The following is a 134,123-nucleotide window of genomic DNA, read 5'->3' as shown; positions in this document are numbered from 1 at the left end:
TTTTCCTTTCAATCCCTTGTCTTTTTGTTAGGGCCTTGGTATTGTGGGCACCGCATGGGCTGGGAGTGGGGCGCCTGGATTTTCATCAACAGTCCACCCTTCCCTCCCGACCCCCTCAGAGAGTCGCTGGCCCATGACCAGTCATGAAGCAGAATCGGCATTCTGGGTAGATATGTACTAAGGCGACTATGATTCTTTATAAACTCACTCGTTTTCTTCTTTTTTTTTTTTTCCTCTTTGAGAAAGGCTCCGAGCAAAGCTATCAGAAGCCAACAACGGGTCAGAAGCACCCGATTGTGAGAGAAGGTGTGGGTCTTGGGAACATGGTCTCATCTAATCAATCAGCGGAAATCAGTGAGTGGGCCGTAATGCTCCCTCGCGTATACGGCTAGGTTGCTACTCCCGGTCTGTAGGTATGGTACGTACTGTACGTAGTACGAAGGTATTTTGAGCCTTTGTAAAGCAACCTCTTCCGTGTCCCCGTCCCGTCAGTACGAATGAGCCAACCTCAAAGGAAGGACAAGCAGTCCTAAACAGTCTAGGAAATGATACTTACCCATCGATTTTGAGAAGCCACCCTTGAAATGCAGGCTCTAAAACATGGGTATCCCTTGCAGGCTTGCACTTTCAGGTCTCAAAATCACCCCGGGCCGAACTGTGAGTGAATTACGGTTGTTGCAAGATGGCGCCATCAGATAACAAGAAGAAAATTTTTATCTGATCAGATTATCGGGAGGGATCCCGACATTTTCCCCCCCTGTCCCCTCCCCCTCCCCTTTAACCTTGGTAGAGGATGCGCCTCGGATTCCTAAGGGCGAGAACGGACGGACGGACAACGGTGATATTAGATAACATAATTTGGAGTTCTCTCCCCCTTTTCTCCACCCCTTCCAACCGGAATTGCTTTCCTTTCATGTTACCATTTTCTGCTTGTGCACCGTAACTAAATCCTTACCTTGGTGTAGCCCATGAACTTATCCGTTGAAGGCCAATCAGCTCCGGTCACTTGACGTCAGTGGGGCTGTTCAGTACCAAAGCCGGCCTCAGACCCGTTGCTTTCTTCTTTCTCCCCCCAAAAAACCACTCAAGAGCACATGATTTGAACTCCTCTCGGTTACTCGTACGTAGGGCAGCTACATTGTCGCTTCAATCAGAAAGTATTAATTCGAGCAACAATGTATCTCAATCTCTATGCAACATGCTACGTACCTTGAATTTCTCAGTATCAAAGATGAAATGTGTATGGTATATTTGATATGAGGGAACGATCATAACCGACCAATATATTGTTTACAGTCAAGGTAAATCCTGAAGCAAGCGTTTCTTTTTCCTGTTCTCACCCGCCCCTCTATTTTTCACCTCTTCTCTTCCGATCATTCAAGTATTATTCCTAGGCATCAGTAAGTTACGTCGACGAAGCAGACCTGCGGATGCCTCCCTGGGTCAGATTCCTGTATTATAGCATGGCGCGCAATCTGGTGGCCGGCACCGTCGCACCCGCGAGCTGTTCACCAAAAATTGATTCCACCATCTCTCCGCCTCGAGCGGCCAATACGGACAGAAGACTGTCGCTCAGGCCATGTGTCTTCTCATTGCAGCCCTGAAGCCAAATACCTGCATGGGCGCTAACTTTGCTGGTGTCCATATCGACCCGATAATCCCGAGCCGGGGTCCACACTTCCTGCCCCGCCGGTCGCAGGTGCTGTACGTTCTTCAAAAGCTGCTCGTGTGCATTGCGGTTGTAACCCGTTGCCACCATGAGGGCATCCACCTCCAATGTCTCCTTGCCATCTCCAACCAGGCTGTCCGCGCCATCCTTAGCGGCTCGAACGTGGATGCGCATCCGACTTTGGGGTCCATGATGTTCGACTCGGGTGACTTTACGGCCAGGTAGAATGCGGTGTTGCCACTGAGTCTCGTCGGGGTTCTGGATTCGCTGGGTATACATGTCGTCGAAAATCTGCTCGATGAGCTCAAGCCGCACCACACTATAATTGGTGGCCTTGTCAGCCTTGAGGGAACGCTGACGTTCATTCGCAGAAAGATTGTAGAATTTCTCGATTCTCTCGGGATTGAAGAGTTCATTGACGCTAAACCTTTGAGTCAGCTCACGGGGCCAGAAGGTTGGGGGAGGAGGTGGTATGAGGTGTTGCGCTTACAATGGGGAATCATCGCTGGGTCGCATGGCGGTATCCCGCATAATCAGGGTAGTCTTAGAGTTAGGATAACGCTTCTGAATATCGTGGAAGATTTCCGCAGCACTCTGGCCGCTTCCAAGAACGGCAACGTTATAAGGTTTGCGCTCGTCGCTGAGTAGAGCGGGTAGATTGGTGCAGTACTGGGATGAATGCAGGATCCGGGGGTCTTGAGGAAGGCCCGGGGGCATCTTTGGACTGCCACCAAGCGCGACCACGACCTTCCGTGCCGTTCTGGAGGAGATTTCTCCAGTTTCGACATTGCGGGAGCGGACAGTGAAAAAGTCAACCACCGAGCCTGTAGGATCGGTTTTGCCCGGAACTACATCAATCACCTCTTCTCCATAAGAGACCACCTCGGAGAATCGTTGCGCACACCACCGCATATAATCCTCAAACTCCAGGCGAGCTGGAGTGAACGTGCCCAGATTTGTGAAGTGGATCAACCGCTCCTTCTGGTGAAGGTAGTTGAGAAAGGTAAAACTGCTGCGGGGATCACGGAGGGTGGCCAGGTCTTTGATGAAAGAAATTTGCATTTTCGATCCGGGCAGCAACATGCCCGGGTGCCAGGCGAATTGCTTCTGACGCTCCAGGAAGCAGACTCTAGGTTGCCAGCCGGAACTGGAGGTGGGCTTGTTCAAACATGGGTCCAGGGCATCGTTCAGGGCAATTGCGATTGCGAGAGATGCAGGACCGAACCCCACACAAAGCAAATCGTGCAGCTCGTCCTGGGGGCTTGCTCGGAGACGAGATGGCTCCCGCTGTTGCTTGACAGTCATGTCGCGGTGGCTCTGGAAGCTCACTTCAGGCTTCCGGACAATAGATTCCATTGGAGTTAGTTATGCTAGACAAGATGTGGCAAGAGGGAGTAGCTGGCAAGAAATAAATCAAAAGCTCGGTGTTCCAAGATTGGGTAAGGGAACGTGAGCATAAATCACCGTGAGCGGGTTTTTGGAAAGAGAAGAAGGTAGTGATAGGGAAGAGATAGGAAGAGAGAGAGAGAAAGAAAGAGAGGGAAGAAATCGCGGTAGGTTACGGGCGAGGGGTCGTAGGTAGTTATATGCACCGGTGGATTAATCGATGGGGGCAATAGAGAGAAAGAATGGAGTCAGGCGCGCCAAAAATGGAATACAAAATAATCGAAGCGGATAAATTATCACGGTCCATGATCCATATGGAGTCGGAGAAAATAACAAAATCGATCTGATAATCTACGAATGAAAAAAATCGGTGGAAGTTAAATACCGAATACGTACTGTAAAGGTGTCAGGTCAAGGCTGGTTTCCTGAGGAGCCCAAGATGGATAAGATTATTTTCTGAAGTGACGGATCCTGCTTAAGGCTATGAGACGTTTTAGTTTTTTGCAGGTCGGAATCCCGAGTGGTTCGATCAATTCTTTCTTTTCCTTCCTTTCCTCTCTCGCCTCCCCCCTCTTCTTTTTTTTCGTTTCAATATCCCTTCTAATTATTGTTAATTTCATTGTCTGTAGACGCAGCTGTATCTGACTCAAAATTCTCTCGACTTTGAATATACATTACCTCATCTCCTACTTGCCTTTTCAGCGCACCAGCATAACTCGGCTGGCCATGCTTTGACAGCGGGCCAGGAATAGCATAGTAAATGAATGGATGAGTGGACATATGGTCCCACTAGCCCAAGAAACGTGGTAAGAGCAAGGTACTGGCTATCATACTGACTGTACTTAAGTACCGAAACTACGGAATGATACACCAAGTGGGAGGAGTGGGTGAAGAGTCCGACCCGAGTGTGCCCCGCAGTCCGTTCGTTCGGTGTAGAATCCTGGAAGTGGAAAGTGGAATTGAAGTCTACGGTGTGATGGACGCTTAGATTAGATCCGCAGTCGCCCGATGTCGGAAAATTGGACTAGCCCCCGACGGAGCTGTACGTACTGTACATACACGTGTATTTGTTATATCTGTATTTGTATGGTCATTATTCTTCCAGTACAATACACACAATACATCCATCCTTCTTCATTTCTAACCTAACAAGAAAGAACCCTTACTAAATGCATAGGTAAAGTAAGTATATCCCACTTGCTTGGTGCAGTGGGAAGAGCCTTCAAGCACAAGCATAGTAGTCTTAAACTTTGATAGGAAAGCTTGCCAGCACACGGTCACGAGAGACTTACTTCATCTGCACGCTCCTACTCATAGAATGTATGCTGCCTCAAGCACTTGTGGAAGGGTCAACGGCCGCCCGGGAGCTTCAGGCGTTGGGATCAACTTGGAACTTTACACCTTTAAACTAACGCAGAAGGAACCCTCAGTCAGAGCCAATGGTTAAGCAGTCTCACCCTAATCACCAACCTGTCTCATGGCCACATGTGTGAACCAATACCTCGTTCTAACATAATTCGCCTTTTGAATGGATGTCGATGAGGTGCCTATGCCTTCCATGGGCCTAGGTGCTGGACCATTGACATTTGCATCGCGCTAACCCCTGCTTAATATTGGTTGGGACAGCTCAAAGTATAACAGCTAGCTTACCTAGTACATTAAGTGACGGTCATTGATCGGCGAGTCTCTGTTTTGAGGGCGACAATGGTGTGACTTTCTACAATAATCAGTCAGTTGGAAGTGATTCTTACTGGAGGGCGGCTCCAACCCCACCTTCACTAATGTAGATTAAGCACGGTCTTGGAAGAAAGTTACACCACAGCCTTGAAGGCACCTACTACCTTACCCCTCACTAACCCTCCTCCGGGCTGTTCTTGTTTGATTATGAATGCCTTTGTTCTAGTTGGTTGAACTTTGATTGAATACAGTCAGGATTCCCAGTGTATAGTTACTGTAATAGATGCAAGTGACTTTATACAACAGGCTTATAAAGGCGTTCACCTCAATATGACCGCCAACAAGATACTTAGCCACGTTATTACCCTAGACTGTTCCTTCAGAGGCTTCTGTATCCTATCACAGCATTTCTCTGCTTATACCACGGGACTGTAGTAGGTGATGCAATAGTTTCAAGACAACATTGGCGCCAACAACATAGACAGATTCCAGGGCTCATAGGTGCCGTAAGAAGACTGTGAACTCAGATACTTTGAAACAACATGACGTACCTGAGATCCTTCGTCTGTACAAGAATACTATAGATAAGTAATGTACATATCTTGAATAAATAGCTGATCAAAAAGGGGTTCTCCATCAGTAGTACTTCTGCTAGCCATATCACTCAAATAGTAACAAGCGATTGCCAGCATGTGAGCACAGGCCTTGTTATGCCAGGCTAACTACCTCTAATCTTAACATTGCTGACCCGTCTCACATCCTAGGTATTGCGATTCTATCCATTACCTATGGACTGGATAGATTCTGTAGAGCAACAGTCTCCACTTACTGTCTGATATATATAGTACTAGTGTACTTTGGCAATACCCCCCTGAAGTATGGCTTGAAAACTGAGCGCATGCTCACGGTGCCTCTAGCAACAATGATACCTAGAACCGTTACATATCTTCTGGTAGAGATTGAGTATCAAAAAGCAAACGAGGTCCGAGCAGCCAGAATCAACAGTAAAATACTTCCGTCTTAATCCACGAAAAGATTTCCCGTCAAATGAGTATACGGCAACTTCCTGGAACCCAAGCAGATTATTTTCAGAGGTGGAGTATATGCTCGCCCAAGGAGCAGCGTCCCTGATGATTGGGAAAGTAGACTTTCCTTGCCATGATCTGATAAGCCGAATGCCGCATGATTAAAAGCAAAAATGACAGGACCTCTGTAGCTTTGTCTCACGAGAACTTATATTGGTGGTCCAAAATTTGTTCAAATTGCCACCAGACCTTTACTCCTGGCCAGAGCTCGAATTCTGGCTTTGTCTCTTGATAATCAGCATCATTTAGATGACCTAGCTGTGGGGGTCTTTGCTGCACCTTCGTAGACAGCCAATACGATTTGATGTCCAGTAGCAAAGCAGGTGAGAACTTGTCCAGTGTCAAGGGTCCACTTCCTCCTGGGTAGATAGAGAGTCGTGGGCAGACTCCTGTCGATAGGCTGGTGTCATCTCTAAGAATCAAATCAATTGCGGTACACATATCTAATATCATGTTATCGACAAGTCCACCTCAGGAGCCAAGGAGCTAAACATCTTGAATCATGCTGTAACTCAACACCCAGCTGTAAGCGACCTTCTCAAGTAGATAGTCTTCTGAGACTGGTACAGTGATAGGAGCACTATATGCGACTATCATACATCCTGGCCACGCATGCTGTTACTTCTGATCTAAATTCAGCAGTCCTATCACTTTGTACATGGGTCAGACAGACATACCGCAAGCACAGAGCAGTATGATTGATGGTAGAGATTGCTAGCCAGTGATCCTCCTAGGTAGCTGTAAAGGTAAGGTATGACAATCAGAAATCAATTAAATCTCAACTTATACTAGGCCTCTCACCTGATTAGGTTCTTCAGCAAATGTTTCACAAGCAGTCGATCATTTTTGAGGAAGCGATTACAGTATGTTAGATCCTCTGAATGTTTCTCTTCCAGGATGACCTTGTATCAGAAGCGAAACTTCCAGCGGCAGCAGGGACAGTGACAAAGCATGACTAACACTTAGTAAGTTAGTTTAAGAAGCACTAAGCATAATACTATAGTCATATATCGCAAATCTTGGAAGGTATAGAATTCTTGTTTGCTGTCTCGTGCAGGTTGGACAGGATGGTGTGATATACTTTATCATCAATAAACCAACGCTCGATAAGTTTGCCAGATATGTGATTCTAAGATTTTGCTAGAAGTGGTTAATGAATAAGCTTCAAGTAAAGAGGGCTAGAATAGAAGATAATAAGACAGCCCAGTGTCTGAAACAGAGGAAATAACAAAGCCTTAAGGAGACCCTGTCTGTAACAAGTATCACTCAGTTATCTTGTGCATGCTATAGTTGACGGCCCACTAGCTAGAACCCATTCCTCTCACCACAGCGAAGTATTAACAGAGAGACCGTTAATTAGCTACGAACTATATAATATGCAGAGTCGGAGTCTTGCAACATCATGCCCAACAACAAGTCCTATAGTGCTACAATTCTTAAACCACATAATAGCGATTATCTGCCTACGCACGTAACTAGAGGAAGCCGCTAATATTCACAAGCATACATTGAGCTGATGGATTTTTAGAAGGTGCTGCACTTAAGCAGGCTAGCCAAGTATTCTATTATATACTTAAAAGATACTTGACCGATTGCTAAAACAAGTACCCATACAGTCCCTTTAAGTCAACACCTGCTGCAGCAGTGCGTTTTGAATAAGCTAGCTTGATCAGAAGGCTGCCTTGCAGTACCTTGCGTACTGGCGAACCTCCGGGCAGGCTATTGTGATAATGACAGAAATTCGATATCTTTGTTTCACTTAACTTATATACTAAGCGCCATATGGTACAAAAGCTATCTGAAGTCTTTTCTTGCGCAATTTTGATCTCGGCAGATAGGATGGCATCAAAGCAACGATAACATATGAAGCTAACAATTTTGATAATAACTCGTCCGTCCGGATTTCGAGGGAGGGCAAAGATAAGCCAGGCAGATTTAGTAATACCAATCATAGTTGAACTCTAACTGCATCTAGATAGCAGTAGTCTATTACCACTGGGCTACCACGTTCAATAGCGCAGTTTGACAACGATTTTGAGGCTTCAGAGGGGAAGTGCTGGGACGTGTTTAATATGTTCTTGCGGTTGTCACTAGCTACGTTCCCGCATGTAAACAAGATAATAAGGCCATTGGAATCACGTGGCCGGATTACTTAGCAACGCTGACACAGTTACTTCATATCTGCTCGGTAGCTTGCATATATATATACCATAGATGACGACTGCCACAAACAACTTAGCCACACAACAATTTAGCTTGTAAAGATCAACGCCCCGAAAGCTTGTCTCAGTACATACTGTATCTAAATTTCACTTCAACTTAACTTGTTCTGTGCCTTGGTGACAGGACGACTCAAAATCCCTTAGGTCCTCACCTCCTGGTTACGTGTCTCATGTTTAACACCTGGGAGGTCGCATTGATCCCGTCCGCTTGCTGCGCAATAAATGTGCAACATACAAAACGAAGTGCAGCAGTTACTCAGTCCGAGAATCTGGTCCGAGTGAGCTAGAAGCCATCATCGTGATAGCCAGGTCTGATTCATTGAATATAACAACCACCTAACCAGGAAGTGCCCCAAATCAAAGGCTCTGCATACCTATTCAGTATAAGGAGGAAGATCGTATATAAGAACATATAGTCAAAGGCCGTTCATTCACGAGGCTGCCACATCAAACAAATAGCCTTTCTAGCCAACGCGAAATATATGGCTGTGGAAGTATTTCTTCTCATCTCGGGCCCAAGCTTTTGAACGCACATACACGTACAAGCTTCTCCAGGCATAGTAGTACTTCTCAAGTCAGGCCGAACAGGGTTTCTCTCTTAAACTAAAAGTCGATTATGTAAATAAGTTCAAGTAACTTATCTTGGAAAAACAACGTGATCATTTGAATACCGGTATAATATGAACATCGGAGGATCGAGTTGTAGCTTGTTGCTTGCCAATCATAGCTATACCATTTTTGCAAACGTATCCTAAGGTGTCCTTGAACAAACTGACAACATGGAAGAGGTCTCCCTCACCTAAAAACGCGCAAAGTTAGAAGAAGTAGCCCAATCAGGTAGACTGGTTTACCCCGGCAAGCCGGAAGTCTGTAATGCTTTGATAAAAGTCCCGGATGCAGCTAGCATGGACAGGTGACAGGTAGCTGAAAGAAGGTTGAGAAGCTCACCACAAGGCCACAAAAGCCCCTCAAGTATGCGCAGCTGAATCAGACTAAGTGGGCAAGGCAGACGCATCAGTAGAGTCGCAGGCATCCTCACCTACCTGACAAGGCCATTATTGAGACTTTCAGACAAGGTCTAACCTAGGTTAAAATGAAAAGAATGTCGACTGCGGAACTGGCATGGGTATATGGGAACAGATCTAGAATCTGCGGGCCTTGGCCGGGAATCTTCCGTGAGGACCGACTTAAAACAACCACCACAGTACTAGCGAAGGCAAATGTGGTAAGCGGTTCATGCAGTGGGGTGGGAAAACAACCCGAGGCAAGATATTACTGCGTAGAATTCAAGTGTTTGGACCCAGAGCAAAAAGTCTTGGATCGACCGGGCGCCGCCATGACCAAGGAAAAATGACGGTAGATGTCTGCCAAGAGATGGCTAGCCCCATAAGGTGTAAACGTGAAGAAAGGGAAAGGGAACAGGAAGGAAGAAAGCCTGAAATTGCTCGACCCTAAAGGTGCGGTGTAAGGGAGAGGAGGAGTGGGGAGTAGGATAAGCTGAGGCGGCCGGGGCACCAAGGGATGATTAATTGCCAATGCCTGCAGTGCAGTATTCATCAGACTACTCCGTACCTTACTATTTTTGAGTTTACCGAAAGTTGTGAGTAGGTACGTACACAGTAGTAAGTTGGTTGATTATTTGTGCCTGAGGCCATAAAGCTGTACTCTCCAATAGATTGATTGAATCAAGGGTGAAGGCCCATAGCCCCCTCTACGATCGGCTCAATTATTGCCTGAAAATTTGAGAACTCAGGTTTGCACCAGGCTAGCTTGATTTAATTCCTGAGCCACAACTGGGGAATGGCCAAAACTCTCAGAATGGATGGAAATACTGTGTCGGAGTTCAGATCAATGGATGATAGCCATGCGGTCGGGCGGGCTTCGGGTGAAGACCGACAAAGCGAATCGCCTCGGAAGCGCTACAGCAAGAAATATCATGTTGTACATCATGATGTGCGATATCATAGGATATCGTCTGCCTGAGGCTATCGGACCGTTTTATATTCTTCCAGGCGCTTAGGTTGATTGGGTGGGGAAGAAAGATCATGTGGGGTGATGTCCGAACCCCAGTCGAACCGGAGATACGAGAAGTATTACAAAATTGCAAAGCTAGCTTGCATATCAAGGACAAACAGGAAAGTACGGTATGATATAAAAGGCACTTGTTTTGTTTGCTGTCTGCCGCGGACATGTCGAGAACAGCGAGGAAGGAGGTTGCGAGGGCCAGCACGTGTTGCTGAAGCGGAGGGGAGGGGGCGGTCCGGTGGTAACTCTACAAGTATACATAGTGTGAGAAATATTGGGCACCAAGTTAGCTAGTAAGTTACATAGTAATAGCGGGTAAGAGCATCGAGAGCCTTAAATAGATCAGAGAACAAGCACCCGCAACTAGGAAGTGTTGTTACAAGTAATCCAGCAGGGAAAACAAAAAAGGTGCCCCATTGACTCTAGTTGCGCCCGAGCAGGAGACAAATATGGTACTGAATGATTGTTAAAATAGCCCACATTTGTGGGTAGTCGATTGCTCGGGTTGATTATTAGGAAGACTTGAAAGCAATGAATATATATTACCTGTGGGGGAAGGACAAAGGAAAAAGTTGCACAGAGGTTATGAACTGGAAGAGGAAGTCGCGTTACCAATTTCAAAGTTTATGATAATCATGTTGATGAACAACACAGACTTGGAACACAGCCTCATTTGCGGACGGAGCTCAACTGCCTACTCATGGTGGAGGAGGGGTGATTGAGGTAATTAATAATTTCAGTGCACATGCAAGGGAGTCAGATAAACTCTGGAAGGGTATGTATGTACAGTTGATCTGACCCTCCCCCCCGCGTGTCTTATCAACATTATCGATAGGATGGATAAGTAAGCGTTGGGTGATGCGGAGGGGTAAAGAGGCACTGATGAAGTCATCCGCGACTTCTCTCAATCGGTACGGGGGCCTTCAGTCACGGGTCTTGTATTATTATTGCCTTACCGTATACAGTGGGAGGAAATGAGTTTGCACCCCCCCCGTTTGGTCAGATGCCGCGCTAACTTGTCACCGCCTTCTTACTCCAATCACCGCACAGATAATGAAGGAAAGAATTGGCGATTCTGCTGGCAGAATCGCGGCTACACTATTATCAGATAGGCTAGCGGACGAACTATTGCAGGGGAGGGGGGTGCAAACTCATTGCCAGGGACTGTACCACGCTAAAAATATATTACATGTTACAACGAGACTACTCAATGATCGGGTTCTGGAAATCCCAAATACGCCTTGACATGCGGTGAGAGCAGCCTGGCTAGTTATTCAAATAGGACCGGCAATTTTGAAGGGAAAGATGAATGGAAAGACAGTACGGAGTAATGAGACTGGGTATAAGGGGTAGGGATATGGTGGCCTACATTATCTCTGGCTCGCATTCTTTCGTTCTCTTTTTTTTTTTCATTATTCTTTATTATTCCCTCTCTCTATTTAGATCACACCCTGTACTAACTGGCCTGAAACTGGCCTGAGATGGATAGAACTGCATAGAGGCGGGGCGCGGCGACCGCAGAGAACCAGATTGTTGAAAATTACCGGTATGTATCGTATGATCCCCAGGGAATCTTGGGGTCACGCGTGACGCCCCCGGAGCTAAGCCTAAACCAGTCTGCCGTCAACAACAAACGACGCGACTTGCGCGTGCAAAGAGAAACATCGAGTCCCGCCCTGGGGATTTTGGCTGGTCGAGGAGCGAAGAACGAAGGAGTCTACCAACTTGGCCCGGTACCTGAACCATCCTTGTCCTGGTCAGGTCCTCCCTCTTTCTCTACCACTGCCTTCCTCCCTCCAACTAACCGCTCGCTCACTACCTACCGATCAACAACGTTGGCCTTCTCTTGCACTCTGCAATTTTTTTTTGAGATACCCAAAAATTTTTGTTCCCTTCCTTCTTGCTCTTGCTTACCATCCACATTTGTCCCTCTTCCTCCCTTCTCCCCCCCCCCACACCCAAACTTATCATCATCACCATCATCAAACGACTATCGGTTTTCCCCTCCAAAGTTAACTCGCGAACTTTCCTCCCCATAACGGTAACTTTTCGGACGATTGATTCATCATTATTGAAAGGCTGGCTCTGCATACCGCAACTTCTCCGGCCTATCGCCAGCCCCTCCCCTCCATTAGATTATCCATCCTTCCAACTCATCCTCATCCCTTCCTTCGTCTCGCCTTCTCCGACTTCGCGTGGCTATTTGATTCTTTTTTGGGGGCCCTCAATCGCCACCCCTTGCGCCCACGGTCCTCTCTGCAGCAGAAGCGCAGTCATCCAGGTTTTAAAGGAAGAAAGGGAGACGGAAGGGAGGTGAATCTTGCTGCTGGGGTTCCCTTCTCATCAAATCAGAACCAATCCTCTCACGTCCTGCGCTGCAACTCGCCTGCCTCTTTTTCGCGCATCGCTTGCAGCTGGTCGCACTGTCTTGGAATTCTTGTCGCGTCCGTCCTCGTTCCTGTCGCTCCTGCATCTTCGCGTCGCGCCTGCTTGTTTTGACGTCTGCTATCAATCTGAAACATTCCATAGAGGACTGTTTCGTCTCAAGCGCAGCAACGTACTGCGCAGGCCTTAAATACATTGTGTGCGTGGTCTGCGTGTCTGATTCTGACGCGTGGCCCCGTGCCTGAGATCGCGAAGGAGGCTGATTGTTTTTCTTCAACCACACTCTACGACCATCGACATACGCACGGGGGAGTTGCTCTTCTTTGGGGGTGTATGGAGGCTTCTACAAGCGCTCTCGAAGCCCCCGCGGTCTCGACCTAAGCTGCTGATGTTCATTCATCCGTCGTGTCGCATCGAAAACACGTATCTCGCAGACCCAACCACTGGTACAGCGCCTTACCTCTCAAACATTCCACTACAAACAATATCTGCGTTGATAACTGGCTTAGTCGGGGCAGATCGCACCGCCACAGGATAATTCCCGAGGCTGTTGGCTGTTGTGAAAGTCTGTCACGACTTGGAGAGCCTGGAAAGCCTGCCTTGATCGTCGATCTGTGACTTGGCAGATTCACACTTTGCAGACCATCTCGAACTCTGTCTGGCCCGCTTCCAAATCCTACGTGGAGTACTCAAAGGCCTGATTCCTCGATCTGACAATCATATACACCATTATGGTAGCGACCTTCTCGCCGCACCGCGATGCGGGTGGCACATTGCATCTGCCATCTCATACTGGTATTCACCATATGGACGCTAATACGGCCATTCGACAATTACGCCGGTCACTATCGCGCTCGCCTTCCAAGAACTCAAACTTCTCACTGCTGGCACCTCGACATCATTCCCCGTCGAAGACAGCTCCATTCATCTCCTCACCTTTGTCACCTTCCCGACGATCCGCACAGAGCAACTTTGTACTCTTCCCTAGCTCATCTCATCAATCACCATTCGCCGTACCTTATCCCCCAAGCGCCAAAATAACGAGGCCTATCATGCGTCGCGTGCGCACATCCCCGAGAAGTCCCGTCAAACGCGCATTGAATATCTCCACTGATCACGGAAATGCGAAGCCTGCACAATCAACACCAACAACGCCGGGTGTGGAAAATTCTCCCACTACCCCTGGGCTCGTTCTTCCGTCTCATGACAGCACCGCAGTCGATGCGCATTCTAGTGACACGCCCATATGTCTAGAACCTACACTGGCACCTCGGCAAGCAAATTCCCGCATCGAGAAGCGACGGAGCGGGACATTTGCTTCGTACGCTGCCGTCAGCCCACTGAAACGCAGCGACGGAATCATGAATCTGGACCGGGCATCTCGCGGTAGCCCTTCCGCAAAAAGACGCAGCGTTCAGGCCACGAGTCTGTCGAGCGAGTTTAGCATCTTTGATAATGAAGATGTTTCACAGATTGAAGAAGATCCTGCGGTCGAATCGTCCCCCGAGTCCACCACGCCGCCCTTCCCAACCCATGCCACTGCATTTAGCCCTTTCGCTACAATTCCTAAACGATCATCGTCTCTTCGGAGATCTACCCTTCAGCAGCGACAAAGCGATCGCTCCCTAAATCCTGTGCGGCCCCGCATGTCTCTGGATAACAATCTTTTCCAATCTCATCGAGAGAGTCCATTTGCCTCTCGAAGTGTGTCTGGCAGTTCCCTGTTCTCATCAACAGGAGGTATTGCCGGACAAGCTCGTCCTGCTGCTCATCCGCTTTCAAGGACCATCACGCAATCTTCTTCTGGTTCCAGCTTGGTTGACGACTCTCCGACCCATGAACCTATCCACAAGGCCGACCGTCCAAGGGGGGTCTTTGATTTCTCCAAGTCTCTTCCTGCGGGAAGCGCGCGGCCTGTGCCATTACGACATCTCACTCGGGAGGATTCGACATCGTCCATTGACTCGTTTGCAACGCCGGAGAATTACAAGCTAGTCAAACCTCTTCCGGCTGCTTTCATGTCCACGGGTCTCATTTCAAAAAAGAATCGCAATGCAGAAGACCCTCAGAGTGGTCTCGGATTCAGCAAGAACATGCCAGATACCCCCTGTAAACGGCCGATCAACCTTTTTCCTGGGTCGAAGTTGCAGCCGGAACGACCTTTGGACATGTCAGCCTCAGCCCGTCAGCCAGAGATGGCACCACCCTCGCCGGTCTATCCACCTAGTGACCGGTCTAAACCGGGCCCATTTGCACGGGGCATGGGGATCTTCGGAAGTTCATTTAACAAACCTGAGGCACCTCGTCGGGGAAGTTTCGCGAGCGTCGACGGTGATGACTTGTTTGCGTCTCAATCGCCCTCCAGCCGCCATAACAGTCAATCTTTCTGTGAAACAGATCTTCCCCCGACACCTACAAAGCAAAGCTTCTTTCCTTCTCGGACTTATCCTCCTCCCATCTCACAGATCGCATCCCTGGAAAGGCTTGCGGAAGCTAAAGGAGTGAGCTCAAGCCCACTACACGACCGGTTCCAGCGGGGATCCCCTCACACACCGCAAGACCATCTATTTCCTGACCCGAGTGGGCTATCAATATCCAACGAGCAGCATTTGACCAGGCTCGACTTTAGTTCTTCTAACCTTCCAGCGACCCCCACCGGTCCTCGTGATTCGTTCCATCAGTCAGGCAAGCGCCCTAGCCTTCCATTGGCTGGCTACCATGCACCAGATGTGGATCCAAGTTTGACTGCACGTTTCGAACGAGTGGAATTGGTCGGTACAGGAGAATTCTCCCAGGTCTATCGAGTCGCGGAACCCCTGGAGATGTCAATGTCGTCATCACTCTCGGATGGAACCCACACTCCTAAAGCACTCACCGAGCAAGTCTGGGCTGTAAAGAAATCAAAACAGCCATACTCTGGGCTTAAGGATCGTGAACGCCGCATTCGTGAAGTAGACATACTCAAATCGCTCACCAATTCGGATTACATCATCTCCTTCATGGACAGTTGGGAGGATAATGGTCACCTCTATATCCAAACAGAGTTCTGCGAAGAAGGTAGCTTGGATGTGTTCCTTGCTCAAGTTGGACTGAAGGCGCGATTAGATGACTTCCGGATCTGGAAGATCTTATTGGAGTTGTCAACGGTACGATCAGATTCTTGTGCTTCGCAGACGATAGAAAGCTAGAAATAAACACTAACGATTTGCGATAGGGTTTGAAACACATCCATGAAACGGGTTTCATTCATTTAGACCTGAAACCCGCAAATATCCTGATCACCTTCGAGGGAGTATTAAAGATCGCTGATTTCGGCATGGCAGCACGTTGGCCGGCGGAAGATGGCATCGAAGGTGAAGGTGATCGTGAATATATAGGCCCGGAAATACTGATGGGTCGCTTTGACAAGCCGGCAGACATCTTTTCCCTGGGTTTGATTATGTTCGAAATCGCTGGAAATGTTGAATTGCCCGACAATGGGCTTTCGTGGCAGAAGCTGCGAAGCGGCGACATGAGTGACATCCCCAGCTTAACATTCAGTTTCGAGACAAGCATCTACCGTGATGCGTCCGGCAACCCCATCTTAGAGGAACCATCGTTTGAGGAACTATGTGCATCCGACTTTGGGGATGACGATTTTGGAATGGACAGCTTCCTTGGAGGCCGCAAGCCTAGTGATCAAAACGCGGTTCCTCTTGTACGATCGGGCGAACTTGTTGAACCTCCTGACTTCATGGTGGACGCTAGCCATGAACAAGCTTTGGACAAGATTGTGCGGTGGATGATCTCACCGGAACCGCTTGATCGACCAACGGCGGAGCAAGTTCTCGAGACCTACGGCATTCAGTTCGTTGCTGGCCGACGTCGCGCTGGAGCCACCGTCTACGAAGGCAACTGGGGCCCTGCTGATGAGGTCCTCGTTGAAGACGCAGAAATGATCGATGTTTGATCAGTACGACTTGACATATCTAATGCATTTCGACGGAGTTGGTGCTTTCCTTTACAATACCATCTAATGACGGCGTTCTATGTGAGATTCCGAACTATCAATCTTAATGTCCATTTGACTGTCTCGATTACCATGGCGGGATCGAGATTCCCATCCGACCATCTCATTTGAACCGGACATGACCGGGCTCATTGCACGGTGGTTGTCCACTCATTTTCCTCTTGCAAATTTCTTTTGTTTATGTGTTAGTTGACTAACGAGACTCCTGGCTTCCTTTATACATCACCGACCTCCCTTTGATTCTCGTCCCTTTCAGTTCTATTCTGTTCGCCCCGTACCTGTGTTTTCTGCATGATTGGGTTTTGCAGTTCGTGATGACTGAAGTGACATATGACGATGATCCGCTCTCTTTTGCGTTTATGTCCTGCGTTTTGAGCGAGGATGTATATCATACACTATGTGGCAGGCCTATGACTTGCCTAGTTTTCTACTTTCCGTTCTCTTTGCCATACATTGCCTTTAACGTCTTCTTTAATGTATTCCCTGGTTGCGGAAACCCGGACGGACTGGCATGGTCACTGTTTTTTCCGTGCACTTTGGGCGTAAGATGAATTTTCCTTATCCCTACATGTCTATGTAACCAATATCCCTTGGCTGTACTATTCGCCCTCTCTTCAGCGTTGCTCTCGATCCACTGTCAACTTCTCATACCTCTTCTTATGGATGTCTCCATGTGTTCTAAGCAGACAAAAAAACTGCCGTATTTAGTCGAGCAAAGTAATCTTGATGACACCCCAGCTTCTGGCAACTACGATTAGTATTATTTTCGTAGTTCTGTGAATTATATAATTAGCAGTTACAGTGCTTTTTAGAGGTTCGCCACCGCCGCCGACACCGATGTCAAGCTTGGCTCTCCGCACGCACACACCCTTCCTCACCGCTCTCGCTGCCGCATTTGCATTCTCATCGGCTGCCTATCGCCTCACTACGTGGTCTGTATCTTATTCTTACCATACGCGATTATTTTTCTTTTCTTTTCTTCTTTTTCTTTTCTCTTTTCTTTCAGAAGACTTTGGTGCTGAGATGCGTACATGCTAGGGCTCTAGTGCAAGATTTACCCTGTTAACACATGGACGGCTAATACTCTAGAAACCACGGCCGATTTATCCCTCTGCGCCTTGACCTTTACATCCTCCGTTTGCCATACGTCATGGACCACAAGACATTCGTGTCGGACTCCCTATTACGCCTGACAAATGCATCAGATCCCACTGTGGTGGACTACGTACTCGCAACCGCGAACTCGGCGAAATCTGCTACCGACCTACATGACAAGCTTCTCCCTTTCCTAGACGGCAGCTCCGATGGCGTCGGATCATTTTGCGCAGAGCTTTACCAGCGAGTTGGCATTGGCGCGACGCTTGGATCTAGCGGGAACAGCAGTAATGCAACGAGCAAGGACCGTGTGAGCGCCGCACCGAAGAAAAAATACCGGCTACTGGACATGGAGGATGATATTCCCGATATACGAGGATCGCTGGGCCCCTTGAACGTTGAGGCTGATAGGGACCGACGGAGACGCAACGAGAAAGACAGAAGTAGTGGGCGGGTTGGTAAGGAGTTCGAAGCTTGCAGTCGCCGGGAAGAAGACCAGACCCGGAAGCGCGATCGTAGCTGGGAGGAAGGGCTTAGAGACCGAGAACGTCCACGAACCAAGAAGCTGCGACAGCGTGTGGACGATTTCGATGCTCGCTGGGGTGACGAGGAGATTCCAGGAGAGGAACTCTATGGCGGTGATGAGCAAGTCAGCGATTTGGAGGAGTCACCTTTCAAGCGGATCCAGCTGCACGATGGATCTGCATCCCCACGGTCTAATGTGTCTGCTGATCTGGATCCCGAGGAGAAGAAGGAGTTGGAGCGGAAACGAGACCTCGAGGAGCGGGATGAGTTCGCCAAACGATTGGCCAAAAAAGATGACGGCAAATCGAAGAAGATAGTGGAAGACCGGACTAGAGCGGGCGAGGCTGCCCGGCGACGGGCTTTGGCTGACGACGCTTCTGCCCGGGAAGCCGTGATGCCTGAAATCCGGTTGCGATCGCGGCAAGAGTATCTCAAAAAACGAGAGACGGAACGCTTGGCTTTACTGCGTCGACAGGTTGCGGAGGAGACGGCAGAGTTACGTGATAATCCTACCCTGACACGACGAGAAAAGGAGGAGTTTGCTCGGAACCGAGAAGTTCTGCGGATTGCCGAGGAACGGCTCAAGATTGACGATTACCGGGATGGCTACATGATGCCGGAGGACTACATCACGGAGAAGGGCAAAATCGACCGGAAGAAAAAGGAAGACGCGCTGTACAAGCGGTACGTGGACCGTGACGAGCACGGTCAGGAGCGTTTCATCACAGAACATGAAGAGTGGGAGCTAGAGCAGACGGCCAAGGCCAAGGCCCAAATCAACCGCGCAGAGTTCGTAGACGAAGGAGACTACGAATATGTGTTCGACGACTCACAAAAAATCAATTTCATCATGGACGCGAAGATGGAGGGTACACGAAAACCCATGACGCAAGAGCAGCGGAGGCTTCAGGAGCAGCTAGACGCTGCAGAGAAAAAAATACAGTCAATGGAGACAACGCGCAAGAGCCTGCCTATCTATCAGTTCCGAGATCAAATCATTCAGGCGGTGCATGATCACCAGGTGCTAATCATCGTGGGAGAGACCGGCTCCGGTAAAACCACGCAGATTCCCCAGTACCTCCACGAAGCTGGCTTCACCAAGGGTGGCATGAAGGTTGGGTGCACGCAGCCTCGTAGAGTCGCCGCAATGAGTGTGGCGTCGCGTGTGGCCGATGAAATGGGGGTGAAGTTGGGCAACGAGGTTGGATACGCTATCCGGTTCGAAGACAATACAAGTGACAAGACCGTACTTAAGTACATGACTGACGGGATGCTGTTACGAGAGCTCCTCACAGAGCCTGATTTGAGTCAGTACTCGGCGCTGATGATCGACGAAGCTCACGAGCGAACTGTACCAACGGATATCGCTTGCGGTCTCTTGAAAGACATCGCGAAGGCGCGACCGGATCTGAAGCTTCTAATTTCCTCTGCGACGATGGATGCGCAAAAGTTCCAGCAGTATTTTGATGACGCGCCCATATTCAATATTCCTGGTCGCCGGTACCCCGTGGATATCCACTACACTTCCCAGCCGGAGGCCAACTACCTTGCTGCGGCTATCACGACCGTGTTTCAAATCCACATTACCCAGGGCACAGGTGATATCCTTGTTTTTCTGACCGGCCAAGAGGAGATTGAGGCGGCCGAACAGAGTCTTCAGGAGACTGCGCGAAAACTAGGGAATAAGATTTCGGAAATGATCATTTGTCCGATCTATGCCAACTTACCATCTGAGCTGCAGACCAAGATCTTCGAGCCTACGCCACCCAAGGCACGGAAAGTGGTGCTGGCAACGAACATTGCCGAGACCAGTCTTACCATTGATGGAATCGTCTACGTGATTGATCCGGGCTTTGTGAAAGAAAATGTCTTCAATCCACGCACGGGTATGGAAAGCCTGGTGGTGACACCATGCTCGCGGGCTTCTGCCAACCAAAGGGCTGGGCGCGCTGGACGTGTCGGTCCAGGCAAATGCTTTAGATTGTACACCAAGTGGGCCTACCATAACGAACTTGAAGAAAGCACGACACCAGAAATCCAGCGGACGAATCTCAACAGCGTTATCCTGATGCTGAAGTCACTCGGGATTGATCAGCTGCTTGAATTCGACTTCATGGACCCGCCACCGGCGGAAACGATCATTCGCGCCTTGGAGCAACTGTACGCTCTAGGGGCGCTGAACGACCGCGGCGAGCTGACGAAGATTGGTAGGCAAATGGCCGAATTTCCGACCGACCCTATGCTAGCCAAAGCGATCCTTGCTGCGGACAAGTATGGCTGTGTAGAAGAGGTTCTGTCGATTGTGTCAATGTTGGGTGAGGCCAGTGCCTTATTCTTCCGACCCAAGGACAAGAAGATCCACGCGGATAGCGCTCGCAACCGATTCACGATTAAAGATGGTGGGGACCACCTTACCCTGCTCAATATTTGGAACCAATGGGTCGACTCAGACTTCAGCTACGTGTGGGCAAAGGAGAACTTCTTGCAGCAGCGCAGTTTGACGCGCGCCCGTGATGTTCGGGATCAGCTTGCCAAGCTCTGTGATCGGGTCGAGGTGACGGTTAGCACCTGCGGGTCGAACAACTTGGTACCGATTCAAAAGGCTATCACTGCCGGATTCTTCCCTAATGCGGCGCGGCTTCAACGCGGTGGTGATAGTTATCGCACTGTGAAGAACGGACAGACTGTGTACCTGCATCCGTCGAGCACGTTGTTTGAGGTGAACCCACGGTGGGTGATCTACTTTGAGCTGGTGCTGACGAGCAAGGAGTATATGCGCAGCAACATGCCTCTGCAAGCCGAATGGTTGGTGGAGGTTGCTCCGCACTATTACAAAAAGAAGGACCTGGAGACACTAGGATTGGAGAAGAAGATGAAGGGACAGGGGGCGGCTGGAGAAAAGAGCCGGGACTAGATGAGGCAAAGGACGCCATCGATTGTGGATGGATGGATGTATGTAATATATGTCACTATATGTGTTTCTTTGCATGATTACCATATGTATATGTACATGCAGATGTGTTGTTTGGAAATGATAACTCGATCATTCTATTCAAGTAGTATAAGTACTATGAATTTCAGCAGAGCTCGGGCCAAAGGTTAAAGATAGTCCGAAGAATATGTACTCAGAGTATGTATGAGTAAGGCCAGAAAGAGGGTGCAGCTCGACCAGCCAACCAGCAACCCTGCATTGCAATCCCGGGTGGCTCATAACCTACCGGTACCTCTTAAGGCTCTTACTAATAGAGAGGCCAGTCGGGGCCGGGCAGTCCCAGCCAGATTCCACTGCTGGACCTCGGCATGTTCCACGTTGACTTGACACTTGCACTCCCCGCGTTTCCACTTGCTTAGTTTCCCCATTCCATCATCCTGCTTGCTGCTCATTTATCCTTCACTTCCAGTTCCTCTTGACTTCCTGTTTTCACTCCTCCTGACTATCTAATTAAAACTACCCAACTCCCACTCCCCCACTCAGTTACACAGAGAGACAGGCATACACACCTACATCCACACATAAATTACACATCTACACCCAAAAGAAGAAAATGTCTCAATCCTTCACCCCCACCGATGTCGCTGTGCATAATACCCCGGAAAAGGGCCTCTACATCATCATCGACAACAACGTTTTCGATGTCACCAACTTCGTGGATGAGCACCCTGGCGGCGCGAAGATCCTGAAGCGCGTCGCAGGCAAGGACGCTACAAAGCAGTTCTGGAAGGTTCGTGTTCTTTCCATCCTCTATGGTTTTTGCCCAGCCCAGCCCATCCCTTCTTCCTCCGGAGCAACCGTAAGGTGTCGGAACCCGGTTTCCGTTCTGGTCCCGAGCCCGGGTTCTCTCACGCGCGCAACTTAATTCCTCTTCTCGGCTCGTGTTGTGTGTGACAATGCCCGCTTTCTTGTTTTTTTGAGTCTGGCAACTGGGCTGACTTGTCCTCTTTCGCGGGTGCCCCTTAGTATCACAACGAGGGTGTGCTGAAGAAGTATACGCCTAAGCTGAAGGTCGGAGAGATCAAGGAAACCGCCAAGTTGTGAAGCCAAAGCCACCGTCGGATAACGATTCGAATCCATACTTGTTTCTAAGATTGTCCTTTTTTCCCTCGCGCTCTTCCCTTTGACCCCCCAACGGCGGGTCCCGTGTGGTTCTCTATGTCTCGATTGCTCGCTTCCGTGCCTAGAACGAAAGAAGAGCATATACACATATACAGACAGAGAAACCGAAATCGTCTGCAGACACTGCAGCATGTGTCAATGCATATTGGGATAGAGAGAAGGATGAGGGGGGATGATCGTTTATATTATAATGCCTAGGCTGGCGATCTTGTGTGGAGGTTTCAGATTCATTGCTGTGCATTATTCGAGCGGGAGGGATTATGGTTTTTATCATTTCAATTATTTTTTTTTTCACCCAAAGACGGCATGTTTGCATTCAACAGGGGTACAATTTTGGGATACCTTCCGCACCCACAAAGGATAAGACATTAAACAATATCATCTCTTCGATAAGCGCAGAGAAGAGGAAGAAAGAGCGAGAGATGGTATCTAAGACGCTATAACGCCTGCAGATCGGGACGCTAGAATCAAAAAAGCACATGCATGTAACAAACATATCGGTCAGCAGAGGACAAGGGAACCTCTACTGCGACTGTCTCTTTAAAGGGACAGATAGAGAGGCTGCTGCCTCAGCCTGCTCAGAACTCTGCAAAAGGGGCAACACGGAGAATAGGCTCACCACCGATTCGATGCGGAGAAATAGGGTTGTGAGCCGCGCTCCATGTGCTAGATACCTTCCGGCTATGTCGGCCAGACTGAGGCCCTCGGGTTTTGCTTGTTTGATCGATGAAGGCCTCCATGCGAACAGTTCCAATTGCATCGAAGAAGTTCCCCGTCCTCGCGCCAGTCTCAGAGGTACGTTGGCTGACGCTGTTGCGAGTGCTGTGAGTTCCAGGCCCGTAAGATTGCGCGACATACGTGTCAGAGGAGCCTCGCGTGGACTCAACCGACGGTATTGAGCCTTGACTGGAGAAGCTACGCATCATTGGCATCCGTGGCGTTGTGTTGCTTCGTTTTCGCGAATGGTTTGAGAACCGTGGCACCGTCGGAGGGTCAGCAGCATCCATAGATGGACTAGACTCAAAACCAGTAGGAAGCTCAGGGACGGGTTCGACTTGACCGAGGAAAGATCGTTTCCCCTTGGGCCGGGGCCGGGGCCGACCCTTGGCTATCCGGATTGAGTCTCGGATTGGATTGCGGCGGAGAGAGGGCGATGGGGCGGTTGCAGTGCCTTCATCCTGTGGGACGGGGGGCAGGGCAGCCAGATCATGAATACCACTAGGAGTGTGACTTAGGAAAGACAATGCGGTTAGCCAGACATAATGTCGTTCCACGCTCGTGGCCGTGAACTTGAGAGCACGTTGTGGCGTCAAAATAAGAATTGATCGATTAAAGTGACTCTGTGTGTTGGATCCCTTCGGCAGCGGGTTGTCGTCCTTGACGTCAAGAACGGACTGGATCATCACTGTAACCACGTTAGTCACGTTTAGTACTTATTAGGTCGTAAAAGAGAGTACTCACACTTTCGGCCACTCTTGCCCAGCAGCGCAGGCCCACTCGTGGGCTGCTTGCTGCTCCACATCACGGCGCGCTCATAGGGTGCCAGCCAGACCCAACGCTTGTGCCTTACACCACTATTGGTGATATTAGCTGATACCTCATCGGCACTGCGCCCTTCCCAACTCTCTTTGTGCTCTCCAGCACCACCGAATGATCTCCTCCTCCTAATGTATTTGTACATCCATTCCCCGACCATGGTCTGTGCGATAGCATCAACAACACTGGTGGGCTGGACGGAGGTTGCTGTAGAATCTTGCCGTCCATGAGAAAAGGTGCGAGATGCTGTTGTGGCAAAAGCTGAGCGCCGCTGGACGGCTTGATCTTCGGATGGGGCAGTAAAGTCTCCATATGGAAGTGCAGGGTGCGGCGGACTGACAGGACTGCCAGACGAAGTAGATATTGGTGACGACCGGCTTTCAGGCCGTTCTGTCTGCGCCATAGCAGTCGCAGACCGCACACGCCGGAGGGTTGGACGTCGCTTCACCTGCACACGTCCACGGTCGGAAGCAGTTCCAGGATTCGATGGTGTTGGGCTTTGCTGACCATCACCTCGACCGGCAGGAAACTTTCTTGAACTGAGCCGGATTGGAACAGGAATAGGAGGAGCAATGTGGGAGGCACTGCTTGCACGGCCATTATCAATATCAGGATCACTGGGGCTTCGAGCCCGAGAAGTCTGACGAGTCGCGGGTCCATTGGGTATCATGGCTGCTTTGCGAAAGTTCTGTCGTGGGTGGCCTTGTCCCATTCGCTGACTCCAAGAAGATCCGGGCCTGTCTCTAGGTTCGGAGTCCAGCGACACTTCTGGATCGCAAGCCTCTGGCTTTGATATATGCTCATCATTTTCGGCCAGCACACCCTCCTCCAAGCTTGAGCCGCCCTGCGTTGAGACCAGCTTGCCTCTCTTCAGCGTATAGGAAGCGAAGGGCCGACTTAAGAGATCGTCATCAGTGAGAACTTCGTTGACTTTATTCGGTAACTCATCATTACTTCCCTGCTCAAAGCCAGCAAAGAGACTACTTGAGCGAAGTGGTCGTCTGAGCTTGCTTTCCGATCCCTCAGCCAAAGGACCATTGTCATTGTTGCCTGGATAGGCTTGTACCGTCTCAAGCGACCCGGTTTCCTGATTAGCCTTGATTTCTCTCTTCTTGGACCGGGGAGGCGGTGGGCAGTATGGCTGGACAGGAAGATCCTCAGTAACATTGTAGAATGGCAGGTCTGGTATAGCTGATGGAAGCAGACTAGCCGGCAGTTTGACTGGCCGTTGGATTATCGTTATCTCTTCTGTTTGAATTCCAATTGTCCGACAGGCGGAATTTGAGCTAAAACTGGATTGACAAGACACGCTCCTGGTTTGTGGTGGGAGAACTACGCTACCCCGAGGAGAAGGTGGTTCAGAGCAGGGAGGGTGTATTGCGATCATTGGTATATCAAGACCCGACGCGCCCATGTCACCAAGAGACACACCAATCCGCTGTTTATCAGGTTCCCCAACTGGAAGTTCAATCGTTTGCATGGAAGAGGAAACCATCAAAACTGGTTTAGGGGCTTGGACATCGTCCAGGCTGGGTGTCCACGGAGGTGTTGGGAGGCCTGCCACGGTTTGACAGGAAGCGGAGACCATGTCGATGCTGAGAGTTGATGTACTGATATCTCTCACTTGGCACGAACACCGGCTTTCTTCACTCTCACTTTTGTCCAGAGCTCGAGCTGAGGCGCTAATCTCAGGTAGGCAGTCCGATGTGGGTGACGGAGGAAGGGAATATTGCACCCCGGTATCTCGATACACAAATGTGTTTGAAGAGAATCTCAGAGGACTGCCAGGCTCTGACGTCTGTTCATTCTTGGCACCATAACCCTCCATACTACCAAGCGACAGCCCCAGGATTTTCCTCGCCTTGGCCCCCATGCTCATGGTGCTAGACAGCTGGGAATGTACCGAGACAGGCCGCTCCTCTGGTAGAGCTTCAGGAGATACGGGTCTGAAGCCGTGGTCGAAAGACTGAAACTCATCATCTTCATCAAAATCAAGCTCTTGTGCTAAGTTCAATCCTTCACCCTTGACCACAGGAAGGTTGGTAACGCTTGCCATCGAGTAGCGTACATTGTGGTAGTCAAATTCGTCGCAGTTGGCAGTACTGACACTCGTAATGCTGGTCCGGCGGCGTCCTTCGCTGCTTGAGACGATGCTCGTGGAATCACTGTCCTTACTTGTAAGCCTCTCGTTGGTGACTGCCACGCGTTCGCTCTCCCGCGTGGAATGAAAAGAGCGTGCTTCCTGTGCTGCAGCCACCTCATTCAAGATGACTTTCAGCCGACCTTCAACCACATGAATCTTCCGTTCCAGATTCCTGCGTTCCCGGTCCCAATTGTCCTTCTCTCGATCCCACAGCTGCACTGTCCTTTCTGTCTCTGCTTCGAGACTGCGAGCCTTCTTTTGTGCTTGCTCCTGTTTCTTGCGAAAATCTGCAATGTTTGCTAATGCTTGGTCCCGCTCCTTGGCGAGTTCACTGATAGCGGAGGACGAGCCACCTTCCAGAAGCTGCAGCTGCTGCTTGAGCGAGCGAGACTCTTTCATGCTCTTCGATAGTCGTTCAGTGAGGCTGCCATTCTCCGTACGTGATTCGTCTAAAGTATGCTCTAGACTTTCAATTGCCTTGAGTTTACTCTCCACATCTCGCCGAAGCGAAAGAATTTCTGACACCAAAGAGGCATGCAGCGTTGGGGTGAACCGCCGCGGGTCCAGGGGTGAAAGGTTGTCTTCCTCCAGGATATCATCATCGTCGCTGAGACCCGGGGGCGAGAAGCTGTGAATTGGCAGTGAACTAAATGAGGAGAGGTCGCTTGAGTCCACTTGTAATCGAATGGACGGGGCTCTTGGGGTTGTTGACGAAAGAGTTGGAAAGCCCTTTGCCACTGGAGAGCTGGTATATATGCTATTGGTGGCCATTGCGTTGGGATCAGAAGAGATAGCTTTGAAGCATCCCTTTGATGATGACGGATCAATCAGATCTTGCCGGAATGTGTCATGCAGCATCCATGTATAGCACTTATGCCGCGTCTCCTGAGTGGCGTAGAACAGCTCCGCTGACCCCTTGATGACGAAAAAGTAGTTGGCCAACCAGCAGCTGTAGCACTCGATCAAGGAGACTTTCCGACTTCTAGACAAAAGATAGCATCCATCACAATCAGTCAGTCTTCTGTGCATGAAAAGGATTGAAAGGCCGGAAACATGGTTGGAGATAGTAAAATGGCATACATTAAGCCGGCTCTCGACGCTTGCGCGTCCTCTGGCCTTCGTGAGCAATTGGCGCAGAGATAACAGGCAGATCCGGGCGTGAGGATACTCAAAAGATAATAATGGTATAGAAAGCTGCTCGTCACTTAGTGAGAGGAAGGGAGGGTGTTTGAAGTACGATGAGCGACGCGGAGGGAGTCGAATAGGAAGTATGGAGGAACAGATGCGAAGTATTGAGTCTGGTAGCAGCGCAACTGCGGTGTCGCGGACCCGGAAACACGAATAATATTTTCTTTTCTGCTTGCCTTGCCTTTATTTTCTCTTAAAACGAAAAAAAAAAACACAGAAAAACAAAACAAAAAATAAATGATGTACTGTACAGAACACCCCAGTAGGTCCGAGATTCTAGCCAGACTGGCCGTCTGAAGGGAAGGGAAAGATTATCAGCGAAGGCGTCCGTTTGATCACACCCGATCAAGCACTAAATTGGACTTGCGCCTGCACAGAAACCTTGTCCGAGCTTCGGATAGAGAGTAGGCCGGTTATGATCATTGATTGGATCAGGACGAGATAGACAACGTTACAAAAGGACGAACAACCAGTCCAACGGGGCTAGCTCCTCCCAGGGGTGTTCGCTGGATTAGGGGGATGTGGATATGGGATCATTTGGTGGGGAAGGGAAAGCAAATGGGATGGATGAATTATCATCGAAGGCAATCTCCACGTACCTACCAATTATTTATTAGTGAGGAGCAGTCACCGCACGACTCCACCAGAGCTTGCCACTGCTGCTTTAGAGAGCGATCCCGATCCAATCGATAGATAGAGATGACATTTTAGAACGACGAAGTCGGCTGAGGACGCAGGGGTACATGGATCGGGAGCAAGAAGAAAGAATATACGGAGTAATCAGTATGAGTACTCTATGTAGGCTCTGAAACGCCGTGACAACCTATTTTGGTTATGCTAGTTAGTTAATCGGCTCCGTTCGTTCAGGCAGTGGAGAATAATAAAAGGAGGCGGCGGGGGAAGCAGAAGAAGAAAAAGAGGAGAGAGAACGACGGCGCGCGCGGGGGGAGGGGGGAAGAGAGGGGAAAAGGAGGTTATCTTGCCTGTCCATTTAGGTGGAAGATCGTCCGTGTATGTGTCTTCCCTAATCCAAAAGAGAAGGACGAAAACTACCTAGTTTCATATATCATGGAAAATGGATTAACAGAATGGAGTCCACGAACAAAGAAAATCAACCGTGATTATCCACGAGCCTTTCAGTTACTAATGCAGGCAGGTGCTGTAATTAGTCTACTAGTCTACTAGTTAGTGAGAGAGACTCGAAGTCAGAGTGCTAAGCAGCGGCTGTGACGGGGGTTCGTGTCAAGAGCTAGGCAGTCAGTTAGTCATGGAGCTAGATACAACTACTCCGTAGTCCGTACTATAGTTACCTTAGTTAAGTTAGGTAGTCCGGGACCCGCTGGTTTGAGACAATTGGACCACCGGTACTCGACGTACTCGACTATGAGTGTGTATCCTTCCGAGCATCATAAGTTTATGATGATTGTATTCCAGCTTTTCTTCGTTGTCGGACAGGCTGGGCAAACATTTATCATCTTAACTCAGTCACAGTAAGTAAACGACGGTAATCCGTTTGAAGGCTTACCAGATCTCAACGTGCAAGACAGCAAGCAGCGCTGTCGTTCGCCTCTCAATAGTCTCTACGGTAGTTCCTTAGCATGCCATCATCGGAACCGCTCTCAATATTTCGTCTATCATCGAGTTTGTGATCGAAAATCCGTGGCCCGTGTCGTAGACACCATCATCAATTTGGTTAAGTCTGGTAGCCCTCTGGACTAGCCCTATGAGTTGACATGAGGGTGCCCAGCCTACATATAGACTCACGCAGTATTCAAAAGGTGGATAGATCAAAGAACGCTGCTAGGCCCGGCTGAATGCAACTCAATGAGCATTATGCTGGTGCAGTGTGCTTCGTGCTCCCCAATTGAAGTCGAAGTTGAAAGTATCCTGGAGTATCGAGCAAGCTCAGAGAAAAAGCAACGAAACCAGCCGGGAAGGATCCTTGGATGTTGGGTCGGCCCAGCTCGAGCTCCCCACCCCTTTTTCCCGCCGTTTTCTGGTTCAGGATTAGACACCAGAGGCGACGGACGGGCCGGCGCTCAAATTTTGGGAAGTGACCCCATTCCGGAAATTAGAGGCGGAGCAGCGACAAGCCCTTGCGTAGCCTTTGGTGGTCGAATCGCCAGTGTCGCTCTTTCTTTGACTGTTCGTATGCGCATGAAAATTGGCTGGTTTTTTCGAGTCTGTCAGGCAGCGCAAATCTCGGACCCGCGGGTCGATATTAATATCATAGGGAATTATGACCTTAGCGGGCGATTGGCGGCCGATTCGTACGGGGACGGGGGTTTTCGCTGGGCCTTTCAAGGTGGAAATTTCCCGTTAAGCAATGCGTCCGTTCGCATCCGATCGTCACCGAAGGACTATGATGATGTGCACTAGATAGGTTGTGGAAGTAGAGAACTTGCTTATAGCATAACTTATCGGCCGTCAGCCAGCCTGGTGCTTGAAATAGATGAACGTGGAGAATAAGTAGTGTACAGTACGTACCATGAATCATCCAGACTGGCTTTATCCTTGGCGACCCACGCGGCAAAACGACTAGCTTTTGCGCCTGCCGGACGCCGGCTCAGGGGCAAGAGCGCGCGACTTGGGAATGACAGGTCAACCGTGCACGGAAAGAAGTGTCTCAGATGCTGAGGGCTTTTGTCAAAGGAAACAAAGGGCAAGTTAATTAACTCACTGGCAGTACTAACCACCTAGCACCTAGTACCTGGTACCTAGCATTTCGAATTCTTCTCTCTGGAAATATCAATCGGTAAGGATAATGCAGAAAGAATGAAAGAAGAGACAGACGCCAAGAAACACATTACCTACCTAGTACCATGTACATTTGATTGGAAACCCCAGCGGAACGTCTGGATCGAACAAGGACCTGGGATTGCGCCGTTGAACGCACTAATCACTGGGCTGCAGCTGCAGCTGTAGCTGTCACAATCACCAAACAGCAGATGACGAAGGCAATGCAGTGACTGAGCCTGCCTCCTTCCTCCTCCCCTCTCTTTCTTCATATAATCATGCAGTAACAACTCAATCAAAGCTTGAAAAGCCCTTCCGACCTTCGGCCTGAATACAGTAGGTCTTAGCGCGCTGATGGTGAGATGTGAACGCTTTTCAAATGATTATCATCCTAGCCCATCAAATGAGACTGAAGACTGATATTATTGCCCCCTTGGTAAGATTCCTGTTTGACTCGATGTTCATATGGAGTACGGAGTACGGAGTACTAATCAACTCGGTGCAGGTCATTTGTCATTACTCATTACCTAAGTTAGGTTAGCTATGGACTCTAACCAACTTACCCCGCCACGCCTTATCCTCGGCTCGACAACCACGATCTGGAACGTCGATATATCGCGGTATCAAGCCCCTTCTCATCAATTTTATGCGGAGTGAGTTGCTTGAGATAACATTAGAACGAGCACGGAAAGCGAGGCGAGAAACACCAAAATTTCAAAGCCCGTCACTACGGGAATTCACTTACTCTCTGATGGCAAACACATCACTTCTCAAAGGGCTGTTCTTCGATGTCTTTGGGACGGTTGTAGAATGGCGCAACTGTGTGGCCAGCTCTCTGAGGGAAGCTGCCGAGCGGGCATTGCGAGACCCTAAGAAAACACTTTCGTTGGCTCTGCGTGCCCGCGCGACGGCCATGTCCTCTAACGACTGGCAGGAGTTGGTGGAAGAATGGAGGGCGTCCTACGGCCAGTTCACAAGAAAATTTGACCCATCCCAAACTTTTATCTCTATTGATGAACATCATTTCGACTCCATCCAGAAGCTACTCCACCAGTATGACTTGAAAGGACTGTTCACCGAGGATGAACAATGGGAGCTTGTTTTCAGCTGGCACCGACTCGAGCCGTGGCCGGATTCAGTCAAGGGCCTTGAATTGCTCAACCGCCGTTTCCGGACTTGCACTTTGTCCAATGGCAATATCTCTCTCTTGAGAGACCTCCAACGCCATGGATCTCTTCCCTTCACGGATATTGTTAGTGCGCAACACTTTGAGGCATACAAGCCGTCGCCGCAGGTGTACACTGGCGCAGCAAAGCGCTTTGGACTGGATCCCTGCAATTGTGCAATGGTGGCTGCACACCTTTATGATCTGAAAGCCGCCAAGGCCCTAGGATTTGCGACCATTTATGTGGAACGCAATGATGAGAATCTCACTCCTCAAGAGATTGCTCAAGCCAAAGAACAGTATGTGGACGAGTGGGTCGACGGTGCCACGGATGGGTTGATCGAGGTCGCCCGGCGACTAGGCATTCAAGAGGAACCTGACCTAGCCAGTACATGTCAGTAGGCATGTAGGTGGGCTTTTCTTGGTCTTTGTGCTTCGGAGTTGTAGAAAGAAGGGTTATATACAATACGGCCCCACAGGCTCAGTCGGCTCAGACCTGGACTCAGTGTAACATGACACCCCTGGCATCGCAGGCACTCAATGTATACGTATCTCGTCAATTAACCCACAAACGCAATATTATCGCTTCGCAGCTTTGACCGCATGCTGTACCATCGATTCTTGATCAGTAAGTAACTCTTGATCTGTCAGCGCGGGCCCAGTCATGTAATTCATGCGGGGTTGCATGAATGACAACATCGCGTCGATTTGTCAGCGGTCAGCACAGGTTCGTAACCAGCCATCCGGTCTTCGAGCAGCTAAACTATTCAACTTCAAGCTGACCGGACGGTCTTGATGCAGTGATCGTGATGGTCGATCGCAATCTTTGAAAATTCGGAGTCGTCACAATGTCCGCGCAGGTATGGAGGTTTGCATCGCCTGTTCTCGACGAGTGATCATTAATGACTTCTTAGAAATCTGACGTACACTCTCATGCCGATGCGGACGGCCACTTCAGGCGTAAATCAGCTGCTTTTCGCTCCTCTATCTCGCGCGATCCTAATGCAGAATTTCCGGCGCAGAAGGATCGTTATGTGTTGTACATCAACTTTGGGTGTCCCTGGGCACACCGGACTAATCTGGTGCGGTCACTCAAAGGTCTAGATGATATAATCCAGCTAGTTGTTCTCGATCCCGAGTTGGGACCGGACGGTTGGTTCTTCTCTGGTAGATATGGGTCTGCGCCGGCGGATCCTTTGTATGGCTTCTTGCGGTTGAGCCAGTTTTACTTCAAGGCAGATCCTAATTATGAAGGCCGATACACAGTCCCAATGCTTTGGGACAAGAAAAAAGAGACTATTGTCAACAATGAGAGTGGCGAGATTATCCGCATGTTTTACTCCGAATTCGAAGACTTCCTTCCCCATGAGCTGCGAGAGACCAACCGGCTTGGTGGAGGTTTCTACCCGCCACACTTGAGAGCTGAGATCGATGCGATGAACTCATGGGTTTACGATAAAATTAATAACGGAGTGTACAAAACTGGATTCGCCACGACGCAGGAGGCTTATCTAGACAACCTATACCCGCTTTTCGAAGCACTGGATCGGATTGAAGACCATCTGACCCAGCCAGGGCATCAACCATATCTTTTCGGAAAAGAGATCACGGAAGCAGACATCCGATTGTATCCGACTATTGCTCGATTCGATGTGGCTTACTATTTGATCTTTCGGTGCAATCTCAAGATGGTCAGGCATGACTACCCGTTGATTGACCGCTGGTATCGGCGGTTGTATTATGATGAGAGCTCACGTACCCGAGGCGGAGCATTTAAGAAAACTACTTTCTTCGAGATTGTGAGTCGGGCATCAATACATCAAGATATGACTATTACTAATGCCATCCGATAGTATAAGTTTGGGTACCTGAAGTCTTTAGGGAAGCGATTGGGCAGCCTGCAGACGATCATTCCGGCAGGCCCAGCTCCAGACATCCTGCCTGCGAGCTTATAATGGTTGAGGACCGTCATTCTTACTGTGGGGATGTATCAGTGGTAGATGGAGCAATTAGGTTATTTCCATGTGACAACCACACGCCTATCTTATGCATTTACTCTTATGAAAAAAGCGTTCTATCTCTAAGAGACCTCACTCGCGGTAATGCTTCGCAGCTATAGAGGCCCCGGCATGTTATCCTAAGCCGACACCATCAGACAGAGCAGTAATTCACCTTCGTATGATCTCGATGCAGGGACGATAGGTTACGTGGATTGTCATAACTCTTCTCTTGGTTGGGCCGGGCGATCTCCGGAGCTCGGGCTGCAATCAGGGTTCGCGCTGGCTGAAAGATCGGCTCAGGGCGAATACGTTAAGATACAGACAGAGTCAATCGGCAGCGTTCGAGCACCTTTGGCTAGTAGATCGCAGTGTGTTTCACCAATTCTAGAGGTAGAGTGTTCCAGCTCGATACTATACACTGAGGCGTAAATGCCCAGATACAGGACTACCGGGGACGTCCCAACCAAGCGAGAAACAAGTGTTCAAAGTCGTACCTAGTGGTTTCAGAACTGAACACTACTCGAACAGAAAACTCATTAGATTCTGTTTTCATTGGATGTCCAATTCGGATGGCGACCAGGCATCTGAAGAGCCATGGAACTTAACTGAACTTTGAAACGCTTATCGTTCACGTGAGCTCGATGCACTGGCTGGGTGCCTCGAGTGCATTGGGTGGCATCCAGGGGCTCAGTAGGTAACGAAGTAGTACCGTAGGTAGCGTAGCGTAGCGCAAGGCCAGTGGAACGGGAAAGATTCACGATCTTCTTTATACTCTACTCATACTTTCAAAGTCTACTCTCCTCTTTTTTTCCATCCAGCATCACCTCATCTCATTTTGCAAGCCAGTTTACGTATACGACTGGACAGCCAAGGATCAATTGACCTCGCTGTATTCATGAGAGACTCGGCATTTTAGGTGTCTTCCCCCCCTTCTCCCCTCCCTTGATACGATCATAGAAAATATCTGGTTCTAACTTCTGTGTTGCTTATCCACGTCATGTTCAATTTACTTTCGTTACTTTACGAGATCTGCTCTTACCATGCAGAGTGTAACGGAGTAATAACGACTGGTAACAACTGGTAACTAACCGTCAATGTGCACGGGGAATGGCCATGTGCTGAGTGGGCAGGGGTGGTTGCCGCAAGTCAGCGACCGTCCCGTGGCGGTGGGACGCCGGCCCCTGATCCCGTTCTCCGTATCCATGATGGTTTTTATCCACCCACCCTGCATATGAATACTAGGTAACTTCCTTAGCTGCATAATAGGACGGCAAGATGCAAACTATATCTACTGAACAGACTATGATCCATGTCTGGGTCCTGTAACGTATAACTACTAGGTAGGTACAGTATCGCAGGCCGGCCTATGTAGTCACCCAATGATTTCCTGCTCTGTTGATCAAGTGCTTGCTTTTTCCCGTTAATTCCGTTGATCCTAGACCCTCGACCCTACTCTAATGATGACATGATGGTTGATGAATGATGCAGCGTGATTTATCATGGCCTGTGATCATGGCTGACCGTGGTGTCTGCCTATTGGGAACTAGTGTTCTCAAGAGGGCCGAGTCAGTTTAACTGGAATAGGACACAGTGATTACGAACTACCCAGTAGCGCCGGTCTATAAAGGAAATCATGGTACAGTAGTAGGCGAGCCGCCGCTGCTATTTTCTTGTGTTGTTCAGCGTTTCGCATTTAGAATATTTAACAAAATTTTCGGCTCTTGCTGAGAAAATCTCTAGCAGCGGCGCGGTTGTTTACATACACATTTGAAATGTAAGCACCTTGCACATATGGGCTACGTGTCTAATTAACTTACCAAGTCAACGACCGTAAAGTGACTTAACTGATTCGGGATCACGGACCGCTGCGGTGCAGTCTCCGAGAGCTAGTAGCATTCCACGTGGGATGAAAGCTGGGGCTGGGAAATTAGATAGGCGGAAGAGCTGTGGTGAACCTCGCCAGGAAACGCCGCTGTTATGCTGGTTCATATTAAAATTAAATTGGACCGTTATTCTATTCTGGTTCACCTTTGGCAAGAGCCCAGGCTGAATGCTTGATAAGCATTGGGTGGAAGGAAGGAACTCTTCCTGTTCATCTTGTGTTTGGAACTCAACCAACGCTGCTTGTCGGCCCAGCCGCCGATCCATATGCTAGGCTCATCAGTCTCCCCTTTGATACATTCATCCTCCATTCCAGCACAGTTGTCAGACTGGATGGGTTACTGGAACTGGAACAAGAACCTCCCGTGCTCACACTATGGCTCGGCCCGACGACATCTATTCCTCTGTTCCGGCTGCGCCTTGAGTTATCACTGTTGCGTGGAATCCGTGTTAGGGGTCGGTTCACAGATAGTAGCAGTGTAATAAAAGCCTAGTGCCTTCCAGAAGCAATTCAATGATTTTTCTGGAAGCTCATCAGGTTGGAGTTTCTTCCGTGTTCCGAGTCCCGATGTGATAATAGGGGTTAACTGGGATCCACCGGGCTGCTTAGCTATCACGGATTAACTTATCCTTTTTCTCGGGAGGCCCAAACTAGACTGGGAGAGGGTTCGCCTAGACGTCATATACTTAGGAAAAGTGCTGCTGAGCTTCGGGCCTCCTCAGGACTCAGGACTCAGGAGATAGGCAAAGGAAAATGCGTAGATACATATGCATATGGTATGGCAGCAGCGGCAGGATAGGAAGTGGGATGATATCTTGTTATACTTTATCTGGATTCCTTTCTGATCCTCACCTGCCCAGCGTTTCATGTCGCTTTTGCTACCAGAGAAAATTCTGACATGGGTTGCGACGTTCTTTCTTGGAGGCGGGATTATCCTGGGACCGGGAAAGTTACGCTTTGGGAATCCCGATAATCAGGAAGATGGGTTTTAGTCTGCCTCATACGGGGCCGCGGAATATTCTACCCTTCTCCCCGTAGCACTTGTGTGGAACAATAATTTCTTAGGACTTCGCCAACAGTGAAAATCTCCCTGCTGCGCGGGACGGATGGGTCCTCGCCTGTTTTGCATCGGTTAATCCAGACGACAGACGAGAGCCCTTCATTGCTGTATACTTGAAGTCCTCCATCCAAACCTGACACACATTTCGAATCTTCTGCTTGCCACCAGGTCAATTAAACCTGTGCGATCTATAGTGTGTGACAAAACGTCCTGAAGCACGGGTGATACCACATCAGACTTGAGGCAAGACACATGAGTCTGGTATGCAAATCCTGACCGACCGGGTGTAGGTTGATGCCACCGATACCACGTCTTTTCTCTGTGTGTGGGGAGCAGCCATGAAGTGACTAGTGTCGTCGAGCACCCACTTCGTGTCTACCCGAAACCTCCTGAAGAATACTTACTGACTACATGGCTCATACATTCATGCATACTGGGTACTGAGAAGGCTTGCAATGCGCTCAAGATACAAAGGAAGCGCGGTGGGGGTAGGGGTTAACACATGGAAACGATGTACAGATCATTGGAGCAGGCACCGATGGGAGTATCATTCGGGTCAAAGCAATGATGATCCGACTTAAGAGGATATCCATACGATAGGTTGGAACCTTGAATTCGGTAGGAGAGCCTCGGGCTGTCTAATAGGCCTGTATCAGGAAGAATCTTTAGCAACCGAACTGAGTTCTAATATACTCGTGGTCTAAGTGCAAGCCAAGAGCATCATGGCTGACTGAGTAAATGATGTTGTAGTTCCACTTCTCAACTCAAATGTGTAACAACGGCCAGGGGATAATAAGAAACTTACTTGATCCGAATTTTTCCCTGACATTGTGATTGAAGCGCAGAACTCGCGTCTAGCGATTGTACTATGGCTAGATATGTTATGAGAGCAAGAGCTATCTTGATAGCTACTAAAAGACAATAGGTTACACAGTTAACTATCCTGTCAGAGGAGACGGATTTATAGTGGGATAGTGTATGGTAATGTATTGTACTGGCAAGCCTGGATACAAGAAAGTGGTTGGTTGCGTGTAGACTGCTAAAAAAGGACTGTACTGTGTACTGTACTGTGCTGTACTCCTTAGCCTTTCCAGTTCTCTTCTTCCCCCCTCATGATACCCTGTCTGATAAAGTACTGTACAGTATGTACATATGTACCTACATAGCTAGGCAATTGCACACTTTTTACTGCTCAATACTTACTTAACTTATATTACATAGTTAGTACTCCGTAGTCACAACGCCACGTCCGACTTCTGTTTGCTTAACCACCCACATTTCCTCTCTCCTCTCTTTTCCCTTCCTAAACCATATCCCCCTCCCCCCCCCTTCTTCCCCTACGCTCCCCTCCCCTTCCCCTAGGGATTCGTTGTTTTAAAGCTAGTGCACCACATCTTGCACCGAAGTCATCAACCAATCTTGAACAGACTAAACCGCGGTTGTTGTTCTCCGGCGACAGGGATCACGTCTCCGCTGCTTCATTTTTATCAACCAATATTCTCTACTCTGTTATCCTCTCTTCGCTTTCTCGCCTTTCTCGCGCGCTCCCTCTGTCTCTCTCTTACTTTCTCTTCTTAGCTTGATTTGTTTTCAATCATTCCTTCCTAACCCTACCTCTCGATTAGTTTCCCTTTAGTCACATCTTTCGGTCTTCTCTACCTTTCTCTCACCTCATCTCTCTCTCTCTCTCTCTCTCTCTCTCTCTCTCTCTCTCCCTCTCCCTCTCTCTTCCCCCACTTACTTCACTAGTCACCCCTCTCTACCTCATTGCTACCTGTCTTCTCAGCTCTCTTGCTGCCCTTTCCCCATCTCTCCAGTGTCTACCCAAGGACCTGTTCATCCAGCTGCGGAAGGTCTTGGATCGGGACAGAGATCTATAGGTTGACCCCCCTCCCTCTTACGCTTCTCCGACTGGCCAAGCCTTTCTTGCTTCTTGGTCTTGCGCATATACCCCTCCCTCCCTGCCCGCCAACTCAATTCAGAAAGTCGTTCGTTCTAAGCTCCTCTACGCAGGCTGACTTCTCTGCCAATTAATCCCTTGCTGACAATTCTTCACTGCAATCTCGCCCCTCTTCTCACGTGGTTAGCGTTCATTGTGAAGCACCCATAATCTTGAACTTCATCGTCATCTTTTTTCCTGTGTCCACAACTTGTGTGAGCTTCAGTGATTCCTCTTTAACTTGATTATTCCTGCTCCTCTTCTGGGGAATTCTTCCCCCCTACTCTCCCGCAATCGCTCGCCCCCCCGGTTCACGCGGAGTTACGGGTCAGCCAATCGATCAAACTCCGCCCGCTTGCTTGTACCTGTGGGTGGCCGCTTACTTGAGATCTCTCGAGTCAAATCGGAACTTCTCGTCGAACCTCAACCTCAATCTCCCTAATTCACACCCTTTCTCAGACGCCCACATCACCACTTTCTCAGAGACCGCGAACGCAATTTCACCAGCAATACGTCTTTATTGCACTGCCACTCAAAATTTATTTCCATCACCATATCAATTGACTCAGGTATGCTTTGATTAATATTCTTACACTCATAATTTCTTTGCTCTTCCCGAAGTCTTGCCGTGGACACTTGTTGTTCGTCTCATTTCCGGAGTGGGTATGCGAGCTTGGGCAGCGGTCTAAAAGCTTTGGTTTTCAGTGGCTAATCGCACTACCCAATTAGTTCTTCGACCCCCATCGTTTCGCAACGCTCCGTTTCCGCGTCCGTGCTCGCCGTGGAGCCCGCATACATCTCTCTCGCCTTCGCCTTTTCTCTTCTCCCTCATTCTTGCTACACTCGGCAGTTCTGCCAGAATACTGCTCTCTGGCTTCTTCACCCCACGCCAGGTGTCTTGAAAAAGAAAGCGATCATACTCCTTGCCCACGGAAAGGATACTTAGCTCATCATGTCGGGGAAAATGACACTTTACAAGCTGGTGGTGCTCGGAGACGGTGGTGTAGGGAAAACGGCTCTCACGATCCAGGTTAGATGCTACCGTGAATGTCTGCGCTCAATGCTCGGCCAACTGACTCTCTTTCGCCTTAGTTGTGCTTGAATCACTTTGTTGAAACCTACGACCCGACCATCGAAGATTCCTACCGTAAGCAAGTGGTGATTGACCAGCAATCATGCATGTTGGAGGTATTGGACACCGCCGGCCAGGAAGAGTACACAGCACTGAGGGATCAGTGGATTCGCGACGGAGAGGGATTCGTACTTGTCTACAGCATTACCTCGCGAGCTTCCTTTTCCCGCATACAGAAGTTCTATAATCAGATCAAGATGGTGAAAGAATCAGCCAACTCCGGATCGCCCTCAGGTGCTAGCTACTTGGGTTCTCCCATAAACGCCCCTTCTGGCCCTTCACTCCCTGTGCCTGTTATGTTGGTCGGCAACAAGAGTGACAAGGCTGTTGAGCGCGCAGTTTCAGCACAGGAAGGACAAGCTCTCGCCAAAGACCTCGGGTGCGAATTTGTCGAAGCCTCCGCCAAGAATTGCATCAATGTGGAAAAGGCATTCTACGACGTCGTGCGCATGCTCCGTCAGCAACGTCAGCAGCAGGGCCGCTCGCAAGACAGGCGGCCGACAGGAGGCGCCCGTGATCCTGGCCCGGAATATCCTCGGTCGTTCCGACCTGACCGCAATGGCAGTCATCGACGTCCATTCAAGTGTACAATCCTATGATTTTGGCCATATACAAACATCCAGCCGAGTGGCTCTATTTCGGACCGTTCAATATCGGTCTAGACCCTGCAAGGAAGCGCAAGACACAATTGCCGAGAATCAGGAAATAGGCCAGTGGCAGGGCTCAGAACCTTCCGCACATGTGACTTTTCTTACGAAAGCCCGTTCAATTCAACTCACGACATCTACTCATTATCGTACCCTTGCTATATTGGCTGCTTGATGCGTCGCCGATCTTCACGGCCTATACGAGAGTGCAGCCTGCAAATCGTTTTCGTTTGCTATGTTATGCTGTATTGAAAGTACCTTTTTCTTTTTGCTACCATGGGTGTACTTTGGTTCACCAATGCAGGCAGAGCATCAGGATATGCTTGATGCATGGATTGCGATTATCCATTCTCTATGTTGTACGCGGGTGATGATTTTTTGGATTCTACCGCAGGGGGTTTTGACTACAGCAGGGTGTTATGGTTCACAGGTTTGCGAATCTAGGAGCTCCTGGTACCAAAGAAAGATTCGCGCTGCATGTGCTCTCTTTCTTGTCTGTTAATTGCCCTCTTTCGCAATAATCTGCGTGTGGTTTTCGTTCTTCCAGTTCTATTCTTATCTTGTTATTTCTATTGCTATTGTGGTTCGATACCCGTTGGCTCCGCCCCAACCTGGATATGAGTTCTGCTTTCAACCCTGCTACAATATGGTGCAATGCAACAGCATGAAAGCGACTGACAACCTTACAAATGGATGAAAGCCACATCAGGGTGGTAGAGTGTGATGGGCGCAATGGAGATTATTGGTGGACATGGGATTTCAATGAATGGTTGTTCGCTTGGAAGACAGCAAAGACATGGCAGTCGACCGTTTAGCAGGAATTGCGATATGATACCCTACGGCTGAACTCTTTTGAGTTGTGCTTTGTTCTGTTCCCCTTTACTTTAGTCCCTCCCCCCCCCCTCTATTTTTCTCCTTTCTGTTCTTAACCCATTGATTTTGCTGTACTCATGTTGACGCATCTGTACCCCCAACAAAAGACCAAAAGAAGACACAATAAATTAAACGATAGAATGCAATGTGGAAATGACACTATGTTCTTCACTGCTGAAGGTCCGTGAGGTTGGCTGCCTTTGAACTCTTGAATATTAGAAGAAGATGCCGTTCCTGCCCCAGGAACAAGTTTATCCGAGCTCTATTCAAGCTCCCGGGCGCTTGCGATGGCGTCATGCAGCACAGCTGCAAATGACATGCTAGCCGTACCGGGGTCAATGGCCATTAGCTACAGCTTACTCCGTACAGCCAGCCCATCGAGACTACCTAGTAGTAGGAGGTAGTTTAAATGGCAATGCTCCGGAGCATGACTGACGGGGGAGAACGCAACTTCCCTACTGCTCATTCTCCCTGCAGCTCTTTCTAGGTGCCCCATGCACGCCGCGATAGAAACTGTGGTGCTACCTAGCGGTAGGCAGGCTTCAACAACTTCCATTCTGAGGCAGTCACACGCAGGAATGGGGTTGTAGCAGTTTAGGCGCTCTGCTTCTTACCGGTGGTGAGAGGAGATGAGTTCATGCCGGGATCCCTGCTCTTTACCTAGTCAGTGTAGTTACTGTACCTTTCGCTTGTGTCTTCTCTGGTTTGTCACCCATTTGTCTGTGTAGCTAGGGTCACTTTGTCAGCCCGATACTCTTTAGCTTGAATACATCATGAGCACTCTGACAAAGGAATAGCCATGGAGACGTTGGTTTTGCAGGTGAAGCATTTCTCCCCATCCTACGCGCTATCAGGCACTCACTGCCCGCATGCCCTCGTCTATTCTTTCTAAACAAGAAAGTGGTGGTGGCTCTAGCACGGATAGCTGCAGCTTTGACAGCGGTCAACTCCCAGTTCCTTGCTTTTTTTTTTCCGGTCTTAAACTTGTTCAGGCGGTGTGCGGGCTTAGGCCCGGCAAGTATCGGTAGCCCACCCAGGGAGATTTTGAATGAACGCTTGGAAACAAGAGAACTTGGGCCCGTTCTTTTTTTTTTTTTTTTTTTTTTTTTTTCCTATGCTTAGGACAGCCCTGGGCTACCGCTTAACGACAACGGTGGGAGTGGGATATCTTTGCATATTGCTTCTCCCTTAGCGGTACTGGGGCATCGTGTACGTCAAGCAAGAAACAAAAGGAGGGGGCAGTCGGGCACGCGGGAAATGGTAGTGGGGATCCATAATGACGCCGAGATGGTGCTCGAGGGACCCGATCATCTTGAAGAACTTCATATGGCTACGCGAGCTCCTGTGACGTGGGGTCAGGATCAGGAGGGTGGAGAATCAATTTGATTGTCGACATCATTTTTTATCTTCGAACAACTTAGGTCAATCGAATCAGTGGTCCGAGGAATATGCCTCACACATCGACATTAAAATTATACACAAAATGAGAAGGGCTGATAGAAGGGAGGTAAAGGGGGCAGAAAAAAAAAAGGGAGGGGTGGAGAAAGACATGCAAAGCCCAAGCCCAGGGAAAACAGATAATATGGGTCATCGAAGTTAGGAGAAAAAAAGAAGCGCAAGCCATCATAAAAGAATCAAACCAAGTTATATGGCAAGTCATGAGAAGGGAAAAAAAAAGAAAAAAAAAAGATATTCACACAAATACACCAAAGAACATGTCAAATTCAGTAAAAAAAAAAAGACACGCGAACAAAGGAGACCGTCCTTCCTTGCCAACATCCCCCATCCATCTACCAATCACTTCACGTCACGTACGACGAGATCAGATTTGACATTGGAAATGGATTAGATTTTGTTTTCCGCTCTCTTCATAGTCCGTTTAATGGGCCCTGAGCGGAAGACTGGAAGTTCCGGGAAGAAGAAGAGATTGGGAGGGAAGCTGTGGGGCTTCCTACAACCACTTCGTCTGTCCGATTTATCCCTTCTTGCCCCGGGTAATCTATACAACAAAAGCCGCCGCCCCTTCATAGCATTTCAGGTACCCTGAAACGCAATTTACAACAGGTAGGCGACGAGAGCGAAGACAGTGGCGAGGCCGGCACCAGCGCCGACGGCAGCACGGGAAGCACCGCCAGTGAAGACGGGGGCGGAGGGGCTGGTGGCCGAGCCGGAGCTGGAGCCGGTGCCCTGGGCGGAGACACCCTCGGGGGAGGAGCCGGTGCTGGTGGAAGAAGAAGAGCTGGAGCTGGAGCTAGCGCTGGCGACGGGGCTGGCGGAGGCGGAGGGGATGGGCTTGGAGGAGGAAGGACGGCCGGAGGGGATCACGGGGCGGGTCGAGAAGATTCCGCTGGGTCCGGGGGTGGGCTTCACTCCCTGGGGGTGGGCTCCCGTGGCTCCGCTGGGAGAGGAAGCGCCAGCACCGGGGGATCCGGAGGATCCGGAGGAGCTGCCGGAGGAGCTGGAACCTTCGTTGGGGGATCCACCGCCGACGGCAGAAGCACCGCTGGGAGAAGACTCAGCGCCGGAGCTGGGGGTGGAACCAGTGTTGCCGGAAGAAGCACCGCTGGGAGAAGACTCAGAGCCGGAGCTGGGGGTGGAACCAGTGTTGCCGGAAGAAGCACCGCTGGGGGAGGTCTCAGAGCCGGAGCTGGGGGTGGAACCAGCGTTGCCAGAGCCAGTGGAACCGGGGGTAGAGCCGGAGCCGGAGCTGGCGCTGGGGGTAGGGCCAGTGCCAACGGCATCGGCACCGCTAGGGGAGGCTTCGGAGCCGGAGCCGGAGCCAGAGCCGGAGCCGGAGCCGGAGCCCGTGCTGGGAGTGGCACCAGTGCCAGTGACAACAGCAACACCGGTCTCAGTGGCAGGAGCAGCGGTGGCAGAGCTAGATAGTCCTTGTCAGTCAAGCGATTCACTTGGTTCCTCGTTGGAGGCTCCCGAGAGAGACGTACCACTTGTCGCAGTGGGTCACGGTGGAGGTGACCAGGGGAGTGCTGTAGGTGTAGGCAGTACCGGAGATGGTGACGGTGGAAGGCTTGTCCAGCAGTTAGTCTCACAGGTTGAACATTCAACCAGATCTAATCGAGACTTTCACGCATGAAACACTCACCTGAGCAGCAGAGGGGTTACCCTGGCTGGCAGTACCGGGACCAGCAGCCAGAGAAGTGGCCTGAGGGCAGTAAGTGGCATACTCAGTCACAACGACGGTCTTGTACTCGGTCGCAATGGCACCGGCAGCCAGGGAGGCGACGACAGCAGCAGAAGAGACACGCATGATGAATGATTGACGGGCGGTTTATGGATTTGGTGTATGTGGGTTTGTGTGTATGTGTTTTGTGTAGAGGGCTCGAGATTGGCGGAGAATTGATTTGCGCTGAGTTTATATTGATGTCAAAAAGAGTGACGAATTGACGGATTGATCGACTGTGTCGAAATAAAGAACGTAATCGGCGCGGAGACCGGAATTTGTCAAGGTGAAACAGCGAGTGCGGGGGGTGAGAGAGAGAGAGAGAGAGAGAGAGAGAGAGAGAGAGAGAGAGAGAGAGAGAGAAGAGAAAAGAGAGGGAAGAAGAGGTAGAAAAGAGGGCGGAGGAGGCGTAGAAAAAGGAGGCCAACGGATGATCACTCAGGGACTAGACTACAGCCGACTACCTCATTTCCTGGGCTGGTGGTGGACTAGTCATTTTTCTATGGAAGATTAAATGAAATCTCATCAACGCGGGCAATCCATGAGGGTTTAGTTGCTTTACTAGTCTGTTTCACCTCCAGCGGGGGCGGATCCGTAATATTTGCCAGGGCTCCACGCATGAGGGCGTTCTTCAGCTCGTGTGTGCCTGACTAAACGGATAGAGTACATGTACGTGTGCAGGTACGGGTATAGTACTACTGGCGTGTGTTACTGGGTGTACGGAGTAGGTTCCTGGCGATAATGGTGGTGGTAGTGGTGGTAGTGCAGGATGCAAGGCACCAGGTAGGGCTTGGCTCGATCAGCTGGTCTCCAACTTACTGCTGTTAACTGTTGTTACAGTACGGAGCAGAGGGGAAAACAAAAACAAATCCAATCCTCCGCCCGAGGCTAGACTACCACCTAGTACGAAGTAGTGACTAGCACCCCCTCCTCCCCTCTTCAGGGTCTTACTTTCAATCAGCCTAGTAGTTAGGAAGACTCTGTTTTTAGAGTCACCAAAGTATATTGAGAGGAGACTGGGAGTGGGAGGTGGTGTTCCTGAGAAGGTGTCCCCTGGGAGCTGGGAGCTGGGAGCTGGAAGCTGGAAGTCATGGATGGACCGACCCATTCAATCGGGCGACTCCTGACCATCCTTGCCCACTTCAGAATGGCTTACTCAGTCTGTGGTGGTGTCTCGGGAAAGAACAAGGTTCAATTAATGGAGGGAGACGGTTCGCCATGATTGGGGATAGTTTAATTTCTATTGCTCCCCATCCCCAATGCAAATGTCGGATATTGCAAGAAAGGAGACCACTTTTAATTATCCGTTATCCACCCGCACTCTCGCACACCCAGTCTCTCTCTCACTAACACTCACACATGGAAGAGCTACTCGGCCCGGATAATTTCTTGTCCGAGCGCTTTTGTCATCACCCGAATTTATGATTCAGTATGCAAGACATTGTGTCTAAAGCTATGAGTAACTAAGCACATAGTACTGCTATGCTTCATGGTGGCACTTGCAACAGTTAACTCGCTATGTACTTCCGTACTGTACTATTGCCCAAACCCTCACTTCCTGCAACATGTTCGAGCAGATACCATCACTACCGACAAACACACCTCCTCCATGTTTTCTTGGACTTTGAAACAGACCCAACAATAACATACTAGCTAACTGATCAAGTTAACTGATCAAGAACTAACTAAACTCAATCGAGTCTTAGTCAGACTGATACATACCTAAGCTAGCTAATCAGCACGTGCAATAGGTCTGCTCGTCTCCGCATCAGTTGGCCCCCAACAACATGACGCCTGCATCCTGTTTCAAGGGAGGGAGGCTCCAACTTGATTCGAAGTATCATTGATCGAAATAGCAACAACTACGCTACATACCCAGTCATCTCGCAGCCATGCATATCAGCCAGGTATGTCAGTTCTCTGACTTCTCCCAGTGAGTTCTAGATCATCGTCACCTGGCCTTCGTTTGCGAGATGATGGGTTCCAAGCTCCCGCGCGCGATGTGGGCTGGAACCCTTCGCTTTATGTGATCAGGAATACAGGGAGACTAAGTCATTTGTTTATCTAGTTATACACTTACCCCATAAAATCGATTCGTGGGACGGCCCTATCGTCCGCGACCGTCATCCGAACAGGCTTCCTCTACGATCGCCGATTCATGCTCCTGAAGGTCCTTGACGATGGCACCCTCAAGAACATGCACGTTCCACACTTCCCGGAAATGTCCCTATTCCAAGCCGAGATTGTCTTCCCTAGCGAGGATGGCACGGAACTAGGACAGATCATAGTGACCTTTCGGCCGGCTGCGAGCGAGACCCCCAGTGATGATAATGACACCAAGCCAAACCGCATCCTCCACATCCCCCTTTGTCCTGACACGCGGCAACTGGAAGAGCTGGCCATCATGATGCACCAGAGCCCCACGAAGGGGTATAATATGGGGGCACAGTATAATGATTGGTTCAGTGAGTGGTTCGGATACCCCGTTGTGCTGGCCTACCTGGGACCACATTCGAGGCGAGTTCTCGGGAGCTTTGGACCCTCGAAAAGTGCAGCGCATACGGGGGTGATCAAAGAGGAAACGCCAGGAAAGCCGAAAGGAAAGAGAAACGATGAGGGCATGCTCACTGTGGGGACAGTGGTTGGGGTCGCTGGGGTGACCCTTTTGTTCAATCTACTACTGGGCTTGAGTACGACGGGCGAACAGAAGATGCCGCCGATGTTCAGCGCGGCAGCGGTGGTCGTGTTGCTGGTGGTTATGCTGGGGGGAAAAGCCGTCTATGATCGAGTCGGCGCAAGAGGGGAAGAAGAGGAACGCATCACATTCGCGGATACGGCCCCGTATCTGCTAGTGTCGGCCACATCGGTGGACAACGTGTCGGAGCGGCTGGAAGGGGGCCTGGACATGGATGTCACCAAGTTCCGCCCAAACATTGTTGTGGCTGGCGCAAAGGAGGCCTTTGAGGAAGACTTCTGGGCGGAGGTGGTCATTGGGTCTGGCAAGGACGGCCAAACGCGGCTGCTGCTGACAGCCAACTGCGTTCGGTGCCAGAGTCTAAATGTCGACTATGCGACGGGCGCGATGGCAGAGGGGGAGATGGGCAATGTGTTGAAGAAGTTGATGAAAGACCGTAGGGTCGACAAAGGGGCGAAATTTAGCCCGGTCTTCGGTCGGTATGTCTTTCTCGACGGTGAGTCGGAGGGTCAGACAGTGCACGTGGGTGATGAGGTGGCCGTCGCTCGACGGATGAATGAACGAATGGTATACGGTGAGCACTAACTGGGGAGTACAATGACACTGGCTTGACTGACTGGATAACTTGCATAGACTGGCCCGGGTTGACCAATTGAGATCTGGGATGGTTGGGCACGAGACACGAGACGGAGTATGAGGGAGGAGGAACAGAGAGGAGGATTGGGGACAAAGACCCGTGTCGACAGGTCAACCAGTCAACAATAATGCACCGCGGGGGATCTTGTTCCGGTTCCTGGGATGGGAAGTCCCATGGTTGAAGCGGCCACCTGGCTATAGCTAGGTTATCGCTGGTACTGGTGGGTTCCTTCATCAATGACATTGTTGATTACACACATATGCAGCGCGTAAGCCAGTCAATCCATCCGAAGTTCCGAGCGCAAACCTGACAAACTCCTCGTACTACTCGGACTTATTTTTGCGTACCTACTGTGGTCGTACTCCGTAGTGTTGGCCCAATTGGGCTCATTACGTCAAGAACCTTGAACCTTGACTCGAAGGTAGTTCGTATGGCCAACACGCACGGTTCCACTTTTTCTTTTCCAGTTCAATTGCACCGCCACCTGCACGGCACGCTGCATGAGACCAATCAATGGACTGTTTATCTGCCCTATAAGACCCGCTCGTGTCTTTCCTCTGAATTCCCAACTGATTAGCTCAGCGGGGCGTGGCGCAGCAGCCGGCATCAGCCGTTCATGCCATCACCGTTCGTTCCGGAGTAATCATTTTGTAAGTCATTCTCCATTCTTCACTCCATTCCTCGCTTCTTGCCGCCAGAGGCTTGAGACAGAGGAAAAAAAGAAAAAAGAAAAAACTCATCTGTTACTCTCCCACCATTATCTCTAGCACTTGTCTACTTTCATTTCTGCGCCATCGCACCAGGATCCTTGGGAGCACTCCTTTTCTCCTCTAACTTACTGCCTACAACCGTTTCCGCCTGATCGTGCGTGTCTCAACCCCGCGGGGTCATGGATTACTCCGTCAATCTCCGCCGCAAGGATACCACCAAGGGCCCTCCCTTGAGGATCCTTTCGCTAGGTAGGGCGTTCTACTCTGGCTCTTACTTTCCATACTAACTCTTATACTCTCAACAATCAGATGGTGGCGGTGTCCGGGGCTATTCCATGCTTATTATCCTTCAAGAACTCATGTACCGTGTATACGTCGAATGCGAAGGAAAGGCACCTCGTCGTGAGGACATTCCCAAACCATGCGACCATTTTGATCTCATCGTTGGCACCGGAACCGGCGGTCTCATTGCCCTCATGTTGGGCCGTCTCCGCCTTGACCTCGAAACCTGTAAGGAAGTCTACGTGCGCATGACCCGCCGGGTCTTCGAAACCGACAAAACCATTGCCGGCATCCCATTCCGTTCCACCTTATTCAAGGCCTCCAGGCTCGAAGAGGCCATTCGCGAATGCGTCCGTGAACATACCGTTTTCGAGGCCGAGGGGAATGACATGACCCCCGGCAGCGCGCGCAACTCACTCGCCGGTGCCCCCTATAGCCCCAATGCGGTCGCCATTCCGCAGCGCTCGGGCAGTCGCGCTAGTTTCAGCACCACCAGTACGGCACACTCGTCCGGTCACCATAGTCATCGCAATTCGACATTTGTGAACGGCTTGCGGTGGGGAAACCCGGATGCGTTATTGTATGACAATCGGGAATATCGAACCAAAACGTATGGCCTCTTGCGCTCCCACTATCCTATGGACTCTACTGACTTCTTCAGCGCGGTCACCGCTCTCTACAAAGGTACCACCCGGAATGGGTCGTCTGTCATGCTCCGTTCATACGATTCCCGCAAAGAGCCCCCACCCGAGTTCAATTGTACAGTCTGGCAGGCCGGTCGGGCCACCTCGGCCACCGGGATGGCTTTCAAGCCGATTCAGATCGGCCAGCACGTGTTTATCGATGAAGGGGCCGGCACCTACAATCCGGCGCCGCAGGTATTGGACGAAGCGACGGTGAACGAGTGGCCGGGCCGTGAGGTGGGTGTTTTCGTCAGCGTCGGGACCGGCAAGCGACCGCCCGGCACAAACAACCGCCAACACGAGTGGTGGGAAGATTTCTTCGGGGATGCGCTGGGGTCGTTCGCGGAGGCACGTCGGCGACTGATCGCCAAAATCGAGGGCTGTGAGGATATTCATGTGGCTATGCTGCGCGACCATCTTTCGAAGCGCAACGTGAGCCAGGATAATTATTACCGATTGAATGTTGAGGTCGGAGTGGGCGAGTTTGGCATGAACGAGTGGAATCGCCTGGCGGACATCAGCACCAATACCAGGCGTTATTTGACTCGACCGGAGGTGAAGCGACAGATCCTTGATGCCGGAGTCAAATTTGCCAAAATCAACCGACAGCATCGACGTCTGGCCGACCATGCGGCGGCTCCTGGAGGGAATGACGCAGGCGAGGAGACCAGTTCCATCCTGGGCAGTCCCGTCCTGTCGGTGCAGCCTCCGTTGCCCCATCCGATGGCGGTGGAATTGCCTGCCGAGTTGCCCGGCGATTTTGTTTTACGACCGTTGACGGCGACCGATGATACACTCCCCGCGCACCCGACACCGCACGATGCAGTTCTGGGGTCCCCGGCGCGTGGCTCGGGCAGTGATCTGGCCAGTCCGAGTCCCCATGGATCTTCGCGGCCTAGTTTTGAGCTACCGTCGCATCATAACGGGGAAGAGATGCCTCCACCCGTGCCGCCAAAGACCCCCATCCCTTATCCTGACCATCCCAGTGAACTTGGCGGGATTCCCATGCCGATGCCGACAGTGATGCCTCCGGCGACGACGAATAGTGGCCACGGATATCCGGGGGCAGGCGGGAAGATCCGACCGCCATATCCTATGGATGAACCTCCCGTGGTGAACAAGCAGCGGAAACCGAGTTATCATGTTCGATGAGCAAATGATTCTATGATATGATCTGCTTAAATACTTTATGGGATGGAGAAAGGGGGGCTGAGGTTATGGCGTCAAGATACCCACGAGAGAAGATGTCCCGTAAGCATAGTGGAGGATGGGAGGCCGGAGGAGTTTGATTGAGGATCTGATGAGGACTTGATGATATTGAATTGAAGGATACCCTAATTAATGAGTGAATGAATTCCCTTTTTTTTTTTTTTTTTTAATGCATTGATTGTATGGGCAAGCGTGGAGATGTACTGTAATTTGTAATTAAGGTACAGGTAGCCAAGTGGAAGGAAGTGGGAAGAGGGAAGAGGGCAGAGGGCAGAGACCCGCTGCAGCTCAACCAGCCTCTCTGTTTATTATTTCCTGACAGCCCCATCTTACTCTATACAATCACCACGAACTGAACTTGCATCTACATTACTATAAATTAAACTAATCGCTTGCTCTTACTTGCTACATTGCTACTGCTCTGTCGTGTAGAGACAGCCCCAGATCTTCGAAAGTACAGTAAGTTAGATTAGAGTGTTTATGTTATCAACCTGACACATTCCAACCCACCGGCTCACTCCACATGCCCGTGTTGTCGCAACTCAGCCACCGTCTTGCCCACGGTCTTTCCCACGGTCTTTAGCGCCGTCTAATTATGTTCAATCAGTCTTTCTTTTTCGCCCCGATCTCCTTCCTTCTCCCAACCTCAGCCTGAAACCCAGACATACGAAAGGCACAAGGTCACTTGAAAAAGAGAGAGAAAAAAAAAAAAAAAAAAGGGGGTCGTGTGCTGACTAGGTACCACCATTTCAGTCATTCACTGCTGGCAGTGTGTCTTCAATCAAATCACCTCTCTCTCACCATCTCCTTCTCTCCATGTAACCACGGTTCTCTCCGCTCTGAACCACTTCCTTTCCCTCTTCTCGATCGTCATGGCTGCCACGACAACCGCCGCAGCGATGACAGCGCTCTACAACTACACCACCACAGCCGCCCTCTTGGCTGCACGAGAAGCTACTACTTCAGCCGCCTCTTCCTCCTCATCCTCGCGACCCGCCTCCTACAAAATCGTCGGGATCTGCCTCGCCGTCGCTTCCGGCTTCTTCATCGGCACCTCTTTCGTCCTCAAGAAGATCGGCCTCCTCCGCGCCAATGTCAAATACAACGAAGAGGCCGGCGAGGGTTATGGCTACCTCAAGAACCTGTACTGGTGGGGAGGGATGACCCTAATGATCGTCGGCGAGATCTGCAATTTCGTAGCCTATGCGTTCGTGGATGCGATCCTGGTAACCCCGCTGGGCGCGCTCACCGTCGTCGTGTGCACCATCCTCTCCGCCATCTTCCTCAAGGAACGCCTCAGCTTCGTCGGGAAGGTCGGCTGTTTCTGCTGCATCCTTGGCTCCGTGGTGATCCCGCTCAATGCGCCCGAGCAGTCGTCCGTGAGCGATATCCAGGAGATGAAACACTATGTGATCACCCCCGGGTTTCTGTCCTATGCGGGAGTGATCATCGTCGGGTGTACTTTCGTCGCACTGTATCTGGGGCCGCGATACGGGAAGAAGTCCATGTTCGTGTATCTCAGTATCTGCTCGCTGATTGGGGGGCTGAGCGTCGTTGCGACCCAGGGGCTGGGCTCGGCCATTCTGGCGCAGATCAATGGGAAGTCGCAGTTCAAGGAATGGTTCTTGTATGTTCTGTTGGTTTTTGTGGTAGCCACGCTCTTGACAGAAATCATTTATCTAAATGTGTGTGCTCTCCTTTCCACCCACCTGCTTGGGATGAATGTCTGCTGACCGAATACAGAAAGCACTGAATATCTTCAACGCGGCCCTCGTTACTCCGACCTACTACGTCTTCTTCACCAGCGCAACCATCGTGACCTCCGCCGTTTTGTTCCAGGGCTTCCACGGCTCTGTCAAAGACATCGTCACCGTCGTCCTCGGGTTCCTACAGATCTGCGCAGGTGTGGTCTTGCTGCAGCTATCCAAATCTGCCAAAGATGTCCCCGATGCTGCCGTTTTCAAGGGCGATTTGGACCAGGTCCGCGAGGTTGCGACGCAGGAAGAACACGAATTCGAGCCCAAGGCCGACTCCATCCGCGGCGCCGCGGCCATCATCCGCCGCATTTCTACCTCCCGCCGCACCATGGAGGCTGAAGAAGCCCGCCGCTATTATCACGACCGCCAGGAGGACCTACGCACTCCGCTAGCCGAGAATGAAATTGTTGAATGGGATGGACTGCGCCGGCGCAAGACCGTTCTCGGCGAGGGTCCCACAATGGCAGCGCGCACACGCACCCCGTCCGTCCGTCACCATCCATTTCCACCGCTGGGTATGGCCCGCGTGCCGGAGGAGCAGAGATGCGAGGACGAGGAGGACGATGAACCGCCCCGACCGACTACGACACAGAGCAATAATTCATTCCTAGATGACCTCCGCTCGCGCGCGAACAGTATCTTCCATCCGACGTGGCAACCGATACACAAAGAGCCGTTGCACCTCTCAGACGCCGATCCCGTGTCGCTGAAGGCTATGGAATCAAACCGCAAATACCCCGATACTCACTATGCCGGCCGCGACGGCCGTTCCATCAGGTCAGCGGTCAACACTGAGAATGACAATCACACTCTTCCGCCGAGCCCCCCTGCGCACGGAGGCGCTGAACGGCAATTTTCGTTCACCAGTGTCCTCGGTCGAAAGAAAGCCAGTAGCCCCGAACCCGTCGCCGCTCGTCCTGTCTCACGGCAGAGTGGCCTCCATCACCACTATCACCGCTCGTCGGGCGCAACCGAGGAAGAACGCCTTGGCCTGGTGCGAGGGGATTCGAGATCGGATGACCTGGACGAGAAGGCCCTGGGTAGTGCTTATGATGACGACGATATTTGGAACGACGGACCGGACCCGTTGCCATCGGGTCAATCCCACCGAGTCGACTCCCTCGAATCGCATCGCATCTTCTCCAGCGAATCACTGTATCCGGCGCGGCTGCGCGTGAACCCGCTGCCCCCTCTGCCCGACGAAGAACCGTTGGCTGATCCGTACGCGCCAATCGGAATGGCGGGGTTACGACGCGAGTCCGACAGTAGCGCGGGAACATTCGTCTCGTCCCCACCGGCCCGCGGGAGCGGCATAGGGAGTGGTAACAGCGAGGGTTGGCGGAGACATCAATCAGGACGGAGCAGTGGCGGAGGGAGTGGAGGTCTTCCAGGGAAGAAGGGGGCATTTATCTAGGAACCGAGCCAAATGGTATGATATACGATATAAATGATGACTGATGAACTCGATAATGTATATATGAAGATTTGGATATATTAATGTATGTATGTGTATGTGTTAGATCCTTGTTGAAATTAAGGTATTATCGTGACAAGCTTGCGCAAATATATGGCCCGATAAGGATGGGGCGTATATTGCATGGGGGTATCTTTCAAAGTCAAGTGGTGAATGGAGTCATAGTCAATGCGAATCTAGGAATGTCTTGCAGGAGCAATCGTGTATGCATGTATCATAAACCCTCTGCAGATGTCGGGGAGCAGAACCCAAGCACACTCCTCTGCCTCTCTCCTAATTGAACCGCATATCTACCTTCTGAGAGCCGCTTCCCAGCCTTGATACTATCCAAAGCCCTGGTTTATTTTCTCATAATCAGCACGGGCATTTCCTTTTTACCTGACTTACTTACTGCTCACACCTTTCATAATTCGGGATCCCTCGTTGAAAGACAAAGTGGCATATGCGAGGAACGGAAAGGGGGGGGAGGAGAGGAAGCAAGCTTACCATTGGACCCCCACAATCTTCACTCCCTTCCATCCTCCGCGCTGGAGCTCCTTCTGGATCTTGCTAGCGGCGAGTCCACCTCCCGCGCCGCCGTTGCCCGGTCCCGCATTGGGGACTCCGATGATGACATGCGTAATCTTCCGAGAGAGGGAGAGGTTGAGGGTGGCCCCTTGAGAGACTAGGAGGCGCTTGAGAGCGTGGTCCGAGATGAGAGGGGTTGTTTGGCCGTTGATGTGGATGGTGAGGGAAGTGAAGATCTTTTTGTTGTTCATGGGTGCGGTCTGAAGGGCTGACGGTACAGTTTCGCGTGAGGTAGATGGGGTCGTTGCAGGTGTCGTTGAGGGGGGTGTTTGTGTTGTTGGGTTTTTGATCGTGGTCGTGCTCGTCGAGGGGATGGAAGGTGTAGGTGTAGGTGTAGGTGTAGGTGTAGGTGTGGGATGAGATTTGAAGGAAGTGGTTATGGGGGCCGGCGCAGACACAGCTCTTTCTGTTGCTGTTGTCGTCGTTACTGCTGCCGCTGCTGCTGGTGCTATCTCTGTAGCCCAGTCAGGGCTATACCCCGTCTGCACCTTCGCTTTCTTCATCCCAATCGCACCCGATGCAACACCACCACCACCACTGCCATCGCTCACATCCCCAGGGTATCCTCGTTTGCGAACCTGCCCACCAAACATATCTCGTATATCCATCTGACCCGTCGATGTCAATGAAGAGGAAGCCCGAGCCCCCAATTGGACCTGTCTCGACCCATTATGCGACGAGTGCAATTGCGAGCGCTGCTGAGCAGCAAAAAACTGTGACCCCGCGCGGATGTTGTTGGAGTAGTTGCTGTTGTTTTTGTTCCCAGAGCAAACAGAATCGGAATGAGCTGCTGCAGCAGCAGTAGCAGCAAACACCCACTCTCCCTTCCCCGCCTCCTCCTCCTCCCCACTACCATTTCCCATCCCCTCCACTGCTGCAGCAGCAGCAGCAGCAGCAGCAGCAGCAGCAGATGTCAAAGCAGGCGAGGAAGTGCAATCCCCATCCCTCGACCCAAACTGCCGCGCCAGTTTCTCCTGCCGGGTGATCCGCCATTCGCGCCCGCGGGCGCCGCCATCGGCAACCTGATGACCCGTCGAGGCGGAGTTGAAGACGTCGAAGAAGCGGGCTCGCGGCTTTGGATTTGAGTTGAATGTGGGTTTCGTGGATTTCGTGGGAGGTGGTGGTGGCATTGTCTTTTTTCTTTTCTTCTCTTTTTGGAGGGCCCCCCCCTCTCTCCCTTGCGCTCTTGGGGGTTTTTCAACTTCCGGGGGAAGGCGCAGATTGGCGAGACTTGAGGGTTCTTTTCTGCAGGACCAGGTACGCGTGGGGAGTGTCTGCCGGCTGTAAGTTGGAGGGGCTGGAAGCTTTTGTCGTTTAGACTTTGTGGTTTGTCGATTGGGTGTCGGAGGTTTCAAAAGTTCGGGTGGAATGTTTTTGTTTACGATCCATGGATTAGGTACAGTTGCTTAGGCGGAGGGGAGGGGAGGGGAGTCATGTGATAATCGGGGTGGCTTATCGATAAGCTGGTCAGGTCTTTATCGTCTACAGTACGGGGTACATACTTATCTACACTATCTTACTGTACGATGGGAATCACTTTTCTGCCTACTTGTTACTGAGGTAAGGGGAATGGGTGCTAAATCATCCATTAATCTCTTCAGAGAATACATATCCTCAACATTGACTCGATTATCTTGATTGTGAGTGGACAATTTCAAAAAGAAACACTAATAATAATAATACAACGTCTCTACTCAGACGCGTACAGCTGTGATTCTATATGTCACTGACCGCGGGCAGCACCGACGCAATCGTTTCCCAGATAGCAATAAAGTTACAGTACATCGCATCGCAGCGCGACACCCCCTCACTCCCTGAATCTTTATCCAACCAGAATGAGTGCTAAGATGGCAATTGACAAACAGGGACATCCACTTCGCCATGATCTCGTACCTCCAATCAATCCTGCTCCACGGCGCACAACGCACGCATTCCAGGGCGGCGGCGGCGGCGGCGGCGGCAGCAGCAGAAAGACGGTGAAGCGAGGCAAATGCGTGGCTGGGTGGGTGGCCAGTGGTGTAATCAAGGGATGGAAGGATGAATGGGTGATGGATGGTCGACTTCAACCACCATTGATCAGCTGGACAAGCTATAATTAGGGGCAGATCGTCCCCTCCCAGAGAGGGGCCGTGGATCGGCCGCTATGGAAGTGACATACATATGTATGTCACCTTGGAATGTGCACACACTACTACACTACATGCTGTCGCTCAATCCTCGACAGTTGTGCAAAGGGTAATAAGACTAGAGAAATCAAAAGAATCCCAGGGGGGGAGTACAGAAACGACATCCCAACACCATCTCCGGGTATGCTAGCGACTTGTCCTCGCAAAACGGCCAACCCAACCCTGCGTCCGCATATGCATCCCGGGTCGTTGCAGCTGAAACCGACCCTGGCACAGACGCGCGAGGAGCGGCAAGGATGGCAGAGGAGAGAAGCGGTCAGTCAGCCAGTCAGTCATTCGAGGTCTTCATTTGAAGGCACTGCAACAGCCAGCCATGTTCTCCGGCTGGCAGCATCAACGGTAGACGGGCGCAAAGCAAGAAATGAAGACGGAAGGGAAAAGAAAGAAAGAAAAAAAAAAAGAGGAAAAATACAAAAAGAAAGAAAACAAAAAAATACAAGGCGAAAATAGCAGATGGAGGGAGAGAAAGAGTTGGTAGATGTCCTGCCAGCACATACGTGGTTGCCTCTGCTGCCAATCAATGCATGAACCAGCTTGGCCAATCCGGGAGAGATCTTTATTGTCCCCTAATATAGGTAGCTCAAATACTGTTCTTGGATGATTAACCGGGGGGAGGGAAGAGGAGAAGGGGTCCGTGTCGCGGGGACATGGATCCTCAGCCCGGTGGCCAACCATCGCCACCATGTCAGTGTCGCAACTCTCAATGTGTCTGTGACACCCTCTGCTTGGGGTATGGGATGATGCCATCGTGACCTGCCGTACAATATTCTGGATCGAAGGGTCGCAATTGGCTCAGGTAGGGCCCCCTGCGTATTGAATCCAGATCGCTCAGAATTACCAGAGTAGGCAGTAAGCATATCTTGTTTTGCGGATTTATTCTTGGGATCTGGGGAAGAGACCACAGAAAGGAAGAATGGAAGAAAGAAAGTCAGTGAGCCAGAAGATGGCAAGCAGGATTCCACATCCGCAATTTCCTGGTCCTCCACTAATCTAACGCAAGGCAGTCCACCTGCGCAGTCGATCGTGCACGGGTAACTCGTCGGAACATGCAATGTAAGGTTAATTACTGCGTGCAGCCCGCCCTCCACCACCGAAAAGCGACTTCGGGCCATTAGATGACGAAGGATTTACCCACCTTGCCCCAAAGAACAGTAGAAACATATCTTAAGCTCATCGGCGATCCTTGATTGGCTCATTGGTTATGGCCATGGCGGCCGTCGTAGTCGGACACGGATGGACGAAGGAAGCGACTCGGTCTGAGCTAAGTTATTATGGTCGGTCGACGTGATCGAGGACTTGTGCGCGGCTTCGACAAGTGCCGAACAAATACGGAAAGGGCAGGAGGAATAATACTCAGTCAGTAGAACCAATCGCAGAAGTAGACCACTGTATCATTGCAAAAGCCGCTTAACATTCCGGTCATCGAATCCCTGCGCGAAATCAGGTATTGTAAGCGCCGGCCGCTGAACGAATGGAGTAAAATTAGTCCCTGCTCGGAGCTGTTGTCCTTGGGGGCCATTCCCTAACCCTTTTCGACTTATGATCCGCACGGTATTCGTGTCTTCTGAGACCGGAGAGTACAGCAGGTGCTTGAAGTTGACTATGCGATTGATGATAACGAGAATGATGTGGTGGTGGTGGTGGTGCAAATTGTCCGGTCGGAACAAAGAATTCAGATGGAATATGTTCCATGATCGGTTATTCCCGCATCGCCTATCAGCAAGTTAATGCATAGGTCGCACTGCAGGCGGAGATTTGTCTTTGCCCCCCGGGGGTCTTCAGACGATGAGGGGGGTTCTTAGTCGCTAGTCGTTATCGATGGCCTCGGCTCGAACAACCCTCTCAGCCCCGGATGGACGGATGGAGGATGAGGGAGGAAGGAGAAGGTCGGAGCTCCCGGTCAATTCCCCCACCCGTGCTAGTCATCGTCGGAGCTGCACTGTTGTGCATCCGGCTGGAAGTCTGTAGGGCACGGAGAAGAATTGTCAGACAGCTGAAGAATTCTTAGACTAGACGCGAGGCAACCTGGAAGGGTGGTTCGTTGCTTGCGCTTGCATGGCAGCTGCAGGTACAGCCGAGGATTTGGCAGGTAAAACCATGGCTAGCCCAGCGCAACCTTCCCAAAAGTTAGTTAGTACTGAGTATGAGTAGTATAGTCAGTCCATAGTCCATACATACGCCAGTGACCAGTCCGACTGAATCGACCCAATGCTCCATCCTAGGAAGGAGATTAATTGTAGGCGAAAGTGAAAGAATCCTCGGACTATCGTACTAGAGTGTACCCACTCATAGGAGGACAGCATCGAATGAGTCGGATTCGGTCCCCACTTCTGCACCCGGAGTAATTTCTCACCTTCGAGGAGAGCGAGACAGCCGGTCCGGCCATCACGAATCAGCCCCTAAGCCTTTTCGTCCTGAATGGCGCATCGAATGAGCGAAGCGGCGCGCGATCCCCGGCCGTGATTGATCTGATTTGATCCCCGTGCATTTACGCAGTTCGTCCTAGCGTGGCAGGGATAGGCCCGGTTGCTGAAGGGGCCGGCGGTTGACTCCGTTGAGTCCGTTCACTTTTTAGTGAGCCGCTAGTCTATTAGTCTTCTTTTCTGTCAGTGTGTCAGTGTGTCAGTGTCAATGGTGAATTGTCAATTGTCAACTGTCTGGCTGGTTGGTATTTTTGATCAAGTGGGGGTGAGGGGGGAGGGGGGAGGGACTAGGAGGGAGATGAAATGGTGGGGATCGGACGAAATAATGGGTGATTGGTGTGCACTGGATGGAAATCTTTAGCCCACCAAGCTAAATGGACCGACTCAATGAACTAAAAAAGCCTCCAAGCTTGATCAGGCGCAGACTTAGCGCAGAGCCATCCATGATCCCTGGGCTGGACCGCCGACGGTGGGAACTGGGAAGATAGAATAATATTCTGTGTTAATGATAATAATGCTGATTGATGCCGCCGCCGCGACTGCTAATGGCAGGCGGCTAGGATGCCAACTGGAAGAAAAGTTGAGGTCAGACTGGTTTGCTTTGACACTACCTAACATTAGGTAACTTACCTACTAGTGTATAGTGTACAGGTACAGTACCTACTGTATGCCTGTCTATGGTTGAATTCTCCCTGTAACTCCGGCCGGATCCCCTGAATTGGTGATGAGTGTTGTTCCACACCACCTATCCGGTTCTCATTCGTTTTTCTCTCTCTCTTTTGTTATGTTGTTGGGCAAGAGTGATTCCCAATTGGGACTATATTATTATCTCCTATCTGTATCTTATTCTACGCAGGCCAAATCTTCGATTCGGGAGAGTATAATGATCTTGAAATATACCTACACATGAGTACCTAGAGATTCACTTGGACCCCGCAGGTAGGTAAGTTAGTATGTATGTACAACGGCTGCGGGAGTCGGCCCGTCCGTAGCGGACTCCCTCCCGGCCTTTTCTTGTCTCATTATTTTATGTCTACTCCGTACTTGTGATAATACCTGACACGGAATGACAATCGGGGTTCGATGGTCTTGCATGGTCATCTTAATTTTCAGCTGTCTCTCGAACCTAGTCTAGGAAAATTTGACAGGGTTGTAGCCAAGTTGTCAGTGAAGTAGGTACAATACAGACTGCAGTTGACATCCACAGGCCGATCATAATTTTAGCCCTGGACTTATCTCCACAGGATCATCCTCTTCATCCCACACATCGTCCATAGTTCGTGTCAGACTCGACACGGACCGCGCAGCGCATTGTGCCTTTTTGATGTGCATACAGTGAAGCCCACCTCCGCCCTATACCTGCATAACTACCGGCAGGAAGGCCATGTTTTGACTTGGATGTCAGCTGAAGCATGTGCTATGCTGGATGATGTTCTCTCTATTTCGGTAATCAACAGTCGAGATCGAGCACCTGAGCACGAGGCAGCAACGGATTCGACAGAAGAGAGAAACAGTGGAATGTTGCAATTATCTGGAACGTTCGAGAAGGAAGTGCAAAGCTAATTTGGTAGACGCATTTAACGGTAAGAAAAGAGCAGCAACAAAGATTCAGTTAGATTCTCGAGGTAGAGAAGAAAGAACGTGAGAGCATTCAGTGGGAAGGGCAATCCCCCCCCCCCTCCATCATCTATACACCACCACTACCACCACACCTACCACTTCTTCTCATCAACTTCCTGTACGACATTCTTCCCTGACCTGTCAGCTTCATTGTTCATTCCTCCCACCACCACAAGTCATGGAGGGAGGGAGGGAAGAAAGAAAGAAGGCAGAAAGGAAACAAGAGAAAGTCAAGACCTTGTCTGAACAATGGACGCGCGCTATCCGTACCTCTGAGTCCGTCGAGACTAATTCATAGGCCAGTGACCGAACAGCAAGCAGCAACAACAGAAAAAGGTGGGGTTGGGCCGCCCAAGTGGGACATAATCACTGCACCTCTTCTCCACTATCTACACGCAAGGGGTTGCGAGGAGGTGTGCTGCAGCCAGTGCAGGAAGAAGCTTCCCGGGCCTATCATCAGGCCTGGCGCCATCAGCCGAGCATGGACAGCTGGAATGATAGGGCTTGTCAGTCAAATGACAGTCTTCCTCCCCCCTCCCTTTGATCGCCCTTCTTGCCCAAATTAGACTCTCGATGTCGTTCTCATCGCGATGAAACCAGCGGTGAGGCCTGGAGTCACTTTTTTCGTCCTTCTCCCCAGCTTCTCGCTCTTGTCGGTCACCGTTGTTCATTGCCCTTGCGCCTGAACGCGCCTGAAATCCGGGTTGTGACTTACACCGATTCGTCTGGACGCCGGATTCAATTGATGAGGCAATTTTTGAAGAAAAAAAGCGAAGAGAGCGGGAAATGCGAAAAGACAGAGCCAAAAGAACAACTCAGATGAAGGCCTGGCAGTCCAGAAGGTGGCGGTTCATGCCTCTCTCACCGTCTCCATCGATCCATCAAGATCACGAGATTGATGGTACGCGCGCCCCCGTTCATAGTTCGAAGTACTCCGTAGTGGGCATGGATCTCCCCATTCGGATCGTGCGGAGCAATTAGATAGTGCTCTAATGGCTGACCAGCGATACTATACGGCGGAGAATATAGCTAGAATTTCGTTCGTGGGCACGAACTTACTACTTCGCTATCGGAGGGGCAAACAAGCCATCATTCCACGAGAACTAGAGTTACATCTTTTACTGTACTCTATCTAGGAAGGAGGATCACCAGAATATCCATTGCCTCTTTGTACGACCTTCCCGGTGAAAATCCAAGACAGATGACGGTATAGATGTACTCGTTTTGTACTCGTTTTGTACGAGGAGACAGCGTTCCAGGTATCCGTCTTCGAGTCTGACGTAGATCAACCAGGCTTGAAAGCCGCCTGAGCCCGCAAGATTCAAGCTGGCCTACCTAAGATGGAAAATAACTCCAGATCTCTCAGCTTCGTTTTGTGAAACGCCAACCAACACCCAGCGATCTCTGACCTCACCCTCCCGGTTGTGTAGAGCCAATGGTAAGCCGCCAGTTGATCTCTCAAGCGGAGAATTATTGCTATGGTGGCCAGGGTCGGGATCCCTAACTACCCGGGATTGGGCTTTCTTGACCGACTCGCGAGCTTGAAGCTCTCCATCTGATGTATCCAAGGAGCCGCCTCACCAGGTGAGACGAGCATCTTTCCATTCTTTGCTTCCTGCGCGAGGATTTCCTATTCGACTAAGCCATTGCTGGAACAGGCAGAGATTTGTCTATCGGAAGATTGTTTCAAGCTTTACGGTAGCCTATCTTTGATCATTGCATTGCTGTTCGAAATGGACTGAAGGGATAAGGATGGTGTCATGTATGTGTCGGTGTGTGTGTGCGCGCACACACACAGAGAGAGAGAGAGAGACACGAATGAGTGAACGGATTTTGTATAGCATCACTCTTTCCGTGGCCAAATTCCCCTGTTCCAGAAGTTTAACTTGATGAAACAAATCAAATGAGACAGACCAGAACGCGCTCCCCCGCGGTAAATAACACTACATATTCACCGTACACTAGCTAGTATGAATTGGTCGGCCGGAAAAGGGTGACTAAGAATCCGCAACGAGGGGAGAATCAACAGCTGGTGCTTACTCCGTTGTTGATTAACCTAAACCGGTAGTCAGTTAATGGACCATGGATCCATGATCATGGATGACTGGAGGACAGACTGACAGACTGACAAACTGACAGGGATCATCCCCGACCGACCAACCCAGAATGTGGATAAGTTAGTAGTACTCTTGAAGGATGATGGGGTGGGAGAGAAATCGAAGAACACAGACCTGATCGACTGTTGCTTGCACGCCACTTCTGCCTGCGTGGTGCACTGTGGTCCAGTGGTTTGGTCTGCCATCTGCATGTATCCCTGCCAATCCGGCCCTATCCTGGTCAATTTCTTCTGTTGTGCTGTGTAACCCAGGGATCGCCTCGCTTGCTTGCAGTATATTCTACTATGGACTGCGTTGGGAAAAATAAGTTTATCTGGGAACCGTGTCCCTACCTACTCCGTACCGTGTGTCTGTCTAGTCGACGACCTAGGTAGGGACTGCTGATAGGAACGAACCACTGTGAAGTTTGAAGTACCTCGAATAACCCTGTATACATCTTCGGTCAGAGTAGCACCGGGGTGAAATCAATTAATTGAACAAATTATCATTCTCTAGCCCCTCTCTTGGCCCATCAAGCTCACTTTTCTTTTTTTTGCAATCTAATAATCCCTTGACTCGTGATCGCCTCTCACCCTCGTTGTCGCTCTCTTGCTCGTCCGCTTCCCTATCTCAGAATAGGTCCGATTCATTTAACTTGATTCTCGTCATCGTCCTCCACCGACTTGCCTCGTTTTCGATTTTCTATCTTCCGCTATGATCAGTCGCAGAAGACTTGTCCGATTTGGATGACTTGTCCCCGCCTGTGAAAGGGGCCGTGTTCCAGGCGGGGCCCACCTCCAGATCGCCCCCAACAGCTTGGAGTCATTAACGACGATGACGATGACGGTAATGATGGTGATAATAGAACATATAACAGAAATAATAATAATAATCATGATAATAATCGAAGTGTCAATACACTAATAATGTATCGTATACCAGCCGCCAGCATCACGAGCCAAGTCTAGCTAGTTGGTAGTAGTGTGCACACAGACCTGAATAATGGATCCTCCATTCGCTTCGCATCTTACGGAAGGGGAAGACAGATGATGAAGTTAAGAGGGAAAGAGTAATTGCAATTTACGGTGGTAAGGAAGGAGAGGAGAGAATGAGGGCAAGAGAGGGGAAAAGAGCTCAGTGCCAGTCCCAGAAGACTGGCTCCACTTGGCCAGCCAGGCTATGTCTCACTGGCGCTCTCTAGCCTTGTCGCGGAAGACTTCCTGAATTCCAAGCAAATGAAAAGATCTGAAGTTGGAGTCTCTAATGATTCATTCCAATTAAGATGGAAATGAAAACCAACGAGTCCTCCGGACCATCTTTGTGATCGGTCCCATTATCATAATCATAATACCTATTGTCATATTCACTATTCTTTGTTATGTCATTAGCTGGTACTGTGTAGATCATTTGCGACCGAAAAATCCCCAGCATTCGGCTCATCGGCGTCGGAGAAGTACTGTGCAAGACTGCTAGTAGCCAAATTAGTGGAAATCATGCTAATGAGCGCCCACGGCATGCTTCGGAATAAAACAATGTGATCCTGTGCCGTAAAGTGCAACGGGGAGAGTGAAAGCACATTTTCCCTTGCCCATCTAGGAAGCGCCGCGTCAACGATCAGTTGAGAAGAACTAATGCAGCCGTGCAGGATAAGGCAATTGTGGTTGAGCTGCTCCAGGCATTTACTATTGTGTACTCCGTATGTTGTTGTATCTTATCCCTTGTAAAAGCCTCTGATTCACGACTTTCCATTTTCGACCGATATGATTATTGTTTCCTTTTCTTCTTTTCTTCTCCTCATGCTGCTCAAGTCACCGCCATTCCTCCCTTCCTTTCTTTCGGGTGGGTGACTCTGTATTCTCCCGCCGACCGTTGTCCTTCGTGGATGATGATGATGATGATGATGATGATGATGGCTTAGAGATAGGTTTGTCTCTAGGGTAGGGTAAGATCTTCAAAGCTTTGTCGCTTTCACTTCCGATAGTTTTGGGAGTGGTCTGTGTCGAACCGCTTCCCGCTGCTTTACATGCTGGGACGATCCACTGCACCGTTTAGAGTGCGCAAATCTTGCATCCATCTACGGAGTACTGGACCCCCCTTCTCTTGTTCTTTGACTGACGATAACTGGCAATGACAGGCATTCCCTGTAGACCATCTCACTAGAGCGTACGCATCCCTGCTAGCCCTATATTACTCACGTCTAGAGAAATGGTCTTTTGGGCAAAAGGGAAAGGGGGAGGGGGCAAAATACTGGAGAGAAAGCGACTCCCCCCCCCCCCCCCCTCTCTCTCTTTCTCCACTGGCGCAGGGTATGATGGGAAGAGAGGCAGTGGGCTGAGCTAGCTTGCTACACATGTATGTTTTCAGTATCCAGAAGAAGCGATCGATTACCAGCAGGTACGATTGCAGTACAAACTGAGTACTCCGTACCATCAACTCATTCTCTCCACCTCTCGCTTTGTCATACATGCATTTTCAAGTTGTAAACCTCCTTTGGTCATGGATGATCTCGACCGCGGTTAACACTCTATGCACCCAACAAACTGCTTCGTGCGTCCTTACGATCAGCCTTGACGAGGTTAAGAATACCTTACAGCAGGATGTGAAGCAGGCCAGCCGGCCAACCGATTGACCGATCCTATGCCCGAAACACAGAAGCATGATTATCATTGACTGCATGCTTATACTCATAGTTCTCAACGTCCTCAAACCTTCGACTCCGTATAACTAAGTTGCTTACTGCCTCTTTCACTACGTACTCTTTCTATCTAACTAGCCTAGTCAAGTACGGTCGGTACCTTTTACAGTATTTGCATCGTATCTCGGTAGGCAGTCATTCTATACCATGGATCTGACCATTGGTTCGCCGCTTCGTGGCCGAGCTTACCCATGCTTGATTCTTTCTTTTGAACCTTGGGTACATTGAGTGGGACCCGCGGCCATCGTGGAGACAACTTGTTCGAACCTGGAACACACACGCCTGTCATCCATCCACCATTATTATTATTGTTGTTGTTAATACCTTTCTTTTCATTTTTTTTTTTTTTTTTCTTTTCTTTTTTCATATCTCTTTTCGGCGGCGGCGGCTGCTGCTGCTGCTGCTGCTATGCTGCCCTCGCCGCGGCTTCTTCTCTTCCTGCTTCCGTGGTCCCTTCAATCGGTAACGGTCTCGGCTGCCTAGTCTCGGCAGGTTCATGAATTTGTTGTTCAGTAATATATACGGCAGTACTGTGCTTATCTAACTCTAGACCGATGTATTTTGGAACGCCTTTCGGAGATTATCTGCTGAGGATAGTGAGAGCTGAAGAACATGGCGCGAACGAGCTTGGAAAACCCCCAGACAAAAGCAAAGAGTGCCAGCCTGTGCTTCTGTAGATACAGGCACCATCTACTGGAGATACTACTAGGTAGGTACTGTACAGTACTCCGTACTAAAGCATTCTCTCCGTCTCCGTGGCTAGTATTGTATCCTCCTCCAATTAGGTCAATAGTCTCAGCATCAACCCGGCAGCGCAGGACGATCGAATGACTTACAGCAGCGCGCGATCCATCCGTCCCAACAGTTCACCGTGTGGCCCCTCACGCGCCGCCCGGAGTCCAAAGTCACTCTCACGGTCTCACCACCTTTTTCCTTTTTCCTTCTTCCTTTTTTCATTTTTCCTAGAGGGCTTCTTCCTCTCCTTGACAGATGCTCATAGTATTATGCTTAGTATTGTCCTGGAGACTTGACTTGGTTTATCAATTTTTCTCTCATTTCCTCCTCTTATTATTGTCTCGTGATGATCTCCTCTTGCCCCATCGTCTCCCGAGTGAGATTGGCATGCGAGTTTTGAAACCTCTACCTGGATCATTCTGATCTTCATTTACAATCGTAATTAGATGTATATGTAGATATCATTAGGAGTTCACATTGCGTTTTCCAAATGCGATTGATGGATGAAAGTGATCGGCTTCTGCTTCGCTCGCCAGCAATTGTTTCTTAATGGCGGCTCAACCCTGCAGAACTTGCTCGGGCTGCTTTGTCTGTCTAGACTATTTGTCTACCAGGCTGCTGCTACTCAGAAATCCACCTGCAAATTCGGGTACCTGACGTTGCCATTATCAAGCATCAGCATCAATCCCGACAATACAGCTACAGTTACAGGTACGTAGCAAGTGAACTCTCCTTGATGTGTCTATCAGCTTATTCCATACCTCTGTCTGTACACCCCTGCTATTGTTTTGTTTTGTTTTGTTTTGTTTGTTTTTCGCTTTTCTTGATCCTTCTGTTCCATTTGCCGCCGAGGGCCCTGGATCCCTATGGTATGGGTACTGGGATCGCGCATCACGTTTCTTCATTTGATCTTGTCATGCTCTACCGCCTGCTCTCTTGCCATCGAGATTTGGCGCCGTTCCCCCTTTCTTCACCCTTGGGTCGGCAGCCAATCTGAAGCCAAGGTGCATGCACTTCCTAGCCCAAACGGTGGTTCCTGCCCGGCGTCTTGTTTAGCTCATCCGGCCGATTGGTCCTTGCTTCGTGGCGGTTTGGCGGCATTTGCGCTGTCTGGGCTTGACGCTGGAACTTCTGGACCCTGCGAAAAAGACGAAGGGTATTGAAATCGGTAGTTGGTGCTCTCGTCCATAGTTGAAAGGGTAAAAGAGTGAGTGAGAGAGTCAGTGTGGGTGAGTAAGTACAGTACTAGCCGCAACCGCCGCCGCCGCAGGAGCAGTAGCAGCACCAGCAGCACCAGCACTAATTACCACTTAACCACTTAACTACCTACCACTTACCACCACCCGGCGGCGGCGGCGGCAGCAGCAGCAGCAGCAGATCCCACGGTGTATCTCTCCGCTCTTCCGCACGACGCACGGTTCTTGTCCCAGAAAATCCATCCCACTCCTTCTCCTCTTCTGCTGCTCGTTTTGAGTTGCGGGATCCACATCTGACTGCTAGCATTCATTCCATTTTATTTTTGATGCTGTCTGTCGTTTTTATTTTGTTCCACTCCATTTTTATTTCAGTTGATATTATTTACTCATCTTGTCATGTTTCTCTTTCCAGTTTGATTATTTCCATCTGAAGTCTTTTTCCTTTCTTTCTTTCTTTCTTTTTTTTTAAATTTTTTTTTTATTTTTTATTGTTTTCCCTCTTCTGATTTTATGACTTTCCCCCCTCTCAATATCTTGTTCCTTCTGATTTCTCCTTATCCGATTTCCTAAATTGCCCTTAGATTGAATTCTTGCTTTTCGCTTTTTCGACCCTTTCCCTCGGATGTTGATTTATTATTGCTCTTCTTGCCCGATCAGAAGGCGACAGTTATAGTGACAGCCAGCCCAGCGATCCACTACCTAGTCCCTCACTCAGCTTCTCTTCAATCGCCCTTCCCCCCCCTCTTCCTTCTCTTTTTCCATCAGTCCCGACAATTCCTCCACGGGCCTGTGACTTGCAAGAAGCCGATATCGGGACAGAAACCCTCCCAGAGAAACGATCGCCTGCGACGGATCATAAGAAACCGGACCAAGAAGAACGAGGTTGCTCAGCACATCCGGACCAACAGCGCGTCAGAGACATTTCGAATCTCGCACCCGACTGCTTGCCTTGCAGCTTCTCTTACATTCCCGCGCAGCAGGTCTCAAGAAAGAAACTGATCTCTCGAGCCCGAGTCAAAGACACGTGCCGGTATGTGGTGTATCTCTTCTGGTTTTCTCGACTTCTCTTGATCTTATTTTCTTTTGGCTTTTGGTTGCTTGCCCCTTCTTTCCATTGCTTTTTGGCCCTGGTGAAAATTGGTCTTTTGAATTGGGTTGGGATTTTGGCTGTTGCAGCGGCTTCTTGTTCCTTGCTGCCCAGCCGCCTCACCTCGGGGTTGTGAATGGTCCTGCCATCGATGAGGGTACTGGAACTACTGCAGAGAGACTGGGCTGTCTTGCTCCACATGCATCGAAACAGCTTCAGAGATCGAATGTAGTAGTTCTGGGAGAGGATCTGAGAAAGCTAGTGGTCCCTATCCTTCTTTCTAGAATCTAAGAAGGTCGGGGTGGCTTCAAGCAGAACCATCCACCCATCCATCCATCCCTTTCATTTGCATTCCTATCTTGTCATCATTTTTGTCTTTGGGGAGGGGGGGGGGTAGTAGGGGCGAGGTGTTTCGGTTGCACCCGTCAGCCCCGAAGATCCTCAACCGTCACTCATCATTTACCTATTGAACCTTTTTTGGGGCCTATTTTTTTTCATTTTTTTTTCATTTTTTTTTCCCTTTTTTTCCTCTTTTTTTCCCTTCGCCTGGTTTCTTTTTTTTTATTTTGTCTCCCCCTCCTACCTTCCCGCACCCAGACCCGATCTGGCTGTTCTCTTGACCATGATAGAGCCATCAATGGGCGGGAGCCGTCTGTGACCACCGGTTGACTTTCCCCACCCTTTCCAGCGCTATTCTTTGACTGTTCGACTTTAGCATCATCAACACCATCATCATCAGCTTCAAGCAGTTCCAAGTTCAAGTGAGTTTTTTCTGTTCTCCTTCTACAAGCACTCCCTCAATTGTATTTGGTGCACTTGTTTCATCCTTATTTTCTTTCTTTACACATGTTGTTGGACCGGTGTAGTTTCTTTTTATTTGGCTTCTCCCTTGATAATTTGCTTTTTGCTTGATTTCTTTTCAATTTCCTCACAATAAGATTCCCAACCATCGTCATTTCCCTTTTGGGCCACCTCAGTGCAGAAGGAGAAGACGAAGAAGAGGAAGAAGAAGAAGAAGTCTACAGGCGGTCCAGAAACCCTCCCCCGGCGGCTGCAGAGAACATCAGGCTTAGCCTGCGTTTGCTGGCCGGCCTCCTCTCCCCCCTCCTCTCCTTCCCTCTTCCCCTCACCCTCCTCCTCCACCTCAATCCCAGCCTCCACCTTTCCGTCCATGATCTGCCGCGGCACTAGTCGCTGCAGCAGTCAGTCAGTCAGTCAGTCATCCAGTCATCTGTTTATTTTGTTCATTCACTTATTCATCCTACCTAACTTATCTTTTCGCGTTTCTTCTCTATTCATCTCCCCTCCACCGCCTTCTCTCCCCCCTCCCTTCGGTCCCTTCGGGGTTGGTCATGATCGCCCACGTCTGGATTGTCTCAGACTTGGGGCGGTTATTTTTCGTCCTTTTTCGTCCTTTTTCGTCCTTCACTCTCATTTCCACTTCTTCTTCTATACTGTTTTCTTTTCCTGGCTGCTCTGATCTCATTTTCCCTTTTTGGGATTTATGCGATAATTTCTCCTGCCCCCAAAATCCTCCCAAAAGAGAATTAGTCGCAACCTGTCTGGATTGTCACTTGTTCCTCTGACCTTTTCCTACCTACGCACTCTCACCTTATCCTAATCCTCACTCACCCTCTTACCTCTTCTTCTGTCACCTTCCCTCCTCCTCGATCCTTCTTTTGCTGGATCTGCTTCCTTGGTTCAGATTTCTATTTTTTCCCTACTTTCTTCCCTCCCCACCCTCCCTCTTCCCTCCACCCTCCCCCTCCACCCCAAACCCAATTCGGCACTCCCTTGGCGGCCTTCGTTAGTGTGCCATCCCTTCCGTTTGGCGCCTTCTTATACATACATCGGACCTCCATCTCTCTGCCGCTACCTTCTACAAATCCTCCCCTACTTCCAAACTGACAACTCTCTCTCCCTCTCTCTTGTCCTTTGATGACCTTATGTGGATGACCTGAATGTTTTTGTTCTTGCTATCTTTACTGTCTGCTTCCACTTGTCCTTCTTCTTTTGCACCCTCAACTTGCAATCATCTTTCCCGCGTCTTCACGCTCGGTTGTTGACCGTGTTCTACCTATAGCCCCAAGCATACATCAGCATTGCACCCGCCGCACGCAACGACTTTCTACGACCCGTTACGACTCGTTTCTATTCTACAGCACACCAACTTCTCTTTAGTGTCTATCATCCCCGAAGACACTCGACGTTGGATGCTGGACTGTCACGTCGTTTTCTCCCTCCGTTTTGCTTATCACGACTTGAAACGAGACCCATGATTGTGTGCTTCTGAATCGGCTGAGCGTTTCCCCCCCTAAACCATACGCAAGCGCTTGTTGTCTATCTATCTTCCTTGGGCTTGCTTGTGAGAATCAAAACCCTCTCACGTCTTCGGATTTAGATTTCTGTCCGCAAAGTCTCTGCATAGCGATTTCCTTGGTCCCCGCCAGTGATCTCAAGCGTTTTATGGTTACGATTGCCCACGAGCCTGCCACGATTGCACATTATCGAATGTCCTGCATTGCCTGCTAAAGCTATTCTATCTGCACTTGCATTGACACTTAAGTCGGTGTTTATATCTGCGGACCCTGCACAAGTCTATCCTGAGAGAGTCGCCCCGGATACCTTGCACGTTCAATCAGGAACGAGCTCAGTGCCCGAAGTGCCGACTGATTTCAGAATCCAATTCATCGAAGAAATAAACAAACGCTAAGAACGAGAACACAGACAAGCATTTTCCCTTACGCTTTCTCGGCACGCCGGACATATCTTACAGTCCGACGTTCTACCGCACTTCCTCACTACCATTATTAGAACCGTTACCCCCGTCAACCGAAAAGCTGGAGCTACCGTCGATCTCGCAGGTCCACACCAGAGGTCCTGTTGATATCCCTTGGTATAACCACCACGCCGCAGAGAGACCTCTGTTGTCTGGTGACAAGCTTCCGGCTCTCAGTATTCCCACGGCCTCGCAGGCCATCTCGGGCCAGTCCTACCGGGCGAGCTACGACGACGCCTCCGCCGCCGCCCTGGGATCCAACAACACCAGCGCGCGTACCAGTCTATCAGGTTCCGCGCCCGGGGGTAGTGATACTCGAAGCCCGCCAACATCCTCGACCGACCTCACAACGGCGGCAAACCAGGGTCGCGTTTCGCTGGACGGCTCTGCACCCCAAGAGTACTCGCTCGCACAGAATCAAGTTAGCGATAGTTACTACCAGAATCCAGCCCCGATCAGCAGCATGAACCAGACGCAACCATACATGGACGTTCATTCCTCGCATTTGTCATCTGGTCAGCCCTATGCCTCGCATGCTGCCACCGCTGGGGGTATAGCTCACTACCCGCAATACCACCAGCAGCCGCCGGTTCTGCAGCCTGCATCCACAACATATGGGCCGGCCAGCTCTTATGCCCAGTATGCCTATCCAGGCGGCGTAACTTCCTCCCAGCCTGGTCTCCAGCCCCCAACGACATCTCTGAGTGGCCAGGTTCCGGCTCAATTGCTGCCCCTACCCGGTAAGTAATCCTGATAGGTTGCCTTTGATCGTACATACAGAAACCCTAACTGATCCCGTCGAACCAGCAGTGACAAGCCATGCGGTGGCAACTCAAAACTATGGCAATTCAACCGGTGCCCCTGCGCAAGGCTTCGTGTATGATCTCACCGGCCAGATCGCTCCGCCGGGATCCAAGCCCCGGGTGACCGCTACACTGTGGGAGGATGAGGGAAGCCTCTGCTACCAGGTTGAAGCCAAAGGGGTCTGTGTTGCTCGACGTGAAGGTGAGCTGGCGCACCTCGTAATCGGTTTAGCGAATATAAAGAACCTCATCTTTGGCTAACCCTACTCTGCAGACAACTCAATGATCAATGGCACAAAGCTTCTGAATGTGGCAGGAATGACCCGTGGTCGTCGTGATGGTATATTGAAGAGCGAAAAGATCCGTCATGTCGTCAAGATTGGCCCTATGCACCTCAAGGGCGTTTGGTACGATGATCCTGCTCTAGCAACTTAGCTCTAGTCATTACATGAGCGCTGACCATCTCTGGATATAGGATTCCTTTCGAGCGGGCCCTCGAGTTCGCTAACAAGGAGAAGATTACGGACTTGCTGTATCCGTTGTTTGTTCACAACATCGGAGGACTGTTGTACCACCCAACAAACACAAGCAGAACTAATTTAGTTGTGCAAGAATCTCAGCAGCGGCGCATGGAGGGCTCTCAAGCAGCCGCACGTACGTCTCAGGGACCTCAGCCGCCTACTTTGCACCATCATCATCATTCTCTGCAAGCTGGTGTGCCGTCGCACATGGCTCAACCACCCACAGTGGCCTCGCAACAAGGAGGAAGGCCGGGGCTTGATCGGGCCCATACTTTCCCCACTCCTCCTGCGAGTGCCTCGAGTCTCATGGGTATTACCAACTCAAACACCTCATACGACTGGAACAACCAAGGAATGCCATCTGGTGTGCCCAACTCTCAGCCGCTTTCCATCGACACGGCTTTGAGCAACGCCCGCTCGATGCCAACCACACCAGCTACAACTCCCCCAGGGAATAACATGCAAGGAATGCAATCGTTTCAGGGTCAATCAGGCTATGACTCCAAGCCCTATTACTCTGCCGCGCCGCCCTCTCACCCTCACTATGCATCGCAATCGAGCGGCATGGCACCCTACGGGCAGACGATGTCCTCTACCCCTTATCTGAAGAGTGAACCGTACCTGAAGAGTGAGCCGTACCTGAAGAGTGAGCCATATCTGAAGAGTGAAATGGGCCCTCCCTCAAGCCGTACGCCGGGCGCACAGCAGGAGGGAGAGTCGACTGATGTCAAGCCCGAACGGTATACCCAGAGCAATGGGCATGTGGCCAGCGCTGGAAATGAGCCTGTTGCAGAGCATGAGTCGGAATATGTGCAGCATGACAATTCCGGCTACAATACCAGCCGCGGCTCATACACCTATACCACCAATCCATCTGTGGGCAGCCTGACCGGAGACCATTCTCAGCTCACACCCGAAATTACGGGCTCTCCTACACAGCAGAATGGCTCCGGGAGAATGACCCCGCGCACCAGTGGTGGGCCACCACCTTGGGGCTCTGGGTACAGTACCCCCCCGCGCCCTGCGGCTGCTAGTAGTCTCTACAACATTGTCAGCGACACTCGCGGAACGTCTAACAATGGTGCCACCTCGGACAATTACTCAGTCCCTAACCCGACCTCGGGATATTCAACTGGTCTCAATGGCTCGATCGGTTCCACTAAGCGGATGAGGGAAGATGACGAGGTGGACCGAATCGCCCGCCCCGACAGTCGGGGCCCCGACTTTGAGAGTAAGCGGCGCAAGACGCTTAGCGAGACTTCTGTCGGAGGGCCTGTTGGCGGTGTTACTCTTGGACTGCAGCCCATGAAGGCAGGGGGTGTCATGTCTCGTCGTCGGTAACCGGTGCGGGCCCTGAAGGGAGACAACCGCGAATCAAGGGAGAAAGAGAAAAACAAAAAAACAATCACGAAAAGCACAATCTTTTCTTTAGAGAAAAGACAAAATGTTTTCTTTGAAGGGTCTCTCTATCGGCGTGTACTATGGGGGGTTCACTATTTTTCGCCTTTATAATAGACCTTCTCTTCGGCGTGGTTGCTCTGAGTGTGCACCAACCACTTGTGGGGGACCCTCACTGCCACCACCGAAGCAGCATTTATTTTCGGCTTGTTGAGTGTCTGCTGTGGCAACCTGTGCCCGACTGGGCCCAGGTAATGTCATTCGGCAGGTTAAGGGAGATTATGCATGCATTTGTGGGCCTCGTCAAGACCCAATTTTTCAATCATTTAATGTCTTTTTCTGGAAGGTTTACGCATGAGGATCTTGCATGGTGGGTCGCCGCGGAACACAGTCATCATGGGCACTGTGTCTGTGCGGAATCGGGGGGCAATAGGGATGGTCAGCGTTTTGGTGTGTGGTTTTTGGTCATTGTGTTGGTTTGCGCATTGTTTCTGACCGGCTATATTTAACGACCATGATGACACGAATTTCCTATGACGAGAATTTTGGACAATATTGTTTGTGGCCCAGCCCTTTTTTTTTGTTTTCTTCGTTCATTCCCTCCATTCCTGCATCTCCAGGGACTCAGCCGACTTGAGTCGGTTCCTGGTGTTCACGTGTTGCGCATTTGTTTTATGTTACATGTATGGGCATCTAAAACTCCTTGGATTCCGTCTCCAGCCTTTGATTGTAGTTCTCTGGGGTTCGATGTAGATTGTTGAGTTGAGTAGCTTGGTAGGAGAGAGACGGATCTCAACCACGTTAGACCCGGAGGCCTGACTGAGGCAGTAGATCACGTGCACGCGAACGATATAGTGACTCGGCCTTGAGAAGGGGTGGTCGCGGCGACCAGAACTCTATTTGCTGCAGGCGCCTCAGTGATGCCTAGGAACTAACCCGGGAACTTACCAGATCAGCGAAAAGTCCATGAAGGAAAAGTACCTTCTTCTGCTGGATGTTCTTCTGGGCGGAGATAGCTACTGTGAACAAGTTGCACTAGTCACGCTGGCTGGACCCATCCGACTGCTTATACAGTGAGTGGTAAGTTATGTGCTTCTGAAACATGTTGGCTACCAGTGCAGGATGATTGCTAGCTATTGCGACTGCATAAATCAATCAGTGTGCGGCGACTGCCGCCGCCCAATATACAGTACATGTACAGTATAGCAGTATAGCGATGATACACGGGGTAGGTGAAGTAAAGTAGAGTATGTATGTACGTCCATGCCATTCGTACATGCAGGGAAGTTGAACGAAAAGAACCGTATGAACTCTCGATAAAAACCGTCAATGTCATGGAATGGTGAGTAGGTGGGAAAGGAATGGAATACAAGAGATGAAGAAGGCAAAAAGTTGGAGGAAGAAACAAGAAATTTGCTGCATGTACCTGACATTCCACCTGAGGATAGAGGGAGAAAAAATGAAAAAAAAAAAAAAAAAAATAAACAAAATAAACACCTACCATAACCTGGCGTGGAAGACAAGTCTGTTGCGCTGAGCCCCGGTCGCGCAGATACCGCGCTTGGATTTAGTATGTCTGCTGTAGAAGCTGCTGTAAATAGTTGTAACTCACCAGTAGTGCTTCCTCCGCAAACGCTGTCAATGACGACCCAATATCGGATCGATTGTAGATAACGCAATTAAAGAAAGGTGTAGCATCCCCGGTGCGGCGCTTATTCAGTCTGCTTGGCGATCTCTTCATCTTGCCGCATCTGCTTCAATTGTTTTTGGATTTCTTTGGCCTTTTTGACTCCGAAGCCGTCCGTGTAGATCTCCCTCACGGATTCCAGGGGCATGTTGTGCACTTCGGCATAGCAGAAGACCACAAAGAGCCATCCCAGGAAGCAGATCCCGGCGTAGAAGCCAAAGGCTCCGCTTGGGGTCATACCCTTCATCATGGACAGGAACGTTGATGAGATGATGATGTTACAACCCCAGCAAGTGACTGTGTTGACCATGGTCCCGAGTGCCCGCACCTCTAGCGGCAGGAACTCGGTACCAACCCACGAGATGGGAGCGACGCCAGAAGAATAGAAGGCAATGTAGATGATGAGGGCAACCAGCAGGACGATACTCGCCCAGGTCATCTCACGAGGACCGGAAAAGCTGAGGTCCGAGTTGACAGGGATCCAATGGAAGACGACCGATACGACAACTAGAGAGAGAGACTATAGAATAAAACTCGGCGTCAGGAACGCAAGCAAATATGCAACAAGTGAAGTCAGCAGAAAGGACCGCTTACCATCCCTAGAAGTGTGACAAGCAGCATTGATCGTCTGCCAAATCGATCAATGAAGGCGAAGTTGGGGAAGCCAAAGATAAAATTCGTTGCCCCAACCACAATGGATACGGCTGTGGCTTGGTTGAAACCAACCAGGGAGAAGAGTGTGGCAGAGTAGTACATCAACGTGTTGAATCCTCCGAGTTGTGAGACTGACGTGCGTCAGGGTAGACTTTTTTTCAAGGTCAGGAGACAAGAGAAGGACGTACCGGCCATAACGGAACAGGCAGTGATCAAGGCGCGTAGGTTTTCTCCCACGGTGAAGAGCTGTTTGGTCTGCCACCACAGACTCTTATCTGCCACCGAGACCGAGGACTCTTCAATACTATGTCGAATTACCTGGATCTTGGCGGCAACCTGCCGATCCGTTGCCCGAGGGAATATCTGCGCGATGACCTTCTTGGCTTCCTCGTCTCGGCCATGGGAGACCAGCTGTCGGGGTGTCTCAGGGCAGAGTGGCATTGTAGCTGCGAGGGCAACAGCTGGTACAGCACCAATAGCAATGGTATATCGCCATCCTTGGGAGACGTTGGTAAATGCAGCTCCCAGGGCATAGGAAATGAGCTGTCCAAATGTCACACAGATGTTGTCAAACACGATCATTCGACCGCGGTACCGGGCTGGAGCCATCTCTCCAATGTAGAGAGGCACGATCATGGCTGCCTCACCTACACCAAAGCCAACGATCAATCGGCCAACCACCATCTGTGCCAGAGAGAAGGATGCAGCTTGCAAAACCGTCCCCACGAAGAAGACAGCACAGCCAACGTAGATGGCTAGCTTGCGCCCATACTTGTCGGAGGTCAAGCCAGCGAGGACCGCACCGATGAGGGCCCCCCCAGAGGTGATAGAGGTAATCAATTCCTGGTCACTGGTCGATAATATCTGGCCCAAATCATCTCCCAAACTGACAAGCACGGCCGAGATGACACCAGTATCGTAGCCTGCAATAGCCCAGACAAGAAGTGGTCAGTACATATGCTGAACGCAAGGGAGACTGAAGCTCGGGAGAGGAAAATAATTCCATTGCTGCTTTTGCCATACAGCACGACGGGGTGCTGGATATCATGCTCACCAAACAGGAAACCCCCCATAGACACAGTGCACGCTATCAGCCAGATAGCTTTGCCGGGCACCGTTGTCTCAATGGAGTCATCCAGGCCGTCACCGACCACCAGATCCTCGTCATGAAACGCTTGTGGCTTCAACTCGTCGTTTGATGACTGTTTAGGAAGTTCTTCGGCGGCAGCCATCGTAGAATGAGAGTAGAGTAGAATACTGTGTGCTCTTGAGTAGTCTAGGTTGAACAATCCCAATGGATCAATCTACATTCGGCACAGAGACACCTTGACCAGGACTAGGAATAGACCAGATTGACGAAACCCTTGGGCTTATTTACGCTGAGCATCGTTGGCTGGCCGTGAGGGGGCAGCGACATCATTGATAGTATCCATGCTCATTGCCCCTCAGATGGATACAGTTTCGGGTATTGCTTCATGGCTCGGCACGGTTCCATGGTTGACAGAATACCCCAGATTTCCCCAGATGCCTGTTACTTGCTCAATATCGCGGCGATTTGATTCGCTGCTTTGCAAACCAGGGTCATGGCTCTCAAATGCCGCCTGAATTCTCTTCGTCGATCGAGGACTTTGGGGGCACCAGGGAGACAATAACCGGGACTGGGCCTCAACCAAAGCTACGCCTCCCGCTTTTGAAGAAGCCGGCCTCGGTGGATTGGTCTTGATTCGTCGTTGAGTTCAACGAGGCTTTTTATCCCGGAGAGGCTTAAACTCAAGGGGAAATTTTTACCGCTCTTGCTGGTTGCCACGAAGGGTAGTTTTCCCCGACCTGCTGCTTGCGTTGGGGATCGATGGCGATGAGGTTGCGAAAAGTGGGGATGGAGAAGAAAAGAGGAGACAGATGATGACATGGTCATCTACCCCATCACAAGCGAGACCCTTATGGTACTCAGCCATGGTTTCACTGTACGGGCAAGTCGGTCTCTGATTTCAGGAGAATGCTCAGCACCTCGTCGGATACTCAAAGCTGTGCGAATGCCACTTCTTGCTTCCTCTGAGGTTATAAGTAGCGCCTCCCAGCACCCTGACAAGGAGTTCAGCTGGCATACAATTTGAGTCGGGCTTGATCTTCGCAGACAAATAGTCTCCCCCTGGGATTCGATCACCCTTTCTTCATTTTACAGACCTTCTTCAACCGAGAGAGCCGTGGAAACCATGGCCACCGATATGTTGTCTGTGTTCAGCGTTGCACCATATGCTTTTGTGGTCGGGCTGGTAGGCATCTCGTATCTTTTCATTTGGCCATTTATGCAGTACCTCCGCGATCCGAAAGGTAGGCATCAGGGATACCAAACTCATTGATGCTCTGAACCGCTGACCTGTTCCAAGGGCTGCGGAAATATCCTAACCTGACTCCCATCTCCGGGATGTCCGCGATCCCCTTCATGTTCATGGCTTCACGTGGATTCCGCTCTCGCGAGCTGATGGAGCTACACCGGGAGAAGCCCGTTATCCGCACAGGCCCCAATATGCTGTCATACGGAGACGTGCGCGCCATCAAGGACATCTATGGACACAACACCAAGTGCATCAAGGACCCGTCGTATGTGATCACGGCAGGCACTCACTACCATTTGGCCGATGTCGTGGACAAGCCAGATCACGCCCGGAAGCGCAAGGTTCTATCGTTGGCATATGCCTTGAAGAACCTGGAGACATGGGAGCACAAGGTCAGCGATAAGTGCGAAAAGGTGGTCGCACACTTTGACCGTGTGTGCACGGCAGCTCCGTCCGCAGCGGTGGCAGCGGGAAAGCAAGCCCCCGATCGAGGTGAATTGACTCTGGATTTCCGAGCGTGGACAAACTTTTTCACTTTAGATGCCATTGCCGACATTGGTCTGTCAGAGAAGCTGGGCTTCCTAGACCAAGGACATGATCTCTGCGTGGCGGAGCGCAAGGATGGTAGCACGTATGAGGTGTCCCTGCGTGAGGCTCTCTACCCTACAGCGCGGAAACAATCACTCATCCTCTGGAACTACGAGTGGTATCCGACCCTCAACCGGCTGGTGAACGTGATTCCGTATTTCAAGCGCATGCAACAGTCCTCCGATCACTGGGACAACATCATCTGGCGTCGCGGAACCGAGCGACTGCGACGGTACGAAGAAGGCGAGCGACTGGATGACTTCTTCCAAGCATTGATGGAGGACAAGAACGGCCGTGCCAACCAACTTGAATGGGGCGAGGTGCTGGCTGAGGTCAATATCATGATGAACGCGGGCAGCGTGACCACCGCCATCGCCATCACCAACGTGATGTACCAGCTGCTGAAGAACCCCGAATGTCTGCAGAAGCTGCGGGCTGAAGTGGATGCCGTCCTTGACCCGGACGAGATCATTGCGCCGTATGACAAAGTGAAGCACCTGCCTTATCTACGGGCATGCCTGGACGAGTCGCTCCGTATCTTCCCACCCACTTCCCACGGATTGCCGCGCGAAACGCCACCGGAGGGAATGGAGATCCTTGGCCAGTGGGTCCCAGGCAACACCTCCGTGAGCATGTCGGCATTTGTGGCTCATCGAGATGAGCGAGCGTTCCCCAAAGCCGACAAGTACATCCCGCAGCGCTGGTTGGGCGAGGAAGGGAAAGCATTGCAGCCGTACTTCATCGCTTTCTCAGCTGGCGCCCGTTCATGCATTGGACGCAACATCTCGTACCTAGAGCAGGCCAAGATTCTGGCGACTTTGGTACGCCGGTATGAGTTCTCTCTGCCGTCTCCGGACTGGGAACTGCAGCGAGAGGAGACAATGAATCTTATCTTGGGTGATATGCCTGTTAAGATTTGGCGGCGAGAAGTACCGGTTGATGACTCGTAGTCTTGACTTTCTGCTCCAAATGTTTTACATCTTCTCACTTACCTTTTCACCTTAGACTTCGAGGCATACAATAACCCAATTGATGATGATTGATGACTTTCATTTTTTTTTCTTGCCCCACACAAGCCTGTTGCATAGATAGACCGTAGTGTAACTAATGGAGATCGAAGATTGTTTCCTGCAGTAACCCTTCGATGCCTGGGTGATGTTGCACCAGTACAGTGCATACTCGAGCGAGAAAGGCCAGTTGGGGAATGGCCTGTTGTGTAATCTTGGTTTGAAAGATCGACGTGCACGGACATAGCTCGATGTCACAGAATGCTGCATGTAATATGCATGGGCAGGATTTGCAAGGGTTCCCCGTGGGGATGATGATGGATGGTGGATGATGGAGAGGAAGCCCGAGGCGAAATAAAGTGAGTCTGTCCCAATCGAGTAAACGGACTGGCACGGGGTGCGTGGAGGCCAAGGGAGGAAATATTGTCCGTGAGCGGGGAATATCTCCCTTTCCTGACCGTGTAGAATACTTCCATTATCATACACTACTTACACACTACACACTATGCACCCACCAGCAGGGACAAACACATGCTCTTCAAACCCCCTTCTTTTCCAATTTTGATATCTCTCGCCTCCCCCAACTCACCCCGCCTTTTGCCCATCCCCCCCGTCCACTCCACTCCCACTCATCGACCTACAGCATCAATTCAAACCAGTAGGATGGCTTGAGCGAAATCAGGCTGCGGTGAGGCTTCTATAAGAGCATTGCTTTCCACCTCGGGGACCCTCTATGATCAGACACCATCGTCCATCACCGTCCACTCGCCTAGCATGAGTACCCCATGGCATCTTTCGCCTGAAGCCTTGCAACAGCTGGCCAGGTGCTTGACCCCTACTGGAACCGCCGACTATGCCGCCTTGACGGTCCTGTCGATGGCCGCTGCTACCTATCTATCTCGTGGTGTGCTCTGGGATCAGCCTGACCCCTACCGCCATTTGCTCTATGAGCGTCCTCAATTGAAGATAGGCGGTGCATCCGGCACCAACGCACATCAAGAAACACGCAATATTGCCCAGAAGCTCGCGGAGGCAGACAAAAACATTGTCATCTTCTGGGGCTCCCAGTCGGGGACTGCAGAGGGTTTTGCTCATCGTCTAGCACGCGAGATCGCCCTGCGCTTCCAGCAATCCACCATGACAGCAGATCTGTCGGATTATGACCCAGGTTCAATCCGCGAAATTCCAGCCCCCAAATTAGCCATCTTCCTTCTTTCTACATATGGAGAGGGTGATCCTAGCGACAACACAGCGGAGTTTTGGCATTGGATCCAGAAGGCTCCCGATGGATCACTATCCAAACTCCGCTACTGCGCCTTCGGGCTGGGCAACAGCAACTACAAGTTCTACAACCAAGTCGTTGACGTGGTTGTCCAGGCATTGGATCAGCGTGGTGCTCGCTCTTTGCTGTCTGTTGGCAAAGCCAATGATGCTGAAGGGACCACGCAAGAGGATTTCATCAGCTGGAAGGACGACCTCTTCGCTGCCTGCCGCACCCAGCTGGGTTTCGAGGAAGGCGAAGCTCAGTACCTACCCACATTGACGGTGGACGAAGATGAATCACTCGAACCAATCGACCTCCATCACGGTGTACCAGATGCTCGCGACCCTTCAGGCAAAGTGTCTGCTCAGTGCTCAGCCATACGCGCCCTCCCTGTATCCAGCGCGCGGCAGCTTTTCTCAACGGCGGACCGCCATTGCCTGCATCTGGACTTAGACCTAACTCATCAGCCAGAGTTTACCTATAAAACGGGTGATCATCTAGCCATATGGCCTGGCAACTCCGACGCCGAGGTCGAGCGTCTACTGCAAGTGTTGGGCCGCACGAACCGCCGCAATGTGCCCATTGTGATCCGAGCCGTGGACGCAGCCACGCAAGTCAAGATCCCCACGCCTACAACCCCCGCTGCGCTCTTCCGCTATTACCTTGAGATCGGAGCGTCGGTCAACCGAGACCAAGTTCTGGGGCTGGCCCCGTTTGCTCCCACGCCAGAAGCCAAGGCATTTCTGCTTCGCCTTGGTCAAAACAAGGCCGCCTACGCTGACTTCCTTCGTCGCACTCATGTCAATCTAGGCCGTCTTCTTCAGCTGGCCGCTCCCGATCAGACCTGGACGCAACTGCCGCTGTCCTATCTTGTTGAAACTATATCCCCGCTCCAGCCCCGCTACTACTCAATCTCATCGAGCAGTGTTCTTTCTCCCCGCAAACCCTCCATCACCGTCCTCGTCGCCTCAAACCCCGTCCTCGGAAACCCCACAGAACTCATTTATGGCGTCACCTCCAACTACCTTCTCGCCTTGTCCGAGCACCACCGCGACGCTGCAACCGGTGCTCACCCTCACGGCCTCACCTACTACCTCCCGGGCCCCAGCGACGCGCTCGAGGGCGGCCAAGTCCTCGCTCACCTCCGCAAGAGCAAATTCAAGCTACCTCGCCTAGCCAGCTGTCCACTCATCATGGTCGCCGCTGGAACGGGCCTGGCCCCTTTCCGGGCCTTTATCGCCGAGCGCCGCCAGCTGCAACAGATTGGCCGGGATGTCGGGGAAATGCTCCTATTCTTCGGCTGTCGGCGGCCCGATGAAGACTTCATCTATCGCGAAGAGCTGGAAGCTCTCCAGACCGCACTGGGTGACCGTCTCCGTATTGTGACAGCTTTCTCTCGGCACGAGGAGACGCCCCGCCAATACGTTCAAGATCGGGTGGGGGAGCACGGCGAAGACGTGATCAGGCTGATCGAAAAGGGCGCGAACGTGTACATCTGCGGACGGGCAGGGATGGCCCGCGAGGTGGAGAAGACAGTCGGCCAGGCTATGCGGAAGACGAAGGGCTGGTCTGATGGGGAGTGGAATGATTGGAGTAAAGCCTTCAAGAGGAAGGGGAAGTGGCAAGAAGATGTTTGGGGCTAGGTAGTTGAATCTCGTGCTCTAAATTCTAGCCGAGGTTCAGCTTTCAATTGTGGTTTCTACAGATAATCCCTAGATGAGTAATGAATCAGATGTAACGTTTCGATTTAGTGTGAAACCCAGTATATTGTAGGTCGGATGAAGTCGATAACAATGCCTAGGTAACGCTAGACGAAATGGCCCGACTGGCCACCGGCAACTTGGAAGGGTATACCTGTCAAGAATTCATTCAATCCATGCACCTCACTTAGTATGCTCTCTTTGCAGGCCGATCATGTACGGTGCAATGTGAACCCAGTTTGTAGATGTGAACAGAAAACGTGTATCTCATCTATAGAGCCATCCAACCATCTTCAAGAATTTGAGTAACTTTTGCCTTGATGAAGAAGCAGAATAAGATTTGGAACGGAAATGATTCCACCAGAAACGAGGACGCAAAAGCGAGAGCAAAAATGTCTTATGATGTATCACAGACGCCAGCCCTTCGCGCGTATGTACTGTATGGACTGGACTGTACCAAAAAGCCTGGAAAAGCACCATGGAAACGAGAGCTATTTTCTTTTCCCAAACTCACATAAACCACCGTTCACCCCAGCTATATTTGCACAGAAAAGAAGAATGGAAGGGGAAAAAGATGAAAAGAAAAAAAAGAAAAGAAAAACTTCAAAATATTCTCCAGCGTTATTCCTCTTCCTTTTATTTATCTTGACGTAGTCTCTCGAGAAAAGGGATTCTAGAAGGCAAGATGATATAGACTTTAAGAAATTCGTTTGGCAGCATGCGCCTGCTCGAAGATCTGTTGCCAGATCGCAATCCACTGTTGCTGCTTGTAGGAAGGATATGTGAGCTTTTGGGGCTCGCGGAAGGTCGCCTGCAGGATCTCGCGCAGACGGGCGCTGAGGAGCTTCAGCGCCAGCATGGCTTTCCAATCGCGGATGGAGAAGCGGATGCGGTTCGCGTCGATGGAGATGACGCCGGAGTACATCTAGAAATGGTGTTAATCCTCGCTCGCTCGATGTGGATACTCAAGGTAATAGGCAATGGCGCATGGCCCCGTGCCAGGTAGTGGAATGGATTACAGAGGGGAGTGAGAAACGCACCTTGAATTCAGGTTCTCCGCAGAGTATGGCAATGGCAAAGTCATCGACAACGCTTGTTTCAAAAGCATTGTAGTTCCGGTTACGACCCTGCATGATATTGTAATAGGAAAGCCATTTGAGAGGGGGGGAAGATGGGTCAGGGTTGCGGTTGACAGAAGTAGGATGAAGGGTAACGGATTGATTGTTGGCGACATTGCGCCAGCCTTTGCCTTCACGGGTGAGCAGCTTTGGATAGAAACTCCAAGATATAACCGAGTTGACGACCGTATCGTTGATGCTGTTGGTGTCGTATTCTTCAGGAATGACGAAGAATTGTCGATTGCGGCCGCCGTAGCGTGATCTTTTAGAGTCAGTGAGGCTTGGACCACGGTAAGGTTCAAGGAGGGACCGCTAGCTTACCTATTCAAAGCAGCCTTCTGCATCGGGTCGAGGGTCAAGAGACCGGCGTCAGCAATTGACACTACCAGTTGCATTTTGATGTCTTCGATATTGAGCAATGTTTGTGAGCTGAGGAAGTTCTTCCGGCAGAACGCGTACTCGTTTGCACCAGGTGTGTTCCTAGTGCGTTTCCAAGAGCAGTATGCATTGTATACTGTCAAAAGATCCGAGTCACCTGTACAAGAGAAGAGTTCCATTAGTCTAGTGTCGAGGTGTTCAGGGTGTCGCGAGTAGCTTACCTTTGCGGAATGACAGTCTAGCTATATCTTTCTGTGTATTCGATCCCATCGTGTTAACGAAGGGTGACTTGGACGAAAGAATGGCTGCAATGCTGACGGTAGCATCTAAGCACCGGAAGAAGGCGCCGTGAATAATCAACTTTCCAAGGAACACGTCCAATGGTAATTTAGCCAGCTGCACTCCAAGAGGAGTCAAGTTCTCTGCATTCGTCAGAGCCTTGACTTCCTTTAATGAGTCGATCGCACGGCGAATGTTCTTGGATGATGGTGGATCGAGCGCTTCGAGTAGGGTAGTTTCCACCTCGCCCAGCTTGCATATTTTGACTCGCAGTACCAAATCTTGGAGAGACAACCGCAAAATCTCTGGCGTTTGTTGTTCCGCAAGCTGCAATCCGACAATTAGCATGCAGAAGCTAATCTGGTTATTTATCATGGAATACATACTACATTGTCATGCCGGTATCTGGTGAACATATGAAAGCATATTCCGTTCTGCACTCGTCCCGCTCGTCCTCGACGTTGTTTCGCATTAGCGCGTGAGATAAATGCTTCAACAAGTCGTGAAAGTTGACGCCGCTCGTCAAACCTATTTTTCATTAGAATTAGAAGGGAGTCGACATGCTTGTTGCAAACTTGATACTAACCGCATGGTCTTCTCCTTGCCTGCGTCGATCACAGCAGTGATATCCGGAATCGTGATACCTGGCCCTGATTAGTACAATCACGAGTCAGAATTTATGACTCTTACCTGTCTCAGCTATGTTGGTAGCAATCACAATCTTTCTCATGCCCTCTGGAGGCACGACGAAAGCCTTCTCCTGGTCTTCACTGGCAATGGAAGAGTGCAGGGCATGCACAATCCAGCCTTGCTGGAAAGTGGGATCGGAGAGAATCTCGTCGTTCAGGCGGCGGATTTCAGCCATACCAGGCATAAAGATGAGAATGGCTTTGCTGTAATGGGTCATGTCGGGCGAGGTGGCGATTTTGGCGACAAGGCGCTTAATGAGTTGATAATCGAGGCGATACTCGTCTAAATTCAGGATGGTATCACGGGTCTGTTTCGAGTACCCATCAAGCGTTGACAAAAGACCGCCACCCGCTGCCTCACTTTGAGCCATCTCAGACGCCAACTCATCTGAGTCTTCATCTAAAACACCATTCGACTCATTCTCAAGCAGTCGATAGTTCGTCATCTCAACAGCGTCTTCCAAGAACTTCATCTCTACAGGGAAGGTCCGCCCAGGTATATTCAGCACAGGGACTCCGCCCAGGTACGTCGAGAAGCGTTGTGCTTCAAGTGTAGCCGACATCAGTATCAGCTTCAGGTCAGGTCTTCTCAACATCAGTCGGCGGAGAACGATGAGAAGGAAGTCACTGTCAATAGAACGCTCATGAACCTCGTCAAGGACGACATGTGTGACGTCTCGGAAATCGTCCGGGCGTTCCAGCATACGCACCACGACTCCCGTGGTCCTACCAAAAGTCAGTCGGAAGCACTCGGTGAGTTATCAGGAACAGCAACATACGCAAACACAAGCCTCGTGGCCTGGCTAACTTTGCTTTCCAACCTGACAGCAAATCCAATAAGAGAGCGAGCGGTCCCAACATCGTTCTTATTCTCCCCAAGCTCCTCACTAACTCGTCGAGCCAATGATATGGCGGAAATTCTGCGCGGTTCTGTGACGTAAATTTTGCAAGGGCGGCCTTGCTGCATCTCATGTTCCAATATGAATGACGGGATCTGGGTACTTTTACCGCTTCCCGTCTCACTGCAGATGATAAGCGCGCGGTGTGTATCTAGAGTGTTCAAAATCTCGTCCCGGAAGTTCCAAATGGGCAAGTTCATCCTGCCCTGAACCATGTACTGGAACGAAGCCGTAGAGGACTTCTCGGTCCAGATCCTGATCAGTTCCGCATCAGGCTCTGAGCCATCCCTGGCGCTGGCTCCACGGACGGGAGACTCTGGCTTGCTGGAAGTTCCGTTCCTGCGCCGGAAATTGTCTGACAGAACAACGTCATCTTCAAATGTGCCATGATTTTCCTGAAGTAGCTTTTTCAAATTCTTCACCGTTTCCTTATCGGCTTCATCTTCTTGCAACTTCTTTGCGTTGGCGAATTCTGTATAAAGATCTCTCCATACGGCAGGAAGACGCAAATAGGCTTTGCCCTCTTTGGAGGTCTGAGGGAACAGAATGAAAAGAGCCAGGGTTGAGACAAATGCTTCGGCTTGCTGCGATGTGGGGGTTGCCACTTTATCCATTGAGACGAACGTGGCATATGAGTTCGAGTTGTGTGTAGTACTTTCCCATTGGAATGAGAAGGGGATCTCTTGGGGTTTAGACCACCTCACTTCAATCGCGTGTTGATTCATATGCGATGATGATGAGCAGTCTTTGTACGTTACTTTGCATCCGGTGTCTCTGAAAGCATTTCGTAAACCGGCTTATCCCATCATACAGGTCCATGAAGAAGAGCGCATGAACTTACCTTGCCTTACAGGTCTCCTCCAGGACTCGTCGAGGGCTTAGTCCAGCCCATTTTCCAAAGTCACGAAATTCAATTGCAGCCTTGCTCAGCTCCTCCGTAATCACACCTACTTCCAGAGTGGGTTCTTCGGATCCAAACATGTCGCCTAGCAAATCTGCGTCTTCTCCGATACTATCCAGCGGTGCTGCGTCGCCAGCTAGCTCTGTCTTCTTTCCCTCCGATTGCTCTTTTTCAGCGACCTCTTCGGCCGGAGGCTTCTCTTCGGGCTCGATTCGGCGAGCAAAAGCTGCTTCCTTCCTCAAGTCGTCAAGCTTTTCCCTCCACTTGTACTCGGCCTCATGCCGGTCAAAGAGTACATCATTTTCAATACTGGCAATTTTGCGTTGCACTTTCGCTGCCTGCGGGTCCTGGCTATCAGTTCCAGTAGGTTTACGGCTTCCCTTTTTGCCTTTTTTGGGCTGGTCAAAAAGTTCTGGCCGCAGCTCGTAAAGCCGGGTTTGCAGCTCCAGATACTTGGGGGTCAAAGTATCAGGATCGAGGGAGCTGTCCGAATCATAGGCATACGACTGCGGGGGACTTGATCCCTTTACAACGCTCTTGGGCTTTTGCGCTCTGCTATCATTTGGAGTCTGTGCTGGGGTAGAAGCTTGCGATGGCTCACGATCTGGTGCCAGTTAGCCATCCAATCCTTACGCGATACCAAGCATCTAAGGTTACCAGTGATCCAAGACATTTTCTTATCGAGCTCGTTTCGTTGTTGGGTATTAGTCTGGGTGTATGAAGGTAGTTCTTTGGGGTCGCAGTGCAAGGCCAGCCAATCTAGGGCCTCGTCCAGGTTGCAGACCACCTCTTTATTTGTGGACGCGAAATTACCGGGGAAATACAGCAGTAGATGCTTTAAGGCCTCATCAACTTTCTCTTCTGAAAAGCCGAGTTTAACCAGGGTCTCCTTGAGTGTCCACAGTCTCATATACAACTCTTCTTCCGGGATGGGCTTCTTCGAGCTGGAATCCCGGCTTGGAACGGGATTGAGCTCGCGCTCCTCGATCTCGACCAGACTCAATATGGTATTCAAAACGTCCGAGGGCAGCCATTCCAAGAGATTGATCGAGGCGGCTTGTTGCCGAAGTACTCTCCGCTCGGTGTCCAGCTTAGTAACCTGTCGGGCTGCGTCATTCCTGCATTTCGATGCGTATTTTTCCACGAGAAGCTGCAGCTCAGCTTCCTCCAAGTGCTTCTCAAGTTCTTCGGGGGTATAGTTCTGGAGCGAAGGCGCCTTGTCCTTGTCGCTGTTTGTGGTCGCATGCTGATCTTCGGCGGGAGTAGGACGGTCACTTTCCGATACGGACTTAGATTCCACCGTGGAGGGCGGTAGTGAAGGTTCTGTAGATTTGGGTTTAGAGGGTATTGAGACCGTTGCGAAACCTCGAGCGGGATTAGAAACAGCTTTCTTTTTTTTCCTATTATTTGGCGGCATGATGGTTGGTGGGTGGGTGAGGGGAAACGGAGGGGAAGCGGGCGAGCGAGAGAAAGCAAAAGAGAGAGAGAGAGAGAGAGAGAGAGAGGGGGGGGGGGGGGGGGGGGGGGGGAGGGACGGAGAGAGGTTGGACGGTCAATGGGATGGCGATGTTGGTTCTGTTGTTCGGCTGGAGTCAAAGAAATTGGTCTAGGGTCTAAGATTAGTCCAAGCACCTATTTTCAACTGTGAATCGAGACAGAAAAGTTGGAAAGAGAGATATCGTCATAGCCTTGTCCGGTCGGGAGGGATGCGCGCACACAAGAGATGGAGAGTAGGAAAAGGCAAGGCGGGCCGGAGATAACTTAGTAGTAAGTTAGTACAGTACTGTATACATTACTTACTGTACGGGACTCCAGAGGGCTGGCTTCCCTTCCCTCCTCTCCCCCTCCCCACAACCGCCGCAAAACTTTTATGACAACATCATCGGTCCCATTCCCATTCGTTTGTGCGTGTGTCTGCCCATTGTCTTGTCACGCCGGCATGCTCCAGTCCACCACATAACATGGACGACTTCCCATGGGAACAGGTGGATTCCGGCAACCTGGAGAGTCTGCAGGTCGTTCTCTTTTCGAGTTCAACCGCTCGCAGAATCCGTGCTCTCCAGGAGCTCCGCGATAGAATTGGTCAGTGTTGCCAGTCCTCCCGTCCTTTCGGCAAAGCTCAGCCCAATTTCCAGTCCAGCTCTGCCTGCCCATTCCTTCACCACGATTACTCTGTTGAGTTGCTAACTGTGCGCTTTCGCTTCATCAGCTTCTACATTACCTTCCCAAATCCGTCAGCCTGTCATTGGCCTTCTTTTCACAACTTACCCTCGCTATGTCGACCGTCCCTCTCGTCAGGCCGTTCAGCAATGCCTCCGCGAGCTGCTCAAGGCTCCGGTCTCGACCGAAGACCTGAAATATTTTACCCAGAAATTGCAGACTGAGGCTGCTAAACCACTGGCTCCCGGTCCGGCTCTGGTTCTAGTCGAATGGTGCTCAATTGTGCTACAAATTTTGGCTGAAGATCCCGAGGCGCCGCTTTCTGCCGCTCTGGACACAATTGCGGTGGACGCCAGAGCTCTAGATACTTGTCTGGCGGCTGCTGGTTCCAAGCAAGCTGTGAAAATTTCCGCCCTCCGAGTCACTAGACGTGCGCTACGTGCTGTCTTTGGCTCCGCTACCTGGGGTGAGGATGCAATTCGTCAGTCTGTTCAGCGATTGACCAGCGACGCTACCGCGGGTCAAAAGAATGCACCTTTCCTTGGCGTCATCTCCGGGGTCTGCGCTCGTCTTCCGACCAGGAAGCCAATCCTGGAAGAGCAAAAGAAAGCCATCATCGCCTATTACACCAAAGAACTAGTCGGTTCCAAGTCCGCTCCGCCTTCGCATATCGCCGATGCATTGGGTGACTTCTTCGTTGCATTTGTTACCTACGAAGACGTTGCGTCTGAGTTGACGCCGCCCTTTGAGAAGGCCATGCTGCGGTCCCCCGAGGTGGTTTTTACCGGCTTGCTTCCAGCGCTCTGCTCCTCCCTGCCAGATGATTTTGATCTTGCGGAGCTTCTACATACTCGACTCTTGAAGCATTTGTTGTCAAGTATGAAGTCGGCCAACCCCGCAATCAGACAAGGCGCCGTCCGTTCCTTCGAGGCACTGCTTTCGAAGTCAAAGAGTGACACCCTTTTGCTCAAGGTCACCAGCGAAGTTGTTGGTCCTCTCAAGACTCAGAAAATTACCAACCCGGAACAACGTGCCGTGTACGCTCAAGCCATTGCTGCTATTCTACCTTCCGTCGATATTTCAAAAGAAGTGGTTCAAGGTCTTGTCCCTGTATTCTCGCGTGAATCTAATGAAGCTGCCTTGGAACAAGAGATCAAATCGTTCTGCAAGCATCTGACATTCCTCGTACACTCCAAGGTCAAGGTCAACGACGATGTCATTGGCGCAATTGTGAAGGGGTCTTCCGACAAGCGTGCACCATTCAAGAAGCTTTGGCAGCTCAATGTCAGTGAGGTATTCTGGCATGTAGAGGCGTCGATCTTGGCAAGCGCTGAGGTTGAACCGCTCGTCAACAAGTATCTGGGCAAGATGAAAGAACTATACAACGAGGTCTTCTCCAACCCGTTGCCTTCTGCACAGGGTGGATCATTGTCTACAGCTCATATTTACCTTGCTCTGTTAGAGCGCTCTTCTCCCCTCGCAAGCTTCGATAAGGCAGCTTGGGACGAGACCATCGCACAGGCGATGGTGCTCAACCCCAAGCCGTCATTCTTGCTCAACCCCAAGGCATATTCCAAGCTGGCTTCTCAAGCTGAGATTCAGTGGGCTGTGAGAGCGCTTGCTGCGGTCACCACTAGCTCCAAGTTCGGTGGTGCCGAAGATGCAGCAAAGACTGCATGGGCCCAGGCTTTCATTTACAACATCACTGCCCCTGCACTTCACACTAGCTTCCGTGACGAATCCGCTCGTGCACTGACTGAGGTATACTCGAAGAATGAGGCTGGCACCAGCCGGGTCATCATTAATGGCTTATGGGCTTGGATTCTTGCTTTCAGAACAGGCGAAAAGGAATCCGCGCCCGTTTCTGCGGGTCCCGAAAGCGAAAGGCACCTTCATCTCGTTCTAAAGGCCATCTGTCCGCCCTCGTCTACCTTGCAAGCGGTGGAACACATCGCAGCCGATCTGAAGAACCAGCTTGTTGATTTACTTCTCCTTTCTCGACCTGAATTGATCCCGAATGCGTCTTGGATCTCCCTGTGTCTCAGAACAGGTACCGATCCGGGTGATCTGGTGCGCGAGTTTGCAGACGACTGTTTGAAGCAATTGACCCGCGTGCAGATGGTAAGCGTAACCCTGATTCTTTTATGATTAATTACTAATAGCTGGTAGGATCCCGTTCAATCCAGAATCCCTCGACTGAATGCCGCTATCTGGAGCGCGGCCGGCGAATTGGCTTTTGTAGCCCCCGATGCTATGGTACCTCGACTTGTCGCTCAAATCCGGGAGGACTTGGATGTGTCTCGTGTTTCGAAGTTCACTCCGACTGATGTCGCCATTGCACGCACACCTGAGGGGACTATGTTCGTTGATGTCCTTAGCACTAAATCAAAGCCAGCCTTCGACAAGAACAACAAGGACTATAATATTCTCAAGTGGGAAGAAGAACTACGGGTGCAACTGGCGGAGAAGAAAGGCCAGAAGCCAAAGAAGCTTACCGCTGATGAGCAAGCAAAGGTCAAAGCACAGCTTGCCAAGGAGTCCAAGATCCGTGAGGAGGTCCTTGAGGTGATCAAGAAAATCGAAAGGGGGACTGGGATTATCCAAGGCCTTGCTAGTGGCCCGGCAATTGACGCAGATAGCTGGATCAACCCTGCTGTGAGCGCCTTGCTCGCACTGGCAGAGGCTGGTGCAGGTTTGTTCGCTGGTGATGTCGTTTCCAAGGCCTATATCAAGTGCGCCGAGAAGCTTTCTTCACGGCTTGGTCCGCTGCGGCCTTTCGTGGGTGTTGCAACTCTTCGTGCAATCGGCCAGACACATCTGCCTCCTGATATGGAAGCTGAGTCCCTTGGACGTAAGTCACCCTTGTGGGCGCGAACTCTAATACGACCTAACTAATACGTCTGTAGAACTCGTAACCAGGATTTTGTACCGATTGCGGTTTGCCTCTGAACAACGCCCTCTTGATATCTCGTCACTGGCATACGTCCTTCCTTTGCTCTTTTTGATCCTCGATAGGAATGGCATTGAGGAACAGAAAGGGGAAGAAGAGGGCGAGCAAGTTCTCCTTGCCATCGAAGTTTTGTCCTTCCATTCAAGCTCCTGTAAGTCCATGATCCGACTTGAATCCTGATTTCGTGGAACTGATTTTATATGTACAGTTACCGACGAACGCCTCCCTCGGGTTGAGGTCCTGAACCACCTGCTGTCAGCAATGCAGAGGTACACTCAACACTATAAGCTCATCAAGGACACCCTTTTCGACTTCTGCCGGTACATCTCATCCAATATCTCCCAAGACGAGCTGGATGTTCTGTTGAAGGGCACAATTGTTTCTGAGGTGTCTGTTCGTACTTCTGTCCTACAGGTCATTGAAGCTGAGATCGATTTGACCGATCTCGATTTCTCGGAGCACATCTGGCTAGAATGTCATGATCATGTAGAAGAAAATGCAGAAATCGCCGAGAATATCTGGGAAGAAAACGCGCTGGAGGTAGATGACTCCTCGTATGGAAAGATCGTGCCCTACCTCGCCTCCAAGGATTCGCATCTCCGCGGTGCTGCTGCTCGCGCCTTGGCCCATGCTATTGAGTCAAACCCATCTGTCTTCGATGAGATTGTTTCGGAGCTGCAGTCGAAGTATTCGATCGAGATCCAGCCCAAGGCTCCTGAGAAGGACAGTTACGGAATGCCAAAGAAGATGGACATGACCGACCATTGGGAGTTCCGCAGTGGTATAGCCCTCGCGCTCGGTGCTATGACAAATCTGTTTGAGGGCGAGCAGATTGTTGGGTTCCTGCGCTTCCTGATTGAGAGGGGCCCTTTGATTGACAAGAGCTCCGTGGTGAGATCCCAGATGGCGGAGAGTGGTCGATCCGTCATTGCCGCACGTGGCCAGCAGGTTGTGGAGGAGCTGATGAAACTTCTGGAAACTACTTTGGAAACATCCGACAAGGGGAGTGAGACTTCTGACCTTCTCAATGAGGCTGTGGTTGTTCTGTACGGATCCTTGGCTCAACACCTTAAAGCAGACGACCCTCGTCTACAGACTGTCCTTAAGAAACTTCTGGGCACTCTGCCGACGCCTTCGGAAAGCGTGCAGTCTGCAGTTTCTGGTTGCTTGCCACCCCTCATCCGACTTTGTGGCCCTCAGCAGAGCGGACGGTATGTCAAGGACATGCTGGATCAACTTTTACAGTCTAAGAAGTATGCTACTCAACGTGGTGCAGCCTATGGTCTCGCTGGTATTGTCAGTGGCCGGGGTATCTCCACACTGCGCGAATTCCAGGTCATGGCTCATCTTCAAGATGCTTCGGAGAACAGAAAGGAGCCGCATCAGAGACAGGGTGCTTTACTGGCATATGAGTTGTTTGCGACCATTCTTGGTCGAACATTCGAGCCATATGTTATTCGAATTGTCCCGCAACTCCTCGCTAGCTTCGGAGATGTAAACGCCGACGTCCGTGATGCCTGCCTCGATGCGGCCAAGGCCTGCTTCTCGAACCTCAGCTCGTATGGTGTCAAGCAGATTCTCCCGACTCTTCTTGATGGTCTCGATGACACGCAATGGCGCAGTCAGAAGGGAGCTTGTGATCTTCTGGGTGCTATGGCTTATTTGGATCCCCAGCAGCTGGCGGCCAGTCTGCCTGACATTATCCCTCCGCTAACAGTTGTCTTGAATGACACGCATAAGGAGGTGCGTAATGCAGCCAACCGCAGCTTGCAGCGCTTCGGTGAAGTTATCAGCAACCCCGAAGTCAAGAGCCTAGTCAACGTACTCCTCAAGGCGCTGAGTGACCCCACTAAATACACTGACGAAGCTCTCGACTCGCTTATCAAGGTGTCTTTCGTTCACTATCTGGATGCTCCTTCCTTGGCTCTCGTCGTTCGTATCCTTGAGCGAGGTCTCGGCGACAGGTCAAACACGAAACGCAAATCGGCGCAGATTATTGGCAGTTTGGCTCATCTTACGGAGCGCAAAGACCTCATCTCTCACCTACCGATCATCGTTTCCGGTCTGCAGCTGGCTATTGTTGATCCTGTGCCCACTACCCGTGCTACTGCTTCCAAAGCCCTTGGATCGCTCATTGAAAAGCTTGGAGAAGATGCTCTTCCCGATCTCATTCCCAATCTCATGGCTACGCTCAAATCGGATACCGGCGCTGGTGATAGACTGGGATCCGCTCAAGCTCTTTCGGAGGTGCTCGCAGGCTTGGGTACTACCAGACTGGAGGAGACGCTGCCTACCATTTTGCAGAATGTCAGCAGCTCGAAGCCATCTGTTCGCGAAGGCTTTATGACCCTCTTCATCTTCCTTCCCGCTTGCTTTGGAAACAGCTTCGCTTCCTATCTTAGCAGAATCATCCCCCCAATTCTTTCTGGATTGGCTGACGACGTTGAATCTATTCGTGAGGTGTCGCTCAAGGCTGGTCGCTTGTTGGTCAAGAACTTCTCCTCCAAGGCCATTGACCTGCTTCTTCCGGAGCTTGAACGCGGCCTTGCGGACGATAGCTACCGTATCAGATTGAGTTCCGTTGAGCTGGTTGGTGACCTTCTGTTCAGTATCACTGGTATCACGGCCAGGGCCGATGCAGAAGAGGAAGAGGAAGAGGCCGCTCAAGCTGGACAGTCGCTTCTCGAAGTTCTTGGAGAGGAGAGAAGGAACAAAGTCTTGTCTGCGCTCTTCATCTGCCGCTGCGATACTTCCGGTCTTGTCAAGAGCGCCGCTATGGGTGTCTGGAAGTCACTTGTCGCTTCGCCCAAGACCCTCAAGGACATGGTGCCCACTCTATCTCAGCTCATCATCCGCCGCCTTGGCTCTTCTAACATGGAGCACAAAGTCATTGCTAGCAACGCTTTGGGAGACCTTATCAAGAAGGCAGGAGAGTCTGTTCTCGCGACTTTGCTTCCTACCCTTGAGGACGGTCTTCAGTCATCTCCCGATGTGGATGTCAGACAGGGTATCTGCATTGCTTTGAGAGAGCTCATCACCTCTGCTTCCCCTGAGGCTCTCGAGGATTACGAGAAGATTCTCATCTCGACTGTCCGGGTGGCCTTGGTTGATAATGATGAGGACGTGCGTGAGGCTGCCGCCGAAGCATTCGACGCTTTGCAACAAATCCTTGGCAAGAGAGCCGTCGATCAGGTCCTTCCTCATCTCTTGCTTCTCTTGAGGAACAGCGACGAGGCAGAGCAGGCACTATCAGCCCTCCTGACACTACTCACTGAGCAGACGCGGGCAAACATTATCCTGCCGAACCTCATCCCTACTCTTCTCACCTCTCCGATTTCAGCATTCAATGCCCGGGCTCTCGCCTCCCTCGCCGAAGTGGCAAGCAGCGCTATGACACGTAGACTGCCTACGATTCTCAACTCCCTGATGGATAACATCGTGTCAACGACCGACGAGGAGCTCCGGCAAGAGCTCAGCAGTGCTTTCGATACCATATTGGTGTCTGTTGACGAGAATGACGGTCTCAATGTGATGGTGAATGCCATGATGACTCTTCTGAAGCACGATGACCACGTCCGTCGCGCTACTGCTGCGGTTCATCTCAAGAACTTCTTCGCAAATGCCGAAATCGACTATTCTAGATACCATCAAGACTTGATCCGGGTCTTGCTCATTTCTTTCGATGACGGCGACAAGGATGTTGTGAAGGCCGCATGGGCAGCACAGAGCGAGCTTACATCTCATTTGCGCAAGGAAGAGATGGAGGTTCTTACGATCCCCACGCGACAGGCGTTGCGTTCTGTGGGCGTTCCTGGCGCCAACCTTCCAGGCTTCAGCCTCCCCAAGGGTATTACTGCCGTTCTGCCGATCTTCTTGCAAGGTCTCTTGAACGGAAGCGTCGAGCAGCGTACTCAAGCCGCTCTTGCCATCAGCGATATCATCGATCGCACTGGTGCGGATTCTCTGAAGATGTTCGTCACGCAAATCACGGGTCCTCTTATCCGTGTCGTGTCTGAGCGGTCGGTGGATATCAAATGTAAGTCCTTCTCTTCACTCCTACGATACTGTTGTTTTCGGTCCTTTAACTTACGATTAACTGCAGGTGCCATCTTCTTCACGCTTAACAAACTCTTGGAGAAGATCCCGTTGGCTGTCAAGCCATTCTTGCCCCAACTTCAACGGACGTTCGCCCGTGGTCTGGCGGACTCTACTAGCGAGACTCTGCGCAACAGGGCCGCCAAGGGTCTTGGAATCTTGATCACTTTGACCCCCAGGGTCGACCCTTTGATTGCGGAACTTGTTACTGGAACCAAGACCCCTGACGTTGGAGTGAGAAATGCAATGATGAAGGCACTTCAAGAGGTTGTCGGCAAGGCCGGCGCCAACATGAGTGAGGCTTCGAAGAATGCTATTCTTGGCCTGATCGATGACGAAGCCAGCGATCAGACTGACGCTGTGGCTATCACCAATGCCAAGCTTCTCGGTGCTTTGGTCAAGGTGCTTCCACCCGCCACAGCAGGCCCACTCATCAAGAACAGAGTCCTGGCAGCCAATATCTCTCATTCTTCAATTTTGGGTCTCAATGCTCTGCTTGTCGAGGCGCCTTCCGCGTTGACTGAGCATTTCGCCACTGAGACGCAGGCAGTCATCTGCCAAGGTGTCACCAACAAGGATGTAAGTTTACCCAGCATGTAAAACCACGGACCGCGCTAATTCCCGATAGCCCTTTATTTCCGACAACAGCGTTCTGGCTGCAGGTAAATATCTGCTGATTGAGGACGAGCATCGCAACTTCGAAGACAACAAAGCCATTTTCGAAGCGTTGGCGCCTTGCATTCAGCCCGGTGCGCCCTCCGATACCCGGAGATTGGCTTTGGTGGTCATGCGGACCGTCAGCCGACTTCATCCGGAGTTGACTCGGCCGCACCTGGCTCTCCTTGCGCCCCCGATCTTCGGCAGTGTGCGCGACATGGTCATTCCTGTGAAGTTGGCGGCGGAGGCTGCCTTCCTCGCAATCTTCTCTGTGGTCGAGTCTGAAAGTGCCGTCTTCGACAAGTACATGGCTGGACCTGGGGCTGAGCTTCCGCCGGGCCCCAAGCGGAGCATGTCTGACTACTTCAAGCGTATTGCCTTGCGTCTCGCCAGCCAGGCCCGGGAGCGAAAGGAGGCGGAGGGTGGACAGGGTGGCCTAGGCCTGTCCAATGATGAGGTTGATGACGAGAAGGAATTGTGGAGCATTGGCAAGGTTGACCTTGGAGAGGGGACGTTTGGAGATGATTGATGGTAGGATGTTGAGATATAGACTTGATCTAGCCGTGGCATGAATTAGATTTATACCCTTGTCTCGGGGGGTGATGTTAATTCTGAGGGGAAGCATTGGAGGAAAGAAGGAAAAAGGTTCTAGGAATGTTATGTTTATAGGTATGTTGGATGTTATATGTTCCATGTCATAAGTACTATGCCTAGACTACTAGGTGTCGACTCCGTTCGTACTTGGCTGTCTAGATTGGGACTAGCCCTATCTATACGGATAGATAAGAAACATCAGGAGCTTATCAGTCACGTGTTGAACGGTCGGCGGAGAAGAAAACAAGAGAACCATCAAGTGCAGAATTGGGCAAATGGAAACAGATGGTGGACCACCATAAGGAAAATGAAGACAGAGAGCCTCACTATGGAACTGACTGGTCCATCTCAAACGAACCGCGTTGCGTACCTATACCTGACTTGTTTGTAGATACTTGTACTTGGAGGTGAGGCTCTGGCGGCGGAACCCCAGATCGGGACAAGCGGCTGGGGCACAAGCCCTAGGGTGGATTTTCTCGCTTAGAAGCACAGTGGCTTAGCTAATCAGTGGGCGTATCTCAAACTCCTCAGCTGGGAATTCTACCCGTCGTCGAGTGCAACGAACATCATCCGCCAACGACCGTCGATACGCCGACATCAAGATGTGAGTCCTATCATCGATTTGTGCTCGTTTCGTTTGAGAGGAGAATTACGGCCCTTCGATGGACTACTTTTCTGGCCTATTTGCCCAACCATGCACCACCACCTCCGCATATGCCCATCGAAGGGCCCTTGTCACTCCTCCACTCGTCGACGAAGCAAAAGAATTTCTCGGACCGCGATGGACTTGATGCTGACCGTCTGGTTTTTTTCCCACACAACAGGGTCAACCTTCGCACCCAGAAGCGCCTCGCGGCCTCCGTGGTCGGCTGCGGCAAGCGCAAGATTTGGCTCGACCCCAATGAGATGAATGAGATCTCCAACGCCAACTCCCGTCAGACCATCCGCAAGCTTGTCAGCGATGGCCTCATCATCCGCAAGCCCGTCACCATGCACTCCCGCGCCCGTGCCCGTGAGCTCGCCGCCGCCCGCAGAATCGGCAGACACCGTGGTCTGGGTAAGCGCAAGGGTACCAAGGAGGCTCGTATGCCCAGGTATGCACTCTCGACTCTCTCTTTCTCGCGTCCGTGCAGCGGAAGGATCGGTCTCAGGCTGTTGGATATGACTGGACCGCCATGCTGGAAATATGGGTTGGGGACAGAAGGAGCTGACATGCGGTTTTTTCCCCTCATTACAGCCAGATCCTCTGGATGCGCCGCATGCGTGTTCTCCGTCGCCTGCTCGTCCGTTACCGTGCCTCCGGCAAGATCGACAAGCACTTGTACCACGAGCTCTACCACCTGAGCAAGGGTAACACCTTCAAGCACAAGCGTGCCCTCATCGAGCACGTAAGTTGACTCCTTTGTCTGCTTTGGCTGCACGAACCGCCTTTTTTCACGAACCAACCACCTGTCTTTGAACTACACCCGATCCTCTGGCGGTTTGGCAGACCTTCAATGGAGACTCGAAACTAACGCGGTCTCTTTCACCCACTACAGATCCAGAAGGCCAAGGCTGAGAGACACCGTGAGCGTGTTCTCAAGGAGGAGATGGACGCTAAGCGTGCCAAGAACAAGGCTCTCCGTGAGCGCCGCTTGGAGCGCAAGGAGGCCAAGCAGAACGCTCTCGTCGCTGAGGCCCAGGAGTAAATTTCTTCTGTTTGACGAACTTTGGCGGTGCGGAGGTTGAAAAGCGGGGGATAATGGGTTAATCGATCAGCCAGTGGAATATAAATCAGGTCGACCAAAACTACACACTTCCCCGTTTTTTCGTTGCAGGTCTGGCTCGTTGGCTCTGAGAAGAACAAGAAAAGTTGCATCCGGGACAAATGGCTTCTGTCTGAATCGTATCAAGGAGGCAACCCGGCACACCTGGGTTCGTCGGGGACACGGGGAAATGAACATATATCACCTCTGGCTTTACCTCTTTGCCCGTTTACACGACGGGGGAGAAAAGCCTAGAGCATGTGAATATGGAACAAGACAAGAAAAAAAAAAGAGAAATGACCAACTTTTTCATTAAAGTCAAAAACAATGGCATGGCGCTTTGTGTGTGTGTGTTACGAAATTCCCGAACATTGTTCTTTCTATCATCTACACTCACACATGGTCTCTTTCCATTCTCCATCTCTTTTTCTACCCCGGAAACCCCAGTCAGAGCCATTCTACCCCGGATGTCTTTTCTTCTGCTCGTGATCTCCTGCCATCGCATTTGGGCCCTGCTCTCCACCTATCTTTCTTTACTCCTCCCTCCTTCCCTCCTAAGGCCTGGTCTAGCCCTTTTTCTCCGGCCGGTAACTCTTCCACTTCCTCCCCCGCATCGTCCTTGTTTAATGTCGTAACGTTTCCTGAATATCACGCTTGAGGGTTCCAGTCTAGCCGCGGGGTCTTTTCTCTCTCGTAGCATAAATCCTCCACCGTCTCGATGCTGTAAAAAGAAAAGAAATAGCCCCACCTAAAGGAGATCCTTGACCGAAACGAACCCACCCACTCGCCCCTGAGAAATGGGAATTGGGATCGTCACTCAATCCCCGTTTGTTTTGCCATGGGGTGGTGGCAGCCTAACGCAAGCAACACGGGGATTTTTTTGCTCGACGACTAGAGAGAGCCTGCCCACACACTCCCCCGGATCCAGAGGATTCTTTTTTGTTGATTAAACAAACTGACTGAACTGGCCTTCGCGTGAATCCTGAGTATCTGTGGGACAGGAAGAAGGAGCACTCTGCCATATTCCGCAAAAACTTCCTTGTGCTCACTTCACTCTTATGTACTCGTACCTGCACAGAACCATTACTCCAGGACTGACTGACTCCACCGCGGGTGGACGGACTATCAATGAAGTCATTGCCTCCAGGGCGGGAAGGTATGACATGACTCTGGCTTCATCGCATCTGGCTCAATCTTACGTTGGGGATTTTCCTGTAGCCACCAGGGAGCTAAACTCGAGTTCCGGTTGGAGGTTCGATTTATGCATTTCACATGGTTTCGTGAGGAAGGGGGCTATCTGTAGCTTAAGTAATGCTTACTTCTCCCCGGATGGCGGGTTGAAAACATATATATATGAAAAAAGGTGGTGGAGCTGGTGTTGCGGGTACCACGCCAATAAGAGAAAAAAAAGTGTTAACTAGTCGGGAGGAAAGACATTTCTTGTTTTTCTATCTGTTCTCTCTAACTTTTCCTTACTAGAGTACTCTGTGCATTTCAGAAGATCAAAAATACGTGCACAAGATCTTCATCAATCCTACTGCGTATTTGCACTGAGACTGGCAACCGGCTAATTATCATACCACCCGAACCACGGCGCAGAACACCTTCCGTGCCTCATGATATTATTGAGATCAAGAAAAGAAAAAACATACACATACATGTAGTCGAAGGTTATACAGCAATATAGAAACGTAGCACTACGACTCCCCCGTCTTCCCAGAGACATTAGCGCAGCATATCATCCACACAGCGGGTCGATTCGGTCATATCATTATACACATCCAGTCATACATAAACCCCGAAGAGAATCGAAAACAGATCCTACTACAACTACACCTGCGCGAGCGGGATGGTCGTCGAACTGCGGCGATGCATGACCGCCGCCTTGACCGGATATTCCAGATCGAATGGATCGCTGCGTGTGCTGACCCGCGCGCCCGGATCATAATACCCCTGGCCACCCCCGGCGTCCGAGAGCTCGTTGACGGTGAACGGGTAGCTGAGTCGGTTGAGGAGACTGCTTCCAGCACTGCTGCGGCCATTGGGGAGGATCAGCGTGCTGCCCAGGCTGACGTCGCCGCCGCTGTAGATGGAGCCGCCCCAGGCAATGGACAAGGGGCGTTGCTGCTGGGACATCTGCGATTGGCGCAGGTGGGTGGATGTGGAGGCGGCGGAGGATGCGATGCCCGGGCTGGGATAGGGGTCGGCGAAAGGGTTGCGCATCACCCGGTCGCTTTGAACGGTTGTTCCACGGGAGGACGTGGACTTGTAGGTGAGTTCGAGGGGCTCGACGAATGGATTGGCGTTTGCAGCGCGGGGGATGGCGGAAGAGTGGGGTCCGTGGTAGGTGTACTCGGGTTTGGAGACGGGGACTCTGGCCACGTGGATAGGGAGTGAGCGGACTGAGGAGGAGTCGGAAAGGAAGGACCGATGCGATTGGTACCCTGGACGAGAAGCACCATCTGGCAGTGCCACAGTAGGTATCTTTTCCGCCGTAAAGCCTTCTTCACTGGTGCTGGGGCTCGGAGAGCCTCGACCAGTGCGTCGCTTCGAGCTCATGAAGTAATATCCTAAGACTAGAGCGAGCGCAACGAAGGCGAGTCCACCTAGCACACTGCCCAAGATAGTACGCAAGGGGGTGTTGGAGCTTGAGCCGTGGGTGAAGTCTACGGGGTCTGATGAAGTGGTGTGGTTGTTAGAAGTCACATCCGTCGTGGTAGGTATGGCCGTCGATGCAGTACTGATCGCTAAAGACGTCTGGGGGGCTGATGTGATGAGGCTGGCTGCACCAAGCAAGTGCTCTGAGTGCTCCGTCGACGATGGTTGTACGACTTGGCTGGAGCTGAGACTCGGAGTTTGGGAGCTCGTCTGCTGCGAAGAGAGGAGGATATTTTCATGCTGAACACTAGGAAGGTATGAGGTGTTGAAAGCACTGAGACTGTCTGTTGTCGGGGTGGTTGCGATGGGACTGGGAGGCGTATCTGTAGAGATGGCGGCTGGAGCCTGCGACAGCCGCGTTGCTGCGGTTTGCGCAGGATGTTCAAGTGAAATTCGAGAATGAGTGCGGGTTGTGATCGGACCATTTGCGGGGACAGTCTCAATGTCGATCAACGACAAAGTATCCGTGTTCGGGACGGCGATGTGAGTACCTGCTGCCGGCCACGACAAGCTGGTTATAGCCGAAGGTGCCCCCGAGGGCACAGCAATCCTGGACTCTCGTGGGTATCTGGCGCACCTGGTACTCTGAAGAAGTAGACAAGCACTAGGCATGGACATGTCGCCAAGCCCGCAGGCCGGATAGCGCAATACAAAGTTTGCTGGAACCAAGGCGAAAGACTCAAGTGCCTGGTATAGTTGCAAGAGGGAGAGACTTTCTGGTCATGAAGCCACAGGCGCGTAAATGAGTGATAGCGCCGAGAGCACGATGGCAGCTGAAAAGATCGACTAGAAACGAACGGAGGGAGTGACAGAAAAGCAGGAATGACAGCAGCTCAGGGCATAGTCACTAAATCTTTCTCATTGTTCTTTTCCTCTACCGGGACAAATCAGGCAGGCCATGACAGGGACGTCGAAGGCGACGACGGCCCGGGTTGGACGGTATTGTTTCAGAATGCGAACGGTGAAGTAGAGGGCCAAAAAAAAAAAACGGTCAAATGCGATTGCACGTGAAGAGGCGTAGAAGTTGATGTATCCAGGATGTTAAGGAACACAGCCTCGAAAAGGGCGAGAAAAGCTGACACGAGAGGTTGACGCGAAGGAAAGAAAAAAGAAAACAGAACGGCTGGTCATCTTAGGATGATATCAACAGCAGGGAAGCTAATCTACCGAGTGCGTTGGGGCCAGGCGCTTGTATGTGTGCATGTACGGAGTACTGTACGTAGAATTGGAAGCTGATATGCGAAGCAGGGGATAAAAAGCTGGATGAAACAGCAGAGCCACCAAGTCGATCCAACCTGGAAGCAGAGACAGCAGAGACAGCTCTAACAAGACGATCATATGAATGCATAAGAGGGGTTCAGACCTTTGGCCCCCCTCGCGTGAGGAGCAGAAGAGCTCAGGGGGGGGAGGGGGGGCACTCAGCTCAGGGAACACTTCCAGATGATTGATTGAGTGGAGAGAGCAAGGTGATGAATGGCAGGACTCGGGCCAATCATGAGTACGACTGGCAATGAATGACCATGAAGGGTGAACTATGAAGTGAGATTGGCTTCCAAGCATGTTAGCATGTTGGTGGTATACAGTGGTATAGTGGTATAAAGGCATATTGGACAGAAAAATCAACAATCTGAAGGTTAAGCATGAGCGTTGGATTGGAGAGATTGAAGCTGAGCGGATACTCAAGTGGTCGGACGGAGGTCAGACCACCTGATCGTTCCATGGTCATTGGCTGAGATCCGCCTTCTGCCATTGGTTTCAGACACCATGCCTGACTAGTCCGGAAGTAGACTGGTCCCGGCATCAGGTGCATGCTGAGTCACATCGACTAACCATATTTGGACAAAGCCCCATTCTCCCGCCGCTGTGATGGTTGCCTGAGGTTGGATGCATCTGCCTTTCCCCTCATTTATTAGTTGTTAATTGTTCGATGATTTGACAAAAAGACCAATGGAATGGCATAATGTCATGTAATGTGGTGAGTTGACAGTTTGATGTTGTCTGGTTGTTGGCTATGTCTATGATTCATTGTCTGGCAAAGAGCAGGATCTATGCAAAGGCAATGACTGTCGCATGCGATTGATGTCATGGCCCGAGTGGTTCCTCGCCTGCGCCCAAGGAAAGCCTCCTGACATTCCCAGGAATCAGCCCAAAAACTCCGCCAAATTCACTCATTAATGAGACTAATGAAACCAATGGGAATGGAGACCATCGAAGGATGGTTGCCAAATGAGCTTGTCCAGGTTCCTTGGGCTTGTCCTGGCCTTAGTCTTGATTCTTGTCCGCCACTCCAGAATTTCCCCGCATTGTGTGTACCTAGTATACAGTCAAGTCGTCGGTAGGGCAGGCAGTATGTATGGCAACGTGACAGAACTGGAAGAAGTGATGAGATCAGGAGATCCCCTTGATGCGATCGATAATCGTCCAAAAGCACAGGGCCTGAGGGTTAGTTCTAGTAGTTATCAAGTCTCTTCAGAAGTGAGTGCATGACAATGAATAAATAAACCGGATGGATGATTGGAGTAAAACCCGCGGTTGATCCTTTCTGCCTCTTGCTGCCTCTCTACCTGCGGTTGAAAAAAGGTACAGTACTCAACTCACTCTACTCTCTGCTTCGTCTGGCTTCGTCTTGCTTCAGGTTCATTCTTAATCATCCCACACCCCTTCTTCACCCACCCACTTTTTTTGCCATCGCTGGTTGGCGCTAATCTCCACCCCAACTTTTATCCACTCTTCATTCTTCTTCCTCAACTAACACTTGGAGATTATTTATCTCCCCCGCCCCCCTCCTTCTTCCCCCCAATTTGTCTACATGTGTACTATTCACAGCTGCATGACCCCCATTGATTGATCAATTGATCGCTCCGCCTCTATCTAATTAGTGCTGTGCAATTCGGCTCGGATAGCTTTCTTCCTCTCCCTTCCGCACCTTATTCCCTTACATTTGACTCTCTCTCTCTCTCTCTCTTCCTTTCTGCTTGGGTGGCGTGCACATGCACACGAACCCCCCGGTACCTTACAGATTATCTCCTCCCACACTTGCACGTCGCTTTCCTGTGTGATCGATCGACTTTCCCGGCATCATGTTTGGGTGGTCTGGTTCGCTGGGTAAGGCTGCCTGTTTCCCACTATTCTTTGGACAATCTACCCTCTCATGCAAATCGTTGCTCTCGTACATCACCTACTGTTCTTGTCTCGGTGGCCCCCATGCAGGACCCTGCAATCACAGCACGGACATCGCGACATAAGCGGCGGCTCTACTGGCCTCGTGTTTAATGGAAGCCACCAGAGTCCTTCTGCTTCGGTCGCGCAATGGTCTTTGGGGTCAATTCTGCCTTGTGCCTACCTTATGCTTCCGAGGGCCCCATACCCCTCGGGAGCCTGTCGGTCGGCTCTCTGCCCAATTTGAGCTACGCCCGACATAAATCATCCGTTGACTCTTTCCATTGCTGACATGATGCGACGCAGGCCTTCCGGTGAGCGCAGCACCGGAGAAAGAGCGCTGCCCACCGTCTGCCCCCACACAGCTCGACTTCCCTGTTTACCACGTCCCCGATCTCGCAGAAAATGGGTCCAAAACCTCCTTGGCCAGGCTCAACGAAGTGCTAGCCTCCATCCGACGGCCGCAAGATATCAACCCCCAGAAGTTCGAGGCCTTGAATCTGAGGCTGGAATCAGATGTCCCTGCCGCTCGCATTGTCCGTCAATCGGGACCGAAAACGGCCCCTCCACTACCATGGGAAAATATGTCGGCCAGATCCTCCCCGGTAGATGAAGATGGCACTCCTATTTTGATGGACAATGAGAACCCATACCCCTCTCGAGACCGTTTCGAACTGCTACAGAGTGAATTACTGCTCGATAACGATGACGCATTTAGAGAGGTGGCTAGACTGCCTCCTCAGGAAGGACGGGATCGAGTTAGGGTCACACACACACGAAAGTTTTGGACGGGATTGGAGCGCATGGCTCAGTACTGGGATACCAGCTTGGATGATTACTTCGAGCGCCCGGCCTCTCCGCCACCTAATGAGGGCGATGAACACATGCAGATGGACGAGGAACCACAAGCATTGAAATATCCTGACGTTCCAGAGATTCGCATGGATGTGGACGGTGGGACCCCGGAAGAAGAACTGGCAGACACCCCGTCAGGTTCTCGGGACCCGGAACCAGAGATTGTGACTCGATACAAAGGTCGTCGTATCGGCTCAGGGAGTGAAATGCCGGAAGATGCGCGCGACGAAACCATTCGAGCATTGACGGAGATGGCTGCCTGGCCCTTTGGCTGTCAGGTCGCCCTGCCAATTGCTCCCCCCAAGTTAGTCGCCAAAACGGTGCTCTTCCCAGTCCGACAGACCTTTGTGGCCGCTCGATCTCCCAAAGATCGACAGCTGGCCCGTAGTGGTGTCATGGAAGGGCCCGTATTCACGGCCCAGTGTCGACCTGAAACTTCATTTCGAGGACCCGAAGACACCCCCGGTGAAAGCGTCGGCGATGTGTGTGATCTGCTCCGCGAAGTGGGTGCCATGCTCCTGACCGCACAGGAACGCGCCCGACAGGGAGCCACTGAAGTCAGACCAGGGGAAGGTCAGTGGTGGACGACAGTGCCGCGGTGGGGTGGTGCGCCAAATCATGCTGATGGCGATGGTCATGGGCAAGGTGAAGATGATGCGTCTTCAGTGGAGCTGGGAAATGCTCGCAAGCGTCATCAAATTGAGCATCCGTTCCTCGCATTGCGTCGGCCAAGCTTGGTCCGTAAACTGAGCAACAATTCCAAGTGGAAGATCGTGGAGCCTGGTCCCAGTCTCTGGGATAGGCGGATGAGGTACATCCAGATTGGGAAGCCCATTGAGAGTCCCTTCGATGATGTACGTACCCCCAACCTTGCTATGCGGACGGAGACAGGCATACTGACAGACGGCAGATCTATATGCTATCATCTATCAACCACCATCTTGCAATTCTGCACCTGCGTGTACATCGGCGATATCTCGAAATGATTACCCACGGGCGCAGCGACTTCCCACCAGTTTCCGACGGTGACCAGCCATGGCAGGTTCTCCAGCTACGACGGACCAAGTGGTACGATTTGTTCGACGCCGAAGATCGACTTGAAGTGTTCAAGGGAATCTGGGGCACCTTTCATTATCTTTTACGGCAACAACCGTCCCCTTTCCAACATCTCAACTGATAAATGTTTTCCGTGTGTGCATTTCTATGATATCCAGATCTAGCCTTCAGATCTAGCCTTCTCTGCTCTTCATTTCTCGTCCATACCCGGTCAAATTTGACGATGGACATTGCGACAGCGTTTATCTGGACAGATGTCTTATCATGACCCCCTTGCATCCTATCATCATATATAGATGGCAAGACTATAGACACCGATAGAAAGCATACAAATTGTCCCTATGATATTTTTTGATCCGACCCCTCCTTCCTGTCGCGTGCTTGTTCTGAGTAGTCCAGACCGACTACTGAGAACTATGTGCCCGCCTACTCCCGATTTCGACCCTCCTACTGCCCTACTGAATACCTATCTAGCTGGCTACTTACCTACCGAATGCAGGCAGCACAGCATAAAAGCATGCCCATCAAACAACCCGCTCCGCATGAGAAAGTCTCGGGTTACAGGGTTACACCACTCTCCATCCCACTGCCCCGTACCACCACCACCACAATCTTCAGGTTACTGTGATGTTGAGGTGGGGATATTCCAAGGAACATCCCCCCTCCCCCCCCATGCATTACCCACGTTATCCATGTTTCCGGTCGTGTCTCATTCATGCTTGAAGCCCAGAACGATAGCATTAAGCTGCGGTGAAGAGAGAAAAAGGTATTGTAGATCGCGCCGATGACAGGCCGCCCCCCCCGACCCACACACCCGCCTTTCCTTCCTTCCTTCCTCTCTCTCCGTCTCCTGTGATTATCCGGAAGGTCTGAATCATGTCCTTGCTTGCATGGATCCCGAAAAAAAAATAGAGCCGTAAGGAACAAGCAATCCGGATGTGAGTGCGTGACTGAGTGAGTTCATTCGTCCACTTCATGGGGCTTTTTTACGAGTAGTAGTAGTAGTACTGCCTATCCTTCTATCCGGGAGTCTGGGGGTCATCCTTGCTTTTCAACCTAAATCTGTGTGTTTTATTTGGGGTCCCAATAGCTACCTGGGAAGGGCAGCTGAGCTTGGGGTATAGGGGATTAGAGAAGGGTTTTTGGGGGGATTGAGGTGGTGTTTCTTGCTTGGATGGAGGTGATTTGATTCATTCTGCCGAATAATGTGGGTGGGATACTTTGTTATTGTTCTTCCTATTGTCGATGCAGATCAGTTGGCGCAGGTGCATACAGATACCTAGGAAGTAGTCTGGTTTCTTCCTCGGGGTTGCAAGCTATTCAAGCCTAATGGCAATGAGGAAGGTCGTACAGTATATAGTAAGTACAAGCTCCCTTAGCTAGTAGGCTACTACTACTTGTAAGTTACTATCCGTTCACCACTTGACTGCTTCATGAACAGCGAACCCCCCAGGAGATGCACCTCGGTGCCCTACATGCCGTATCAACACCGCCGTTGTCGGCCCTCGACACAACAGCGAGGACTAATGAACCACATATCAAGAGCAGCAATGATTGATGGGAGATGAAAAGGGAAAGCAATTTGCAGAATAGCTGCATATATGTAACCCCACCACCCAGCATAGCATTCCACCTTACCACTCAATAGACCCTACACTAGTAGCAAGTGATTCTACATGCATCTACACACCCGTCCCCGCTTATGCAAAGTATAGGGGCAAAAGAACACAACACAATCATCGGATCAGAAGATCTGCCTCCAGCAACGAAGTAATCCGGACAGTTGCTTTCTGTAGCGAGTGCTTGGGGCGTGGGAGTGGATGTTTGCTTTCCGCTGGGTGGCATGCAATTGGATTGGATGAGGGGGATCAGGGTGAATTGGCGAGGTTTGTGGTGGGGAGAAATGAGATGTGGATGCATGTCCGCCTCAACTATCGGGTGCGCTGAAGCGGTTATTGTCACTGGGGCGATGGAGTGATTATAGAAGAGACGAGTCAAATGAGCGAAAACTCCAGTAGGTAACATTGGCTGTCAGGTCGGATGGATGGCTGTCGCAGATCTATGAAATTGACATTGACGCAGGTCATAACTGCTCACTCGGTTTTAAATTGAGTTGGCGAGCGGAGTAAGGAGGAATTAGTCATGTTCACTTAGCGAAGGATGCAAAGGTTCCCACTGGATAGAACAGTGAGCCCCACTGTCTGATACTCCGCAGAAGTGGGTTGGGGAAAATCACATACAGGTCTCCATATACGTGCGCGATCTTGATGGGAATGGCCTTGGAAATGTGGCTCCTGATCGATAGGGCCCCTGGTAGCTGTTCACGATCTTATCATCGGATTCTAAAAGATCGCCAGCTAGTCAAGAGTTGCGATTTGCTAATCGATCCTTGGGTTGATGACCTATCGAGACGTATGCGTCGAAGCGAGCGCAAGGCAACGGATGGAGCAATGGAAGTGTGGGAAACTTTCCAGCAGAGCGTCGCGATCTGATGAACCAGTCGCGTGGTTCATATATACTTCGCATAGGCACTTCGGTTTTGGACTCATCAATCATCATTCCCATCTTGGGCTCCCGCAATCGACGACGGATTCTTTCTCCGCCTTAGTTGACTTGTGCAAAGGCCAGCTCTCTTTCTTGTTGGGTTGGCAGCGCATATTTGTCGATCGATCAATGTAAGTTGGTTTGATGACACATTCCTGGAGGAGTCTCCGTTTTTAGTAGAGAGAACCGCCGTTGTTCCTTGCTTGCTAGCTTCTGTAGTCTTCTGTAGTCTGCGCCAGCACTAACTTAGCACTCCCTAAAAGGGGCACAGTATGAAGCACGGGATACATGGAAGTATATCCAGCAGCAAAAAGCATACGGTGTTGTGGCTGGAGCTATGAGTAGTCTAGAGCCTGAAGAAGCATCATCTCAAACACATGGCTGCGGATCAGGGGAAGCGGGATATCGTATTCAACAGGCACGTACTTTTTGGGTGGTTGCGTCCAAAGCTATGACATGACATTGCCAAGAGATGGTCTTAGTCCGTTTGTTTTTTCTTGAACGGATACTTCGTATAATAGTGTATGTGACTGGTTAGTACTGTACATGGGCACGACAAGTACTACAGAGGAAGTTGAACTACTAACTGAAGAGTCTCAATGTTGATGTTGAGTGACGGGAAGAAAGACCGGATGAGTCAGCCGAGGGAGGGCGGGGCGGCTTCAACTTAAACCATACAATACCTTATTTTGGGGTTAACTCACTCACCTACCTTTCTGCTGACTTGATGGCTTGCAATGAACGTATACTGCAATAGGTGTATCTGTTTCACCTGGAGATATAGGTACATACCTACCTACTGCACGATTTCTTCCGCCATCGTCTGTCTGTCTGTCTGTCGGCGATGTTCGGGGGGATCTGAGAAAGAGAGGATCCAGACCGATAGGAAATGTGATGAATCCAGTGGCGTGCAAGACTACGGAGGACTCCAAGGAAATACCGCACGCCCACCCTGGACCTCGGGCTTGCTTGCTCTTTGGTAGGTAGGCTCGGTTTCTTCCTTCTCGTGTGCGCCCTGTGCGCCCTGTGCGCCCTGTGCGTCCTGTGCGTCCTGTGCGTCCTGTGCATCCTCCTTCAAGTTTCACTTGACATGACGACGATGATGAATGGCATCAGACGAGTGTCTGGGTCATTTCTTCTCATTCCATCTCCCCTGCACCCTGTTGCTGTTCTGTACTCACCTAACTACTTAGTAGGAAACAGGAAACCTACAGGAAACCCATGGAAAACAGCTTCCCGATCCCGCCAGCGCGGCCCGTCCGGCAGTAAGATGTCGATGGGGGAGCCGAACCCAGACAAAACAGATGATAGCCGCCAAAGGAAAAAGTCTGTGCTCGAGTCAAAAGACTGTCGGATACTCATCCACCCACAGAATCTTACACATCGCAAGATTCCTGAGCCTCTCCACCACTAGTCGAAGGGTTCCAAATCACCTGTGCTCCCAAATGGACTAGTGTCACCTGTCGAATCGAAGGTCATTCTGAATGTAGGTCTTTATGTATCACCCTCTGCTAGCTAACTTAGACTATGGATCTAATCCACCCCGCTCCCCCACCTTCTTTACTCACGCTCGCTCGCTCGCTCACTCGCCCTTCGCGAGACGAGTGTTTCAGCTTCCATTGAGAATCCAATCGGGAGAGGAATCTCGTCTCCATCCGATAGGCTTTACGCTTGTCCAACGCTGGACTCACGCGTGTGGTAGCATTTCATGGTCTCTTCGTTCCCGCTGCACCAAAACGCGTAGAATAGGGACGCCTTCAAATTGCATGAAATGGGTGCACTGCACATGCAAGCAGCAAGATTGAAAGATTGGTTCCTGGATTGACCTCTGCGCCAAATGCGCGCCGCCCAAACCCGAGGAATCGAGTGATCGGACCAGCAGCTCCTGTGAACCCCCTCCCCGATCGCAGCTCGATTCAAAAACCGATACCTTGGGGCTGGGAGCAATGGTGCGGGTGTCTGGCATGAGAGGAGTCCAGTGCAGGAACTCCTCTCCGCCCCTCTCCCTTAATCGTACAGGTCATCATGCACACAGTCTGCAAGAGAATGGCTTGCCACTCGACTGCTTCCCCCCCACAGTACAAACCATGTTACTCATCAGTGCCACGTTGTCGTAAACGCACTACATGGCCATGTCCGTGATGTGTGAAGGCGATTGCCCTCGACGGACGGTAGTCTGATACTTTTAAAAAGCGTGCTCCTTTTGGCAACATAACAGCCAAACGCGATAAGAAACCATGCTGGAGACGTTCCAGGTAGCATACTGATTCAGTGAAGATGAGATTGATACGATAAGCCGTCCAAACAGAATGAACGCGCAGCTCTTCCCGGAACGGCATTACATACTCATAGCAATAACAAGGCTTTAGCTCAACCTTGAGTGAGTCGGATCAACCGCAGATCTAATTGTGATATAGCGTCATCCGGACGTTGCAATCCACCTCACGTACCGTTCCGGGTCAGACCGTTGATTGTTTACTAGATGCAGCAATTTTGACCGGTCTCGGATTTCCCAAGTCACTGCAAGGAGGGTCACTGTTGTCTCGACGCCCACTCCACGAATGGCCAAGGAAAGCTCTCTCAAAGTCTTTGACGGAGACATAGGCTGTAGACAGGAGCCTTCACTCAACAAACGGCGACATGGATCAAATTACTTGGGGTATCGTGGTAGATAGCCACACACAGCCTAAAAGCTTTGCAACAACTCAGTTGCCGTACAAAGATGAATCCTCTCCTATTCCAGGATCTCCCCAGCCTCACTTTGCAGCGATCCTACCGCCCACCAGTAGAATTATGATCCGTCCCCGAACCAACCCCCCGGAGTCACCAGAAGCGGGCTGTCCCGCTGTCATTTGCCCAGAGGAGACCGCACGGCACTTTCTTTTACAAAAGAGGAGGGAATTATCACATTGGAAGGGAGGAATTCCCAGAGGGGTCATCGGACACAGATTTCCTCGGTATTTAGGCAGGCCACTGACCCTCTGACCTCCTCTATGGAGTGGTAAGTTGGACCTCGTGACCTCTATTGTGTCCCCTCGGCAGTGGTGAGGAGATGTACCATGCACCTCCTTAGAGGTTACGGTAAATTAGATAGGGCAGGTAAATAGCTTAGTAGGTAGGGGGTATGGGTATGGGTGGAAGAGCTTACCGTAGGTACTCGAGGCGAAAGGTACATTGATGGGCAAATCACAAGCTTGATGGGAGGTAAATACCATCCTACCGATCGACTCAGTACCCCAACTATTGATCAACATTTTGTTTCAGCCCATGATCAGGTCAAGGTTGTCTGACCCGGTTTCGGAATGGAGCCCGGGCCTCGTGATGAGTTGCTTTCCATTCCACCGTCTATTCGCTAGGCGCTTCGCCCCAATCTCCAGGAGCAAATACTCTTTCCTCCCAGTATGCGGCCGGAATTCGTTCACTTGCGCACAGGGCCCTTTCCTGACGGGAGGACATGAGCGTGCGAGCGCGGGCGAATCAGTCTCGGAGTTCGGTCACTTGTGAAAAACGAGGCTTTGGGTGGTGGCCCGTCTCGAAGGATTTTTCCTTGGGCTGCCGTCGATAGTCATAATTCGCATGATTGTTCAAATGATCAAGCCACAGAACAAGAGGTATATGGATGGATGGATGGTGCAGGGGTTGGGCAAAGCGGCGGTGCCCGTTTTCCAGTCACTGAGGTGGAAGATGGGTTATCCTTATCAGATGGGCACCGGCCAATCGTCGAGGATTCGATGCTGTCTGCGCTCAGACAGCGAAATGGGTTGGACTAGGTCTTGAAGGGCACAAACAGCAACTCTTCAATACTTCACTACCAGGGTGACTATTGGAGACTTTCAACCCTCCCATCCGTTAGATTATGAGTCAATAGGGTAGAAACGCATTTTTCACCCTCATCCGGATCGATGCCGAATTCCTCATGTCGGACAGCAGCATTGGAAGGTCAATCAATCAGGATCCCAGGTATAGTTCGGAGTACGGAGTCCCCCTCCCTCCCTTTCCTACTCAATCGAGGTCCCTTGTAATTCAAACTATCTCCTCACCATCTGGGCCTTTTCTTTCATCGCTGACAAGAGTTGCACCTCCAGCCGAATGAGTTCTAGTCAACGCGTGTAACGTGCAATGAAGACCAGCGGAATCCCAACTACTCATCACTTACAGTGACAATCGAATACTGTACCGAACAGGGCTATCCCTTGCATTTTCTTTTTCTCTTTGGGCGCTTTGGTCATACACATACTACTTGAGTCTACGAATTGAGGACCTACCGACCTTGCGCTGTCGCACGGAGTACAAGTATGCACATCATCCGCCACTAATCTTGCCGAGTGCGCGCCCAACCTTGCAGGATCTTCGTTCAATCAGAGCCAGTTGAGTCGACAGATCGAGAGAGCGAGAGCCTAGTATCAATTCCCCCTCTTTTCTTGGGAGTAATCGAGAGGGGGAAATAGTTACTGGTTGCTCTCTTTCTCTCTCTGTCTACCCCGATTATTTTTTTTTTCTCCTTTTCGGGAAATTCTCGTTCAATTCTTCGAGACCTTTTTTTTTTTCCATCCTTGACAGACCGAGAGGGATCGAACAAACAATGCCGGCAGCCGATGGGCGGGTTCCAGGAGACGGGATCGTGGGAGGATACTAAATCTTCGCGGATCGCCTTATGCGAGAAGAGAAGAAAATGGAATAAGACATGACAAGCGGATGGGGTGGATCTTGATTGGCGGTAATGAGTAATCTCTGGATGGGAATTCTGAACGAATGGATCTCATATGCGAACCTCGAGATTCATAATACCTGCCTCTTATTAACTAGTACCGACCTCATTGTGTTGGTCGGTCAGTCCCAGCTGGGTTGGAACTGAAACAGTAGTATAGTATTGTGGTCCAGCGACCGTGGCAAAATAAAACATTGATCCCCTTGACGATCACGGCCGTCAAAACTGCCCCAGTCTCTCTCCACCCGATGACTTACGGGAAGCCGACATTGTTATCCCAGCCAGAAAATCTATAGTAAGGTACACTGCACTGCAGTATGTGAGTATCTGGCTACCTGGCTACCTGGCTATCTACCAGGCTACGAGATCGGACAGTGTGTGATTGAGTCTCCGTACTCCGTAGCAGCCCATGGCGAATGCAGCAGCAAGAGAATATGCTCGGTTCCCTACCGTTTCCCCAAACTGACCAGGTACTGTACTACTGTGATCATTCTTCGAGCGGCCTTGATGATAAGGAAACTCGGCAAGCAGATCAGAATAATGATCCGTTACGTGCATTTCTCAATTAACGTTAACGTTTTGGCTCCTCTCCCGGGCGCGAGGTCTTACAAGCTGAGGCTCAACCTGAAGGGCATTCCCGCCCGCATACTACCGAATGTGTATCGCATTACGGAGTACAGCACACCAAGCGAAGCCCCCCCCCCTTCCAGTGGCGAAATGGGGGGTTTGCCAGAAACAGGAGCCTTGGGGGTCGGGTTCTCTCGAAGCTCAAGGTCCGAATTCTCTCCTCACTCAATTTCATATGGAGAACACTCGGCAAATGAAGAATACCAGTGCTACAAACGGTGTTTGGTGGAACAAAGCTCGACCGGTGACGTGTGTTTGGCGATCGGTGTTGATCAACAATCCTTGTAATTCACCCGCACTGGCAGATTTTCTGCCCGTAGATTACCGCGCCCCGAAGGTCTCTCCCACGGTTGATTATTCCACGGTTCTTTCCATAGGGGGGGAAGGGGGGCACGCTGACTGAAAGTTTAGAATAGATGCCAACGGAAGTTGAACCAGGGAACGCTATCGCCACTATGTTTTCGTTTTTCTGGTTGTGGGGTGGGAAATAGATCCAGTAACTTACCGGTAAGTTAGTCCTCTCCAGCCTGGAGCTCTTACTGAGTAACTGGGGAGCGCAAGCAGCAGCAGCAGCAGCAGTTAGCCAGGAAAAGTGGTAGTAGCTAAGCTAGCTAGCTGCCTAGTCCGAAACATATGCATGTCAAAGTCTCGGGCAGAACATGGATTGTGGCGTGACCCTCAGCTTCTTCAGCATGAGATTCACCATCACTTAACTTGATGGCTGTTTGCATCGACTATTGGAATCCGTTGTCCACCACCGCATGTCACTTCGGTTGGTTTCTCCGCCTTTTCGAGGCGCCTCGCCGCCCGGCAATCTCTCCTGAACTGCTGCACTACTTATGTAACAACACTCACCGTCTTCTGCTTTTTTTTTTTTTTTTTTTTTCCCCCCGGGGGCAACCTTATCACCCCTCCTCCTCCTTCCCCCCGGTTCAAACTCTCGTCGTTCGCTCCTCGTAGTATTGGATGTATTCATATTAGGCATCAACGGTCGTGGCCGGGTAGAGAGGAACCCTACGAACGAAGAGCTGACCGCTCAGTAGTAAGACAGACGCCTTGAAGGTAACGGATGTCGCCCCCTTGTCCATAGTCGAAGGATCTACCTTAGATCACAAGAGACAAGAGACAAGAGACAAGAGTAGGAGTCCGAAATATTACTTACTGTACTGTACCTAGTCGAATGGGCACTGAGAGGCCGGAAAAATGGTTCTAACAACAGCAAGCATGCTTTTGAAGCAAACCAAGCACATGTAAACTTCCGTGCTCCTCCCACTCACCTCCAGTCAGTGTCCTCACTACTCGTTCGTAGCTTGATGTTTATCCATTCTCGGCTGGTGGGCAAAGGGATTGGATCATTCTTTGATGGACAAATCAACTTCGCAGTCCCCTCAGATCATTTTATTCTTCAACAATGCCCCATCGAATATCAGTCCATCAGTCCATCAGTCCATCATTCCCCTCCACCCCTACCCATACCGCATCTTCTCCCTCCCCGATGACCATCTTTCTTCTTTATTGACCCCCCCGAATCTCCTACCACATGTGAATAGGATAGCCGGCCCCAGGCGCTTTTGGGCACCGATCATATCCTGATCCATCAACCGACCATCAGCCGAAGAAAAACCGTTCTCGATCGGACCCGAAAATTAAGGCAGTATCATCTATGGCGTTCTCGGTACCTACTGTCTGTATCTCTGTATCTGTCAATGCTATATGATTGATGTTGAATCAATCGGGGTCACACCCTAGCTCTTAATCTCTGGTACACCTCCATGATATTTCCCTTGCTTTCCCCTTCTACTTAGTATGTTTTTTTTTTTGCCATATAAGCCTTTTGGGTCAAGCCGAGCGAAAGTCCAGTCCAACCCATGTGGCACTTGGGAAGCACCGGAACTGATTGCGGGCCCTTCCCTTCCACCCTCGCGTTGCAGGCTCTCTCTCTGTCTTCCCGGGGACCTCCCCCTTCTTCCACTTGCAGCCAGTTCAGTTTCTGCTACTATGAGTCAATATCCCCAGACAACCAAGAATATGACGGGCGTTTGGTTGCCGATGTACATGTACTCCGTACTGTGTTCATGCTGAACTGCTGGGCTCCTAGATTCACATTTTTAGTCAATCCTGGCCTATCGGCAGCTCCAGTCTGCGGCTCCACTTGCTGCGCGCGCGCCGCTCTTCACACACAATGGTTTTATTTCCACACGCGCGCGGATTTTCCCTTCAGGGACTATATTTGCTTTCCTCTTGAGTTTTGGGATCATCTTATTTTGATTTTACCTTTTGCGGTGAATTACTAGATCCTGGATTTTAAGATAGGTGTTCGATGAGGAAACGGGGATCTCCAGAGAGACAAAATTTAAAAAGGCTTCTTCTTCTTTCGATTCGCAAAAGAAGACCCAAGCGGCGGACAGCCCAGGCCAGCCCGGCAGTCCCTCGAGAAAAGCGATCTGTCAATTTTGGTGGCTTGTGTCGGTCCATGCAAACCAGGATCCTGGTTCGGGCCTACCAGTCCCAATTTACCTGAAGGAGACTATGCAAGCAAGCAAGCAGCAAGCAAGCAAGCTGGCAGGCAGGCGGAGAAACAGGTAGGCAGGCAAGCAAGCGAGAAAGAAGATGTAGAAGAGAATAGTAGATGTAGTTTAGTTGGTCTAGCAGCAGCAGCAGCAGCAGCCGGAATAGTTGAAGAAGACAGGGACTCTGGGGAAGAAGGGGTCCAGAAGGGTTGCGCAGCAAAAGTGCAGTGGGAACTGACTGACTACTTTCGTTGTTTTTTGTAAGGATCGTGGGGGCAGATACACTACATAACTATAAGTTACCTACTGCTATTGTTCGTTCCCTCTTCTTGTAATTGTTGTTGTTGTTGCTGTTTCACACTCAATCCGTCCTTCTTCCCCTCCACCAGCACATGAGTCAATCGGTGAAGCAGACGGAGGTAATGGAAGTGATGAATTGGGGTAGAAGTAGTAACTTAGAGAGGTAGATTGCTTTGAAGGGAGAAAGGGAAAGAGAGAGTTTGAAGAAGCTCGGAGGGAAGAAAAGAGGGGCATCAACACCCTCAACTTATTCATCAACTTCTTCCTGCCTTTGCGCCGTTTATTTGATACTTCAACTCTTTGCTCATCATGCACATTCATTCCTGTTGATATTATATGATTTTATTCCGATTTTCTTATCTTTCTATCTTTTGTTCCTTCCTTCGGTTCTTTCTCACTTTGGAGAGCCCGACTTCTCCCCCCGTTTTGAGTGAGTGTGAAATTCCTCTCTGGGTTCCTTTCCCCTCCCCCTTCCACCATAAGAATAATAATAAGCAGCAGTAGAAGAATAATCCATCGACCTATCGTCATTCTTTCTTTCCAGCATTTTGATCCCGCACCTCACTAACCTTTTACCTTTTACCCCATCAGATCAACCCGCTGTTGCCGAGAGAGGACCGACTGACTTTATCTTGTTCTTCATTCAGTCACCAAGCGGGAAGTCACTGCTTCAACAACTTATGCCCAATTCCAGTTTAACAAGTTTTAATAATAATTCCGTCGAGGATCCATCCATCCTCCATTTTACACCCACTTTCGACTTTCCACCACCATTTTCTCTTCTTCTCCCTTTAGTTTTACCACCCCCCCGCCCCGGTAGCCCCGTTCTGCTTCTTTCTGGGACCCGTTGCCGAAATTCTCTCTGTCTTCTCCTTCCCTTCTTCTTAAGGAAAAAGAAGCCCACACAACCTGAATCCTCCGAACCTCGACCACCGTTCGATCTACCGCTACGACCTGACTACTTCCTAGGTAGTTACTCTCCAGGTAATCACTTTATCCACTCTCCTCCCCTTCCTTTCTTCTTCCTGCCCCCGGGCGACCCGACAGCTTGGCTTAGCTACCTGCCTAAACATCTCCCGCTGGATCGAAAAACTGCCAGACTTGACCTCCCGTCGTCGGCGTCGTATTTATTTTTCTTTTCTTTTTCCCTTTTTACCCTATTGGGATCATTATTCTTTTGGGGTTATTCTTTGGATCGTTTATTATTTCATGATCATTATTACTATTATTTTATTTAATTTGACCGTGAAAACACCCATTGCGTACGTTACACTTCCACTTAACTTCCTTCTTGCCTTGCTTCTTCTTTTCTTTTCTTTTTCTTTTCTCGCGTTTCTTTTTCATGTTGTTTGGTTGCTTGGATTTCTGTTTTCCCCTCTTGTGATGGAATTGCTCTTCTCTCCTCCTCCGCCTTTCCTTCTCCTCACACATTCTCACATGACATGCACGAAGCCTGACACCACCAAACATCTCTAGGAGTCTGGGTAATGCTCCCTCTTGCAGCTGGGACATTGTATCCGAGAATTTCTTTGTCTTCCCCCTCTCCAAGTGCTTATCGAGCGCTGCTGCTACTACGACTAGGCCGACTCTGACGACTTTCATTCTCCAAACCCCCTTCCCCTTCCCCTCCCGAAAGAGCTCGCTCGGTGTCTGTGATTCTCGCCCAGCCAGTCTATCGGCCTATTTTCGACGGCCACTAATAGTAGCCACACACTCTGACCGTACATTCATCCATCCATCCATCCATCCATCCATCCATCCACCTATCCATCCTTTCATCCACAACCGACTACGACAAACCAGTTTCGGTGTGTTCCACTCCTCTCACTCATTGATTTACATTAGTCTCTCTACCTGCGCGGATCGTGGGCGGTTGTCTCTTTCTCTCTCTCTCACCTCTCTTCCCCCCTCCCCCCGCCACCGCCCCTCCTCCTTCAAACCCCTCTCCCCTGCTATACATGCTACTGTTACTCGTCCTCTCACGCATTTGTACATGCGCCTTGAGCTCTACCGGTCTTGTGGTTGATGTTCTTGTTGCGATTGATGGCCGAATGATATTGCAAGCACGGCTTGCCCCCTAGTCCTATGTCTGTTTACTACGAAGTGCTGCCTGCCGTCCCTTTAATCCCTCAACTCTCATCACCTTGTTTGCGAACCCTGTACGGCCAAAATACTCCTTTTTTGCCTGATCACTCCGCCATCCATTCGATTTACGTTCTCTATCCAAACAAAGCTAACGATGGCCAGGCTACTTATTCGCGCAAGAAGCGACCGCTTCCTGCCGATCCTCTCTTGCCCCCCACCTCGCGATTCTATCGCTACCGTGACAGGTGCAGCGCATGGTCTTCCTGGGTCCAGTCTCGAGCAACAAAGAGGATCTCACAGCTCTGAAGCCAATTGCCGACCAATTTGACACGCAACGAAGAAGTTGCCACTGTATTTTCTGACACCCTGATCGCTGGACGAGGTGCAACTCTTGCCAGGGACGGTTCAAGTTTTCCAATTACCCCCAGCACTCCGGCCGCACATCAACAGCATCTGTGCTCATCTCGATCGTAACCATGTCCTCGTGACTGTATGGCCTACCATTGAGTTGATTATCGGTTGTTGATCTGCGACAATCAGACGCTCCGGGCGTAGCCCGCAAGTATCTGTTTCAACAGAAGCCAGCCCAAACGCAGCCAGGTTGTATCGACTGGTCATCGCCCATCGCACTTGCTCGCTTCAATGCATCGCATACCGCTCCCCGAAGGATCGCATGGTCTGCCCAGCACGTCCGGCGTGTTTGACCAGCCATGGCGTCCTCCATACGCGCCTTCTTTCGACCCCCACCCTGCGGACCAGCGGCGCACGTCGAGCGCACCTCAGCCTCCGCTGCACTCGCACCCGTACTCTGTCATGTCGAACCGGGAACTGCCGCAACTTCCTCCCGATGGGCCATATGCTCGGCAAACCAGTATACCTGGACCACCAACGCATACGCCCCCAGAGACGCATCCGCCTCCACCTCCGCCTCACCCCAATTTTCGCCCGCCGATGAACGGAGCGTCTCATGAGCCGACACCTCATTCCGCACCTCCAGAGTACCGGCCTCCAGTGGCACGAATGTCGTTCCCTCCTCCAGAGACGCCTGGGGCTGTCGTGGACCCTGCACCGCCCCCACAAACCCTGCCCCCAGCTCCGTATACTCCACCGGTGCCCCTCTCGCAGACCCCTACACCTTACGATCCCGCCTACTATCCAAATCAGGCATTCGGGATGCGCCATCGCAAGGCAGCTCGGGCTCAACAGGTAATTGAACGTCTTCTCTTGGAACCGTGGCCGCTATAGAATCGTGTCGACTGACTTCCGTAATGTCGCTATCCTTCAAGGCGTGTGATCAATGCCGAGCAAGAAAGGCCAAGTGCGATGAAGGTCGTCCGGCATGCAGTCATTGCAAAGAGAATAACTTGATATGTGTTTATAAAGAAGTGCCCCCTCACAAGTCTGTGATCCACCCCTCCCTTCTAATTCCAGGTCTTGGTGATCGCATGCTGACGGCCTCCCAAGACAAGAAAGAGCGACCCAACAAATGATGGACCGTGTGCAACAGCTGGAGGATGCAGTGATAGAACATATACGACGGGTGGTATCTATGCAAGTTGAGCAAGGGAACCAGCTCACTGCTATTTTGCAAGGAACCGGAATCTCAGACACGAAAATCATACAGGCTGCCGAGACACAGAAACAGTCACTCAGCCGGCTGTCGAAGCCAGACATCGCCGATCTCCTCCAAAAGACCGAGACCAAAGACGAGACAATCTCCAACTTTGTGAATCGGGAACTTGAGAAGGCTGCCGAGGGGGAGCCACAGATGCTGGTGACAGGCGAGGACGGTGAACTTTCTATTCCCGTTGAACATACCACGGCGGCCCACAAACTGCTCATGTGGCCGTCAATCAAAAGCCTTCTTTCCCCGCGCGAGTATGATGAGGACTATGTGATGAGGCTTGAGGAGGAACGCGGTCTGATCCTTGTTTACGGGCGGGGTGAAGGCCATAACGACAGCGAGGACCTGACCGCGTCACCCCCGCCGAATGGGAATTCTGCCCGGGATCATACCCACACCAATGAAACGGCCGCTGGCGGACCATGGGGTTTTTTACCTCATCAGAAAGGTACACCCGTCGGAACCAGGCCGGATGCTCTAGATGAGAATGGGTACTTTACTACGAATGCCGCTACCGTTCGCTGTTATTATCAGAGCTACATGGATCACATACACAAACTCCACCCGTTCCTCAACCAGAATGAACTGGAAGAACGAATGGAACGATTCATTGCACGGTACTGCCCTCCGGCAAATGCAGCTTCAGCGCCCATTCTCAACGGCAATGGCAATGGCCCGCGGGGCGCAAAGCGAAAGCGATCCTGCGAGACTCTGCATGGTGCGGGCTGCGATGTCCCATCTCCCAGCTCCATGACGCCCGATGGCCTAGGCGGCCGTCGCGTCGAGAAGTCTTTGAAAAATGCAATCAGTCTTCTAGTTCTTGCGCTTGGTAGCATCTGTGCAACCAAACCTCCCGTTCCTGGACCGGTTACTGATGTCCCCCTAAACTTTCGAGATGAGTGGATCCCAGGTCCTACCTCCCGAAACATGCTTTCACGGGCAGATTCTCTGTCAGCCGCGCCACCGCAGGGCAGCTTCTATTCTCAGGATGGTCATTCCTTTTCTTCGATGGATGGTCGCAGGGCATCATCGGATCGCACAGGACATGCGTTCCACCCCCGGAAACCGCGGAACATAGATGTCATTCCCGGCCTGGCATTTTATGCCTATGCGACTCAGATCTTGGGAAGCTTACAAGGTGCGAATGGTCTTGACCATGTTCAAGCAGCCTTACTTGCAGGGTTATATGCCGGACAACTGGCGCATCCTTTTCAGAGCCACGGGTGGATCTATCAAGCAGCAAGAGCTTGTCAGGTGCTTGTGCGGACGTGAGTTCAAAATTCGAGTTGTTACGTGCAGTATATGTCTAACTCATGAGGCAGAAAACGATATGAACAGTATGTTGATGGACCTCTCAAAGACTCCATTGACTTCGCATACTGGACCTGTTTGCAACTGGAAAGGTACAGTTCGCGCCGCTTCACACTGACTGGTCGTTCACCAAAACTAATTGCACCTTCGTCTAGTGATATTCTTGCGGAACTTGATCTTCCGGCTAGCGGCATATCCCGATCAGAAGGGCGAATTTCCTTGCCGAAAGGAAAATATACACTGACTCTACCGAACGAGATCTCTGCCCCGAGTACCATGATGATGTTCTTCTATTCCGCGCAGATTCACCTCAGAAAGGTTCTCAATCGAGTCCATACAGATCTGTACAAAGTGGAAAGTGAGTGAGCTGCCCGCATAGATTCTCAGCCATTCAGCTAACATTCCACCCAAGGAAAGGGAGAATCACGCTGGTCTTCCCATGTTCAAGAAATTCTGAGCATGAATTTGGAACTATGGAGGAGCAGTCTGCCTGAAGTGATGCGCTGGAAAGACACGGATCCACCATCGAAAGACATCAATGTGGCCCGTATGCGTGCCAAATACTACGGGGCACGGTACATCATTCACCGGCCGCTTCTATTCCATGCCCTGCATTTTGCCAACGACACTGGTAGCTCAGCATCCGTTGACTCTCCTACTGGATCGGCGATCTCGGGTTCGAAGTCACAACAAGTCTCCCCATCCCTGACCCACAGCCAACGCGCCATTGGCATGGCACGTCTAGCCAGTGATGCCGGTCCAGCCCCGCGGAGCGCTCCAACCCCGACTCCAGGAGGTGGGAATTGGGCATCCTACGCATATCGCGATCTCCAACCCAAAATGCGGAGAGCGTGCAAGGTGTGCATCGACTCCGCCATGCTGAGTACCGAGGCCTTCGACGGAATTGAGGGCCGTCCTGTTGTGACCAACATCTTCGGCACAGCTCACGCGTATGTTGCTGTTCTCAATCTCCTACGTGCTGACACACTGTACTGACCGGTCTTCTGTTTGCTAGTCAATTTGGTAACATGTTGGTGCTGTCGGCTACGTATATGTCGAGTCTATCAGAGCTCGTCGATCGGAGCGACTTGGAGCGACTCATGAAGCGAACCATCCGATTCCTTCTCCAAAGCCGCGATATTTCGCCTAGCTTGCGAGCTGATGCGAAGATTCTGAGCGAGATTTACGAGAAGATCTTCGGAGATACCATTGAAAGCTTCATCCAGGCGTGATTACGCACAAGGATCTTTACGATGCCATAGCCTGCGACTGAACAGATGCATGCGAATGATTGTGCGATAATCCTGCCATCATTGTTTTCCAACCACCCTTTATACTCCTTATACAACGCTCCTTGATGATTTGTACTCGATTGGCAAACCCGGTCCTCAGTGTTCTGAGACATGTTGGTCATACACGGGGTCATGTCCAGCGGCTTTAAACTACCCTTTGTGGATTGCTATCAAAGCCTGTCTTTCACTTACTCGATGAATGTTTCATCGGTTGTCTTGAATCGATGCAGGGCAGGACGGCCACCTGCAATGCCCGTTATCATGTGTTCGTCATATTTGTTTTTTTTCTTCATCTTTATTTTTCAGGAGTTGATCTGGGCCATGGGAGAAGGCCCTGCTTTTGGGAGTTGATGTGGCGTCGACTGTCTCGTGCTCACGAGGTGAACAGTGAAATGGGAGGTATATCTGCTTTGCATTTTGAGCGCATTAAGGGTGAAGATCACGTATATTACAATGCTTGCGCTTTATCTTTCATTATATTGCTCTTCTTTGGAGTTTGGTCTGGGTGGTCACACAATGCATTTTTACAAAGGGTGGTCTGTTGAATGGTGACTGCCTTATCTTCTGTGGTGCGGTGCACCTCATTTACCCATGTCTGGGTACTATACACCGAGCTTTCTCCAATCTTCTTCTTTTTTCGGGGGGGGGGCTTTCTTTATTTCTTGGCCTATTTCCTAAAGCTGTATATACACGAGCGGCATAGACTCTATGCCGCTGAGGCCGAATGTAGCTAGACACTTTGTTGTGGAGAAAGCGCAAAGGCTTGGAAGAAGAGGCTAGATGGCGTGCGCATGCAAGTAGACAGCTAACACTTGCATACAATCGGGGGGGGTGAACGGAAGAATTGTTATGGATCGATGTACTGCACTTATTGTATGCAGTAGGCAGCACTAGATACCAGTAGGTACCTAGGCACCTGGCCGTAAAGTACTTAGCAGCTGAGAGTGTTGCCAATCAAGCGCTCAGCCAGCCGTCATTTCCGCCGGTGCACGTGCATCGATCGGTCGGCCCAGCCTCACCGCGATTTCCCTTGACTTATCCATCTGCCATGCAACAACACAACACACAAACAGTTTGAATGACTGACAGCTCAGCTACTTTTCCTGTGTTCCATCGTCATCATCCTCATCCTCGTCCTCATCATTACCTTCTCCTTGCAATCCTTCATTCGGTTCAACTTCCCCATCCCATCACTGGCATCTTCATCTTGACTGTCAACCCGCATTCTGACACAGCTTCCCAGAAATACCCCACATTCCTTCTGCCTTCCTTCCCACGCACGCTGCCCTTCTGATTCATCATTATCAATCTTCATTCATCACTAACTAGTGAGCTTCATGCATCTACATTGTGTCCGGTTCATCTGGCCATCATCAATCATCCGTTCTGGGTCTTGCCCAGCCCGCTAAGGCCCATTAGTGGCCCAGTGTCAGCCAGCCCGGCCAGCCCCCGGGGTTTCCCTACGTTCAAGGTTGAAGGTTCCCTCCCGGTTTCCAACCAGCAAAGATCCACGGTTCACTTGTTTACTTTTCTTGGTTCCTCCTGCTCCCGAGTCCCACACAACAACCGCAACAATCATAACAACCACTACCACCGCTACTATATTCATCCACCCCAGCCTCCCCATCCTCCAAAGGTTCGCTCTGTCTCATTGCTCTCTTTCGCATTCAATCTCTCTCTTCCCTGTCTATCTCGCCGAGTTTGCTCCTCTCCTCTCCCTCTCTCCCCTCTCCCACCGCCTGCCTTCTTCTCTCCCTTCCCTTCCAACCTCCCCCGTTCTCCTCCATCCTTGTTATCCCACCCGTCGTCACTTTTCAGCTCTTTGACTTCCTTTCGCGCATAATTCCACTAATCCCCCCTCCAGCCCCTTTCGTGGGTCAGCGACAATACCAATTCCACTGCTCTGGCAATCAGCCTCCTACGGGTTGAAAACTTCCTCCATGGTTGCCTGAGCCGTTAGAGCGTTTACTGCTCGCTGCTTATCATGTTCAAAGCCCTGATGGGCGGAGGCCGCTTGTCCTCCGATGCCCGCAGCAGTTCGACTTCCAAAAGCAGTAGCCGCCGCCGCCGCACCGACTCGAGATCCTCCACAGTCAGCCGCAAATCATCACGGGGTGACGACCGTGATCGTGGCTTGGGTGATCTATCGACCTACCCGTCTTCCGGTAGCCGTAGCAGGCGGTATGCTGCCAGCGCGACCGGTGAATCGGTCGCTTCGAGCTATGCGACAGCAGACCAGGGCTTGCCCGCTGAATCCGATCGTATTGTGATTGAGCGGACCCCCAAACGCAGTGACTCCGACATTACTGACCGTCGCGCTCGGGATCGGGACAATGGCGAGAGTGAGGACAGATACTTCCGCAGGCGCGAGCGGGCAAGGTCGCCAAGTCGCGAGCGCGAGCGCATGCGACTGGAACGGGATGGACGCGGGAGTGAGGTGCTGTCGGGCGGTCGTGACAGTGATCGTGCAGAGCGTCGATGGGCACAGTCGGGCGATAGCTACGCAACAGCGCTCGCTGAAGATACACCCACGTCGCGGTCAAGGAACGATTACGATATCTCCGGTCTACCTCCCCACTCCGCACATTCCTATGACTCCATCTCAGGCACCTCGGGGTCGGGCCTCCCTCATGTGCCGGCATTCTACGACCCTCATGTGCAGCAGCAATTTCCCGACCAGTTTCCTACAACCTTCGCTGAACCGTACAGGCCGCCAAATCCTGCCGGAGAAGCTGCGGAATACTATGGCGATCAAGGCCAATCGGTCCAAGACCAACCCGGCGTGCGTCCGAAGCCCCAGATGGTGATTCCGAGTAGCCAAGCGCATTTGATGACGGCTTCTTCGGTACCGAACCCGCCACCCGAGCCCAGTAGCATGGGCCAGGTTGGCGCAGCGGCTTCGTACTACGATGACGATGCTGTTCCGGTTCCCTCGAATACTCAGCAGGGCCCGACACAAAGCACATCGGCCCCGGCGACTAAGCCACAAAAACCACCCAAGCCATTCGTCCAGATTGCCGAGGCCGAGCCGCCAGCTGTCGTACCCGTCGCATCAGTAACCACAGCTGAATTCTCAGAGCCAGTGTACACAGAGTCTCCTTCAACCTACGCTCCGTCAAAACCTCCGATCGCACACAACTCATCTCCTCCGCATGGAATGGGCGCAACTGTTGGCGCGGCCGCAGCAGGAGCAGCAGCCGGTTACATGATGGGACACCACCATCATTCCTCGAGTGTCCATTCTTCTCAGTACACCATGCAGAATTACGAAGAGCTTTCCCAAACCGAGCTGGCTCATGGCGGCCTTGCTACATACCCTCCTCACCAGGAGCCAGCACTTCATGCAGCAGGAGTCGGGTACGCAGCAAGTCCTCTCCATCCGCATCATGCGGCTGTCTACCATGGTGCTCCATTTCAATCTGGTGCGCTAGCCTTTCAACAACGTCAGCGTGGTCCCTTGGAAAAGATCATAGATTTTTGGCGCGATACTGAAGCAGTGGGAATGTTCGAGGACTATACGGAGTCCATTGGTATCTGCAAATACTGTTTTGAGCCGGGCACATCATCTCGAGACGCACCTCGCAAGCATAATCACGGTTCTGGCCGCAGCCCAGGCGATCGTTATAGCGCAGCCTCCCGTATCGATAAAGCAAGCCGCTATTCATCTTCCGACGATGAAGGGAGGCGTCGCAAAAGGTCATCTGGAAGCTCATGGCTGCCTGGTTTGCTCGGAGGATATGCAGTCAAGTCGATCTTCACCAACAAGGAATTTGACAAAAGTTATAGTATTCAATCAGGCCGAGTCGCGAGCTCACGGCATTCCTCTCACAGCAGTGAGGGTGCGTCAACCTCTGGCCGACAAAGTCAAACATCTCGTGGCGTGCATCGTCGGTCCAATCGCAGCAGATCCCGTGAACGGGTTGACCGACGCTCTTACTCGGACACGAAAACCAGCAACTACGAGACGAGCCACGTTCGCTCGCGTTCAAGGTCTAGATCTTCGTCTCAAACCCAGCGACACTCTGCCCTGAGAGATGCAGCGCTGGGTGCTGCTCTTGGTACGGCAACTCTGTCCCAGTCCGAGCCACGTCATGAGACTGGCAGCCGCATTACCTCGTCCAAGAACAAACAGCGGAAAGCATCCTCTTCTGACGAATCTTTCGTTGACATTTCGCGGCCAGGTCGAAAGTCTACGAGTAGTGGTCTCAGTTCCTTTTTCACAGCTTCTTCTGAAAATCGGCAGAAGCAGAGGACGAAGAAACGCAGGGGATTGTTTTCCTTCAATAACTCGTCGTCATCTTCCTTGGATGCGGATCTTGCCTTCGGAAGTGGCTTCGCCAGGAAATCCAAGAACAAGTCCAGCAGGCGGAATAGGAAGGAGGGAGATGTTGACACGGCATTGCTCGGCTTGGGCGCAGCAGCAACGGCCTTGGCCGCTTCCTCACATAGAAGGAGTCGACGACGAGGAGAGATTCTTGCCGGCAAGGACTATCGATCGGGTCGGTCAAATTATGCGTCCTCTGCAACCAACGACGATGGGTGGGAAGACTTAGATTCGGGCGACCAATCTTCCTCAAGCGTCAACTCCGCTCTCGCTTTTGGTGGCAGTGGGCTGTTCTCTAGCAGTGATTCTCAGCACTCGTCTGACTCCCAGACAAACAGGTGGACTTGGCGATGGGGAAGCAAGAAGAAGACGAAGAAGAACAGGAGAAGCCCCAGCCAATCTGAACACCACTTGCCTACCGGTGCTGCAGTAGCTACCGGGCTCGGAACGGCTGCCCTCGCATCGACTTATCACCGAGACGCGAAGTCATCTAGCCATGGTGCCAATAGCGTTGCAAGTCTTCAACAGGTGGCGCCAATGCCCATCAACGAATCCTCGCCTCACAGCAATTTCGACCTATCGTCAATGCCTCTCAACCCGCCACCCTTAGTTCGACCAGGACCTATTCCTCTACAACAGCCACAGCCTGTCACACCGGTTTCACAAGCTGTATACACCAGTCAAGAGGAGTCTATCCACGCGTATAGTGCACAAGGCGGACTGCCTGTCTTCGAGGAATCTATCATACCTCACGAAACAAGGTTCTATGACCGTAGGGGCGATGGTCGCACCAACAGAATTTCAGAGTACGACAGGCAAAGTGAGATGGTGTCTAATGTTGATCGCGCACACCGCCGTAGCGACTCGTCACCTGTACTCCCTACTGAAGCTCTCGAGGAAGCTCCCGTGTCCGGTCTGAAGCGTCGCTCCACAACCAAGGAACAGGCATCTGTTCAGTTCGACCTCACAGACGAACAGGCGGACAAAGAGCGACGTTCCACTCGACAGGAAGCAATGGGACGGGATGCAGGATATCAAAACGGGGTACAGCTTGTTGATCGAGAGCAGGAATTAGCATCTTGGGAGTCTGAGTATCGAGCAAGCCGTCAAAGAGACCGGGATTATGATAGACGTGAAATTGATGATGGGCACTCGCATCGCGACAGAGAACCGGTATCATGGGTTGGTGCAGCAGCAACAGGTACTATAGGTGCTGCTGTCGCAGCGACAGTGCTATCCGGTAGGGGCTCCTACGATGAAGCGTCTGAAGCCGCTAGCCAGCGGCGTCACGAGGAACGGCGAGAGAAACGCAGGGCCGAAAGACGTCGGATCCCAGACTCGAGTTCGACAGCATCAAGCCTTCCATTGTCAGAAGATTCGAAACACACGGTGGAGGAACGTTCGCAAACTGAGTCTCGACAAGAAAGTGTCAAGACCCATGCATTCAAGGATCTTTATCGCAAAAAGCCAGTCTACGACAACTATGCGCAATTCTTTGCACCCGAGGAGCTTCGTTATAGCCCTGACACTTACAAGCGCCGGGAGCCCACCTCGATGCCGACTATTATCGAAGCGGAGCCTGCGATTGAGTCTTTGCGTCTGACGGAAGAGCCCCATCCTGAGTATAGTGGTCTTCCATGGCCTGTACCAGCACTGAAGCTTATCGAACCCACGCCTCCTCAAAGTCTCAGTGGTTCTGTCAAAGGTGCCTCGTCACCGATAACATTGGTTCCTGCGCGCCTCCAAGAAAGCGAACATACCGAGCGCCCGACAACTGGTTCACGTGTGTCATGGGGCAGACACGAGACTCATGAGTATGAGGTGCCCTCCACATCCTCAGAGCTGTCTGTTGAGGACTTCCCTAGAGGAGAAGAACAAGACCGACGGGGTGAACCAAGCTTGGCTCAAGATGTTCACGACATCCCCGCAGACTTTCGGGATGTTCCACGTTCTGGCAGCACGCCGCATGTAGGTGGTGTCGACATAGAATTTGCAGCCGCCGTGGCTGCAGCTACCGCCGCCGCGGGCTTCGACCCTTCCCTTGTCACGGATGATCCAACCTACCATACGCGGACATCGGCGGCCCCTGAGGCTGGCACCATCTTTGTCTCACCGTGGGACAATATTGAACACTGTCGCACAGAGCCTCACGGCTTTGTCGAAGGAGAGGTTGAGACACCAGACGACGACGTGTATGACAAGGCGGTTGGGAATCTGCCCAGCAGAGATCATCCTATAAGCCCGGAGCACGAATCACTTGACACTACCGTGGAAAAAGATGATGCACCACGGATCTCAATTGCCCAGGAGGTAATTGAGCAACTTAGCCAAAGACAGGAACCAAAAGACACTTTGAGACGGGTGTTCGAGACGAGCGGTAGTAAACCCACTGTGATCCTTCGCGGTCCCCGCGATGAATTTGCCGCGCCTGTGGAAGAGGTTCTTTCTATGCCTGGAGGATTTGACACAGGTGCGCCATTGTCTGAAATGAAAACACCCAGTGATTGGAACGATGCGAATAAAGATGTTTCAAGATCCGTGGTCTCAGCGCCTGTTCTTGGAGACATCGATGCTCTAACAAGACAAGAGAGGGAAGAGCAGAGTGAAAGCGATTCGGGGCCGAATGAAGATGACAAATCATCACTTACTGAAGCCAACACTTCGGATAAAAGAAGGAAAAGACGCAAAAGACGTACCAAGCGTGATAGTGACCACTCGGAAAACACCGCTTCAGCCGCTTCCTCCCTCACTAGGCTCGGAGACACTGCAGAGAAGTCCAGAAAAGCGGATGAAAAAGATAAGGAAAAACGTTCTGGAGGCTTTCTGAGTAACCTTTTTGGCTCGAGAGTCTCAGAGCCGATAGCTAGCAGAAGCTCATCTGCCGATAGGCGCTCCTCGCGCGAAGTTCAATCCGAGGTTGGCCCCCGGCGTAGAGAAAAGTCTTCTCGGCGGCGCAGTTCTAGCCGAGCTGACTCGCTGGACAACGAGTTGGAGATCCGGAAAAGCAGAGACCTGGATGATCAGAGCCTGATCGGGCCCGATAAAGAAAACATTAACCTCGAGAATTATAAATCCAGCAGGCAGCGAAGAGAGGACAGACGGCGACAGAGAAACGATGATGTTTATGACTCTGGACGGTTGAAAGAGTATGAGAAGGTATAGTGCCTGGTTGTTTCTCATTTCTTTTTTTCCGTTCCGTTTTGAATGACCTTGAATGACCTTGCATGACCTGTAAACATGACTTTTGCCCTGCATATTCCCACATGTTGCTTTTGAAATGCTACAAATGACCCACGTACTAAGATCTCTCCTCTTGTCTTTGCCCCCGTACAGGAACTCTCACCGGAAGACGATGAGCCACGGGCTTTTTTAGGAGACAGCCCTGAATTGCCAAGTCAGATAGACGAAGGTGATTCAAAACATGGTGCTTCAGGGTTTGAGGATTCCGCAATTACGGGCTTGGGACTCAATGTCTTGGACCAACGACTTAGAAGTCGCTCGGCGTCTCCGCCTGCATCAGAGAAGAGAGTTCAGCCGGCTCCGCTGTCACAGAGTAGACCGACTTCCCCCGAGCTGAAGAAAGCCCAAGCGGCTCAAGAGGCTCAAGATGAAGAGTCAGGCCAAGCGTCTCGGCGGTCGTCTGTGCTGCGTACATCTGATTCGCCCACCGCAGTCCCTCTGCATTTCCGCCGGCCTCCTACTTCTCCTCGAACAACTCGATCGCCCTCACTCTCATCCGTGACACCTTCCCCAAGCTCTCCCACCCAGGGCCGTCACCGCCGGCCAGCTTCAACAGAGTTCAAGAACTCTCGAGAAATCCGGCCTCTTTGGCTCGTAGAGCGGCATAGTACTAGCAAAGCTGAGCCTCAACCCGACGAGGCCCTGCCGTCGTTACCGTCAAGTAAGACCACCTCAGCCAATGCGTCGGCGGAAGACCTCACGACCCTCCCAGAAGAAAAGAACTGGGAGATGGTTGATTTGAGTCAATACATCCATGGTGGACCACGACCCAGCGACCTGGACTTTTCTAACGCCAGGGACGTTTCTGATGACAATGATCATCACGAACTTCTCGATTCTCAACAAGGGACTCCCACGGCAAATTCGTTTAACGACGTTCTTCACCATCCTCCGTCCAAGAAAGATGCACTGAAGTACGAGTTCCATTCTCCTTCTGAGCTTCTGCAGGATCTTAGCTCATTCCCTGATCTTCCTCCATCTCCAACTTTGAACGAGCTGCCATCGGCCGAGGGTTCCTCACTTGGCCTGAAGGACGAACAAGGTACGGAAAATAAGCAAGGCATGGCCCCCATCTCTGAAATGCGGCCTTCGACCCCAATGGACAAGCTTCTCCAACCCTCGGAGACCACTGACACGACACCAACCCAAACAACAACGGCCTTTCCGACGCCAGTGCACGCCCCAAGTGATAATCTAAGATCTGCTAGAGTCGATGGTACGGCTGCTGCCTCTACAATTAGCGCACATAAAGAGATTGGCCTTCCGTATGGCTTGGAAGGTGGAGCAATTCCAGAGTTTCAAGGCCGACAGATCGCAGATAATTTCGCTAGCGAAACGACTCAGGGCGAAGATCGGCTGGTCATTCCTGAAACACCCGATCCTATGCCGTTGCATACTGAAGAGAAACGTTCATCTTCACCTTCTCAGGCAGATATACCCACGGAACCAATGAGTCAAACTGATACAGCGGTTGCAGCAGCGATACGGTCATCTGAGTCAAGTGTTGCCCAGGAAGGAAAAGAATTAGAATCAGGAGACCACCCTGAGGGTGACGCGGGACAGAGGCACGTAGAGATACCTTCCGAGCAGCATAAACCTGAGACAGAGGGCTTCAATGCAGCAACCAGAAATAGCACTGACGAAGCTAGTCGTCTTTTTCTGGACGATGGAAAGCTACGTTGGGACGCATTGAACACCGAGCCTCTCCCGACAGCTGGTGAGGTCTTTGATTTGGAACCTGCAAATTTGGCAAGTGCTTCTCTGGCTACAACCATGCCAGAACCCTCTGCTACTGACGCGGAATCTCGGGAACTGGAGCCGGATAGTCCGGTCACAATTATAGCAGAGCGGACATTGGATGGCGTGACACAAGATGAACAGGCTCTTAAGCCCTACAGTGAAGAGCCAAGCGCCCAGGAAGCCCCAGAACGAATTTCCGAAGGGCCAGAGCCCCTGCAAACAAGTACAACTGATGGGGAAGGTGTCTCCTCTAAAGCATCAGATGAAGTACAGCCCAAAGAGGAAGTGACTGACAAGTCAGCTGAGGAGTATTCCACGCCAGAGCCGCTATCCAGAAGCATTAGTGACGAGCAAGACGGCAAAATAGCCGACCAACAAATTATTCCCAGCGGTTACAGCCCCGTGACTGAGATACAGGCCGTACCTGGCAACGAGACTAATAAGGGGCAGCTCGAAGTTTCTAGTAAGAATGCACCGCCGAAGCCATCGAAGAAGAAAAACAAGAAAAAGACAAAGCAGGGCAGAGGCATCGACTTGGATACTCCTGAGCTCGCATTGCAACCTGAAGAGCCTACCCAGTCGCTTGTACAGCAATCCCAAATGGAGGGCTTTGGATCAGCGGAGCCTGAGAAGGAGGCGGATGTGGTTTCGCAAGATCCACCTTCACATGAGCAAGTCGGTTCAGAACATTCGACTGCAGCCGTAGAAGAGCCAGCCGCATTGACACCGGACGAAGGGCCTCTCATTCCCGAACAACTTCCGGCCGAAGTGGTAGACCCTGAGCCTGCGCATGGGCAAGCACGGGAAGTGGAAGAAACTGCTCAGATGGAAGGTGACCGTTTCGCCGAAAGCTTCGAGCAAGGAAACCCTGCTGAGGCTCCTTTGTCGGACAGCGCCGCGAAACCTGAATTGGAATCTTCCATCAACGTTGACGAGACAACCCCGGAAACTGTGACTTCGGGCAAGAAGGCCAAGCGGGATAAGAGGAGAAAAAAGAAGAGCAAGGGCTCGATCTCTATGACAGACAATGAAGGCCCAGCAACTATCGTCATTTCTGAGCCTGTTGCTGAGCCTACTCTTGAGCCTACTCTTGAGCCTACCGCTGAGCCTACCGCTGAGCCTACCGCTGAGCCTACTCTTGAGCCTACTCTTGAGCCTACTC

At 51.0% G+C, this 134,123-nt stretch overlaps 29 protein-coding genes across 29 annotated transcripts; 20 read left to right on the top strand and 9 right to left on the bottom strand.

Moving 5' to 3' along the window:
• Window positions 1-1,245: 1,245 nt before the first annotated feature.
• On the bottom strand, window positions 1,246-3,286 carry BO82DRAFT_395763 (lysine N(6)-hydroxylase/L-ornithine N(5)-oxygenase family protein). The gene is made up of 2 exons (XM_025638807.1): window positions 2,160-3,286; window positions 1,246-2,090 (listed from the first exon to the last, which is right to left on the bottom strand). Exons 1-2 carry the CDS (start codon window positions 3,023-3,025, stop codon window positions 1,457-1,459), a joined length of 1,500 nt encoding a protein of 499 aa, XP_025487147.1. The 5' UTR covers window positions 3,026-3,286; the 3' UTR covers window positions 1,246-1,456.
• Window positions 3,287-5,274: 1,988 nt separating this feature from the next.
• BO82DRAFT_368937 (uncharacterized protein) lies at window positions 5,275-6,893 on the top strand (the record flags this gene model as incomplete). Its single annotated transcript, XM_025637146.1, has 10 exons — window positions 5,275-5,295; window positions 5,347-5,374; window positions 5,578-5,736; window positions 6,105-6,140; window positions 6,341-6,342; window positions 6,393-6,509; window positions 6,552-6,563; window positions 6,627-6,680; window positions 6,821-6,843; window positions 6,875-6,893. 10 exons carry the CDS (start codon window positions 5,275-5,277, stop codon window positions 6,891-6,893), a joined length of 471 nt encoding a protein of 156 aa, XP_025487146.1.
• Window positions 6,894-8,405: 1,512 nt separating this feature from the next.
• On the bottom strand, window positions 8,406-9,533 carry BO82DRAFT_358695 (uncharacterized protein). Its single transcript, XM_025636362.1, has 2 exons — window positions 8,988-9,533; window positions 8,406-8,838 (listed from the first exon to the last, which is right to left on the bottom strand). Exons 1-2 carry the CDS (start codon window positions 9,070-9,072, stop codon window positions 8,699-8,701), a joined length of 225 nt encoding a protein of 74 aa, XP_025487145.1. The 5' UTR covers window positions 9,073-9,533; the 3' UTR covers window positions 8,406-8,698.
• Window positions 9,534-12,913: 3,380 nt separating this feature from the next.
• Window positions 12,914-16,585, top strand: BO82DRAFT_192179 (tyrosine protein kinase SWE1). The gene is made up of 2 exons (XM_025630532.1): window positions 12,914-15,595; window positions 15,664-16,585. The coding sequence occupies exons 1-2, from the start codon at window positions 13,181-13,183 to the stop codon at window positions 16,396-16,398; spliced, it is 3,150 nt and encodes a 1,049-aa protein (XP_025487144.1). The 5' UTR covers window positions 12,914-13,180; the 3' UTR covers window positions 16,399-16,585.
• A 5,038-nt stretch (window positions 16,586-21,623) lies between these two features.
• BO82DRAFT_294974 (cytochrome b5-like heme/steroid binding domain-containing protein) lies at window positions 21,624-22,114 on the top strand (the record flags this gene model as incomplete). Its single annotated transcript, XM_025631841.1, has 2 exons — window positions 21,624-21,800; window positions 22,037-22,114. 2 exons carry the CDS (start codon window positions 21,624-21,626, stop codon window positions 22,112-22,114), a joined length of 255 nt encoding a protein of 84 aa, XP_025487143.1.
• Window positions 22,115-22,770: 656 nt separating this feature from the next.
• On the bottom strand, window positions 22,771-26,642 carry BO82DRAFT_368934 (putative nuclear migration protein; the record flags this gene model as incomplete). Its single annotated transcript, XM_025637145.1, has 2 exons — window positions 22,771-23,597; window positions 23,654-26,642. 2 exons carry the CDS (start codon window positions 26,640-26,642, stop codon window positions 22,771-22,773), a joined length of 3,816 nt encoding a protein of 1,271 aa, XP_025487142.1.
• A 3,263-nt stretch (window positions 26,643-29,905) lies between these two features.
• Window positions 29,906-31,471, top strand: BO82DRAFT_395759 (haloacid dehalogenase, type II; the record flags this gene model as incomplete). The annotated part of the gene is made up of 4 exons (XM_025638806.1): window positions 29,906-30,231; window positions 30,301-30,448; window positions 30,516-31,354; window positions 31,440-31,471. Exons 2-4 carry the CDS (start codon window positions 30,339-30,341, stop codon window positions 31,469-31,471), a joined length of 981 nt encoding a protein of 326 aa, XP_025487141.1. The 5' UTR covers window positions 29,906-30,231; window positions 30,301-30,338.
• A 263-nt stretch (window positions 31,472-31,734) lies between these two features.
• BO82DRAFT_358688 (uncharacterized protein) lies at window positions 31,735-33,032 on the top strand. Its single transcript, XM_025636361.1, has 3 exons — window positions 31,735-31,820; window positions 31,875-32,759; window positions 32,814-33,032. The coding sequence occupies exons 1-3, from the start codon at window positions 31,809-31,811 to the stop codon at window positions 32,913-32,915; spliced, it is 999 nt and encodes a 332-aa protein (XP_025487140.1). The 5' UTR covers window positions 31,735-31,808; the 3' UTR covers window positions 32,916-33,032.
• A 5,761-nt stretch (window positions 33,033-38,793) lies between these two features.
• On the top strand, window positions 38,794-39,572 carry rasB (Ras small monomeric GTPase RasB; the record flags this gene model as incomplete). Its single annotated transcript, XM_025631846.1, has 2 exons — window positions 38,794-38,871; window positions 38,934-39,572. The coding sequence occupies 2 exons, from the start codon at window positions 38,794-38,796 to the stop codon at window positions 39,570-39,572; spliced, it is 717 nt and encodes a 238-aa protein (XP_025487139.1).
• A 2,976-nt stretch (window positions 39,573-42,548) lies between these two features.
• Window positions 42,549-43,761, bottom strand: BO82DRAFT_406654 (putative GPI anchored protein; the record flags this gene model as incomplete). The annotated part of the gene is made up of 3 exons (XM_025639578.1): window positions 42,549-43,371; window positions 43,439-43,521; window positions 43,597-43,761. 3 exons carry the CDS (start codon window positions 43,759-43,761, stop codon window positions 42,549-42,551), a joined length of 1,071 nt encoding a protein of 356 aa, XP_025487138.1.
• Window positions 43,762-45,479: 1,718 nt separating this feature from the next.
• BO82DRAFT_346001 (MOSC domain protein) lies at window positions 45,480-46,954 on the top strand (the record flags this gene model as incomplete). Its single annotated transcript, XM_025633734.1, has 2 exons — window positions 45,480-45,581; window positions 45,743-46,954. The coding sequence occupies exons 1-2, from the start codon at window positions 45,567-45,569 to the stop codon at window positions 46,952-46,954; spliced, it is 1,227 nt and encodes a 408-aa protein (XP_025487137.1). The 5' UTR covers window positions 45,480-45,566.
• Window positions 46,955-47,673: 719 nt separating this feature from the next.
• Window positions 47,674-50,039, top strand: BO82DRAFT_358683 (putative Patatin-like serine hydrolase). The gene is made up of 3 exons (XM_025636360.1): window positions 47,674-47,965; window positions 48,026-48,608; window positions 48,660-50,039. The coding sequence occupies exons 1-3, from the start codon at window positions 47,896-47,898 to the stop codon at window positions 49,831-49,833; spliced, it is 1,827 nt and encodes a 608-aa protein (XP_025487136.1). The 5' UTR covers window positions 47,674-47,895; the 3' UTR covers window positions 49,834-50,039.
• Window positions 50,040-50,578: 539 nt separating this feature from the next.
• BO82DRAFT_320746 (DUF803 domain membrane protein) lies at window positions 50,579-53,160 on the top strand. Its single transcript, XM_025632720.1, has 2 exons — window positions 50,579-51,575; window positions 51,634-53,160. The coding sequence occupies exons 1-2, from the start codon at window positions 50,763-50,765 to the stop codon at window positions 53,059-53,061; spliced, it is 2,241 nt and encodes a 746-aa protein (XP_025487135.1). The 5' UTR covers window positions 50,579-50,762; the 3' UTR covers window positions 53,062-53,160.
• Window positions 53,161-53,250: 90 nt separating this feature from the next.
• BO82DRAFT_358679 (uncharacterized protein) lies at window positions 53,251-54,498 on the bottom strand. Its single transcript, XM_025636359.1, has 2 exons — window positions 53,608-54,498; window positions 53,251-53,456 (listed from the first exon to the last, which is right to left on the bottom strand). The coding sequence occupies exons 1-2, from the start codon at window positions 54,279-54,281 to the stop codon at window positions 53,336-53,338; spliced, it is 795 nt and encodes a 264-aa protein (XP_025487134.1). The 5' UTR covers window positions 54,282-54,498; the 3' UTR covers window positions 53,251-53,335.
• A 1,171-nt stretch (window positions 54,499-55,669) lies between these two features.
• Window positions 55,670-56,382, top strand: BO82DRAFT_191978 (uncharacterized protein). Its single transcript, XM_025630530.1, has one exon. It carries the CDS (start codon window positions 55,866-55,868, stop codon window positions 56,322-56,324), a length of 459 nt encoding a protein of 152 aa, XP_025487133.1. The 5' UTR covers window positions 55,670-55,865; the 3' UTR covers window positions 56,325-56,382.
• BO82DRAFT_191979 (uncharacterized protein) lies at window positions 56,383-57,171 on the bottom strand. Its single transcript, XM_025630531.1, has one exon. The coding sequence runs from the start codon at window positions 56,984-56,986 to the stop codon at window positions 56,441-56,443; it is 546 nt and encodes a 181-aa protein (XP_025487132.1). The 5' UTR covers window positions 56,987-57,171; the 3' UTR covers window positions 56,383-56,440.
• An 8,510-nt stretch (window positions 57,172-65,681) lies between these two features.
• BO82DRAFT_358676 (uncharacterized protein) lies at window positions 65,682-66,575 on the top strand. Its single transcript, XM_025636358.1, has one exon. It carries the CDS (start codon window positions 65,947-65,949, stop codon window positions 66,160-66,162), a length of 216 nt encoding a protein of 71 aa, XP_025487131.1. The 5' UTR covers window positions 65,682-65,946; the 3' UTR covers window positions 66,163-66,575.
• A 3,952-nt stretch (window positions 66,576-70,527) lies between these two features.
• BO82DRAFT_294998 (apses transcription factor StuA) lies at window positions 70,528-73,170 on the top strand (the record flags this gene model as incomplete). Its single annotated transcript, XM_025631843.1, has 5 exons — window positions 70,528-71,245; window positions 71,313-71,510; window positions 71,583-71,715; window positions 71,784-72,446; window positions 72,495-73,170. Coding segments are annotated over 5 exons (2,388 nt in total), but the record flags the coding sequence as incomplete, so codon positions are not given.
• A 1,568-nt stretch (window positions 73,171-74,738) lies between these two features.
• Window positions 74,739-76,800, bottom strand: BO82DRAFT_345990 (myo-inositol transporter; the record flags this gene model as incomplete). The annotated part of the gene is made up of 4 exons (XM_025633733.1): window positions 74,739-75,434; window positions 75,509-75,699; window positions 75,757-76,491; window positions 76,623-76,800. 4 exons carry the CDS (start codon window positions 76,798-76,800, stop codon window positions 74,940-74,942), a joined length of 1,599 nt encoding a protein of 532 aa, XP_025487129.1. The 3' UTR covers window positions 74,739-74,939.
• A 993-nt stretch (window positions 76,801-77,793) lies between these two features.
• On the top strand, window positions 77,794-79,442 carry BO82DRAFT_295007 (cytochrome P450; the record flags this gene model as incomplete). The annotated part of the gene is made up of 2 exons (XM_025631845.1): window positions 77,794-77,899; window positions 77,956-79,442. 2 exons carry the CDS (start codon window positions 77,794-77,796, stop codon window positions 79,440-79,442), a joined length of 1,593 nt encoding a protein of 530 aa, XP_025487128.1.
• Window positions 79,443-80,102: 660 nt separating this feature from the next.
• BO82DRAFT_424876 (NADPH cytochrome P450 oxidoreductase family protein) lies at window positions 80,103-82,495 on the top strand. Its single transcript, XM_025640311.1, has one exon. The coding sequence runs from the start codon at window positions 80,274-80,276 to the stop codon at window positions 82,404-82,406; it is 2,133 nt and encodes a 710-aa protein (XP_025487127.1). The 5' UTR covers window positions 80,103-80,273; the 3' UTR covers window positions 82,407-82,495.
• A 665-nt stretch (window positions 82,496-83,160) lies between these two features.
• BO82DRAFT_295005 (putative ATP dependent RNA helicase) lies at window positions 83,161-88,144 on the bottom strand (the record flags this gene model as incomplete). Its single annotated transcript, XM_025631844.1, has 11 exons — window positions 83,161-83,388; window positions 83,504-83,843; window positions 83,903-84,116; window positions 84,181-84,565; window positions 84,625-84,766; window positions 84,825-84,882; window positions 84,929-85,003; window positions 85,106-85,653; window positions 85,707-86,600; window positions 86,668-87,331; window positions 87,385-88,144. The coding sequence occupies 11 exons, from the start codon at window positions 88,142-88,144 to the stop codon at window positions 83,161-83,163; spliced, it is 4,308 nt and encodes a 1,435-aa protein (XP_025487126.1).
• A 475-nt stretch (window positions 88,145-88,619) lies between these two features.
• BO82DRAFT_436226 (putative translational activator) lies at window positions 88,620-97,317 on the top strand. The gene is made up of 7 exons (XM_025641096.1): window positions 88,620-88,809; window positions 88,937-91,008; window positions 91,057-91,738; window positions 91,794-91,988; window positions 92,046-95,873; window positions 95,940-96,511; window positions 96,561-97,317. Exons 1-7 carry the CDS (start codon window positions 88,689-88,691, stop codon window positions 97,116-97,118), a joined length of 8,028 nt encoding a protein of 2,675 aa, XP_025487125.1. The 5' UTR covers window positions 88,620-88,688; the 3' UTR covers window positions 97,119-97,317.
• A 383-nt stretch (window positions 97,318-97,700) lies between these two features.
• On the top strand, window positions 97,701-99,033 carry BO82DRAFT_191741 (60S ribosomal protein eL19). The gene is made up of 4 exons (XM_025630529.1): window positions 97,701-97,787; window positions 98,008-98,277; window positions 98,421-98,571; window positions 98,722-99,033. Coding segments are annotated over exons 1-4 (573 nt in total). The 5' UTR covers window positions 97,701-97,785; the 3' UTR covers window positions 98,872-99,033.
• Window positions 99,034-100,628: 1,595 nt separating this feature from the next.
• On the bottom strand, window positions 100,629-102,306 carry BO82DRAFT_191730 (uncharacterized protein). The gene has a single exon (XM_025630528.1). The coding sequence runs from the start codon at window positions 102,202-102,204 to the stop codon at window positions 100,759-100,761; it is 1,446 nt and encodes a 481-aa protein (XP_025487123.1). The 5' UTR covers window positions 102,205-102,306; the 3' UTR covers window positions 100,629-100,758.
• A 2,062-nt stretch (window positions 102,307-104,368) lies between these two features.
• On the top strand, window positions 104,369-107,011 carry BO82DRAFT_358667 (uncharacterized protein). Its single transcript, XM_025636357.1, has 3 exons — window positions 104,369-104,691; window positions 105,052-106,454; window positions 106,511-107,011. Exons 1-3 carry the CDS (start codon window positions 104,667-104,669, stop codon window positions 106,775-106,777), a joined length of 1,695 nt encoding a protein of 564 aa, XP_025487122.1. The 5' UTR covers window positions 104,369-104,666; the 3' UTR covers window positions 106,778-107,011.
• A 2,766-nt stretch (window positions 107,012-109,777) lies between these two features.
• Window positions 109,778-110,740, top strand: BO82DRAFT_191660 (uncharacterized protein). The gene is made up of 2 exons (XM_025630526.1): window positions 109,778-110,179; window positions 110,404-110,740. The coding sequence occupies exons 1-2, from the start codon at window positions 109,938-109,940 to the stop codon at window positions 110,612-110,614; spliced, it is 453 nt and encodes a 150-aa protein (XP_025487121.1). The 5' UTR covers window positions 109,778-109,937; the 3' UTR covers window positions 110,615-110,740.
• Window positions 110,741-120,072: 9,332 nt separating this feature from the next.
• Window positions 120,073-123,597, top strand: clcA (putative C6 finger domain protein; the record flags this gene model as incomplete). Its single annotated transcript, XM_025631847.1, has 7 exons — window positions 120,073-120,636; window positions 120,717-120,829; window positions 120,895-122,322; window positions 122,377-122,457; window positions 122,521-122,723; window positions 122,778-123,315; window positions 123,381-123,597. The coding sequence occupies 7 exons, from the start codon at window positions 120,073-120,075 to the stop codon at window positions 123,595-123,597; spliced, it is 3,144 nt and encodes a 1,047-aa protein (XP_025487120.1).
• A 1,710-nt stretch (window positions 123,598-125,307) lies between these two features.
• BO82DRAFT_191510 (uncharacterized protein) lies at window positions 125,308-131,150 on the top strand. Its single transcript, XM_025630525.1, has one exon. It carries the CDS (start codon window positions 125,642-125,644, stop codon window positions 131,141-131,143), a length of 5,502 nt encoding a protein of 1,833 aa, XP_025487119.1. The 5' UTR covers window positions 125,308-125,641; the 3' UTR covers window positions 131,144-131,150.
• The last annotated feature ends 2,973 nt before the right edge of the window (window positions 131,151-134,123 follow it).

The sequence above is a fragment of the Aspergillus uvarum genome (genome assembly GCF_003184745.1).
Source record: "Aspergillus uvarum CBS 121591 unplaced genomic scaffold BO82scaffold_75, whole genome shotgun sequence".
NCBI classification, from domain to species: Eukaryota; Fungi; Ascomycota; class Eurotiomycetes; order Eurotiales; family Aspergillaceae; genus Aspergillus; species Aspergillus uvarum.
The sequence above is the reverse complement of the archived record's forward strand: the minus strand, read 5'-3'. Positions and strand labels throughout refer to the sequence as shown.

Bases quoted from the DNA above. Each gene is read 5' to 3' on its own strand.
- BO82DRAFT_395763 (XM_025638807.1), bottom strand. From the start codon at position 3,025: ATGGAATCTATTGTCCGGAAGCCTGAAGTGAGCTTCCAGAGCCACCGC. The intron at 2,091-2,159 runs GTAAGCGCAACA...TCAAAGGTTTAG, and splicing joins CCCAGCGATGATTCCCCATT to CGTCAATGAACTCTTCAATC.
- BO82DRAFT_358695 (XM_025636362.1), bottom strand. From the start codon at position 9,072: ATGCCTGCGACTCTACTGATGCGTCTGCCTTGCCCACTTAGTCTGATT. The intron at 8,839-8,987 runs GTGAGCTTCTCA...GCGCGTTTTTAG, and splicing joins GGGGCTTTTGTGGCCTTGTG to GTGAGGGAGACCTCTTCCAT.
- BO82DRAFT_192179 (XM_025630532.1), top strand. From the start codon at position 13,181: ATGGTAGCGACCTTCTCGCCGCACCGCGATGCGGGTGGCACATTGCAT. The intron at 15,596-15,663 runs GTACGATCAGAT...GATTTGCGATAG, and splicing joins TCTTATTGGAGTTGTCAACG to GGTTTGAAACACATCCATGA.
- BO82DRAFT_358688 (XM_025636361.1), top strand. The intron at 32,760-32,813 runs GTGAGTCGGGCA...GCCATCCGATAG, and splicing joins AAACTACTTTCTTCGAGATT to TATAAGTTTGGGTACCTGAA.
- BO82DRAFT_358683 (XM_025636360.1), top strand. From the start codon at position 47,896: ATGGATTACTCCGTCAATCTCCGCCGCAAGGATACCACCAAGGGCCCT. The intron at 47,966-48,025 runs GTAGGGCGTTCT...CTCAACAATCAG, and splicing joins CTTGAGGATCCTTTCGCTAG to ATGGTGGCGGTGTCCGGGGC. The intron at 48,609-48,659 runs GTATGGCCTCTT...TGACTTCTTCAG, and splicing joins CGGGAATATCGAACCAAAAC to CGCGGTCACCGCTCTCTACA.
- BO82DRAFT_320746 (XM_025632720.1), top strand. From the start codon at position 50,763: ATGGCTGCCACGACAACCGCCGCAGCGATGACAGCGCTCTACAACTAC. The intron at 51,576-51,633 runs GTGTGTGCTCTC...GACCGAATACAG, and splicing joins CAGAAATCATTTATCTAAAT to AAAGCACTGAATATCTTCAA.
- BO82DRAFT_358679 (XM_025636359.1), bottom strand. From the start codon at position 54,281: ATGTTTGGTGGGCAGGTTCGCAAACGAGGATACCCTGGGGATGTGAGC. The intron at 53,457-53,607 runs GTAAGCTTGCTT...AAAATAAACCAG, and splicing joins AAGATTGTGGGGGTCCAATG to GGCTTTGGATAGTATCAAGG.
- BO82DRAFT_191978 (XM_025630530.1), top strand. From the start codon at position 55,866: ATGTGCACACACTACTACACTACATGCTGTCGCTCAATCCTCGACAGT.
- BO82DRAFT_191979 (XM_025630531.1), bottom strand. From the start codon at position 56,986: ATGGCCCGAAGTCGCTTTTCGGTGGTGGAGGGCGGGCTGCACGCAGTA.
- BO82DRAFT_358676 (XM_025636358.1), top strand. From the start codon at position 65,947: ATGAAAGTGATCGGCTTCTGCTTCGCTCGCCAGCAATTGTTTCTTAAT.
- BO82DRAFT_424876 (XM_025640311.1), top strand. From the start codon at position 80,274: ATGAGTACCCCATGGCATCTTTCGCCTGAAGCCTTGCAACAGCTGGCC.
- BO82DRAFT_436226 (XM_025641096.1), top strand. From the start codon at position 88,689: ATGGACGACTTCCCATGGGAACAGGTGGATTCCGGCAACCTGGAGAGT. The intron at 91,009-91,056 runs GTAAGCGTAACC...AATAGCTGGTAG, and splicing joins AATTGACCCGCGTGCAGATG to GATCCCGTTCAATCCAGAAT. The intron at 95,874-95,939 runs GTAAGTCCTTCT...GATTAACTGCAG, and splicing joins GCGGTCGGTGGATATCAAAT to GTGCCATCTTCTTCACGCTT.
- BO82DRAFT_191741 (XM_025630529.1), top strand. The intron at 98,278-98,420 runs GTATGCACTCTC...CCCTCATTACAG, and splicing joins AAGGAGGCTCGTATGCCCAG to CCAGATCCTCTGGATGCGCC. The intron at 98,572-98,721 runs GTAAGTTGACTC...CACCCACTACAG, and splicing joins AGCGTGCCCTCATCGAGCAC to ATCCAGAAGGCCAAGGCTGA.
- BO82DRAFT_191730 (XM_025630528.1), bottom strand. From the start codon at position 102,204: ATGTCCATGCCTAGTGCTTGTCTACTTCTTCAGAGTACCAGGTGCGCC.
- BO82DRAFT_358667 (XM_025636357.1), top strand. From the start codon at position 104,667: ATGTTTGGGTGGTCTGGTTCGCTGG. The intron at 104,692-105,051 runs GTAAGGCTGCCT...GATGCGACGCAG, and splicing joins TGGGTGGTCTGGTTCGCTGG to GCCTTCCGGTGAGCGCAGCA. The intron at 106,455-106,510 runs GTACGTACCCCC...GACAGACGGCAG, and splicing joins TTGAGAGTCCCTTCGATGAT to ATCTATATGCTATCATCTAT.
- BO82DRAFT_191660 (XM_025630526.1), top strand. From the start codon at position 109,938: ATGAACGTATACTGCAATAGGTGTATCTGTTTCACCTGGAGATATAGG. The intron at 110,180-110,403 runs GTAGGTAGGCTC...AGTAGGAAACAG, and splicing joins TCGGGCTTGCTTGCTCTTTG to GAAACCTACAGGAAACCCAT.
- BO82DRAFT_191510 (XM_025630525.1), top strand. From the start codon at position 125,642: ATGTTCAAAGCCCTGATGGGCGGAGGCCGCTTGTCCTCCGATGCCCGC.